Here is a 144,179-nt window from a genome sequence, read left to right on the forward strand (position 1 = left end):
AATTAAAGAAGCGATCTGATTGGTTGCCATAGGCAACTGCACCACTCTTCCTCTGCACAGGTTTTGATAAATCTCCCCCATAGATCTCCATTATGGACTTCATTGTTCTTCATTTAGATTAGCCAAATAACATCCCATGATCATTCTGTATCTAAGACTTTTCATCACTCTGTGTCTAACGCCTCAATTTTTTAAGTACGTATATATGTGATTGGCATCAGCCGCTCTTATACAGTCTGCATTTAGCTTAAAGGGGTACTCCGGTGGGAAAAAAAAATTCTTAAATCAACTGGTGCCAGAAAGTTAAACAGATTTGTTAATGACTATTAAAAAATCTTAATCCTTCATGTACTTATCAACTGCTGTATGCTCTAGAGGAGTGGTCTCCAACCTGCGGACCTCCAGATGTTGCAAAACTACAACTCCCAGCATGCCTGGACAGCCAACGCTCTGTCCCGCCATGCTGGGAGTTGTAGTTTTGCAACATCAGGAGGTCCGCAGGTTGGAGACCACTGCTCTAGAGGAAGATATGTAATTCTTTCTAGTCTGACCTCAGTGCTCTCTGCTGACACCTCTGTCCATGTCAGGAACTGTCCAGAGCAGGAGAGGTTTGCTATGGGGATTTGCTCCTACTCTGGACAGTTCCTGACAAGGACAGAGGTGTCAGCAGAGAGCACTGTGGTCAGACTGGAAAGAACTCCTCTGGAGCATACAGCCGCTGATAAGTACTGGAAGGGTTAAAGGGGTACTCTGGTGGAATATTTATTTTTATTTTTAAATCAACTGGTGCAAGAAAGTTAAACAGATTTGTAAATTACTTTTATTAAAAAAATCTTTACCCTTCCAGTACTTTTTAGCAGCTTTATGCTACAGAGGAAATTCTTCTCTTTTTGAATTTCTTTTTTGTCTTGTCCACAGTGCTCTCTGCTGACACCTGATGCCCGTATCAGGAACTGTCCAGAGCAGGAGAAAATCCCCATTGCATGGAAAATAATTTTCTCTGTAGCATACAGCTGCTAAAAAGTACTGGGAGGGTAAAGATTTTTTAATAGAAGTCATTTACAAATCTGTTTAAGTTTCTGATTTAAAAAATAAATAAATCAATAAATAGTTTTATTGGGAGTTTTTTTTTTTTTTAGGAGTACCCCTTTTAATGATTTTCTGAAAAATATACAAAAAAAATAGCAGTATTGTATTCCCGTTGGTTGGTGGCACAAAATCCCTGGCATGGCTGAATTATTCCTTCCATCAATACTTTTTGACCCTGCCAATTTAATGGGCTGTTTTCATGGCGCGCTGTTAGTACCATCTGCCTTGAGTTGATTGATGGATGAGTATTATAAATTCCACAGTGAATTGCTTCGTCTCTGTCTCAGGTCTGATTATGAATAATTTGTGCCGCTAACGCCTGGTACGCGCTGGCATCAATCTCTGCCGGATGAAGACGAGGAAACACTTTAGAGGATGCTCGAGACCGATTGCTGAACCGCCGACGCATACAGACGAGGATCGACATCATGGACAAAGAAGTGAGGGGTAAAAAAATAAAAAAAATAAGGGTAGGTTCCAAATATAAGTACGAGGGGAATGGGGACCTTAGTTGGTGTAGGATGTTGGGGTGCTATCACGTTGGTTGGTATCCCCCCCCCACTCTAGCCACAGATTGAAGGACAGATAAGATATGTCCAGGGTGGTTTTTCCCAACCAGTGTGCCTCCAGCTGTTGCAAAACTACAACTCCCAACATGCCCGGACAGCCAAAGGCTGTCCGGGCATGTTGGGAGTTGTAGTTTTGCAACAGCTGGAGGCTGAGAGGATGGGCGGAAGGTCCCTACCTGCCTCTGTCCCATCCGATGAGCGCTCTCTAAGGGTGCGTACACACGTAGTAATTCACGCCGAAAAATTTACGGGCGGAAAAAATAATGTTATTTTCGCGCGGAATTGCACGCGTAAATGGGGGAGAAAGAAGTGAAGGGTTTTTCAGCCATTTCCGTGCAAATTCCAAGCAAATTCCGCGTGAAAACGATGTCGGGCGGAATTTTTTCTTACCATTGACTTGTATTGATTTCTGCTAGCGGAGTCCGCTTGAAGAATGAACATGCTCTTTCTTCAAGCGGAACGGAATTCAGCGTCGGAATTCCGCTAGCAGAATTTCCGCAGGACAGCGGAAATAACATTAAAGTCAATGGGCAGAGGAGATGTGAATTAATTTGGAGCGGAGAATTCAAGAGGAATTACTCGAGTAAATTCCTCTTGAATTACTCTGTGTGAACGCACCCTAAGGCTATGTTCACACGTTAGAATGTCGACACGGAAAACCTCAGCACGAACATTCCGGACTGCGGACTGCGGACGCTGGCATAACTTGCCGACAATAAGACCGCACGGGAGTGCTCCGTCGCATAGACGGCTATGCATTCCGTCCGAAGTCTGCAGAAAGAGTGAACAGGTTCGTTCTTTCTGCGGCCACGGAAATCGGAATTTGCGTGCCAGATGTTCCACCATTTGCACAGCACAACAGAATCCCGTTGATTTCAACAGCATTCTGCTGCTCCGGAATCTCGGGTGGAATTCTAATGAGGAATTCCGCAAGGAAATTCCGGAGGTGTGGACACGGCCTTACTGTAGGCAGCCTCATCAGACGGTAGTAATGGAGCGCCGACAATACTGATCAATGGCACAGCATTGTATGTGGTAACGGGGGGGGGGGGGGGGGGGGGTGATGAGGGCAGATGTTGTTCCCCTAGGGGCAGATGGCATTAACCGCTTGTATTCGTGACGCCAGGGTGTGGTTTATCCTCGATGCCACCCGAAGGTATACCGCTAGATCCTGGGCTAGGCACGAGGGGGCAATAACGACTCCGACGCCAAGTTACGGATAACGGTAGCTTTACTGAGGGTAGACAGATGGTAAAGTCTACGGAGGTGACCAGTGACTCAGAGACCTTAAGAGCTTGCTGGGACTTGTAGTTGGACTGGATAATGTAATGCAGGCCACGCTGACTTGACAAATGACATGGACTGACTTGACGTGACTGAAGACTGACAAAGCTATGGCTGTAGCGTACTTGCATTTGATGGTGGCTGCAGGACTTGACTTTGAGGTTTCCAACACTCTGGACACACACACTAGGCACGACTGACCTCAGCAAAGACTTATCTCTAAAGACAGTGAACTAGCTCCTCCCAGGGCTTATATAGGGGAGACTAGCAGGGAGCCCATAGGTCACCCTTGGGGTCACCTGGTCACTGATCCCTCCTGGGTAACAATCACATGACATATCACATGGTACAACTCTTAAAGCAACATTACATTTTACAATACAGTGACCCCCCGACCTACGATGGCCCCGACATACGATAATTTCAACATGCGATGGCCTCTCAGAGGCCATCGCATGTTGAAGGCAGCATCAACATACGATGCTTTTGTATGTCTGGGCCATCGCATAAACGGCTATCCGGCAGCGCAGACTGCTTCAGCTGCCACCGGATAGCCGTTTACGGTGCCCCATGTGGTCCGCTGACGATCACTTACCTGTCCTTGGGGCTCCGGCGCGTCCTCTTTGGGATCCTCTGCATCATCGGAGCTCTCCATCGTCGTCATCACGTCGCTGCGCACGCCGTCCCGTCATCCAATAGGAGCGGCATCCGTAGCGACGTGATGGCGGCGACAGAGCGCGCGCGGATGCCGGGGAAGCAGAGGCCGGGGACACCTCGGGAACGCGGCGACACTGATGGACGACGACATCCTGGGCAGTGGTGATGAGCGGTGATGCTCCGGAGCGGCGGGGACAGGTGAGTACAACTTCCTCTAACAGTGGTCTTCAACCTGCAGACCTCCAGATGTTGCAAAACTACAACACCCAGCATGCCTGGACAGCCAACGGCTGTCCTGGCATGCTGGGTGTTGTAGTTTTGCAACATCTGGAGGTCCGCAGGTTGTAGACCACTGTCCTATACTTTATATACATTGCCTTTATATACATTGCACGGATCTCTCAACATACGATGGTTTCAACAAATGATGGTCCGTTTGGAACGGATTACCATCGTATGTTGAGGGACCACTGTACATTACAATGCAGAATATATGTACAGGGGGGAAACAAGTACAAGAGAGCCCAGGGGACACTGAAGGGAGGCTGCCGGACAGGGCAGCAAGGATACGTGGTAACACCTCCCATACTGGGACACCACATGTACAATATATGCAATCGAAAGATTACATGTAATAGTCTCCTAAGGGAAGTAAAAAATAGTGTAAAAAAGTAAACAATGTGAATAAGCCTCTTACCTAATAAAAGTTTGAACCATCCCCTTTATCCCATTTTATTATTAAAATAAAGTATACATATGTGGTATCGCCTAGTGTATAAATGTCCGAACTATTAAAATAATGGAAAAAAAAAAATTTACGGTCAATGCCGTGAATGTAAAAGAATGCCAATGTCCAGAATTATAGATTTTTGGTCACTTTAGATACCATAAAAAAAAATGTCATAAAAAGTGATCAAAAAGTCCCATCAAAACAAAAATGGTAACAATAAAAACTACAGATCACTTTGCAAAAAACGAGCCCTCATACAGCTCCATATATGGAAAAATAAAAGTTATAGGGGTCAGATGAGGACAATTTCAAGCGTACTACTTTACATACAAAAAGTTAGAGTTTTTAAAAAGTTGTAAAATAGACCAAAACCTGTATAAATTAGGTATCTTCGTAACCGTATGGACCTACAGAATAAAGATAAGGTTTCATTTTTACAGAAAAAGTGCACAGTGTAGAAACGGAAGCCCCCAAAAGTTACAACATGGCTTTTTTTTACAATCTGACCCACAAATATATATACGGTATATAAGTTTTGTTTTTGTTTCACCGTAGATTTTGTGGTAAAATTCCACGGGAATATTCCACTGCAGCAGAGTCCGATGGATTTTAGTGGGACTCTGCTGCACTGTGCCCACGGCGGAATTATCACACAGAAACATCCTCCGCGGAAATCACGATTCCGGCGTCCGCAGAAAGAATAGACATGTCTATTCTTTCTGCGCATTCCGCTCGGAAATGTATTGCAGTCTATGAGATGGTGCATTTTCCAGCGGTCTCATTACCTGCCAGAACAGTCACATGTGTGAAATGTTCGACTTGAATTTTCCAGTTGGACATTCCACCCATTATCAGCCTCCTGAATATATTCGGTATAGATTTGTACCACGTACCATCTGTACTATATTTGCACCATTTCTTCCTACTCCACTTAAAATATTTGGTTTAAAGGGGTACTCCGGCCCTAAGACATCTTATCCGCTATCCAAAGGATAGGGGATAATATGTCTTACCGTGGGGGTCCCCCCCGCAATCTTGCATTTGGCACCCACCTCTTTGAGCTGCACGCCCCGCTGCCAGCTCACAAACTGCCGGGTGCCGACCATGGGGCCGGAGTATCATGACATCACGACTCCGCCCCCATGTGATGACACCCCCGCCCCCGCTATGCAAGTCTATGGGAGGGGGCGTGACGCCCCCTCCCATAGACTTGCATAGCGGGGGCGGGGCGTGACGTCACACGGATGCAAAATTGCGGTGGTCCCCAGCGGCGGAACCCCCCGCGGTCAGACATCTTATCCCCTGTCCTTTGGATAGGGGATAAGATGTCTTAGGGCCGGAGTACCCCTTTAAACTAAACTTCTGAGAGACCATGCATTCTCTTCATCATATGCACGTGTCTCTTTGTGCCTTTTTATAAAGATGGATTTTACAGCATAAAATGGCGTGATGCTATTGAAAATCTTGGGGCCATTGTGAGTCGTTCTATAGCAGGCTGCCAATGTGCTTGGATCCTGATCATACAGAAGGCCCTTCAGGGCATTTCATGTGTCAATATGTCTAATAATAATGCTTTCCATTGTGTAAGAATTATTAGCGGGATGAAGCGCTCTTTATTTTTTTGTGGATGCACGGTGTAAACGCACAATGGGCAAATGCAAAATGACTGCAATTACGCCAGCATCTGTGTCCTATGTAAGACACATAATTATTGACATAATCCCATTAGAGGGCACTGGGCTCAGCCCGTGTGTCTGTAACTATTGATAAATTGGCATTTGCGCTGTATGGCCGATGGAGATCTAAAGCCAAATATCCGAATTTAACAAAAGGAGATTTAACCAGCTGCTGACTGCCCAAAGTAGATAGGCAGGTGCCGTTGTTAGCGGCAAAACAACACTGGCTTCACTTTGAGCACACCTCACTTTGGGGCGTTTAATTCAGAATACACTGAGCAAGTCTTAATATTAAAGGGGTATTCCAAGAAATTTTTTCATTTGACTATGCTACAGGGGCTGTGAAGTTAGTGTTGTTCATGATATAGTGTCTGTACCTGTGTTTGCTGGATGGTCTCACAATTCTTATGCGATCTTTACCTCGATGTTTTTTTTAACAGCATACAAAATTAATGTTGTCTCCAGTTTTCCCACGTTGCAGTGCGGCCTGAGACATTACATCACTAGTCAGGTGTTCAGAGGAAGCCTGTCTGCTTTGATGGGTGTAGCAACCGCTTGGTGGGGGGGGGGCGATCATGCTCCACACAGACCAACAGACCACAGGAACCACGCAGACCAACACCGGCCGCCCCTTGTTCAAAGCAGCACCGATCTGTTGAGGCCTGAACTTCACAAGACATCTAAAGCAGGGACGTTACTGGAGGTGGAGCAGAGGTAACAGTCACACCTGGGCCTTGATGCCCGAAGTGCCCCAAAGACCTCTCTGCCACATAAGAAACCTCTTATAAATGGCACATAGCAGGTGTGGGCCCTGGTACAAATTTTGCACTTTGGCCCAGGAGCCTTAAGTTACACCTTTGCTCTAAAGATGTCCTGTGGTATCTGACACTAAGATGTTGACAGCAGATCCTTTAAAGGGGTACTCTGCCCCCAGACATTTTATCCCCTATCCAAAAGGGGGGACCCCCACGATCTCTGCTGCAGCACCCAAGACATCTGGGTGCCGCTTCGTGCCAGATGACTGGCGATGCGGGGCGGAAGCTTGTGATGTTGAGGTCACGCCCTGCTCATGATGTCACGGCCACGCCCCCTTAATGCAAGTCTATGGGAAGACTTACATTGAAGGGGCGTGGCCGTGATGTCACAAAGGGGGCGTGGCCGAGACATCACAAGCCTCCGGTGCTGCACCCGACGCTCGGTGCAGCAGGGAGATCGTGGGGGACCCCCACGATCAGACATCTTATCCCCTATGCTTTGGATAGGGGATAAGATGTCTAGGGGCAGAATACCCCTTTACGTTTTGTTAATTGTGCTGTGCGGCCTCCATGGATTGGACTCATTTTTACAGCACATCCCACAGATTGAGACCTGGGGAATATGGAGGCCAAGTCATCACCTTGACGTCTTGTTCCTCAAACCATTCCTCTAAAATTTCTACAAGGTGGCCGGGGAATTATTGGGCTGTACAACATTTAGGTAGGTGATATGTGACAGTAACATCCATGTGAAGCCAGGACTTCAGGTTCCCCAGCAGAACATTGGTGACATCCTCACATTGCCTCCACCGGCTTGTCTTCTTCTCATAATGAATCCTGGTTCCATGTCTTCTACAGGTAAGTGATACATACACACCTATTTGTCTACATGTTGTAAAAGAATATGTGATTAATCACACCCACCTTTTTCCATTTGACACTTTACAGAATAGATAACGTGCATAACTACAGCCATAGCAGCTCCTGGGGGTCCCATTGGCTGAGGGGGCCCACTTAGGTGTCAATATCAATGGAGGCATTTCTGCTATGACACCATACTATGTGAGTTTTCCTTTAGATCTGATACATGGCACAATTATCCGTCCTTTCGTCCTTTCATAAGTAAAAGTATATCAGCTGTTGTAGCCTTTCATAATTACATTTTTTGTCAAAAAGGGGGAAGCCCATTCCAAGGTGGTCTTATATATTCAAGTTTCACTCCTGGTGAAGAAAGTCATTTGTATAACTTTATCAACTACACATTCTGTTTCTTCCCATGGGGCAATGTAGGTCTCAGGATGACTAGATCAAGTAGGGTCTTTTTTCTGTCTCTCTCGTGAGCAGCAAACGCCTGTTGTACATCTACATCAACCAAAATCTGTCTGTGCAAGGAACTAGAAAACGGCTGGACTGACCAAAAATGTGTCATCCATACTGAGCATAAGAGATAAATGCATTTAGCAGAAGAACTTTTTTAGGTGAAGGAGTGAAGTAAGGGGTAAGTTCTCCTTAAAGGGGTACTCCGGCGCTTAGACATATTATCCCCTATCCAAAGGATAGGGGATAAGATGCCTGATCGCGGGGGTGCTGCCGCTGGGGACCCCCGTGATCTTGCACCCCAGTAAAAATCAGTCCCCGCGACCATAGGGCCGGCGGCGTGTTAAGTCACGCTCCGTCCCTCAATGCAAGTTTATTGGAGGGGGTGTCACGGCTGTCACGCCCCCTCCCATAGGCTTGCATTGAGGGGTGGAGCGTGACGTCACACGCCACCGGCCCTGTGGTCGCCAGTAATAAGACCCAGAGCGAACATACTCCGGTAACTGATTTTAACTGGAGTGCTGTATGCAAGATCACGGGGGTCCCCAGCGGCAGGACCCCCATGATCAGGCATCTTATCCCCTATACTTTGGATAGGGGATAAGATGTCTAAGCGCCGGAGTACCCCTTTAAATGGGGTTTTCTGACCCCTACAAATACTTCATAAAAATATAGGTGTACAATGGTGGAAGAGAAGTTTTGAAGCCATTAGAGATAACATAAGAACCTGAAATGTCCTCTATTTCCTCATAATACTGTATTAAGATATTTGTAAATGGGTTTAATAAACTAGACATCCCCTTTAAGAAGGGGTTTCTAGGCAAAATTTACTAAATAAATACATATGCTGGTGGGGGACGGCACTCAGTATCTCACCAGTTAGGTGTTTGCTAGAGCCACGAAATCTGCATATACACAGAGAATAGAGTCAGAAGCAGACAGCGCCATGCGTTGTATAGTGGCCATGCTAGGTCATTTAATTCAATTTATGGAGCTAAGCTGCGGTAACCCATCATGGCCACTACACAATGTATGGCGCTGTGCGCTTTCTGTTCTTTGTACATGTAGGATCATATTCTACCATAATGATAGACCATCAATGAGCTCAGCCCTCTAAACCTATTTAGGCTAAGTTTCCACTTTTTTTTTTTTCTTGTGTGTGTGTTTTTCCCCCCCAAAAAAACGCCAAAACAGCCCCATGGCATTTTTTCATTGAAAAATTGTGGTCAGATGTTAGCTACTTTGCGTTTTTCAGTTTGGCTTTTATCTTTTTTCTTTTTTTATTTATCCTTTTGCCATTTTTTCACTTTTTTGTTTGGGGTTTTTCAGCTCCTTGGAGGTTTTCAAAGTCGAAGCATGTTGAGCCTATGTTTAGTTTTTTTTCCCTGAAATTGGTCTATGGGAGTAAAAAAAAAAACGCTAAGAAAAACACCATGTGGGTCTTAACTTTGGCATTTTTGCAGGCGGTTTTTCTTTTTTGGATCCAAAAAAGTGATGGAGATGCCTTTTTAAAATCAAATGTCGTAGGGTACCATTAAAAAAACATAAAAAAAAAAAAAAAGATACAGTAGTGATGGAAAAAATTGTATTTAACGAAATTTATTATAACAAAATTTTAATAAATGTTTAACTCCTTAAGGAGGTAGGGCGTACCTGTACGCCCTACGCCCGGTGTTTAAAACGGGGTCACGCCGTGACCCCGCATCACACCGGGTCGGTCCCGGCTGCTAATCAGAGCCGGGACCCTGGGCTAACAGCGCGCGGCATCGATCGTTGGGCCGCGCGCTGTTAACCCTTCAGATGCGGCGATCAAAGTTGACCGCCGTGTCTGAAAATGAAAGTAAACGCTTTGCGGCAGCTCAGTTGGGCTGATTGGGACATCGCGATAAAATTGCTGTGTTCCAATCAGATGGGACGCAGGCGGAGGTCTCCTTACCTGACTCCGCGGCGTCCGATCGTCGATTGATTGCTCCAAGCCTGAGCTACAGGCTTGAGCAATCAAGCCCCTACCTGACTGATCCGTGCAAAGCTATGGCTTTGCAGGGATCAGCATAGGAGATCAGTGTGTGCAGTGTTATAGGTCCCTATGGGAGCTATAACACTGCAAAAAAAAAGTGAAAAAAAAAAAAGTTAAGGCCATTTAACCCCTTCCCTAATAAAAGATTGAATCACCCCCTTTTCCCATAAAAAAAAAAAAAAAAAACTGTGTAGATAAAAATAAAAACAAAACATGTGGTATCGCCGCGTGCGAAAATGTCCGAATTATAAAAATATATCGTTAATTAAATCGCACAATTGCGTGCGCGCAAAAAAATTCCAAAGTCCAAAATAGTGTATTTTTGGTCACTTTTTATATAATAAAAAAATGAATAAGAAAGCGACCAAAAAAGTCTGATCAATACAAAAATGGTACCGATAAAAACTTCAGAACACGGCGCAAAAAATTAGTCCTCATAGCTGCCCGTACGCGGAAAAATAAAAAAAAAGATATAGGGATTAGAAGATTAGAATTTTTAACATTTAAATTTTCCTGCATGTAGTTATGATTTGTTTCCGAAGTACGACAATATCCAACCTATATAAGTAGGGTCTCAACCGTATGGACCTACAGAATAAAGATAAGGTGTAATTTTTACCAAAAAATGCACTGCGTAGAAACTCAAGCCCCCAAAAGTTACAAAATGACTTTTTTTTCAATTTTGTCGCACAATGAATTTTTTTTTCGTTTCGCCGTGGATTTTTGGGTAAAATGACTAATTTCACTGCAAAGTAGAATTGGTGGCGCAAAAAATAAGCCATCATATGGAATTTTATGTGCAAAATTGAAAGCGTTATGATTTTTAGAAGGTGATGAGGAAAAAATGAAAATGCAAAAACGGAAAAACCCTTAAGGGGTTAAACATGGATCAATTTATGTGGGTGAGGCACTAAGAATGTAGCCGACAATAAAAAAGTAGTGTGTGTGTTTTTCACTTTTTTTTAGTTAGTACTACTACTCCCAGCATGGCACACACTGTTCCATGATGGGAGTAGTAGTACCTGTAATATTTGACAGATCGCCCTTGTCACTTCTGACACCCGTTGCGATCCTCCTGCATAATGTATAGATGCGGCGGCCGCTCTTCTATGGTCCCCTGCACTGACGTATATATACACCTATTCATATTTCCTGCAGAGAGCTGTGATTGCCCAGATGGTTCCAGCCAATCACAACTCTCTATGGGAAATAAGAATAGGTGTATATATACATAAGTGCAGGGGACCATAGAAGAGCGGCCGCTGCATCTATACATTATACAAGAGGATCGCAATGGTTGTCAGGAGTGAAACTCGCTGTGATCTGTCTATAAATGCAAGTAGTACAGCTCCCAGCATTGAGCAGAGTGTGCTCCATGTTGGGAGCAGTAGTAACTGCAGTTAAGGACAGATCCCAGCAGGTGTCACTCCTGACACTCGCTGCGATGATCCTTCATCCCTGAGATGCGGAATGGCTTTCTCCTGCGCTCACATCTCTGCACTATACTCCGGCCAGTGATATGAATAGAACATCACTCATTCATATTTCCCGCTGAGAGCGGGGATTGGCTACAACCATCCAGCCAATCCCCACTCTGGGCGGAAAATATGAATGAGTGATGTGAATTTCTATTCACATCACCGGCCGGAGTATAGTGCAGAGATGCGAGCGCTGTTTAGAGCCGCTCCGCATCTCTGCTATATTATGGACGATCGCATCGGGTGTCAGAAGTGACACCCGGGGTGGTCTATTAGTACAGGTACTACTACTCCCATCATGGAACAGAGTGTTCCATGCTGGTAGTAGTAGTACTAGCTAAAAAAAAAAAAAAAAAGGGAACACACACACACTACATTTTTATTATTGTCGGCTACATTTTTAGTGCCCTGCCCGCCCACATAAATTGATCCCTGTATAAAAAAAAGAATAAAAATTTTGTTATAAATAAGTTTAGTTAAATCACAAGCATCTTTTTTTTTTTGGTACCCAACAAATTTTGAAAAAACTTCAAAAAAGGGGCCAAAAATGCAATTTTCACTCAAAGGCAAAAAAAAGCCAGAAAAAAAAAACGGAAGAAAAAAACGCCGAACACAGGAAAAAATACTGTGGCGTATTTTTTTTCGGGCCACAAAAAAAAGAAGTCGAAACTTAGCCTTAGGGTACGTTCACACGCGCGGATTTACAGCGTATTTTATGCTGCAAATCCGCTGGTGAAGGTCCGCTCTATGCTGTCTTTACATGTGCCTGCTCGTAGCGGCAATACGCCGCTACCAGCAGACACACTGCGATGTGCGAGTCACAGTATACTCGCACATCGTGGGAACTCCATGCCTTGCCCTGAGCAGGGAGAGTGGCCACGATGTGCGAGTACGCCGTACACATCGCTGCACTGTGTCTGCTGGTAGCGGCATATTGTAACTCACGATTTAGAAGTGGCTCCTGAACTTTAGGCTTTGGCCTAGCTGAGATGAATTTGGATAGTACAGGACTTTGTGCTTTCTAAGAGAGTGCAGGAACAAGAGCGTGAATATAGAGACTATAACCCCTTATATACTAGGGGGCTGGACTAAAGTCCATTGGAAGCTGGTTGCCTGGGGTACCTGTGCCCTAGGAACTCTATGTATGTCATGTGACTGCAGGTCACATGACCAACACTCTATACACTTTGTACAACTTTGTGGTAGCCCTTGGGGGGGTGTATGGTGGTGGTGGTATGGTATCGGTATATGAGGGGTTAATATTAACCCTGTCACTCGTGACGCCAGGGTGAGGGGTGGTATTATTGAGGTATAGCTTCGGCCTATTGCCGCCCTTCCCAGAAACGCCAGGCGTATGCAGGTAATGACTGAGGGTCCACACTGGAGTTAAACTTGAACTGAAGTAAACTTTACTCTTGAACTTGCGGTACATTCAGAATACAGTTACAGTCTCTGCAATACACTTCTATAGACTTCAATGACTGACAGTTGCTGCGGACCTTGCGTCTGTTGCAGGTTAATAGAATCAAGGTAATTGGTGCATGGATCCGTCCAGATTTAGGGGTAGATTAGGTCTGGTGGTCCCGCAGAGTGTTTGGGGATTGATACATTCTATATTTGCTAAGGATCGGCCGTTGCTGCGAGGCTTGGGCCTAACTCACGGTTTTTAGCAGCGCAGGTCCTATAGAGAGATGTTGCTCGCTTGGCAACCCAGGAACAAAGAAAACTAAAATGGCTGCCGCGTCCCTTATATGGACAGGGGGCGGAGCCTAATTTGATAAGTCCAAGGTCAGCTGTCACTCACCGTCACACAGGCTTCTGGGTGATCATCTGACTTCCTATCCAGGTCCTATACACATAATAAAACTAAAACAAGGCTAGAAATACCAAAGTGAGGCTTGGAACGCATCCAGAGTGAGGCTTGGAACGCACCACATGACCCGAAGGCCCTGCGACGCCATGGAAACAAGTAATTAACCATTTATTTACATATACTATCCTATTTACATTAATCTATGGATAAATTAGAGATTTATACACTAGAATGGAGGCGACTAGGGGTAGGCTGGCTAAGAGGGGTCCCTAAGTCCTAGGGACTCTGGCTATGGGGACCCATAAATAAATAAGTACCGTATAGAATGCGGTACTGGGACACCACAACTTTATACAAATGAACAGTCACATTAAATGAAAATAAAATACACATGGCATTTATACAATACACATAATATAACATAACCTAGGGGAAGCCCTGCAGGAGAGCCCTGTGGGGGCTTTAATGTGAGGGGACTTAAGGATGGTACAGAACTAGGTTCAGTCCCGGGACACCACACCTTTATTCCTGAACAACCCCATCAACGATCTGAAACTATTCAGTGACACCTAAAAGTAGCATGAAGAGGCTGTAAATATTATTGGACATTAAACATCTTTTTGCGAACCTTCATATGTTGACCAACAATCATTGACCCTTACATAAGCAGCCCTGGTGAATCTCACGCTCTTATCTGTGACCGCTCCATATATAGATTTTTGTTTTCAGAGCAAATTGAGCCCATGTCCTGCCAAAAGTGCACTTTCGGGTTTGAAATCATTATCGCTATCTGCGTCATTGGCACTTTTTATTTCTAACACAGACTTGTTGAATAATTTTAGCACATTTATGGAAGCAGAGGCTCGTGTTATACTTTAATATTGCATCTGATTTTTAGCTTCAGCGCCCATGGGGCATAAACACTTCAGCGATTCAAAGAGAGAAATAAAACTTAAAGCGAACCTGTGCAAAAAAAAAAAAAAAAGTTATGTTACTCAGTACCTAATCCTGATCATGTATATATCATTTTTATATGTTTAGGACCTATATATCCCTAACAAATAGCATTTATATGTTGCTCACTTGCTTTTTGTTCTTTCCTTCTGAGGGGGCGTGTCCATCTCTCTCCCTCACTGTGACTCATCTGCTCTGCCTGGGAGCAGCCTGGGCAGTCTGTAAATCACTGCACAGTAGTTTTTATGCATACATTTTCTATCTGTGAATTCGGGTAGAAAAACAGACATGGTGCACATCTACAATCTTGTATAATGATCTGATTGCTGCTCAGCATAATATCAAAAACTAACAGGTTGTTAGAATAAATTTTTGATCAAAAAGTACAAGCCCACTCGCAACGTCAAGGCCACCTATCCAGAGTGGGTCCCTAACGTCCTTAGCATAAAGTGGCGCAGCACCGGCCGGCGACCACCACCGCCGCGACACCAATGCCCACAGGGGGGGGGGGGAACGACCCACTGGCAGAGCAGCCCCAATGCCACTCAAACCAGTCCATGGGCCGCACCCCCCCGCAGACACGGCGCCACGGCAGCAACGGACGCCGCACAGCACCACACCATTTTCTATCTGTTCCTAGTAAAGCTAGATGCCAATCAACACAGCTGTCACTATGTGTGTCATTCAGCTTTCACACACTCCTGAATGTCTGATTAGCTTCTTTGTCATTCAGGAGTCAGTAAGTGTTGGCTGTTCAAACATGCTGGGAGTTGTAGTTTTGCAAGAGCTGGAGCTGCAGTGTTTATAAAGCACTGTGTTAGAGCAGTGTTGCCTTTAGCGGTTGCAAAACTGCAACTCCCAGCATGCCCACACCTCCCTTGTCTGTAGTTTTGCAGGAGCTGGAGGCACACAGCTGGAGAATGCACAGCTCTAAAATAGAGTTTTACAAAAGATTGTACCCCCAGCTGTTATAAAACTACATCATGGGAGTTGTAGTTTAGGAACAACTGAAGGCTGTAGTGGTGCAATGGTGATCTCCTATACTGGATACCAACTCCCTTTACAGCCAGTATCCAGTATGCTGCAAAATACAGAGTAGTCTGTCTGCATAAAGATAGATGACCCCTAGTGGCCGCTATTTTCCTTTTTTATTATTTAGTAAAAATGTTATTTTAATAAATGTATATTTAAAAAAGTAATCTTATCAGTAGTACTACAAAATATAAAAAATTATTCATAATGACAGTGCCTCTTTAAGTATATTGTTGTATTGGCGTATTTTCTTTCTGTCTTTGTGTTGCCTGTGTTACAAAGCCATCTCCATAGACTGAATACTTTGCCGCACATGTGAGAAAATTCTTCTTTTTTTTTTTTCAAGGGCTCGTCCTGGGGTGAAGTGACTCTTCAGATGCTTACATTATGAAATCATTCGGAAGTCTATTCTGGGAAAAGACCATGAAAAAGTGGACAGAGGGATGAATTGTTTGGTCGGTTCACAGAGTTATGTACATTCAACAAGTGTATTTTGTTTATGGATGTTAAATGGGAAACAATTAGTGTAGTGTAGTTATGTTGATGTGTGATCTAAAATATAAAAGGAGAACTTCAGCTTGTAAAAATGTATCTACTATCCTGTGGATAGGGGATAAGTTGCTGATTAAGGTGGGGCCCAACCGCTGGAACACCCTGTGATTTCCATAATGGGGCCTGACACTTCCTTGAGCGCTCCAGTCCCTGACTGTGACAGGACATCACTGAGGCCGGTGATTTACTAAGCAATACATCCCCACTACCAACCCCTTCAGAATGTGGAGTCTGCAGCGCTCAGGGAGGAGAGTCAGGCCCTGCTCTGGAGATCACAAGGGTCCCACCGGTCGGACCCCCTGAGATCAGTAACCAAGCTGAAGTAGGTTTAGTTGAGTCAGCCATTTTATAGCATCCAGCTGTGTGATAATAACCTTTTTAAAATTTACTGGAGTGGGTAGGTTTTGGTCACGGTGGGGAGATGGCAGTAGTCCATGTTGGGGCAGTCTTTTTGGGGTGACGTGAGGACAGGGTTATGAAAAAACTGATGGCGAGAGGGAAGTGAGTTAAAGGTTCTGAACCTGGGTTGGTTATCAATGGGCTTAGAGGACCTCCTTTTGGGTTGTAATACTACTGGTGTTTACTTTTGGGGGATCTCGCATGGGAAGAGGTCAAGTTCTGACTTATATTTTTTTTTTTCGTTTTTTTGCTATGCAATGTCTGTATTGTATATAATGTTATGTAATAAAAATGGCTGCTGTGGCCAATTAAATCCACTCCAGTAAGTATGTCTTTATTACACTTAAGGACTTGACTGCACCCTTGTCATGTAACTCGTGGCCTAAAATTTCATCTGTTATCTAGGATTCTGTGCCTGGAGGTTTTTTTATTTTATTATTTTATTACAGTACAAGGATTTTCCCAGGATCCTGAACTAGTTTCTCAAACACCGGAATCTCCTCTTATAGATGGACAATTTTTCCCAGAGTTAACTGGGGCTTGTGTCTTGCAGTCCCGTTTCCCGCCTGTTCTATTGAGCCTAGTTGTATAGTTGTATGTGGATCTAAACAAACAGATCAGATAGGAAAAATCCATTTTTGTCAATTCTTTTTTTTCCCTTAAAGGAGAACTCCGAAATAGGAAAATGATCGTCCATACTGCCGGCAGTAAAAAAAAATAAAATAAACAGGTACATACCTTCCTTCGCTCCCCCGGTGCCTCCGGTAACCGGCTCCGGCCTCCGCCGCGATCCTCTTCCTGGTTGCCGGCGAGTCATACTGCACTCAGCGAAGCGAAGTCCCGACTCGGCCGGCGATAGACAGAGCGGCAGTGTGAGAACGCTTCAAGACACACAATTCTTCACTACACCTGCACCTGCTGCCGGGGCCGAAAACGTCACACTGCCGCTTATTCAGAAAGAAGAAGTACAGTGCCGCCTAAAATAGACAAATCACCAGGTCCAGATGACATTCACCCGTGTTCTAAGGGAAAGTAAAGTAATAGACCCCTATATCTAATATTTAAGGACTCTACAGTGTCAGGGTCTGTTCCCCACGACTGGCACATAGAAAATGCTGTGCCAATATTTAAAAAGGGGTCAAAAGTTGACCCCGGGAATTATAGACCTATTGGTTTAACCTCCATTGTATGTAAATTGTTTGAGAGATGCTATTTTGGAGTATCTTAATATAAAAAAAATTAAAAAATAAATAAAAAGTATGACTCCGTATCAGCATGGCTTTATGAGGGATCCGTCCTGTCACCTGATCAGCTTTTATGAGGAGGTGAGCTCCAGACTGGACCAGGGGGAAATCGCTGGATGTCGTATATCTGGATTTTTCTAAAGCATTTGATACGGTGCCACATAAAAGGTTGGTGCATAAATTGAGAAGGATGGGGCTGGGGGACAATGGGGGAGATTTATCAAAACCTGTGGAGAGGAAGAGTGGTGCAGTTGCCCATAGCAACCAATCAGATTGCTTCTTTCATTTTCCACAGGCCTCTTTACAGGTTATGGATACTAGATTTATATGGACAGAACGATAATCCAAGGATTTCTTGTAATGCCCTATTTGGAAGGAATTTGGGGTGACGGGGTGGTGCTGGTGATAGTGTAGGGTATATTGGTGTTAACCCTTAATTGTCGTGACGCCAGGGTGAGGTTTCCTCAATGTAATAGTCCTACCGCCATAGTAACGGAATGTCCACAGCAGATTTTATGAAGCAAACTTGAAGTAACTTTACTGCATATTTTATGCAACGGCATGGAACATATAAGGGTAAAGCCTACAGGAGAGCCCTATTGTCATGGGAGGGGCTCTGGCTGAGGGGACTTTAGACAGAGGAACAGGACCAAGTCCTGTTCCGGGATACCACAAATTGTTACCCCTAATATAAGGTTTCTCTTCCTCTGGATCAACTCAGTAGGAACACAATAGGGATACAGGTTTAACTTGATGGACTCTGGTCTTTTTTCAACTTTATGAACTATGTTACTTTGTTACAATGTTACTATGTTCTAGAGCAGGGGTTCTCAACCGGTTGTGCAGGGGTACACTGATGCGCTGACAAATACCAGCAATGGATTGGCCAGTATTTGTCAGTGGAGAGCGGGGAATGGCCGCTCCGGCCGCGCCTACTTTATGGGAGCTGCGTGGTTGCCACGCAGACGTGTGACGTCCCGCAAAGGTGCCGCACATCACAGAAGGAGGTCACTCATCAGTGTGGCCCGCCAAACGGGACTCCGGGAAGGGGACTAGCTGTTTACCCGAACAGGCTGGGTGAAAAAAAAAGTTAAAACTAAGTGTATGGGAGGGAGGGATGTTATTGTATGTATTTTGTGTGTGCATATATTAGCCCGGGGGGGGGGGGGGGGGGGGCGGGGAAGAGAAATAATGGCATAAGGGCATCAAGATGATGGGGGGGGGGGAGAGGGATAATGGCAAAAGGGGATCAAGGGGAGGGGGGGGGGGGGGGGAATTATTATTATTCCCTCTCCCTCTGATCCCATTTTGCCTTTATCTGATGATGGAAAAAGGGGATCAGATGGAGAGGGGGGGGGGAATAATAACACAAGGGCATTAAGATTGAGGGGGGTGATTATTAAACACCCCCTCCCATCTTAATCCTCTTGTGCCGTTATTCCCCCTACCTCTGATCCCCTTTTGCCATGTCAGATAATAATGGCAAAAGGGGATTAAGTATCGAATTAGAATAAAGGTAAGTACACGCCATTATGAAAATAAGTAATTTTATTACTTATTTTGTCCGTGGGTACCCGTGGACATACTTTCACCCTTTGGGGGTACAGTCGTGAAAAAAGGTTGAGAACCACTGTTCTGGAGCCTTCCGTGTATTGTATATATATGGGCAGTGTAAGTGCACACCATCTTAGCGCCTGTAGCAAGTATATAGAGGCATTACACAGTGCACTTACAGTATAATCACATCCTGTCTGCACCTGTGTTTCATGGTGCTCTCACCATTCTACTTTGATTTTTGCCCCAAAGTTTATTTTTTAAAGCATACAAACCTTTGGCTGCCTGGGCATGCTGGGAGTTGTAGTTATATAACAGCTGGTGGCACCCTGGGTGGGAAACACTGACACACAATCATCTGTAATATACACCTATGGCCCCTTTAAGGGAAGAAAGTGATGTTAATAAAACCGTGTGCTAGTATTATATAAAAAAAAAAAAAACAATAGTCTTCCACTCTCATGCAGTCCTATGCAAGTCATCCTAGCGAGGTTTTTACTGTACATAGTCGCCAAGGGGTTAATGCCCACTCTCTCCCCCTCCTGGGATGCAGAAGCTGCGCTTGGACACACCCTTCTGACGTCATGACAGCTAGCCACGCCCACACGTGCCTTGGTCCTTTTAAACCTGAGCTGCTTATTCGCAAAGGGGATTTTAAACGTAGAGAGAATGGAAAGTTGTGTACAAGGCAATGGGCAGAGCTGCTGCTAGCTGAGAGCCTGGCATAACAACTGGCAGGGGGCAACAAGACTGGCACAGCTGGGAGAATAAGGAGGAAAAAGGGCACTCAAGAGTTAACTGGGACTCCTCCAGGGGGAATATCAAGAGTCCTGAAGGTGCCTCACTGGAGACTGAGGTAAGGAAGTCAGTATTTCCCATCCAAGGTGCCTCCAGCTGTTGCAAAACTACAACTCCCAGCATGCCATGATAGCCTTTGGCTGCCTGGTGTATGCTGGGAGTTGTAGTCTTGCTACAGCTGGAGGCACTCTGGTTGACAAACAGTGCTGTAAGTCCTCACCTGTTTAACTTTTACAATATCTGGCTGTGGTGGAACTACAAATCTCAGCATGCCATAATGTGGCTGAGAATATTCAATTCTATAAGCGGTTCTGCAGACTCTTTATTGATGCACATTGTACACTTTTCATTGAAGTATATATAATTATTTATGTTATTATTGGGGCAGTTTAAGTGCAATACATTGTGTGTGATTAATATTTTTATATAATATATATATATATATATATATATATATATATATATATATATATATATAGATATATATATATACATACATACATACATATACACACTCAGTTTCCTATGTTTCCCCCCTCCTCCCTTGTGTCTCAGATCAGCTTGTATGTAACCTCTGAGGAAATTGCCTCATGTTTACTTTTGTTACCACCTGGGTTCTGCACTACAGCTCAGGGCTACAAGGGGTTAATCACATTTTTCCAATATATGAGCATTGACCTACTGTCTAATGTCAGTGTATATCCAGCTTTTGCAAAACTACTACTTCCAGCATGCCCGGACAGCCTTCGGCTGTCCGGGCATGCTGGAAGTAGTAGTTTTGCAACAGCTGGAGGCTCCCTGGTTGGGGTACACTGGTATAGGGGTGACCAGTGGACATTGTCAGAACATGAACCCCCGGAAATGCGCCATTTCCATAGACTGAAATGCCTTTCCCAGCGGATTCCGCAGAAAGAATTGACACGTCTGGAATCGGAATTTCCGCGTCAGATGTTTCCGTCATGGAAATTCCAAGCAAAATTATTCCACCGTATTTCGCTCAGGAATTCCGTCGTGTGAACTTAGGGGTCACGGTCTGTGCAGGTACATTAAAGGAAGCATTGATGCAAATGTAGTTTTTTTTATTCTTTTATGCATATATACGCATAGACAGTCCCATATGGGGATCCAGTTCTATAATTGCTGTGATCGGCCAGAAGTTGGTTAAATGTATTTAAAAAAAAAAAAAAAAAAAATACGTATATAACCCTCAAACTAGAATTTGATTAAAAATGAGATATTCATGTGTCAATACTGACACCTTTATAATATTTGCGATATAGGTCAAAATTGATAATTTTTTCAATGGTCAACATGGTAATAATGTTTCCCTAAAATCAATCATAACAAATTATAATAAAGGAAGATAATGCCGCTTTTAGGCTAGGTACACATGGCGGAAAAACTAGCTGAATGTTTGCCCAACATAGCGCCGGCTGGAACATGTTGGCACTAGAACCGCAAGCGGATTTTGCTGAAAAAAATGTTCAATCTTTCCGCGGACGCTGGAATCAGAAATTTTTTTGCCCAATTCTACTCGGATATTCTGTCATGTGAACAGGAGCCTTATAGATCCTATGGCTGAACAGATCCTGATCCTCACAATAAGTTCAATGGGCGCTGTATACATTTTCATATGCATTGAGCTCCACCTACTGGTTGCCGCAGGCAGGCAGAAGTTTATTATGTAACGGGTACGTTCACACGTACAGTATCCTGCGCATATTTGGTGCGCAAATTTTGAACCTGCAGATTTGATGCAGGTTCAAAATCTACTCATTAAATATGTGCAGGATACTGTACGCGTGAATGTACCCTAAGGCAGTGTTTTCCAGTTAGGATTCCTCCAGCTGTTGCTAAACTACCACTCTCAGGATGCCCATGCAGCCTTTGGCTGTCCGAAAATGCTGGGAGTTGTAGTTTGAGGCACTCTGGTTGGAAAACACTGATGTAAGGGAATGTTCCCATCAGTTAAAGGGGTACTCCGGTGGAAAAACTTTTTTTTAAATCAACTTTTGCCAGAAAGTTAAAACAGATTTGAAAATTACTTCTATTAAAAAATCTTAATCCTTCCAGTAATTATTAGCTGCTGAATACTACAGAGGAAATTCTTTTCTTTTTGGAACACAGTGCTCTTTGCTGACATCTCTGTCCATTTTAGGAATTGTCCAGAGCAGGAGAAAAGAAGATGGATAGGGGATAAGATGTCTTAGCGCCGGAGTACCCCTTTAATCTCCAGAGCAGTGTTTTCCAAACAGGGTGCCTCTAGGAAGAAGACTGACCCCAATCAGAGAAGTGGTCACCTGAAAGTGTCTAATTGTTATTTTGTTTATTTTTACTTGCATTGTGTCTGACACTGAAGTAACTCGCATGGTCTACAGAGTGATAGTAAATGGTAGCATTTTTGTTTGTGAAACTCCTAGAATACCCTTACCATTGTTATGGTCATACTGGTATGTATTGATCTCTGGTATGGTTAGTTCTGGTACTGTATTTCTATACTGTGCTTTGTTCTGGTGCTTTATGGACCGTGCATGGTTCTGGTGCATTAAGCTTGATTCTGATGCTGTATTTGTAGTTATGTGGCAGAATGCTGGGAGATTTACTTCCTTTACATTATGTACAAACGTTATAGACTGCATGCGTCCATGGTACTGAAGAATGTAATGTACTGTGAGGAGAGAACGTGGGGCGCTCAGATCCCGACCAGTCAAGACTTGACATGTCTGACTTTTTTCCATTAATTTATTTTAATTTCATTAACACTTTAAATGTTGGCATGTAGAGTATGCACATAAGGAGGTCCTTGCACATGCCCCTCTGGTGTTGCCTCTTGTTTGCCTGTGCTTTATCTCAGCGCAGTTGTATTTCACTCTTACGGCTGCTCAGTTAATTCCTGCAGGTGATTAGCAGACAAGCATTACAGCCTCTATATGGTGGCGGTAGAACTAGCCTTACGTCTAGTCCGTTGCTAGGTAAGCAGTTAATATGTAGGTTTATCTTTAAGTCCTTGTTTACACTAGGATCAGCTGTGGTCAAAGGACTAGATATGTGCATCAATGCATTACCAATAAGGACATGTTGCTACAGTGGTCGCATACACTCTTCCCCACACTGGCTAATTAATTCCCGGCATCTTTGTTTTCTTTATGCTACTCCTAGGACAACGATAGGGAATGTGATTTTTACCAGCTCTTTGGGCTTATTAACATTATGTTTAATAGTATTGTAAATAGTTCCATAAAATTAATTAAAAAAAATATATGTATACACACACATATACACAAACACACACATATACACAAACACACACAAACACACGCACGTTAGCGCTGTGACTAGTGATTGGCTGGAGGTAAACTATCTTTCCCAGACATGATGATTGTCACCAAACCTTTAAAGTTAGTGTGGTGTCCCGGTACCGTATTGCATACCGCACCTAGTGTAGAGGTCCCCAAAGTCAGAGTAACTACATTCGGGTAGGGTCCCTCAGGTGGGACAGCCCCCAGTCACCTCTCCTTAAGTCTAATTCTTTAATGTTAATACATGTATATGTGGCATCCCGGTACCGGATTGCATCCGTTACCTTGTGGTGAGGTCCCCAAAGTCAGAGTCCCTAGGTATCGGTGGGGTCCTCATCTATAGTTAGCCCCTTGTCACCCCTTAAATAGTTAAAATTAGTCAAATTCTAAGTGTATCTATGTATATAATGTATACTTACCTGGTTGTAGAGTAGCAGGACCTGCGGGTCACGTGATGCGTTCCAAAACTCTATGGACCTTTTGGAGGAAGTCAGGTGATCGCCCACCATGCATTGTAACGGTGAGTGACAGCTTACTCGGACCAATCTAAAACGGCCCTGCCCATATAAGTGAGCGGCGGCCATGAAGCTCTCTCTTTCCTCGTGGGCTGCTGATGGAGGAGGATCTGCACAGCTGTCGTCAGCAGTGACTAGGCCTAAGCCTTGCGGCAACGGCCATCTTACAGAACTGAGTTATTTCAATCCCTCTTAAAGGGGTACTCCGGTGAAAAACTTTTTATTTTTTTTATCAACTGGTGCCAGAAAGTTAAACAGATTTGTAAATTACTTCTATTAAAAAATCTTATTCCTTCCTGTCCTTATTAGCTGCTGAATACTACAGCGGAAATTCTTTTCTTTTTGAAACACCGAGCTCTCTGCTGAATCACGAGCACAGTGATCTCTGCTGACATCATGAGCACAGTGCTCTCTGCTGACATCTCTGTCCATTTTAGGAACTGCCAGCGTCCTAAAATGGACAGAGATGTCAGCAGAGAGCACTGTGCTCATGATGTCAGCAGACAGCTCTATGTTTCAAAAAGAAAAGAATTTCCGCTGTAGTATTCAGCAGCTAATAAGGACAGGAAGGATTAAGATTTTTTAATAGAAGTAATTTACAAATCTGTTTAACTTTCTGGCACCAGTTGATTTAAAAGAAAAAAAAAAAAAAGTTTTTCACCGGAGTACCCCTTTAAGTCTGCAAGATCACCGGACCTAAACAGACCCCTAAATCCGGAGGGATCTCTGCATCATCCCTAATTCTAATAACCTCTTGGACAAGCTAATGGTCCGCGGCATCTGTCAATCACTGCCGTACTTCATAGAGACTGTATTACTAAGACTGTTGCTGTTAATTGGATGTACCGCAAATACCTCAGTAACGTTTATACAAGTTCAAGTTCATCCCTATTGTAGACCTTCATTCATTTAATCATGCACCTATCGTTTCTGGGAAGGGTGGCGATAGGCCGAAGATTTACCTCAGCGTATTAACCCTCACCCTGGCGTCACGAGGGACAGGGGCTAAATTAACCCCTCATCTACTGAAGCAACACCCCAACTACACTACACCCCCCCCCCCCCAAGGCCTACCACATATATATTTAATAATTATATATCTAATGTAATGTATAGTACTTACCTTGTTTAGCGTCGCAGGACCTTCGGTCATGTGACCATGTTAATAGCATCTATGGTATGTTGGAGGACATTGGAGGTCCTTGGGTCACGTGTTGCCCACAATCCTTTGTAATGGTGATTGACACAAGTATTGGACCAATTAGCACTAGTCCAGCCCCTGCCCATATAAGGGAGCTGTAGCCAATTATCACTCTCATGGGTTGCTGCTCTCGTGGATGACGGACTAGCAGGACGGATCTGCGCAACTTGCAAAGACACGCTAGGCCGGAAAAACCTACCGGCCTCAGCAGAACTAAAACCGTGAGTTCTAAATTACCCCCGCTAAAGCTAGCGTGACTACTGGACCACAACTAATCCCCTAAATACAGTGGAACAGCGCATAATACTTAAAGACTCTAAATTGCTAAAGTCCCAACCTTTGTCAATCTCCAAAGAAAGCAGTTGTATGCATAGACTGTTCCGTTATTGAAGCTTGCAGAAAATCTTCAGTAAAATTTATACCTGTTTCAGAAAACTCTCCGGTTGTGGACATTCTATTATCTACCTCCCTATCGCTCTTTGGAAGGGTGGCGGTAGGACAAGCATAACTGAGGAGTCCACACCCTGGCGTCATGAATAGCAAGGGTTAACAAGCAGCCTTTAGTAACCGCACAGCTACACTCCCAATACCCTACACCCCCCAGGCTATCACATTAGCTTTTTAATTTCTCAGCAAAGTGTCAAGGAGGTGAGGCTGAGCTGCTCAAGTGCCCCAGCCTGGCACACCTCCTCGCTTACACACCCACCTCTCAGCCCCTTCTTAATTGACATACAGGGCTCGGTCAGTCAAGAAGGAGCTGGGCGGTGAGAGCAAGTATGAAGGCTTGCCAGGCTGTGGCACTTGTGCAGCCCAGCTCCGCCTCCTTGACACTTCGCTGATTAAAAAGGTGATTTTATAAGTTTGGCAACTACTATCAGCTCCAGGAAAGGGACATTTTGTTGAATAACTGATAGAGAATAAAAGCCGTATCTGCATCAAATAAAAATCACAAATCCCTTTGATGGTCTATTCACATGTACACTATTCTGTACAGATTTGATGCGCAGGATTTTCTGCTACAGATTTCAATGTAAATTAGATGACTAAACACAGATTCAAATCCTGCGCATCAAATCTGCGCAGAATACTGTACATGTGAATAGACTCTTAAACAGTAAATTCAGACATATTTTTACAAAAGAAAATTGTCAGATTTATGACAGTAGCTTTATGTAATAAATCTGCTGCCTCCGTAGACTGTATAGTCCAACTTTACACTATTTAGTCCAAGTTTAGACAAATTATTAGTTGGTTTTCTTTTGGCAAAAAAATAGTGCGCTAAAATTCTGGTGCATTTCTTTTGCACATGGCGCCACACTTTAAGCCACACCCCCTTTTTTGCCCACAACATGCCGCTTTTCCTATAAGCCATGCCTCTTGTCCAGCAAGGCTTATTTTGTGCCCTTTAAATATGAAATGTCTTGTTTGCCGTGCGCCAAATCAGGGCCAGTGTTTTCAGTTTCCACAGTCGTACCTTTTTGAAGGCCTTTCAGGAGATACCATGGACTCCCACCATCGCTCTCTTGTTCTGTAGTATTGGAGGGCCTTTTTGCTTTTAATAGTAGACTATACAGCTTTTTGCCTTATTTATGTGTCAGATAAATTGTGGAGCAGCAATTAATGATTATTACTTTTTATGTCTTCCAGTCCATAAGTAAGGAAAAATACCCATGTTTAATATATACCGTATTTTTCGCCGTGTAAGACGCACTTTTTCTTCCCCAAAACTGGGGGGAAAAGTCGATGCGTCTTATACGGTGAATACACCCCTATCGCGGCGGTCCCTGCGGCCATCAAAGGCAGGGACCCGCGACTAATACAGGACATCACCGATCGTAGTGATGCCCTGTATTAACCCTTCAGATGCGGCGATCAAAGCTGACCGCCGCGTCTGAAGGGAAAGTGACACTAATCCGGCTGTTCAGTCAGGCTGTTCGGGACCGCCGCGATTTCACCGCGGCGGTCCCGAACAGCCCGACTGAATAGCCGGGTTAGTGCTTACAGGACACCGGGAGGGACCTTACCTGCCTCCTCGGTGTCTTCTCCGTTCAAGGATCCCCTGTATGGCCGGCGCTCTCCTTCCTCATCGTCGCGTACGTGCGTCGGCATGCGTAACGACGTGATGGCGGCGACGGAGAGCGAGGATACCCGGCCGGCAGCAGAGACGTTCCGGAGCGACGGGGACACGGCGACAGCGATGGAGTGAAATCCAGGGCAGCGGTGACAGGTCCGGAGCGGCGGGGACACGTGAGTATTACCTCCTATGCAGCGATCTTCAATCTGCGGACCTCCAGATGTTGCAAAACTACAACTCCTAGCATGCCCGGACAGCCAACGGCTGTCCGGACATGCTGGGAGTTTTAGTTTTGCAACATCTGGAGGTCCGCAGATTGAAGACCACTATTGGGTTCAAAATCTTTATTTTTTTTTAGATTTTGCACCTATAAATTGGGTGAGTCTTATACGCCGGTGGGTCCTATAGGACGAAAAATACGGTATATATCTTGACATTGATCCAGCAGAGTGCCAATGCGGGCATAGTATAAGGCAGTGCTTCCCAACCAGGGTGCCTCCAGCTGTTGCAAAGCTACAACTCCCTGCATGCCCAGACAGCCTTCGACTGTCCAGGCATGCTGGGAGTTGTAGTTTTACAACAGCTGGAGACACCCTGGTTGGGGAAACACTGGTATAAGGTAAGAAGCCTCTCAGATGGCATCAGTACAGTCAGTTTAGGTTTGTCAGGCTTGTACTCCAGGTTACCCTTCAGCTAATGCTGCCCTTTGCACTAGACTACATCTTACTGTCATCTTTACATGAGAACATATGACCCTGAGGTCATGTAAATCCTACTTACTAGCCACAAACCATATATAAAACCCACAAATAAAATCAGATTTGATTTGCAGTCTTAGATATACACATACAGCGGGTGTACAGGCAGGCTAACAAGCAATAGCTCCCAATTTCTCAAAAATAAGACCCCCCCCCCCCCCCCCAATAAAAAAAAGTTAAAAAAAAAAAAGTGTGTGTATATATTTATATAATATATTTATTTTCAAGTCTTCATGTATAATATAAAAAGATATATCCTTGTAAAGAAACTTGCAGTGCTCAAGTAGAAATCATCCACATCTCCTCCTTTGCCTTGCTGCAACGTTTCAGTGGCGGACCCCCTTAAAAGGGGTACTCCGGTGGAAATTTTTTTATTTATTTTTATTCTTTTTAAAATCAACTGGTGCCAGAAAGTTAAACAGATTTGTAAATTACTTCTATTAAAAAATCTTAATCCTTCTAGTACTTATTAGCTGCTGAATACTACAGAGGAAATTATTTTCTTTTTGGAACACAGAGCTCTCTGCTGACATCACGAGCACAGTGCTCTCTGCCGACATCTCTGTCCATTTTAAGAACTGTCCAGAGAAGGAGAAAATCCCCATAGCAAACATATGCTGCTCTGGACAGTTCCTAAAAAGGACAGATGTCAGCAGAGAGCACTGTGTTCCAAAAAGTAAGAATTTCCTCTGTAGTATTCAGCAGCTAATAAGTACTGGAAGGATTAAGATTTTGAATTGAAGAGCTGAGGAGTTTGTCTGTTTGATCCAGAAGGAGGCCTGAGGCCTTGTCCTGCAACCACGCTTCTACTGCAAGTTAACCCCTGCACCTGTAGTGAAAGTCAAAGCTGCAAGGTAGGACCTAAACCAGTGGGGAATCTAGTCCAGTCCAAGCAAGTAAGTCAAGCCAAGTCTATTAACAAGCCTGGCTGCCTCAGTCACGTCAATTATAACTATAAGTCCCAGCAAGCCAATAAGCTTCCAGAAGTTCACCCTGCATCTCCTTGGTGCTGAACTGAGCTGTATAAACTGTAACACCTTGTCTGCCTCAGTACAAAGCCATTGTTCCGTAACCTTGCATCGGAGTGATTATTTGCCCCGTGCCTGGCCCAGGAATCATCGGCTATACCTCGGGTGGTGAATTAGGTAAACCATGCCCTGGCGTCACAATCACAAAGGGTTAACAACATCTGCCCTTCTATACCTGTTATACTATACCTGCCCTTCTATTTGTTTTTTCATTGACCTTTTTTGGACCAGAAAACAGCCACATTTTTACCAATTGTTTCCTATTGAATTACATGGAAAAAAAGTTCTTAGTTACCCCTCCACCCAAACTACATTTTACTGCTGTAAGGCTAGGTTCACACTACAAAATTCACAAGTTGTGTCCAGTATTGCAGCAGCAGTATCCAGTATTGCTGGTAATGGGATTCCGCTGCACAGTGCACACAGAATTTTAGCAGAGGATATTACGCTGCCGAAATTCTGCCGCAAAAAGTGATCCTGCTCATTCTTTACGCTGTAATCCCGCTGCAGACATTGCCACCTATGGGGACAGCAATGTCCACGCGGTCCTTTTACCAGCTGATTAAGGGTATGTTCACACTACATAACTTTGTCGGAATCTCCGCTCGCAGAATTCCGCCAGCAGAGATACAATCTGACGGCCGCTGCTGAGATACTTTGGCAGTAGAAACACACAGCACACTGCAGTCACGCAATTCACTGCGCAGAATTCTGCTCTAATTACTCAGTGTGAACACACACTAATTCGGAGCGGGCCACACTTGGTATCTCCATCTGGATTTTGTTCGGCTTGAAATCCTGTAGTGTTCACCTAGCCTAATTGTTATGTCTGTAAAATAAAGTGCCAGGAATTTTGTTTAGGCCATTTATGTGCCAAAATACAGCTTTATTTTGTCATGTCATTTTGGGACATAAACATGAAAAAAAAAACAAAAAAAAAAAAACAAACAGCCTTTTACAAAAAAAAAAGTGTGTGTGTGTATATATATATATATATATATATATATATATATATATATATAGCTTTTGCTGTTCAAAAACAAGTCTAAAAAAAAAAAGGGGGCCAAATGCAAAAAAATTACTTTATATGGAACAGGAGGGGACTGACTAGTATGTCTTGAAAGCTCGGTTCACATTAGCACTGGTTTCTATTGGGTTTCCAATGTCTTCTAAAAAGTTAGAAGATCAGCAGCGCTATTGTTACCATTGAAAAAAATAAAAAATAAAAGTTATATTATAAAAACCCATAGCAAGCACAACTACCTAATACACACTGCTGTGGCAAATAAAGTATACAAAAAAAAAAAAAGGTTGCAGCAGCATTCTTGCTAAAAAAAATGCAGGCTTAGTGCCCTTTTTGATCAAAATGTGTCCCCCATCCACCACGCGGAGGTGGCCACACTTCAGATGGGAACCCAAAACGCTCATTCCACTCACCTATAGCCTCTGATTGGGTGTTATATATATCTATATATTAAATTGTAACAGGATTAGCTCACAGGATTGCCATCTCCTCTGCACTTTTGCCACACAAATACAGTCCACTCCAGCAAGTATGGTACAAGTGGCCACAACCAGTTTTGTTTCGTCCAAAAACAGAAAAACAGTTTTGCTGAAATCCTAGGCCATCTGGCCACTGACTATACATAAGCAAAGCAGCGATCTATAGCGGAGTCCAGTGCTCGGCTCTCATACAAAAGCTCCACCATTTGGTTACTCACAACATGTAGTTGTTCCCAGGAGCAGAGAGCCACCATTTTGTGAGCCGTCTGCTCTTACAACCCAACTGAGCAGGTGAACGACACAATCATCCCTAATACCTGGGGCGGACAAGTGGAGCAAGGTACTGCACTTTCTTGCTCTCTGGATGCTTTTAGAATGTGTAAGGCTAGGTTCACACTACCGAATTTCCACCTGCAATTCCACTTTGAAATTGTAGGCAGAAATTCCGCTTACTAAAATGTATTCTATGGTGAATGGGTTTCCGTTCACAAATTCACACTTCGGAATTTGTGAAGCTGAAATTGTGAACGGAAAATCCGCTTGAAAATTTCCGCCTGAAGAATGGCGTTGCTCATTCTTCAGGCAGAGATACTAAAGGAACACATTGCAGTCTATTGGAGAATGTTCTGCCCAGAGATTCCGTAGTGTGAACCTTTCCTAAGGGTTTATTCACTTGGCAGAATATCCACTTGTGGAATTCTGCTTTCGGAATTCCGACTCAAATTAAAGCCCATAGACGCAAGTGGAAATTCAGAAGTGTGAATGGGAGTGCAATATCCGATAGAAGTCTATGGGCTTTAATTTTAGGCGGAATTCCGCAAGTGGAAATTCTGCCATGTGAATAGACCCTAGGGGTTGGTCCACACTGTATTGCTTCCCCTGTTAGTCGTATCTGTCAACATCCCGCCAAAAAACGGGACTCGAACACACAACTGTTAACCGGAGCAGCAGACCCCATTCAATTTTATTTCCGGGCATATGCGCTATTTCAAAAGCACAAAAGCCCCCATCATGGGGGAGATTTATCAAAACCTGTCCAGAGGAAAAGTAGCTGAGTTGCCCATAGCAACCAATCAGATCGCTTCTTTCATTTTCACAAGTCTTTTCAAAAATGAAAGAAGCGATCTGATTGGTTGCTATGGGCAACTCAGCAACTTTTCCTCTGGACAGGTTTTGATAAATCTCACATAAATTAGCGGATATGTCCCAAACTGAGTCACTTGGGGTGACTCCGTTTTGCCATAGAAGTGAATGGGGTCAACTGCTTCTGTTAGCAGTATTGTCAGCAACCCCTTTTCGGCAGGATGCCGAAGGATACGATTAACGGGAGCAGGAACTCAGTGTGAACCTAGCCAAAGGGTAGGATCATACACACAGCGCTTCCGCAGCGTATTTGCAGATACACTGCCAGCAGTCACAGAGCCACGGCAGAGCAAGCTCCCTACTGCGGCCGCATAGCCCTGTGTGTCAGGGTGTGTCAAAACCTGTCAAGAGGAAAAGTTGCTGAGTTGCCCATAGCAACCAATCAGATTTCTTCTTTCCTTTTTTAAAAGGCCTCTGAAAAGTGAAAGAAGCGATCTGATTGGTTGCTGTGGGCAACTCAGCAACTTTTCCTGTGGACAGGTTTTGATAAATCTCCCCCACAGAGCTGCAGGGAGCAGCTGGAGGCACACTGGTTGGGAAACGCTGGCCTATCCTAAGGATAGAGCATCAATACATTTTTTCTGAAAACCCTCTTTAAATAATTGATTTAAAGAAGAAAAATAAATAAACATATTAATGGCCCAAATTTATCAAACTTTGTGAAAAGCTGGAGAGAAAAACTGGAGTGATTTTCCCATAACAACCAATCACAGCCCAGCTTTCACTTTACCAGAGCCCGTTAGCTGAGCTGTCATTGGTTGCGGTGGAAAAATTACTCCAGTTTTTCTTTCACACGGGGTTATAGTAAAAAAGGTTATAGTAGTCAGCAAACGGCAATGAACAGTTTTTTTTTTTAGTCTTCTATTTTTTTAACCATAAAACAAAACATAAATTATCCAAGTTTGGTATCATTGGAATTGTACTGACCCATTGAATAAAGTTAACATATCAGATTTATCATAATGTGAACTCTTAAAAATGGATTGCCCCACAAAATTGCGCAATTTCATATTTTTTTTCAATTTATCAGTACATGTAACTTTTTTCTGGTTCCGTAATACATTCAATGCTAAAATAAAGTGTTCAATGGAAAGTACAAAAAATAAGCCAGAATACAAGTTTGTCAGGGGAAAAATAAAAAAGTCATGGGTCTTAGAAGGTGAGGAGGAAGAAATCGTAAGCCACAAATCAAAATTGGAGGGGTTGTGAAGGGGTCTAAGTTTAAACTGGCCATACATGAACAGTGACACCTGGGAAGGGCAAAACTATATTTCTGGGAATATTCTAAGAATGTACTAAGAATATTCTTTCAAGAACAATAATTCATCATCGCAAGTTTTTTCATTCGACCAGAAACTGAAAGTTTCCAACACGGCCAACTTATTTTTGGATGAAAACAGTGTGTCATGGGTCATCATTTGTTGTTAAAGGGGTATTCCAGGAATTTTTTTATTTGACTATGCTACAGTGGCTGTAAATTTAGTATAATTCATAATATAGTGTCTGTACCTGTGTCGGTTTTCTCACAATTCTTCTGTGACTTTCACCCCAATATTTATTTTTAACAGCATACAAAATGACTGTTGTCTAGGATTTTTCCCAGGTAGCAATGCGGCCGAGACCTGACATCACTAGTCAGCTGACGACAGGGAGCCTATCTGCTTCAATGGGTGGAGCAATCGTTTGGTGGGAGAGAGATCAATCTGCAACTAATCCAACAGCTGTAGGCACCCTGATTGAAAACCACAGGTCTTTTGAATGGATGGAGCCCATTTATGTTTCAATGGGTGGGGTGGCAGTTGTGTGGGAGGGAGGAAAATTTAATTATGGGATTTGTAGGCAAAAAAAAAGAAAACTCAAAAAGGAAATACTAGTTCACAAAAAGCTAGCCACAGTGTTATGGTAATCTCACAACATAGCCATTTAGCCCCAAGACAAGCGCAGATCCTTCCTAAGCATGTCCATTACTGTCTGCCAGGTACGTACTAAAATCACCTTATGGTGGAGAACCCCCTTTAAGTTGCACCTGATCAAACCTGCTCTGATCGAGTTTAAAGGGGTACGTGCCCTTAGACATCTTATCCCCTATCCAAAGGATAAGATGTCTATGGGTGGAGTACCCCTTTAATCTCAGGTCTATGGCCACCTTTCCACTCTAAACACAGAAGATGGGATCTTGCTCCCCTATATCTCTATGGCACACCCTCAGAAGCAGCAGCGGCAGGGAGGACATTATAGAGCAGAAGAGAATAAGATATGTAACACAGTTACTTATTTTTGCTTGTACTATTGATTTCTGTAAAATTTTTTTGAAACAATCGTGACCATTTAAGTTACATTCATGACATTCCAAGAACATCAAGCCATAATGCCACTCTCTAGTGAAGTGGAACAATCAATATATGCTTGTGAGTATTTGCTCAGAGTACATTGCACAAGTGCACAGTATACAGCTGGTGCCATAGAATGAATTTCCCAGACAAACAAAAGGATGTTGAGAAACGGCACCTTAAGACGTCTCCTATGTAGCAACTCACACGCTCCTGTTATTTCTCAAGATACTGGTCACAAGATTTGTGTAAATAACATGGAGTTTATAGTAGATACGTTATATTTTTGTTTAGTTATAAAACTCCACATTAGAGATGAGCGAACTTACAGTATATTCGATTCGTCACGAACTTCTCGGCTCGGCGGTTGATGACTTTTCCTGCATAAATTAGTTCAGCTTTCAGGTGCTCCGGTGGGCTGGAAAAGGTGGATACAGTCCTAGGAGACTCTTTCTTAGGACTGTATCCACCTTTTCCAGCCCACCGGAGCACCGGAAAGCTGAACTAATTTATGCAGGAAAGGTCAGCAACCGCCGAGCTGAGAAGTTCGTGACGAATCGAATTTACTGTAAGTTCGCTCATCTCTACTCCACATGTGAGAGATACATTCATGGCCGTAAATGTTGGCACCCCTGAAATTTTTCAAGAAAATGAAGTACACCCCCGCCCTACGATGGCCCCGACATACCATAATTTCAACATGCCATGGCCTATGTTGGGGCCATCGCATAAACGGCTATCTGGCAGCGCAGACTGCTTCAGCTGCTGCCGGATAGCTGTTTATGGTGCCCTGCGTGGTCCGCTGACGATCACTTACCTGTCCCCGGGGCTCCGGCGCGTCCTTTTTCGGGATCCCCTGCATCGTCATCATCACGTCGCTGCGCACGCCGTCCCGTCATCCAATAGGAGCGGCGTGCATAGCGACGTGATGGCAGCGACGGAGAGCGAGGATGCCGGGGAAGCAGAGGCCTTGCCGGAGCGTCAGGGACACCCCGGGGACACGGCGACAGCGATGGAAGGCGACATCCAGGGCAGTGGTGACGAGCGGTGACGGTCCGGAGCGGTGGGGACAGGGGAGTACAACTTCCTATACCAGTGGTCTTCAACCTGCGGACCTCCAGATGTTGCAAAACTACAACTCCCAGCATGCCCGGACAGCCAACGGCTGTCCGGGCATGCTGGGTGTTGTAGTTTTGCAACATCTGGAGGTCCGCAGGTTGTAGACCACTGTCCTATACTTTACATTGCACGGATCCCTCAACATACAATGGTTTCAACAAACGATGGTCCATTTGGAACGGATTACCATTGTATGTTGAGGGACCACTGTATTTCTCACAGAAAAGGATTGCAGTAACACATGTTTTGTCCAGCCCTTTTTTGGAGTTTGGTGTGACATTATGTCCAATTAGTTTTTTTGGTTTAGTTCCAATACACACAAAAGGAATAAACATGTGTATAGCAAAACGTGCTACTGCAATCCTTTCCTGTGAGAAATACTTACATTTTCTTGAAAAATTTCAGGGGTGCCAACATTTACGGCCATGACTGTATATACACGTGAGACGCCCGGTAGTGTCAGATGAGGAACCAAAAACAACAACAACAACAGCGTCAGCCGGAATCATTGGCATGACAACTAGAATGGATGGACTCGTTTTTAGTCTGGGTGAGTGACCTTTAAGTGGTAACATTAAAGGAGCGAAAACTCAGAAATAGAAGCAATGTACTTGTTTCCAGCTGAAATATTCATTTGTAAACCGCATGAATTGGAAAGGTTTTGGGTGACATTATGTGGGCGGATGATCATGGGATGATTTTAAAGCCTTGATTCAGATACTTTGGTCTAACAGTCGGTGAACGTGAATATTATTTTGTAATCTTAAAGGGGTACTCTGCCCCTCCAAAGGATAGGGGATAAGATGTCTGATCATGGGGGGGCCCACCGCTGGGGACCCCCCGCGATCTTCCTACTGCACCTGTCATTTTTTTAGAGCGTCGGGTGCAGCGCTGGAGGCTCGGGACGTCGCGGTCATGCCCTGCTCGTGACGTGACGAGCGGGGAGTGACCATGTCGTGACGAGCCTACGCCCCGCATCGCCAATCCTCCAGCACAAAGCGAAGTTCGCTCCATGCACCGGATGTCTGGGGTGCCGCAGCCGAGATCGTGGGGGTCCCAACGGTGGGCCCCGATCAGACATCTTGTCTCCTATCCTTTGGATAGGGGATAAGATGTCTAGGGGTGAAGTACCCCTTTAATTGTAAATTTCAATGTTCTCTGCTTTGGAAATTTATTTTAGGTAAAAAAATAATAATAAGATGATCCCTTGGGAACTTGGCACTAATGTTCACAAGGAAGAAATAGTGGGGAATGTCCGTCGAGAAAATACGGGTGGACATTCTGCACATTGGCATGTTCCGCCGGTTCTAGGACCGTTTGGAAATGTGCTGCCTCAATAGATGGCAATGCATTTCCAAGCGGAATCAACAGAAACAATATACCTGTCCATTCTTTTTTGCAAAGGCCGAAATTGATATTTCCACGGAAGATGTTTCTGCTGCGGAAATTCCGGCGCGTGCACAATGCAGAAGACCCCAATTAAAAACAAGGGGACTCTGCTGCAGCGGCACTTCAGTGTTCAATTCTCTTGCAGTGCCACCACAGGAGAAACTAAGCATTGCAGGAGAAATGGGAGAGATGTTCTTTGTAAAATATTTTATTCGACAAAAGCTCTTTTTTTCTACTGTTATCAAACCCCCCCCTCTAAACTGCAAGACAAGCAATACAAGTTTATGGAGGGGGAGGAGGGAGCTCTGCCCACCAGCTCTGGGAGAATAGCAAATTATAGATGAAGCCTGCAGAGCTGAAAAATACCATATACAAATTATATAATGGCCAGAAATAGTGCTGCTCCTCGTGTACACCCACAGGGCAGCTTATTCTAAAAAGTTATCTGAAATAACAGGCAAGCTTTAAGCAAAACAATGCGTTTTATTTATTTTATTTAATGTATCTTATGTTATTTATTTATATAGCTTTTGGGGCATTTTATCATCTGTGAAATATAAAAAAAAAATATGAAAAATGTTTTTGTACATTGTGGCTGGTTCACATTAATATCATCGTCATCCTTATTCTGTATTTAAAGCTTGGACCACAGGGAAAGGGTTAACCGGTGTCTTCATTACCAAGTCCTGTAAATGAGATGCTGATTGGAGCAGGAAGCTTCATAAGGTTCATGTATATTATTAGCCGGATATTCATGAATAGAAGAAGTTCATTAAAATGTATTAATTAATTATTATTATTTTTATATTTTTGCAATTGCAATTTTACTGCTGTATTTTTTTCCCAAAGGTCATCTTCTCATGGCCTAGTTTGCATTCTATGTTACTTGTAAAATATATAGGGTAAAATATATAGGGTATGGCTATAACTAGCGAAGATCTTATTTAGAGAATAACAGGAAAACCTTGCTTTTGGCCTAGGTGCCCACTATGTGTTGTGTAGTGTGGCAGTCGAGCTGTTGGGGGACTACTGGTCCCAGCATACCAGGACAGTCTGCATCTGCTTTTTTTTTCTTTCAATTTTTTCATAGAGAGCTTTAAAGGTAGTTTTTGGCTGTCCGGGCATGCTGGAAGTTGTAGTTTTGCAACAGCTGGAGGCACACTATTTGGAAAACATTGTTTTAAGGCATACTGAGACACACACAGCAACTGTATATTCCACACTGTTCCTTAAAGGTCAATCCATGCTTCCTTCTCATCACTGACCCCTCTTAAAGCTCCGGCAGCTATCCCTTGTGCAATAAGCAGTGTAATCCCCCTTCCCTTTAGCTTGTTAGCAGCAACGACAGTAGCAGTAATTCAGTGCTAAATGTAAACACACTGGGCTAGGAGATAGCTGGTTACAACATGGACAGTCCATAGAGAGGTGTAGAAGTCTGCAGTGGTGCAATAATCTGGTATTATTAGACATATAGCATAAATGACCAAGAAGAAAAAAATAGTTCTTTTTTTCCCCTCACATAGCCCATTGCAAACCCTGTGCAGCAGGAACACCTTTTCCCTCCACACTCCAGGGAGGTTTATCAAAACCTGTCCAGAGGAAAAGTTGCTGAGTTGCCCATAGCAACCAATCAGCTTGCGTCTTTCATTTTTGAAAAGGCCTCTAAAAAATTAAAGAAGTGATCTGATTGTTTGCTATGGGCGACTGGACAACTTTTCCTCTGCACAGGTTTTGATAAATCTCCCCCACCATCTTTAGTGCGGTACCCCTCGTGACGTCACGGCCCGCCCCCGTCAATACAAGTCTATGGGGGGGGGGGGGGGGGGCGTGGCGGTCGTCATGCCACCTGCCATAGACTTGCATTAAGGGGACAGGCCGTGATGTCATGAGGGGCGGAGCCATGATGTCACACTGCTCCGGCCCCTGTATCGCACGTCATTACGCACAGAGCGAACTCGCTCTGTGCAGTAATGATGGCGGGGTGCCGCAGCAGCGATCTCCGGGGTCCCCAGGGGATAGGGGATAAGATGCCAGGGGCGGAGTACCCCTTTAAAGGAGTTCTCTGGGATAAGAAAACGTATCCCCTATCCTGAGGGGATACGTTTCAGATTGTGGGGGGTCCGACCTGTACGGGGCCCCTGTACAGGTTGGACCTCCTGTACGGGGCCCCTGTAGTCTGCATGATGCGGAAGCCAACACACCCCCTCAATACATCTCTATGGGGGAGCCAGAGCACTGCATTTGGCAGCCTCCGCCTGTACCATAGAAATGTATTGAGGGGGCATGTTGGCCACCATGTCATGCGCTATTTCGGCAAAGAGCAGAGATCGCGAGATCGCGGGGGGGCCCCAGTGGTCGGACCTCCCGCGATCTGAAACTTATCCCCTATCCATAAGATAGAGGATACGTTTTTTTTAATCCCGGAGTACTCCTTTAACTAATAATGCAATGTGTTGTCAGTTTAACAACTATATACGAAGTGACAGATGAACTTCAAAGGGGTAAAAGAAAAGCTGGGCTGTTTGTCAGTAGTACACACAGGACTTAATTTCCCTTATTTCTTTTGCCAAATAAAAACACATGCTCCTCTCTGCTATGCAGTGACATAGTGCTGGAGAAAGTGCACTCGACTGAACTGGCTGAACTGACTCTGTCCTGGGGGATGATGTAAGTATAGCACTATAGATGGTGTGATGAAGGGGAAGGAGTTATTGCTGAACAGGGTTTACAAGGTCTTATGTAAGAAGAAAGGAAAGAAACAGCAGCGACACAACAGGGAAAAGGTTACACTAAGCACTGAACTACTGCTACTGTTGCTGCTGACAAGCCAAAGGGAGGAAGAGAGTACACTGCTCTTTGCACAATGGATAACTGCCTGAGCTTTATATGTCAGTGATGAGAAAGAAGGATTTATTTACCTTTAAGGAACAGTGTGGATCATCTTCAGCAGACAGACTGCCTCAGCTTGGAGGTTCCATGCTATCTCCTGCACATAGCACATGCTTAGCCCCTCCCCCACTTCCTGTAAGGTGTCTTGGTCTGTCTGTAACAAGGAACGGATTTCCCCAGGCAGCATACAGCAAATGGCAGAGAAGTGAGGCACCTTATGGCCAAGGCTTTAGAGCTGATGTTCTTAGGCAAAAAGTCATTTATATTGGAGGGAATGTTTGAAATCACAATTTAAGGTCTCTTCTGGTGTCAACCATTGCTGGGTCCTAGTGTCACCATAATCTTTGTACATGTTTTCTGTTACAGATGGCCTCTGCCACTGATCCAAGATTTGGACATCGAGATGCTTCGGACCAGAACTTTGACTATATGTTCAAACTGCTGATCATCGGGAATAGCAGCGTGGGGAAAACCTCCTTTCTGTTCCGATACGCGGATGACACCTTCACATCTGCTTTCGTCAGCACTGTGGGAATTGACTTCAAGGTTAAGACCGTGTATCGAAATGATAAGAGAGTGAAGCTACAGATCTGGGTGAGTGGAGGATTTCTATGCTAGTTAAGTGTAATGGACATGAAGAGGTTATACATAGTCATAAGGAACTGCAATGTTAAAGGGGTATTCCAGGAAAAAACTTTTTTTTATATATATATCAACTGGCACAAGAAAGTTAAACAGATTTGTAAATTACTTCTATTAAAAAATCTTAATCCTTTCAGTACTTATGAGCTTCTGAAGTTAAGGTTGTTCTTTTCTGTCTAAGTGCTCTATGATGACACGTGTCTCGGGAAACGCCCAGTTTAGAAGAGGTTTGCTATGGGGATTTGCTTCTAAACTGGGCGTTTCCCGAGACACGTGTCATCAGAGAGGACTTAGACCGAAAAGAACAACCTTAACTTCAGAAGCTGATAAATACTGAAAGGATTAAGATTTTTTAATAGAAGTAATTTACAAATCTGTTTAACTTTTAGGAGCCAGTTGAGATATATATAAGTTTTTTCCTGGATAACCCCTTTAAGCAATGTATTTTAGAATCTTTGTCCAAATAGGAATTTGGGAGGAATCTGTTTATGGTGGATTGTTTAAATACTGAGAATCTGCAACAAAGTATAAGCCTATAATACATTTGGATGAGGTTTGAAAATAAGCTACCTCTGAAGCATAAATTGTAAAAAATCAGGTTTTGCTAAAGGCCACACCTTATTCCAGGCCTACTTCATGCCAAGCTTCACCCGCGAGTAATGCATGAAGTAGAATTTAAAACAGCCCCAAGAGTTTGCGCCTAGTTCAGACAATGATATATTCCCCCCTGAATTTCTGCTGAGCCATGGCCAAGCAAAAAACAAATAGACCTAATCTTAAAGATAAAAATCAAAAGGACACGGAAGGCTCCCTGTGTGGAATCGAAGTGGAGGTTATCGGGTAGAAAACTCGCTCACCTGACTCAGTACAGAGCGTGAAAACAATGAAGACAAGGAAGAGAGAGGAAACGGAAGATGGATTGCGCCGTCACTGACGGAGGTAGGATGAATCCAAGATTTTATTACACACTAATTTATTTTGATATTAAGTGCACGCAACGCGTTTCAAAACCCATCTGTTTTTTTCATCAGGCGTATACGCCTGATGAAAAAAACAGATGGGCTTTGAAACGCGTTCCGTGCACTTTATATCCAAATAAATTAGTGTGTGAAATAAAATCTTGGATTCATCCTACCTCCGTCAGTGACAGCACGATCCAGCTTCCGTTTCCTCTCTCTCTTTCTTGTCTAATCTTAAAGAGGCACTCTGGGAAGGTGTTTTCTTATTCAGAGTGCATTTTTTTTTTTGAGAAAAAATGCCATGAGGCAAACGTGATTTGACTCTATAATCAGAGTTGAGGTGTTTTATGAAGATTTAAAGGGGTACTCCGCTGGAAAACATATATATATATATATATATATATATATATATATATATATATATATATATATATTTATATAGCATAGAACAAAAGGGATGACCGCAGCACTCCATGAGTTAAAAAAGAAAATATATATAATGTGTTTTTTTGTTTTTTTTTTTAAATCAACTGGAGCCAGAAAGTTAAACAGATGTGTAAACTACTTCTATTTAAATATCTTAATCCTTCCAGTACATATCAGCTGTTGTATCCTCCGCAGGAAGTTCTTTTCTTTTTGAATTTCCTTTCTGTCTGACCACAATGCTCTCTGCTGACACCTCTGTTCATGTCAGGAACTGTCCAGAGCAGGAGAGGTTTGCTATGGGGATTTGCTCCTACTCTGGGCAGTTCCTAAAATGGACAGAGGTGTCAGCAGAGAGCACTGTGTGTCAGACAGAAAGGAAATTCGAAAAGAACTTCCTCTGAAGCATACAGCAGCTGATAAGTACTGGAAAGGTGAGGATTTTTAAATAGAAGTAATTTACAAATAAAATGTTTTCCAGTGGAGTACCCCTTTAAAGTCTGTTAAAGAAGAAGTTTAAGATCGCGGGGCGTCGATAGGGGATGAGATGTTCTGCAGCGGAGTACCTGTTAAACAGGTAATAAATACCCACTGAAGAAACTATTGAATATGTTGTATCCTAAAATAGCTCATAACAATTCGGATTCTGCTTCAGCCCTAATGAGTGCATTTTAATTTATGCGCATAAGTATCTCAAGTAATCTTAAGGTCACACAGATGCTGACCTCTGGCCTCCTGTGTGGGGGTGGCTGCTGTACCATTCATAGTCCTCATTGTCTAGACGTGATTAGCTGCGGCTTGTGAGATGATTCCTGGGGATGATCTGGACCGCGCTGCGGAGCTCTCAATGGCAATTATAGGTTCATCACTCTGTAGCTTTTATTTTTGACTCACGCATTGAGTTTAGACAAGATAATTTGCTTTGCTTGCTTTGATTTTCAGGAGCCGAACATGGGTCTGTATAATGCTCAAAATATCCATTGATGCACCATGTCTTCAGTGTTAAAGGAGAGATATCCAGCCAAAAATGGTAAAAATGAAAAATGAAATAAGATATATCTTTATATGCTCAATATGACTCCACAAGGCATGCCAGCTGATTTGTTTTAAAATCGGACTTCCATAGCCCCATAAAAAGCCTTTGAAAATCCATCTGATTGTGGCAAAAAACTACACAAACCATGAGCCTCTGCTGCTTGCTTCCTGTGTGAGCTGCAGGGAGGGGCTGCCTTCAGAGAGTCAGCAGTGAATATAGATGAGGGAGGTGTGTGTGCCTCAGCCAATCAGGGACGATCACACACGGCACACTGAAGCTCTGCTCTCTAAAACTGAGGAGAAAATAGTGGGACAGGTAGTCTATTTGATAATCCTGTCTGGAGGAAAAGCTGAGAGAAACAGGTTATGTGCTCAGCGAAGGTTACAACTTTACATAACATAACATGTGCAGCTATATAAAGGTAATTTTATTTGGCTGAAGTTCTCCTTTAAGAAAATTTACTCTAAAAACTCGTACCTGGTGATGTTATGTCTTAAGTGGTTAAAATTGTAGGGCAGTGTTTTCTAAACTGTGGCCCTCCAATTGTTGGGAAACTACAATCTCCATCCAGCAGCTGTCCGGGCATGTCCCTCTCGATTTGTGACAAGTGTCTTGAAAGTCTGCTTGTATTTAAACATAAAATGCTACCAATATCTCTCTTTCTCCTGTTTTCAGGATGGAGTTCTCTTTTAACTTAGTGGTATATTAAAGGGATATAAAAGGGAGTGGTTTTCATAAGCCAAAAGTAGGATTTAACTTCTAGCTTCACTTGGTAGTGGCCTATCTACAATAGAGGCAGGTCATACGTGGTCATAAGTGGTATTGGACAAAGTAGTGGGAAAATAGTGGTGTTTAGTTCCATAAATTGATATGCAAAGTGCGCCCCCAGCGGCGAGTGTATGTAGCCAGAATTACTTATACATAAATATGTATCTATTTATTTATTTATTTAATCCCAAAATCTAGCATGGGTTCAGACACCTGAACATGCTATAAGGCCACGCTTTGGGAAATTAGTTTTAATATGTCTAAATTGTAGGATCTTGCTTTTAAAATTCCTTCTAGCACTTTCCATTTGCTGTTCATTTGTATTCACCAAGAAGACATATTCAGCAGGAAAATGAAGTGCTTTCTAATAATCCTATTTCTGCTTTCATGTCATATTTATAGTGCAGCCATTAGTCTTCTAAGTATTCATTACTTGTTACACGAGCGGTGACCTGACTAGAGGGCTGAAAGTACAGAATGGTTAGCATTTCAGGACATTTTGTTGTGGCCAGTGGCCATAAGGATCTTAGTCTGTATGTATCTCTAGTTTGAAGGGACCCTTTCATCACTTTCATGCTGCCTGAACGACAAGTCATCAGGGTGGTCCTGGCTTCTCCCTTCCCCACCCACTTTGTGTACCCAAACATGAAGAGATCTATCAATCAAGGCTCGGCGGGTCAGGCAGAAGCCACTGTGGAAATCTAGGGAACGTGTTATGTGGGTAAATTATGGGTCCTCCCTAATGTGTCACATGGTGTGAAGACCAACAATGTTCGTAGACCTCACAATGTCCTTTTTAAAATAAAGCTTTTCCCCTTACACAAAGCCCTGCAAATCTGTGATGCACTAGCTTGCTGGCCTGTTGTCTTGCGCTAACGGGACACGGATTCTGATGGAACCATGGGAAGAGAAACTGCAGAACTTAAAGGGGTACTCCTCCCCTAGACATCTTATCCCCTAGCCTTTGGATGTCTGATCACGGGGGGTATGGGGCATGGGGGGGGGGGGTCAGGCCGCTGGGAACCCCAACCCCCCCCCCCCCTCTGCTTTCTCTGGCCCTGCACCCCAGTAATCCACATGCACGGAGCAAACTCTGCTCCATGATGGGTTAAGCTGTCACACCTGCTCCATATATCTCTAGCACAGCCAGCGTTCTGAACATAAATATTTAGAACGCCAGGGTGCTGGCCCGGAGATTGTGTGGTGGGGGTCCCAGCAGCCAGATTGCCCCCCCTCCCCCCCCCCCCCCTGTGATCAGACATCTTATCCCCCTATCCCTTAGATAAGTTTTAAGATGTCTAAGGGCGGAATACCCCTTTAACTTGGCATTTTTCATTTTTATTCATAAAAGGTGCATAACAACATGACAGAGCAGGGAATGATACAGATGGCAGGGGCATTCGGAACAATCATTTCATGTGTTCTGGCAGAGGATCGGCAAGAGGAAGTGCGTCCTCATGCACGTAATGGCTGTCCCCAACACCCCTGCCATCAGAAGTGCATCATCACACAGCAAATGGCTGTCCCGAATGCAATGGCTCCGATGGACCGTCAGCAAGAGGAAGTGCATCATCACACACGAAACAGCCGTCCTGAACAACCCTGCCATCAGTACCATCCCCTGCTCTGAGTAGTTGTTATTAGGGATGCATCGAAAATTCGGCCGCCTAAAATTATCTGTTGAAAATGTCCTTTCCACCTAAGGGAATTTCCCACAGATAATTTTGGTGGGCATATATTAATGTAGGAGTGTGGCTTGGAACTAATTTAGGCAAGTCCGGTAAGAAGCGTATTTGGCGCCAAGTTCCAGCAAGATCACCACATCTTCCCCAGGATCGGCACATCTGAATCAGGGCCAGTACGTAAAGCTTGCTGCATTTTTCCCACATTGTCCGGGGCCGGTTTAGTGACTGGGCTCAGCCAATCATTGGATGCAGGTGATTGGCCAAGTGGGCCATCACTGTCTAGACAAGTGTGCCTCGGAAGGTGGGGGCTGGAGCACTCCGCTGGAAAAGCTGGGGTTCCGTTCAGGAAATTTCAACGAGGGGGGGGGGGGGGGGGGGGGAATTGGTGTTGGAGTAAAGACAGCTTCTGCATCTATAGGCCAGGAGCTGCTATATGTGACTAGATTGCTTCGCACTTTCTCCTGATATGGGGCCTATTTCAGGCCAGAAAGGCATTGTTATGGGCTCAAATACATCATTATTAGAAGATCAAGCGTTTGTCTTTCTGGTTATACCAGGACCAGCACTATTAAGATCCATTTTCAGTGATACATCATGTTTCTCCTTCCTGACTTATTATGTCCTGTTAGACAAATCATCAGTGTTTTTCTCCCTCGGTGATGAGTGACAGAGCCCACTCGGAGGCAGTGACACAGAACTGTCTTTATATCTCTGATGCAGTTTATACATCAGAGACATTTCCTATGAGATTTCAAAGGGCAGTTTAACAATGTAATATACCGTATGAGTCACTTTCAGCATCTGCGTCTGTTCACCCTCCACTAGTTTTACCGTTGTATCATGTAAAATACAAAGAAGCAAATACACCTAATAGAAAAGCATGGGCTGCACCTGTCAAAATGTGCATTTAAAGGGGCTGTCTGCAGGGGAAAAAAAATATTTTTAAAAGGGAATCTGTCATCCATAGCTAAAAGGGTTATGTGGCATTTGGTGCCCAAAACAAAAACAACTATATTTTTACTTTTGAGAGCCCTGTTCACACTGTTACTTATAGATATTCCTCTACTTCCTGGTTTGTGCAGCGATGTGTAAAACTACAAATCGCAGTCAATGCACGTCCTGCCCGATATTTCCTGTCTTCAAACATCTATCATACCCAAAAGGAGAGTGGAAGGATTTCATGGCAACTTGTGTGGTATCCATGAGTAGGACAGCTGTTGTAGTTGGGAGTGGTCTCTTAGTAGCAAGAGATAGTGATGTCACATGGCAGGGTGGTCTTGCTTGCCTGATGATCCCCTGTAAATTTTATTGTCAAATGGGTTGTACTCGTAAAGTCAGGTGTAGAAATAAGAAGTACAGAAACTTGTGTAACCAAAGCAGTATCTTTAGCACAAAGTTGTAGGCTACAGGCAGATGAGTGAAAAGTTGGTCACTGTCCCTTTAAGAGTTGCTTTAAAGGAAATCTGTCACCAGTGTCACCTGCATCAACAGTGCAGGTGACACTGATGACAACGGTACTTACCTTGTCCCGTTCCATGGCGGGGATTACTTCTCTGTTAAGCTTCAGCTCCGGCTTGGGGCATGGGCGGAGCTTAGTGACGTCACCGCTGCTGCTCCCCCTGCTGGGTCCCGCAGCTCCACCCAAGCCAGGCCAGAGCTGTAGCTTAATGGAGAAGATTACCGGAGATCCCTGCCATGGAACGGGACAAGGTAAGTACCATTGTCGTCATTGTCACCTGCGTTACCGACAGGTTAAAGCAGGTGACACTGGTGACAGATTTCCTATAATATATACTAATTGGAAAGGCTATTCTCAATTGGTTAGTGGTGTTGCAGACAGGATACAGGCTCAGTTCATTATATTCTCTTTACTATAAAAAGCCTACACGGGTTGACTTCGTGTGATGCAGTTACTTGAACTTTACTCACAGTGTTGCGGCACAATACCCTATGTGCAAGTTGCTCACTGAAGAAACGTACAGTGTTAAAGTTACTTCCTGGTCCCATATTGACAAACAGGATATGTCTGGTTAGCCAATCACTCACTGAGGTGGGTCATTGCTGTGGCCACTGATTGGCTGAGCAGGGATTTCTTGTGTCTCTAGATGGGACGAGGAAGTAGAGGTCAGTGGAGACCTTTTGAGCATTGGAACAGTAGTCACAGGATGATCGTGGGAACAGCAGTGGTGGGACATGAGTGAGGTGGATAATACTTAAAGGGATATTACGCTGCCAGACATCTTATCCCCTATCCAAGGGATAGGGGATAAGATGTCTGATCGCGGGGGTCCCGTTAATGGGGTCCCCCGTGATCTCCAGCTGTGTTCCTGCGGCAGTGGTTATGTCGTGGCCACGCCCCTTGTGACTTCACGCTACACCCTCTCCATTCATGTCTATGGCAGAGGGCGTGTTATCTGACACGCCCCCTCCCATAGACATGAAAGGAGGGGGCGTGGAGTGACATCACGAGGGACATGGTCACGATGTCACAAACACAGCCTCCATCTCCGAACGTTTTGAACAAAATGTTCAGAACCCTGGCACACCGGAGTACCCCTTTAAGCCAGTCTGCCCCTTTTAAAAAGTAATTTTCCACCAGACAAACCCTTAAAAAAACTTTCAATGAGAAAACATCTTTCTTTTGCACATTTCAGCATATGTTAGTGGCACAGTCAAGGGTCAATCAAAACATGCATTGGGGATGACAATGGAGACCATAATGTTACAACTAAGTATCTTTTACAGCCTTAGCCAATAATAGCTCATCTTACACTGAACTGCTCTGGGTTGTGTGTAGTAGAGTGAGGGAGGAAGTTCTCCCCTGTTCGGCCTAAGATAATGTCACACCTGCTGAGGAACGCCCCTTCCCAAAGACTGAGCAGAAAATACAGAGCAATATCAAGGTACAAAACTAAAAAGCTATAAAAAATAAAGGCAGGGGGTGGTTTATCATGAACTGGGAGGATTATAAAATTTTACAAGCTTTTTTTTTATTTTTTTATTTTTTTTTGCTACTTTTTTGACAGCTATGCAAAAATGGTAAATTTGCCAAACAACCATACATATGGCATTTTTCATTTTGAACTTGCAGTGGTCCCGAATTTATCAAGGTGCAACTGTCGCAAAAATAGAAGGTGCAGAAACGCACCGTAAACCTATACCAGCTCAGAGCTGTTTTGAAAAAATGGACCTCAGAGGTGATTTCCCCCACTTTGCTCTACGTGCGTCCAAATTATTAACACCGTGCAACCTTTTGATTTGTCACACGTAAGGCAAAACAGAGAGCAAAATAAATAAATAAAATACAAATACAATACATATCAAAATACCATTTATCAAAATACCAGTTATGTAATCTACTGGTAGAGAGGTAGATTTTTTTTTGTTTGTTGGTGAGTACCCCTTCAGGTGTTACAGCACAGACTAAGCACTTATCTAGCACACGTTATCATCCTTTCTGGGAACATTTAATTATCCGGATCCATAATTGTAAAGATGGATTAAATGCAGAGCTAGCGACCTACGAATATTAATGAACAGTTCATTTTATAAATTGACACAAGCGGAAGGCGATGATTTTCTGGTTAAACCGACGGCTTTTGTTTTAATTATACCGTCGTATTAGTGGCAGAATTATCTGGTTTGGGGGGACATGTATCCAAGATTTTACCCCTGTTTTGTGTTTACATTTTTGCGCAAAATTTTGCGCAAGCTGTCTTTTTTTTGCGTACATTCTGGTGGAGCATTTCATCCAGATGTGTAGGTTTCGGTGTGTACCTTGGAGTGACATATTATGTACGCGCTAATTTATTAACTTCTTACTTTTCATTTACCCGCAGAAATCTTGCGCAATGACCATATTTTTAACGCAAATATAAGCCATCTTGGACTGCACGTAGCAAGATGCTCTAAATCAGTGGTTGGCAACCTGCGGACCTCCAGATGTTGCAAAACTACAACTCCCAGCATGCCCGGACAGCCGTTGGCTGTCCGGGCATGCTGGGAGTTGTAGTTTTGCAACATCTGGAGGTCCGCAGGTTGAAGACCACTGCTTCTAAATCATCGATTCCATTTTTCAAAGAGTGGATTGAGGAGATTACTATATTTGCCCACAATTTATGAAACTCATTGCGCTTGATTGATAAATTTAGCGCTTCTACGCATAATTTAGAATTCGGCAAAAGGGGTAAACTGCTTCTACCATACACAAATAATGATACATGTCCCCCTTTGGGTTTATTTCAGGTAGAGCAGCGCCCTGCAACATTCAGGACGACTCATTCCTACTATGTACGGATGACAATTAATTATATGCTGTGTTTAGGGCTATGTTTACAGTTGCATTTTCTGAGGTTTTTTACATACGTTTTTGCTGCTGCATTTTGAGTAATAATTAAAAAAATTTGCCTCCCCCCCCACCCCCCCCCCCCCCCCCCCGATTTATGGCGTAAAAAAAGGCTGAAAATCTGCATGTAAAAAAAAATACACCCACATTTTTTCTGCAGTGTAAGCATAGCCTAGCCTATTTTTTATTTTTACTTTTCCCTCCTCGCCATCTTAGGCCCTGTTTACACGACCGGAAATGCGTGGAATGTCCATTTAGATTTTTTCTTTGGAAAAAAAAGTTTAGAATTTTTTTTTATTTACTTTACTATAAGGGCACGAGCATTCACACGGGCATGTTACCCACGACTGCTGCGGGTTTAAAGGGGCATTCCAGGCCAAAACTTGTTGTGAGATTACCATAACACTGTGGCTAGCTTTTTGTGAACTGGTATTTCCTTTTTGAATTCTCTTCTTTGCCTACAAATCCCATAATTCCCTTTTCCTCCCTCCCACACATCAGCCCCCCCCCCACCCATTGAAACATAAATGAGCTGCATCCATTCAAAAGACCTGTGGTTTTCAATCAGGGTGCCTACAGCTATTACATTAGTTGCAGATTGATCTCTCTCCCACCAAGCGATCGCTCCACCCATTGAAGCAGACAGACTCCCTGTCATCAGCTGACTAGTGATGTCAGGTCTCGGCCGCATTGCAACCTGGGAAAAATCTGAGCCAACAGTCATTTTGTATGCTGATAAAAATGAATATTGGGGGTGAAAATCACAGAAGAATTGTGAGAAAACCGTCACACACACGTACAGACACTATATTATGAACTACACTAACTTTACAGCCCCTTTAGCATAGTCAAATAAAAAAGAATCCTGGAATACCCCATTAAAGCAAACACTGAGCAGGTAGGTCATGGTGGTCAGGTGGTGGGTACTTGCGTTGGAAAGTTGCATAATAAATGCAACAAACACAGATGCTCTTTCTACGTTGGCCATACGTCCAGCGTGTTGTCTTCAATAAGAGTCTAGAATTTTTGGAGACTGACCCCTGACCTATCATAGAAACCCAGCTTTCCAACCCTGGGTTCTGTACTGCTTTGGAAAACAGATTCCAGCTGCAGCGGGCACCTAATGTCCTGACCAGAAGACAGATGATGACTGAACAGATCTGTGTGATGCTTTATATACGATTTATTATAGTTGTGTCCCTGTGCTTAGTCCTGTCCCTTATCAAGCGTTCCCAAGACTCTGGTTACTAAGAGACAAATTGCAGATTTATATCGTCGCAGCATCCGCCATCATTTTTGTCTGTAATCCCGTCTGCCCTTCATGTCTTCCGCTCTTCAATTTGTATTGTTCAATTTTTTTATTTAGATTTTTTTTTGAAATTTTAGGAGCATGCCTTCCCATAACGGTAGCCTTATTATGCATGGACTACACTTTATTAATTTTTTTACCGTAGTGGCCCATTCTTCCTAACATCTTCCATTCATGATGTAAACTGAGAACAATTTCCCACAAATCCTTGTGGATGACGTACAGCAGGGTTTCCCAACCAGGGTGCCTCCAGCTGTTGCAAAACTACAACTCCCAGCATGCCCGGACAGCCAAAGGCTGTCCGGGCATGCTGGGAGTTGTAGTTTTGCAACAGCTGGAGGCACCCTTGTTGGGAAACACTGACGTACAGTATAGTAGGAAACGGGTTCTGTTGGGATTTAACTAGATTTGCTGCCAAAATTACTGAAACTTCTCAGGCTATGTGCTCACTAACTTTTATATGTAAAAAATGCGCAAAACTGGGCATTTTGGGGGAGATTTATCAAAACCTGTGCAAAGGAAAATTTGCCCAGTTGCCCATAGCAACCAATCAGATGACTACTTTCATTTTTTAAAAGGCCTGTGAAAAATGAAAGAAGCGATCTGATTGGTTGCTATGGGCAACTAAGCAACTTTTCCTCTGGACAGGTTTTGATAAATCTCCCCCTTTTATGTCCTTAAAGGAGAACTCCAGAATAGAAAAATGATCGTCCATACTGCCGGCAGTAAAAAAAATAAACAGGTACATACCTTCCTTCGCTCCCCCGGTGCCTCTGGTAACCTGCTCCGGCCTCCGCCGCGATCCTCTTCCTGGTTGCCGGAGTCCTACTGCACTCACCCAGTCACCGGCCGCAGTGAAGTCCCGGCTCGGCCGGCGACGGGCTGAGCGGCAGTGTGACTTTTTCGGCCCCGGCAGCCGGTGCCGGTGTAGTGTGGCCGGTGATTGGCTGGGTGTAGTATGACTCGCCGACCACAGGCAACCAGGAAGAGGATCACGGCGGAGACCGGAGCTGGTTACTGGAGGCCCCGGGGGAGCGGAGGAATGTATGTACCTGTTTATTTTTTTTACTGCCGGCAGTATGGACGATAATTTTCCTATTCCGGAGTTCTCCTCTAAAAAATAGGTAAAAAAAATAAAAAGTGTTTTCCCACTATTGGGTTCTATTGAATTCAATAGAAAAATGTCCTACGTTCATGGCTGTAATTTTATGGGCTTAAAGGGGTTATCCAGGAAAAAACCTTTTTTTATACATCAACTGGCTCCAGAAAGTTAAACAGATTTGTAAATTACTTCTATTAAAAAAATCTTAATCCTTTTCAGTACTTATGAGCTTCTGAAGTTAAGGTTGTTCTTTTCTGTCTAAGTCCTCTCTGATGACACGTGTCTCGGGATCCGCCCAGTTTAGAAGCAAATCCCCATAGCAAACCTCTTCTAAACTGGGCGGTTCCCGAGACACGTGTCATCATAGAGCACGTAGGCTCGACTGCACCTCAGCAAAGACTCCGGAACTAAGAGAGAGAAGAGACTCCTCCCAGGGCTTTTATAGGGGAGACTCTGGTGGGGTCCCATTGGTCACCCTTAAGTCACCTGGTCACTGATACCTCCTGGGTAACAATCACATGACAACTGGTGATCACATCTTAACCTTTCTTAAAGATACAACATTCTTATATACATATCATAGGGGATAATAAACAATTACAGTAGAACAGATGCAGGGGGGGGGGGCAGGGGACACTGCAGGGAGGCTGACAGGGCATCAAGGGTACGGGATAACAACTCCCATACTGGGCCACCACAGATGTCTCATCCATCATATACTGTAATCTCCCTTACACATGGCTTATTTTCAGGGGTTGTCTTCTATGCCCATTTCTTCCCCCCCCCCCTTATTTTATGTTCACTGTCTGAATATGAGATGGAGAGAAATTAACTGAATTTCTCCTCCATTTCATGAACCATACCTGGCCTCTCCTTCCCATGCGGATGCACCATAGAGTACTGGGAGGAAGTGGCTTTAACTTCCTCCCAGTTCTAAGCAACCGCAGGGAGTTGGGAGCCGCCGCATCCCCACACTGATCAGCTGGGACACGGGACCCGCCGCAGCCGCCGCACTGAAGCCGCTGCTGCGCAGGATCAGGACCTCGCTAAGCTGCCTTGCCTGTCAGCTGTCCTCCCCACTCTCATCCGATTAGATACGGAACCCGCCGCTGCACAGGATTGGGACATCCCTACGGTACCTGGGGCAGATGAGTAGGGGTGGCCATCTTTATTAACTTCAATAAGCCACACCTACCACTATGGCTTATTTTCGGGGGTATGGCTTATATTGATCAAAGACGTAGAACTCCTGGCATGGCTTATTTTATGGATATGTCTTATTTTTGGGGAAACACAGTATTGTCCTATAAGAACTTTTACATACTGGCACCACTGGGTAGTTTCATCCTATAGAGGGGCCCTAAACAGTCAAGTTGCTCTGTAAGATCTGCAGATTCTTAGCTATTCACCTATATCTGCATACCCTATCACCCTATACCTTATCACAGAAAAAAAATAATGCTTATATATTTTACTCTCTAGGTCATGCAGATTCTTTACATTTCATTTTTATGTGTCTAGCTTTTATGTTCTGCTGCTCACTAATTCTGACATCCACTGCTCAGGAGATGGCATGTCCGAGGCAAGCACTGAGCCCACCCTCATTCACCATGAATTCACTTCCTCCCTGACTCTGCTGTAATTTGCTGGGTCTCTTTATCCAGTCACTGCAGGCTGCTCTGTAACCCCCTCCTCTCTGTTTTCAGACAGGAGTCTGATAGACAGGACAGGAGTGAGCACAGAGCAGTGTTAGTTCTGCCCTCACTCTGTTCCTCCCTGTGCTTAAGCTTGGACAAAGATGATGCTGCAGCCAGACAGGAATATGTTCTAGATGGTATGGAGACCCCTAGTGGTCTTTTCTTTTCTTTTTTTATAAGCCATGATTTCTATAAAAAGGAGATTAACATTTCTTATGAAGTATATTAGAAAGGTTAGTGTTTTGCCAAGATGTACAACATATAAAAGGGTTTTGATTCTGACTGTGCTTATTTAAAACAAACAGTTAAGAAACTAGGAGGATGTTTTTATGGCCTTCATGTCAAAGACTGACAATAAAGAGCAGGCTATGTGGATTATCCTAGCGGAGAATGGTGACCAATATTTGCAGATACTATCCGGATACCTGTTGGGCCAGGAAGAGAATAATCTAAGTAAAGAAGACAAAATGGTTAATGGACATGTGTAAGGAAACAGGAGTTTTATAACAAGGAGGCAGGATATTAATGCGGAGATAGCCGTCTCTTTTTTAAAGTTCTCTATTACACAGCGGTGATAAGACCGATGACGGGATCTCTTCGCTTCCTCTAATAAAACCTCCAGAAAAGTGTTCTCTCTTCCAAAGGTGAAGTCTGTCCATTATAATACACACGTTTCTCAAGTTGAGATGAAAAGTGAAGTTTTTTTAATCGGTCCCTCTCAAATGTTATGCTCAGGAATGCTTACATTACTCTTCTGTCTATCACAGATTGTGAAGCATCTGACAGCCGCTCATTTTAATATCAGGGAATGGAGCAGCTGTCAGGTGACGGTAATCCTTCCTAAGGGTACGTTCACACGAGCGGATTTACAGCGGATTTTACTCTGCGGATCCGCTGGTGAAGGCCTGCTCTATGCTGTCTTCACATGTGCCTGCTTGTAGCGGCATTACGCCATGACGAGCAGACACACTGCAGCCATGTGCGCGGCGTACTCGCACATCGCGGCCACTCTCCCTGCTCTGAGCTAGGCATGTGATGCGATGTGCGAGTATACTGGGACTCGCACATCGCAGTGTGTCTGCTCCTAGCGGCGTATTGCTGCTACGAGCAGGCACATGTAAAGGCAGCATAGAGCGGGCCTTCACTAGCGGATCCGCAGCTAAATACGCTGTGAAAATCTGCTCGTGTGAACGTACCCTAAGGCAAAGTTTCCAACTCAAAAAATCTCACAAATGCTGCAGTGTTTTTTTTTGGGGGGGTGAAATTACATTGAGGCCAGATGTTAGGTGAAAGCCAATAAGGTTTATAAGATTTATAAAACACCAAACCCACTTGGTGCTTTTTCCTTTGCTCTTTTTTTAATCACTCATCTTTGCCGTCTTTCTGCAGTTTTGGGCTCAGTGGCCGTTTCACAGCATGTTGAGGCTATGATGTTCTTTAGTCAAAATCAGACTGCAGCATGAAAACAGATATCAGGGGTTACAGAGAAGCACGCAGTGATTGTGTGGTGACACGGGGTGCAAGGAATACCCGATCACTTCGTGACGCCAGGGCACCGTTAGCCTATACACGGTCCGAGGTTGGAGACGGCTTCTCTTGGGCCTGACACGGGGAGTAAAGAAACACATCGACGTACAGATAACTGTGTTTACTGAGCAGGGTGCAGATGTTATTACACGCAGACAGTATGAAGCAGAGTGGAAGGGATGCAGCGTAACCCATTGGGAGCCCTGTTGCCTTGCTGGGACTTATGGTGCTTTTCACCCACTTGATTAATACAGTAACCCCCCGACCTACGATGGCCCCGACATATGATAAAATCGACATACGATGGCCTCTCAAAGGCCATCGCATGTCGATGTCAGCATCGACATACGATGCTTTTATATGTCGGGGCCATCGCATTAACTGCTATCCGACAGCGCAAAATGCTTAAGCTTCTGTCGGATAGCAGTTTAAGCATCCCTGGCAGGTTCACTTACCTATCCCCGCTGCTCCGGGTCCACTTCGCGATCCTCCGGTGTCTTGCGCATCTTCTCCAGGGTCCGGGCCTCCCTTTCCGGCGTCGTTATGACGTCACTACGCACGCCGCGCCGGCGCAGCAGCGTAATAACGTCACCGGAAAGCGAGGCCCGGACCCTGCAGAAGATGCGCAAGACACCGGAGGATCGCGAAGAAGACACCGGAGCAGCGGGACAGCATCGGGAGCCCCTGGGACAGCATCGGGAGCGGTGAGGACCTGGTGTGGAGCGGCGGGGACAGGTAAGTACAGCTTCCTATACTTTACATTGCACGGATCCCTCAACATACGATGGATTCGACAAATGATGGGTCGTTTGGAACGAATTACCATCGTATGTTGAGGGACCACTGTAATACTGACTTGATATGAGACTGAAGATTCTCCAGGCAGGCTAGGGTTCTGACAAGGTCCAACAATTTTCTCTTTCCACTGTACGGGGGATCACTTGCAGAATGACTGGATAGGACTGAGAAGAGATTTGTTCTTGGACCTCCTTCAGGATTTCTCTACACACCACTTAACTTTTTTACCACACTGGCGCTCAGCACAGAACACACTCCAACTTGGAATGAACTGGGGCAACTCCTCCCCCATGACACTATATACTACAGAATTTAGGGGTTCCCATTGGGCAGGCAGGGTCACATGGTTTACACTGCTCCTCACTGTTAAAGGTACAACACACATAAGTAACATATTTTACAGTGCATATAAGATACATAAATGAATATGATGAGATAAAGTGCTCAAACATATTAAATGGAACGGACAGTATCGGTGATGAGGAGCACGTCATTTATGTCTGGTTAAGTCATTACTTTTTTTTTTATATGTATATGACTAACGGACCAACCACGCCCCCTAAGTTGGCGGTCTTTTTTTATGTATAAAATGGCCCAAGTAAGTTGTCTTATATATCTGCAATTGAGAAAGGGTACGCAGGGACCCCGAAACGCGCCTTGCTTTGCTATGGGCTTGCTAAACTGATTTTACTTATAAATATGTTTTTTTAAGCGAAATACCAGAAGTTCATGTTTTTGCTGGAACAGCGCCACCTTGGAGTTTTTTTTCTTTTCCTTTATTTTGTTGATTGGGTAGGGGAGGAGGGGTGGGCTTATGGGAACTGTTTATATGTCTGTTATTTAGTTAATTGGAAAAATCTATAAAAATAAGTTTTAATAAAAAAATGGAACGGACAGTCTCTTAGTAGGCCCAACACCTGTGGCATGCCCGAGGAGATCCGCAGCCTGTAGGACAGACTTCACATATATCAGCATCATTTTTCAGTTTTTCTGTGATATGACAGGTATGCTTTAAGAAAGGGGGTAAAAAGAAAAACAAAAGAAAAAAAATCTATTTCTTTTAGCGCTGGTATTGTAATATTTTCAATATTTTTCCGAGTGTAAATACAGTGACCCCTCGCCCTACGATGGCCCCGACATACGATAATTTCAACATACGATGGCCTCTCAGAGGCCATCGCATGTTGAAGGCAGCATCAACATACGATGCTTTTGTATGTCGGGGCCATCGCATAAACGGCTATCCGGCAGCGCAGACTGCTTCAGCTGCCACCGGATAGCCATTTACAGTGCCCCGTGAGCTCCGGTGATGGTCACTCACCTGTCCTTGGGGCTCCGGCGCGTCCTCTTCGGGATCCCCTGCATCGTCGGCGCTCTCCATCGTCGTCATCCAATAGGAGCGCCGTGCGTAGCAACGTGATGGTGGCGACCGAGCACGCGGATGCCGGGGAAGCAGAGGCCTTACCGGAGCGTCAGGGACGCGGCGACAGCGATGGACGGCGACATCCCGGGCAGCGGTGACGAGCGGTGATGGTCCGGAGCTGCGGGGACAGGTGAGTACAACTTCCTCTAACAGTGGTCTTCAACCTGCGGACCTCCAGATGTTGCAAAACTACAACACCCAGCATGCCCGGGCATGCTGGGTGTTGTAGTTTTGCAACATCTGGAGGTCCGCAGGTTGTAGACCACTGTCCTATACTTTACATTGCACGGATCCTTCAACATGCGATGGTTTCAACAAACGATGGTCCGTTTGGAACTGATTACCATCGTATGTTGAGGGACCACTGTACACACAGAAAGTCCTTAGCATAGTGGTCCCCAAACTGTGGCCCTCCAGATGTTGCAAAACTACAACTCCCAGCATGCCCGGACAGCCAACGGCTGTCCGGGCATGCTGGGAGTTGTAGTTTTGCAACATCTGGAGGGCCACAGTTTGGGTACCACTACCTTAACATATCTCACATATGTGACAGGACCCCCAGTGTGGAATTTAGAGACTATCACATCCCTAGCAATATTTTGCGAATATATAGACGACTATTCGTCCTATATTCGCAAATTTCGCATATTCGTTTTATTCGCATATGTGACTATTCGCATAATCGCGTATTCGAGGAAGACACCAGTGAGTTGGTGGGCAACTTTACTATTGGTTACTAGGGATGTTGTTGATAACCTCTGACAAGTGTATTTACATCATTCTAATTGGCCCACAAGTGAAAAGAAGGAATATGCGAATATTCGCATATGCGGGAAAAAAGCAAATATTCGCAATTTCGAATATATAGCGAATATATTCGCAATATTCGCGATAAAAATTTGAAATGTGAATATTCGCGCCCATCACTAACTATTACTACACTGAAATGATGAGATTCTGACATTGCTGTAACTGTGCAATAAGACTACCTATGTATCTACTGTATTATATCCATAACATAAAAACCACTGATGTCTCTGATCGATCTCTTATAATTATGGAAAGCTTTATCCCGAGGTACACGACCATAGAGACAAGTGCTCACCTATGACTCACAGACATGGCCGCTATGATAACCTTTCCAGCACGGAAGAGTTTAATAGATGCATTTCCACCTCCATTATGGTTCCCGGTCAGTGACCTGAATCCATACGATGGCTCACCTGTCTGACTGAGACCTTCGCTGATGTGATCTCCGGCGCGACCAAGTGGAACTTTTAATTTCATTCCAGTCTCCAGAAGGCGCTGCCTGGAAACCTGAGAGGGATAAACAGTCATTTGTCGGTTCAATGCATTTTATTCTTGTATTTCTTCCTCTTCACTTGCAGAGGAAAATGGGAAAACTTTTCTGGGTAATATAAACATTTATGCAAATTATTCTTTATTCATTGTATGTAATGCATCACAGGAAGACAATATGCTAAATACTCCTATGCTACTAAAAAAAAAAAAAAAATTGAGATAATAAAAACAAATAACCAATACTCATCTGATAAATATCCTGATGCTCTAGTGGTTGGCGCCATGTTAGTTATTTTTGCCCGTATACTCCGCTCCGGTCCAAAGAAAGGGAGCTCCCTTTTTGAAATGCGTTGTCTCTGTACGTAAAAAAAACAAAAAAAAAAGGATTTTACATTCACCGTGGTCCATTTCAGGCCAGGGGTATTTCAGGAAAAAAACTTTTATATATATATATATTTATATATATATATCTATATATATATATATATATATATATATATATATATATATATATATATATATCAACTGGCTCCAGAAAGTTAAACAGATTTGTAAATTACTTCTATTAAAAAATCTTAATCCTTTCAATAATTATCAGCTGCTGAAGTTGAGTTGTTGTTTTCTGTCTGGCAACTGTGCTCTCTGCTGACATCTCTGCTTGTCTCGGGAACTGCACAGAGTAGAAGAGGCTTGCTATGGGGATTTGCTTCTAAACTGGGCGGTTCCCGAGATAGGTGTCACCAAAGAGCACTTAGACAGAAAAGAACAACTCAACTTCAGCAGCTCATAAGTACTGAAAGGATTAGGTAATTTACAAATCTGTTTAACTTTCTGGAGCCAGTTGATATATATAAAAAAAAGTTTTTTTCCTGGATAACTTAAGTCACATCATTGTACCCCCTTAAAAAACGTTTTTTCCCAGGATCTTCAGCAGATTGTTTGTTTTCTGCAGCATGGTGGGCAAGACCATACAGGGTCTTTACAGGACAGGTTCCACTCAGAACAGGCCCCCCCGTGGTCAACCAAAGAAGTTGAGTGCACGTGCTCAGCATGATATCCAGAGGTTGTCCTAAGGGAAATAGACAGTGAGTGCTGCCAGCATTGCTGCAGAGGTTGAAGGGTTAGGGGGTCAGCCTGTCAGTGCTCAGACCATACGCACACTGAATTAAAAAGTGTCTGCGCGGCTGTCGTCCCAGAAGGAAGCCTTTTCTAAAGATGATACACAAGAAAGCCTGCAAACATTTTGCTGAAGACAAGGAGACAAAGAACTTGGATTACTGGAACAATGTAATGTGGTCCGATGAGACCAAGATAAACTTTGTCTCATCATGGCGTTTGCAGGGCTTGGGGGGGCTCATTTGATGCCTGTAAGTAAGTAAGTAGGTCCTACATTAAGTATTTTTTCACAGTAGTTAAAGGGGTATTCCAGGCCAAAACTTTTTTTAATATATATATCAACTGGATCCAGAAAGTTAAACAGATTTGTAAATTACTTCTATTAAAAAATCTTAATCCTTCCAATAGTTATTAGCTTCTGAAGTTTTCTGTCTAACTGCTCAATGATGATGTCACGTCCCGGGAGCTGTGCATGATGGGAAAATATCCCCATAGGAGCTGCACAGCTCCTGGGACGTGAGTCATCAGAGAGCAGTTAGACAGAAAACAACAACTCAACTTCAGAAGCTAATAACTATTGGAAGGATTAAGATTTTTTAATAGAAGTAATTTACAAATCTGTTTAACTTTCCGGAACCAGTTGATATATAAAAAAAAGTTTTGGCCTGGAATACCCCTTTAAGTAGTTTCCCACATTATGCAGGTAGGTATGTCTCCCCAACAGACAGGTAATCTCCCCGCTACTATTAGCGAGGTAGCCTCCCCCTGTATTAGGCAGTTCTCCCCACTAGGCAGGTAGTCCCGTCCCCCCACCCAGTAGGCAGGCAATACCCTCACTAGGCATGTAGCGCCCCCCCCCCCCCCCCCAATAGGCAGGTTGTCCACCCCTACCTACTAAAATAATTTAAAAAGATCATTATTACCTCCTCTCCCGTGCAGGAGAGAAGAGCTTATAGTAAGGGCGGTCCATAGGTGCCCTTCTATAGTATATCAGCAGATATGTGTTATAGGTGTAGGTCCCACTTCAAGGGTCCCCACCTACCTTTATGAGAATGCCACCTTATCCAGATGGGGAAGGAAGGAAGAGGTGGCCGCACACGTTTACAGCTCTCTCCATTCATTTCTATGAGACTTACGGCAACAAATGAGCATACTAGCCCATCATAGGATGTTTTTTTTTTTTTCTTCTTTTTTTTAAAGGGGAAATCCAGTCTTATAAAATTGAATAGATAAAACTTGATCAGTTTTAATGGACAGTATTGCTTTTAATATTTTGTATTATATTACAAGGAGAACCAATCCCACCTTACAGGTAGTGGCACCAGGCATACTTGGGTATCTAGAGTGTTAAAAAGGTGTTTAATGGGTGAGTGCCTCAGTAAATAGACTTATATTTAGCCCTGCCAGATGCTTTCAGCTCACATAGACCTATGTGGATTAGCCGCAGGATTAGCTGTGACTCAAAGCCCATACATCATATTAAGTGATAGATGGGACCCTGATAGTCACAGTTGCCAGGCTGACGTCAAAGCTTCTTATCAGTACCATCGGAGGCTGCTCCTGAGCAACAAGATCCAGCGACAATCCTTCCAGAAGGCTCGTAATGGATACAATAACCAGGTACACAGAACAAAATGCAAATTACACAGATAATAGAATGAAAAATTATTACGAAATAGCAGGCATACTGATTTAAAGGGGTACTTTGTGGAAAAAAATATGTTTTAATCAACTGGTGCCAGAAAGTTTAAGGGGTTATCCAGGAAAAAAAACTTTTTATATATATATATATATATATCAACTGGCTCCAGAAAGTTAAACAGATTTGTGAATTAATTCTATTAAAAAATCTTCATCCTTTCAGTACTCATGAGCTGCTGAAGTTGAGTTGTTCTTTTCTGTCTAAGTGCTCTCTGATGACATGCGTCTCGGGAACCGCCCAGTGTAGAAACAGACCCCCATAGCAAACCTATTCTACTCTGTGCAGTTCTCGAAACAGACAGAGATGTCAGCAGAGAGCACTGTTGCCAGACAGGAAACAACAACTCAACTTCAGCAGGTGATAATTATTGAAAGGATTAAAAAATTATTATAGAAGTAATTTACAAATCTGTTTAACTTTCTGGAGCCAGTTGATATATAAAAAAAAAAGTTGGAATACCCCTTTAAACATATTTGTAAATTACTTCTATTTAAAAATCTTAACACTTCCAGTACTTAACAGCTGCTGTATATAACAGAGGAAGTTATTTTCTTTTAAAATGTATTTTCTGTCTGACCACAGTGCTCTCTGCTGACACATCTGTTCATGTCTGGAACTGTCCAGCAACTGGGGATAGACTTCCAAAGAGTGGCGGGTCTCCGGGATAATGCAACGCGTTTCACCGTGCTTGCGTGGCTTCATCAGGCATAGTAATCAGAAAGGGAGGGGTGGCTTTTATACACAGTGCAGTAAACTCTTTTAACAGCCTTTATCATATTTTTCAAAATAAATATAAAAATGCATTACATGCATTTTTATATTTATTTAGAAAAATATGATGAAGGCTGTTAAAGAGGTTACTGCACTGTGTATAAAAGCCACCCCTCCCTTTCTGATTACTATGCCTGATGAAGCCGCGCAAGCATGGTGAAACGTGTTGCATTATCCCAATAAAATCACCTTTCTACCTACCTGACATGTCCGTTCCTGGTCAGCGCCGTGGAGACCCGCCACTCTTTGGAAGTCTATCCCCAGTTGCGGTCTACTTGGTTGGGAGGCTGCAGACCGGACCCTATTGCTCACTCACGCTTACAATTGTTGTTTGAGTCCACACAACCACCTGGGGTAAGAGGCTTGCATAATCATTCCTTTTGCCATAGCCACCCGGGTGGTTTACGCTATGGAGTGCTCTCTTTTGTTTTTATGGAACTGTCCAGAGTAGGAGCAAATCCCCATAGCAAACCTGTCCTGCTTTGGACAGTTCCTGACATGGACAGAGTTGTCAGCAGAGAGCACTGTGGTCAGACAGAAAATAAAATCCTGTGGAGCATACAGCAGCTGATAAGTACCGGAAGGATTAAGATTTTTAGTTAGAGGTAATTTACAAATCTGTTTAACTTTCTGGCACCAGTTGATTTAAAAAAAAAAAGGTTTTCCACCGGAGTAGCCCTTATTTTTGTCCACTTATATGCAAAATAATGAAGCTTTAAATCTGTAATGATCATTAGATGAATTCTGTAGCTCTTCTTTTTAGAATCCCAAACAATCAAGAAGAAAGTACAGGCAACTCACCACGTAGTAGTAACTTCGTGTTTATTTCTGGGACATGCAGGTAAAGCGGCTCCACGCCACACCGGGATGCCGAACACTAGTGCGTTAACCGATGACAGCTGTTTCTTTCCTTTCAGGAACTTCAACAGATCTTTTTAGAATAGCTGCTGTGTATGAACACAAGCCCAGCACAAACTTAGTGCATATTAGTATATGTTGGGTTGATTTACATTCTATAAAGGACAGATGATTCAGGGGTGTTTTTTTTAGGATTTTTTTTGTTTTTTTTATTGTTGTTGCTCCAGTAAGGGCTCATTCATAAGAAAGAAAACCCTGATGGAAAAAATTCTGGGTGGAAATCCCGCGTGCGGCAGGCGCCGACAAATTAGTTGGCACTAGGACCCCTGGGTAATGGGAGACGGCAATGCATTTCTGAGTGGACTCCGGAGATAGAATAAACATGTTCATTCTTTCTGTGTAGTCTGGAATTTGCAGCGGAAATTCAAATTCAAAACTCCGCTTAAAGAATGAACATGTCCATTCTTTCAGCAAAATCTGTTCGAACTTGCATTGCCTGCAATGGAAATGACGCACGTCCGAGCAGTTCTAGCGCCGACTGATTGAGTTGGCGCCTGCTATGGATGGAATGTTTCGCTGTCTCAATGGGCTCACATGGGGGAATGTCAGCATGGAAAAGCTCCCTGCGGACATTCCCCTGACAGCGGAGAGCCGGCAGAACATGCCGGCGCTAGGACTGCTCGGAAGTGCGCTGTCTCATAGATGGCAATGCATTTCCATGCGGAGTCCACAGAAAAAATAGACATGTCTATTCTTCCTGAGGACACAACGGAATTTGAATTTCCGTAAATTCTGCGAATAGTCTAAGGGGTAATCACGGAAACTTGACTTAAAGGGGTTATCCAGGAAAAAACTTTTTACATACATATATATATATATATATATATATATATATATATATATATATATCTCAACTGGCTTCAGAAAGTTATACAGATTTGTAAATTACTTCTATTAAAAAAATCTTCATCCTTTCAGTACTTATGAGCTGCTGAAGTTGAATTGTTCTTTTCTGTCTCGCTGATGACACGTGTCTCGGGAACCGCCCAGTTTAGAAGCAAATCCCCATAGCTAACCTCTTCTACTCTGTGCAGTTCCCGAGACAAGCAGAGATGTCAGCAGAGAGCATTGTTGCCAGACAGAAAACAACAACTCAACTTCAGCAGCTGATAATTATTGAAAGGGTTAAGATTTTTTAATAGAAGTAATTTACCAAACTTTCTGGAGCCAGTTGATATATTAAAAAAAAATAATTGTTTTTTCCTGGAATACCCCTTTTAAATGTATAATAGTGTCTATGGTGAATGAGGTTTAATTCAAGCTGCACTCTGATATTCGCAGGTATTCCGATGCCGGGCTAAGACCCTGCTGTGTGAACACTCGCTCTTCTCCGTCTCGCTGTACGTTGATTTCATTAGTATTCTGTGAGATTTCGGCTCTCGTACATCCCATTCCCAGGGGTTCTGTCATTTTGCGGTTATTTCTATCTGAAAGTTTAGAGATGATGGGAGGATTTGCATCAGTTCTTGATTTTATTTGACAAGATCACAGGCACCGTGTATTAAGACATCAGATATCTGAGGGTTTTTGTCAGGATTCCCTAGACTGGTGCGGCTCAACAGATACCAAGACAAATCCCAACATTATAAATTCAGATTCCTGTAACCCTTTTATGTAGTATGGGTGACTTGACAAGGCCCATTTATGGTTTCTAAAATGCATTACACTTTTAGGCGGAGCTGTGGTTTAACTATCCAACTATCAAGGGCCATTTTTGATACCATCGTCTTAATATATGGAAAAGGAAACATTAAGCTCCACTTAAAGGGGTGTTCAGAGTTATTGCTGTGGATAGGCGATAAGTGTTAGATCGCAGGGGGTCGGACTGATGGGACCTTCTGTAATTTCGAGAATGGGGCCCTAAGTTTTTGTTTTAAATAGAGTGGCAGCACTGGATTGTAGTCCACAAGATTGCATACAACTCAGTTAAAGGAGTACTCCAGGGAATTGAACTTATCAGACACCTATCCCCTCTACACAGGATAGGGAATAAGAGGGTCTGACTGCTGGGTCCACTCGTGATCTCCTGTACGGGGCCCTGGCTACAAGCACCAGCCCCCAACTTCCTGGTCGAGCAAAGGTGATGGCCCACTCAGCCAATCACTGCCCGCAAAGATGTCCTGACTCAGTGGGACTTCACTTGTGCTTGTCCAGGAAGTTGGGGGCCGGAGCTCCCAATACGACACTTATCCCCCTTTAATATCAATTTTTAGGACTACAAAAAGTCACAGTGTAGCCTTAGCCTAAAAGCAATGACTTATCACCAAGATATACAATCATGTATGGATTCTGACCCCTGGAAGCTCCACCGATCTTAAGAAAGAAGGGACTGTAGCCCTGACTAATGGCTGTGGCCCTTTTGAGTTTGACTGGCTACAGTTCCCTGTACAGCTGTGTGGCCGGGAGCATCCTTTCTCTGGAATAGTGGCGGTTCTGGAGGTGAAAACATGATAAAAGGATGTATGGGAGATTGGTGGGGGTCCATTAAAGACTTTGGAGCCATTTTATCACCCCACATCACTCCCCTCTTTGATCCTCCCCTGTGCCATTTCACCCCCCTCTTGTTCTCCTCTTCCGCAGAGCAACATCAGGGGAGTCACGTCCAGGTGTGCCACAGGACCATCCATCGTTGCTCACTAATTTAAAGTGGCCGTGGCCCATACTGTTGCTCTCGAACAGGCAGCAGACATTGTGGCCACTTTAAATCAGTGAGCAGCGGTTGCTGCTGCTGGATGGTCCTGCGACACACCTGGATATTGCCCCGACAAACTAATGTGTCGCGGCATGCAGTTTGGAAAGCCCTGATATATACCCACATTATCTCTGCAGCCAATCCCTGGCCTCAAAGGCTTTGTGTCATATACCGCTGTGGTAGTGATGTGGGTGTACAGGGATGCACCGGAGCAATGGCGCTGGATAGGTTGGGTGCTTGGTGCCAGGGAGATGTCACCAAGTCACTCTACTTTGCCCAAAGAATTTAGATACTGAGTTAGGGCAGATCTTTGCCTTGGATGCAAGAAAGCCTATATATGCCTCTGCTGTGTGTCTATATTGTAGGTTGGTTATTTTTTTCTTTTGCAAGGCAAAAAATTTATTCTTTGTGGAAATGGTTATTCATTGTGCGTGACGATCTGCTCATACGTTATTGTGAGCGTTTTCCATGAAACACAGCTGTCCAAACACAAGATCATTTGTCGCGACGGTGTTGTCTGTCGGTTCTCACTGTCAGTATCTATCATGTGTACAGCAGCTGCTCCTGGCTGTGAATACCTCCTGTCCACCAGCTGATAATATACTCATAGGATTATCCGGTAAAATGAAATGTCAAGTAAATGTACACCTGTGTGCATATCATTCTACCCTGCATGGGTAGATAGCATCTTAGGGTGATGATACACAGCACGCCATGACCGAATCCTCACATATGGTTCCATAAAGGTCCTCATGGGCTAGAGTGACAGCCTTTAGAGTGATGGTGTTAAGCCATTATAATCAACTTGGGTTGTATTCCGGCTGAAAGACCCCTGCCAATGCTTCTTTATATACAGGTACCTGTTACGACATAACACGGTATGCCCCAAGAGGCTTTTACAAGAAACCGCCCTGGGGGTCTTTGGTCCTACACAATACTCACCCTTGGTGTTGAATTGGGGTTCACAGGGTAGAGCCCTGCGCTGGACTGTTTTCTTATTTCCGCTCCCGTTGGATTTCTAACCATTACCGCCTGCTCCTGCCAGGTGTGTGCTCCACTCCTGCAACATGTGTCCAATCTGCTCGCTCGCTCCTTAAAACATTCTGTCACAGCTTTATGAGTTGTGGCAGAATTCCCCCCTGTGCTGTTTCATTACCTCTTTGTGCCATTTAACCCCTTGTGCCATATTATTACTCTCTGTGCCATTTCATCACCCCCTTGTGCCATTTCATCACCCCCTTGTGCCATTTCATTACCCCTTTGTGCCATTTCATTACCCCTTTGTGCCATTTAATTAACCCCTTGTGCCATATCATTACCATCTTGTGCCATTTCATCACCTCTTTGTGCCATTTCATTAACCCCTTGTTTCATATTATTACCCCCTGTGCCATTTCATCACCTCCTTGTGCCATTTCATCACCCCTTTGTGCCATTTTATTACCCTCTTGCCATTTCATCACCCCTTTGTGCCATTTCATTACCCCCTTGTGCCATTTCATTACCCCTTTGTGCCATTTTAACACCCCTTGTGCCATTTCTTTACCCCCCTTTTGCCATTTTATCATCCCCCTGTGCCATTTCACAGGTTTGCGTAGGATTCTGTGGGACCCACTGTATGTTCTGCTCATGACTAAAAACGACTAAAAACCACCTGTGCTTGCACGTGTTATATCAGGTCTTGCGGCATCCCAATCCCATTGCAGTGCTCTAACACAGGGCCCCACCGAGGAAGAGATTCTGAGGGCCCACCACACCATCTATACAAAAACAAAGCATGTTTGGTTTAAGCTTCATCATTGTCTTAACTCTGGAGGTTCATGAAGTTGGCTGAAGCGTCACTTGTCTTCACTGACGCTCCAATGTTTTTGATGATGTAAAATGGTCCTATTAAGGCCCAAAACTGTGTGTGCACATAGCCTCAACCCAGTGTTTGAAAAACTGCAACTACAACAGGCATGCTGGGAGTTGTAGTTTTGCAACAGCTGGAGGCACACTGGCAAAGGCTTTGCGGGCATGCCGGGAGTTTTAGTTTTGCAACAGCTGGAGGCACACTGGCGAAGGCTGTCTGGGCATGCAGGAAGATGTAGTTTTGCAACAGCTGGAGGCACACTGGCAAAGGCTGTGAGGGCATGCTGGGAGTTGTAGTTTTGCAACAGTTGTAGGCACCCTGGTTGGGAAACTTGGTGTCAACTTGTGTCTGTTGAAGTTAAAAACAAAATTACACTTCCTCGGATCTGTCTTCTAGACGTGTCCCCGTGTGCACTGTGAATGGATTATTCATGAGCAATTCCATGGATTTCTAACCACCAAAATAAAAGTAAAGGTAACTTGTCCTCAAGTGCTAGATCTGCTGTTGCAATAAAAGTCTCTTGTGTTCTGCTCAAAGCCATGTAAAAGATTTGGGATGGACATTTTTTTTTCTGTATGAAGGCACATAGAGAAAATATGCATTCATATTGCATAATAGATGTGCAATTAAAATTTTTAAACGTGTAAGAAAAACTTATTTGTGAAGATATAGCATTACATGGAGGCATGGGAAAGCCTGTAGGATTCGTAAAGCTCTGAGAAGTAAGGGAGGAAGTTCCCACATGAGATGTGAGGAAGGGAATGCTCCCTCCTCCTCAGTGAACTGCATGCAGTGTGAGCTACATAAACAAGGGAATTAGGAACCATTAAAGGATGAACACCACTATCAGACAGGCAAGTTTTCAGTAAAAACGCAGAAATAAAATACCAGTGTTAGCACATGGTAGAAAATACGAATACATGTTGGCGTTTTTCTTTTTTTTTTTTTTGTTGTGTGTGTGTATTTCCCCCAATTTTACAATAGAAATCCCTGAATCAATTATTGAAGGAATCACTTGATTTCTATTGAGAAAAGTGCAGGGGGAAAGAAAAAGCCATATAAAAACATTACGCAAAAACTGAATTGTGGAGAACAAAAAAGGGTAAGTTTTTTTGTGGTATTGTGGGTTTTTATTGTGTGGTCTTTTTATAGCCCCCCTAAAAAAACTAACAAAATTTGTGTCCGACACGCCCTCTCCCATAGACATGAATGGAGGGGGTGTGACATCATGAGGGGGCGTGGCGTGACGTCACGACCACTGCCGCAGGAACCCGGTGTTTGTATGGAATGGCGGGTGCTGCAGGAGATCGCAGGGGCCCCAGCAGCGGGACCCCCCTGATCAGACATCTTATCCCCTATCTTTTGGATAGAGGGTTAAGATGTCTAGCAGCTGAATACCCCTTTAAAATAGTTATCCCCCTGAGTAGGGAAATATCTAACTAATCGGTAGAGGTGCAACCACTTCATTCTCTCTGGGGACAATTGGTTCGAGTGATTGGTGGAGGGCCCACGATCAGCTAATCATCTTATATCCTGTGGATAGAGAATAAGATTTCATCTTGGAGTAACCCTTTTATTATCCCAAAATGAAAAAGGCAGCAAAATGAAAAATAATTTTGCACCTGCAACTGCAGTCCATTGTGTCTCCATGGTAACAGACTACAGACAAATTTTAAGAAGTCTGATTCTACAGTCCTATCTTTTCTTCCCTCTGTTCTTGGAGCTGACCTGAACTGACCTGCAGGTTTTTAGGATATAATGTAAGGGTATGGTTGTATAGGGCTTTGGACCCTGAATCCATCCATACAACCCATTAGATAATTGACCCCTCCAGCACCAAATATCAGAGTTAAAAACATATATGCAAATTAGGTTTTGGAGCCCACTGGGCAGTCGCCTTGTCTGCTGGAACCCAGCACAATTTGGCCCCTTTTAGCAGTTAGTCACTACCCTGTAAATCAGGGGGGTAGAGTAGGCGACCAGTGCACCTAACCAGTGGAGGGACCCAACTTTGCTGGGCTCTAGAAGCCTAGGGGAATGCCCATTGGGCCCCAAAGCCTAGTTTGCATATCTTTTTAAAGGTGTCAGCTACGTTTTCCTAACAGCACCACATCTGTCCACTGCGTGTCCCTCCTTGTGGTGGTGGGAGGTGATTGGTGTGTGGAAGGAGGTGTGTCCCTCCTTGTGGTGGTGGGAGGTGATTGGTGTGTGGTAGAAGGGGGCGTGTCCCTGCTTGTTGTGGTGGGAGGTGATTGGTGTGTGGTGGAAGGGGGCGTGTCCCTCCTTGTGGTGGTGGGAGGTGATTGGTGTGTCTGCTCATGCAGCCTTGACTATGAGTCATCTCTTGTCCATAACTCATGGACATGCTGATGCTGCTGCATGACTGGTTAGTGTACCAGTAAGTATATGGACCCCTAGTGATGAGATTTTGAGATTTTCAGGAGCCGTTTTCTTAAATAAGTATTCAAAAAATTAATAACAACCATATTTAGGGTCAAAAGCCATATAAGGTCATGCCATTACGTTATACCCTAAAAAACTGCTGATATGTACACTTTAAACAAGTATCCTTCTGTAGACAGTATTGGAATCTTTATATATATAAAACTCTATGTATGTGTGTGTATGTGTGTATGTGTGTATGTGTGTATGTATGTGTGTATGTATATATGTGTGTATGTTCCAGCATCACGCCCAAACCGCTAAAGATATTAGCATGAAACTTGGCACACATGTTACTTATATGTCAACAACAAACATAGGATAGGTGATTTAACCCTTACTCACCCCCATTTGCCAGGGGCGGGTTTATTTAAAGTCCCATACAAGTCTATGGGAAATATATGTTACTACATAACTTCCAAACAGCTGGAGATATTTCGATAATACTTGGTCGCATGTTACTTACATGTTCACTTAAAATATAGGATAGTTAATTTAACCCTTAACTACCCCCATTTGTGAGGGTCGAGGTTTTTGTTTAAAGTCCTATGCAAATCAATGGGAAATGTATGTTCCCATATAACTTCCATACGGCTGGAGATATTTCAATACCTGGTACACATATTACGGGTCAGGATAGGAGGTCGAGATAGGAGGTCGAGATAGCAGGACTGGATAGGAGGTTGGCATAGGAGGTCGAAATAGGAGAACGGGATCGGAGGTCGAAATAGGAGGACGGGATAGGAGGACGGGATAGGAGGTCGGGATAGGAGGTCGGGATAGGAGGTCAAGATAGGAGGTCAAGATAGGAGGTCGGGATAGATGGATGGGATAGGAGGTCGAAATAGGAGGACGGCATAGGAAGTCGGAATAGGAAGTCGAGATAGGAGGACGGGATAGGAGTTTGAGATAGGAGGTCGGGATAGGAGGTCAAGATAGGAGGACGGGAAAGATGGACTGGATAGGGGGATGGGATAGGAGGTCGAGATAGGAGGTCGAAATAGGAGGAAGGGATAGGAGGTCGGAATAGAAGGTCTGAATAGGAAGTCGAGATAGGAGGACGGGATAGGAGGATGGGATATGAGGACGGGATAGGAGGTCGGGATAGAAGGTCGAGATATGATGACGGGATAGGAGGTCGGGATAGGAGGACGGGATATGGGGTTGGGATATGACAATAATATATGAGGACGGGATATGAAGTCAAAAGCTTCCTCCTTTGTTTATTTTATACCATAATTGTCAAACAGATGTGAATCCCCAACAATCCCCTTCTCCTGCCTGCTCGGCCACTGCCATAGACATCAATATAAGGAGGACACACAGCTCTGTATGTTGTGTACACATCTGCAATTTCTGAAATTGCAAAAAAAAACATAGTCCAGTGGATGCTGAAATATCGATAGCCTATGCGGCTAGGTAACCTGCAAAAGGAGTACTACTACTCCCATCCTCCCAGTGGGCACCATGTAGAGCCTTAGGTCCCCAGGGTCTGGTGAGTAGAGTGCCTCAAGACCCATCTGCCATGTAAGAGGTTTTATACATGACACATGGTGGGTGAGGGTCATGTTAAAGATTTTGCAGTTGGTCTCAGGATTGACTAGATTGGTAGATTGCAGAATCAATCAGAACCTGAACATTTACTTTAGCCTGGGTCCAATGGTGTGTGCAGGCCCGAAATGCTCGATAACAATTATACTGGAGGCTGTCCAAACTATTATCACTCTCAGTCCTTCTGTCCCTCCCCATATATTAAAGTTTATATGCAGAATTTTTGGAAAGCTGTCCTTTTTTATAACGTTAATGCAGTTTTGGATTTGCCATCCATTTGAATAGAAGGTCGGGTTATTTGTTGCTGGCGGTGAGTGGCACATCAGTACATGCAGCATGGGGATGTCCGCATCTCCACAGAGTGTGTGTCTGGAAGATAAGGACTTGTATCATAACAGGGGCTTGTCAGAGGAGACATTTGTATTTTTCTGAGTTTATCTTCAATAGAACAGAAGCCATATACACCACTGGAGCTGAGAAGTAACAAGAAACCAAGGGGATTCATTTATTCTTATTGTTAAAGTATCTTTTGATATCAAAACATTATATATATCTACAGGGTGGGCCATTTATATGGATACACCTTAATACAATGGGAATGGTTGGTGATATTAACTTCCTGTTTGTGGCATAATAGTATATGTGAGGGGGGGAAACTTTTCAAGATGGGTGGTGACCATAGCGGCCATTTTGAAGTCGGCCATTTTGAATCCAACTTTTGTTTTTTAATAGAAAGAGGGTCATGTGACACATCAAACTTATTGGGAATTTCGCAAGAAAAACAATGATGTGCTTGGTTTTCACGTAACTTTATTCTTTCATGAGTTATTTACATGTTTCTGACCACTTATAAAATGTGTTCAATGTGCTGCCCATTGTGTTGTATTGTCAATGCAACCCTCTTCTCCCACTCTTCACACACTGATAGCAACACCGCAGGAGAAATGCTAGCACAGGCTTCCAGTATCCATATACACTGCTATATACTACTATATACACCGCAGGAGAAATGCTAGCACAGGCTTCCAGTATCCGTATACACTGCTATATACTACTATATACACCGCAGGAGAAATGCTAGCACAGGCTTCCAGTATCCCTATACACTGCTATATACTACTATATACACCGCAGGAGAAATGCTAGAACAGGCTTCCAGTATCCGTAGTTTCAGGTGCTGCACATCTCGTATCTTCACAGCATAGACAAGTGCCTTCAGATGTCCCCAAAGATAAAAGTCTAAGGGGGTCAGATCGGGAGATCTTGGGGGCCATTCAACTGGCCCACGACGACCAATCCACTTTCCAGGAAACTGTTTATCTAGGAATGCTCGGACCTGGCAAGTTCCCTGAGTTTTTCCAGCAAGATGGTGACCACCACATTATGGGTGTCAGGTCCGAGCATTCCTAGATGAACAGTTTCCTGGAAAGTGGATTGGTCGTCGTGGGCCAGTTGAATGGCCCCCAAGATCTCCCGATCTGACCCCTTAGACTTTTATCTTTGGGGTCATCTGAAGGCAATTGTCTATGCTGTGAAGATACGAGATGTGCAGCATCTGAAATTAGGGCTGGGCGGTATACCGGTTCATACCGAATACCAAAATTTTTGGGCTGCACGATATGAATTTTCCTCATACCGCAATACCGGTTGGGCCCTTCCCCCTTGGTAGTGAATTATCAGCCCATCGCTGCTGCGCTGTCCCCACATCGGGGAACTAATCAAATGTGACCCGCCAGCGCTGTTCTGCTCCCCCCCCCCCCACCAAATCATGTTACCTGCGAGCGCTGTTTTGGTTACCCCCAATTAATGATCAGCCCAGTGGGGGACTACTCACATATGTCACCCGCAAGCACTGCCCTCCGTTGGCTGTCCGGGCATGCTGGGAGTTGTAGTTTTGCAACAGCTGGAGGTCCGCAGGTTGGAGACCACTGCTATATGCTGTATTCCTATGCCCGGGCTGCAAAAGATAGAGAAAAACTTTAACTTACCTATGTCGGCCTTACGCTGGGGACGGGAACGTCGGACAGCCACCAACCTATCACCGGCCGGAGCAATGTCCTGCCCCGGCCAGTGATAGGCTGAGCCCACTGTCATGTAAGAAGCTGTGGCCGGCTTCTTACATGACAGTAGGCTCAGCCTATCACTGGCCGGGGCGGGACATCGCTCCGGCCGTTGATAGGCTGACGGCTGTCCGACGTTCCTGTCCCCAGCGTAAGGCTGACGTAGGTAAGTTAAAGTTTATTTTCTTTATCTTTTGCAGCCCGGGCATAGGCATACAGCATACAGCAGTGGTCTTCAACCTGCGGACCTCCAGCTGTTGCAAAACTACAACTCCCAGCATGCCTGGACAGCTGTTGGTTGTCCGGTCATGCTGGGAATTGTAGTCTTGCAACACCTGGAGGTCCGCAGGTTGGAGACCACTGGCGTACAGTATAGAGTTCCAGCGCAGGCGGCCCGCAACAAAGAGGAGGAGGGCAGTGCTTGCAGGTGACATATGTGAGTAGTACCCTGCTGGGCTGATAATTGGGGGGGAGCAGAACAGCGCTGGTGGGTAACATGATTTTGGGGGGGGGGGGAGCAGAACAGCGCTCGCGGGTCACATGAGGGGGGGGGTGAAAGAAATACCGTTATATACTGTGGAACCGCCATAAGTTACAAAAATACCATGATACACATATTTGGTCATACCGCCCAGCTCTATCTGAAACTATGGATACTGGAAGCCTGTGCTAGCATTTCTCCTACGGTGTATATAGTAGTATATAGCAGTGTATACGGATACTGGAAGCCTGTGCTAGCATTTCTCCTGCGGTGTATATAGTAGTATATAGCAGTGTATACGGATACTGGAAGCCTGTGCTAGCATTTCTCCTGCGGTGTATATAGTAGTATATAGCAGTGTATACGGATACTGGAAGCCTGTGCTAGCATTTCTCCTGCGGTGTATATAGTAGTATATAGCAGTGTATACGGATACTGGAAGCCTGTGCTAGCATTTCTCCTGCGGTGTATATAGTAGTATATAGCAGTGTATACAGATACTGGAAGCCTGTGCTAGCATTTCTCCTGCGGTGTTGCTATCAGTGTGTGAAGAGTGGGAGAAGAGGGTTGCATTGACAATCCAACACAATGGGCAGCACATTGAACACATTTTATAAGTGGTCAGAAACTTGTAAATAACTCATGAAAGAATAAAGTTACGTTAAAACCAAGCACATAATTGTTTTTCTTGTGAAATTCCCAATAAGTTTGATGTGTCACATGATCCTCTTCCTATTGAAAAAACAAAAGTTGGATTCAAAATGGCTGACTTCAAAATGGCCGCCATGGTCACCACACATCTTGAAAAGTTTCCCCCCTCACATATACTAATGTGCCACAAACAGGAAGTTAATATCACCAACCATTCCCATTTTATTAAGGTGTATCCATATAAATGGCCCACCCTGTATATTGCTATATGTGCAAAAGTATAGAGACCTCCTGCCCTGTGTACTTGTTCTGTTTGGTGAACTCAAATAGCACAACCTCCGCAGGGACCCAACTAAAATGTATCATATTTCTTCTAATGGTGACTAGTGATGAGCGGCAGAGGTCATATTCGAATTTGCAATATTTTGCAAATATATGGACGAAAATATTCGTCCTATGTTCATTCCCTTTTTTTTTTCCATGCGAAAATTCGTAATGAAATTCGCATAGTGCGCATGCGCGATTATATCTTTCACCTAAAAGAAGGCAGGGATCAGTGTCCTGGAAGTGCCGAATTGCCTGGAAGTGCCGATATTCGTGAATATTTGCATATTCGCATATACGAAATATTCGCGCTCCACACCGACTCACACAGTAAATAATATTGGAGCCTTCTTTGGACCACAAGCTGGAAGCAGGGAGGGATGATCACTTTTTTTTTTACATAGTACACATCATTGTTGTGACGTCTACTGTGCAAAAAAACGAATATTTGTCATTACGAATATATATCGCTATATTCTAAATATTTGCAAAATCGCAAAGTGCCGATATTTGCTGTAAAAATTTGCATTTCGTATATTCGTGCTCACCACTAATGCTGACTCATCATTACAGTCAATTTATTGCTAAATTTTCGATAATGGAATAAGGGTAACAAAGTTTGGGCGCACTGCCACGGAGTGAAGCAGTTTGGGTGCACTGCCAGGAAGTGAAGCAGTTTGGGTGCACTGCCAGGAAGTGAAGCAGTTTGGGTGCACTGCCAGGAAGTGAAGCAGTTTGGGTGCACTGCCAGGGAGTGAAGCAGTTTGGGTGCACTGCCAGGGAGTACAGCAGTTTGGATGCACTGCCAGGAAGTGAAGCAGTTTGGGCGCACTGCCATGGAGTACAGCAGTTTGGGTACACTGCCAGGGAGGGTAGCAGTTCTGGCGCACTTCCAGGGAGTGTAGCAGTTTGGGTGCACTGCCATGGAGTACAGCAGTTTGGGAGCACTGCCAGGGAGTACAGCAGTTTGGATGCACTGCCAGGAAGTGAAGCAGTTTGGGCGCACTGCCATGGAGTACAGCAGTTTGGGTACACTGCCAGGGAGGGTAGCAGTTCTGGCGCACTTCCAGGGAGTGTAGCAGTTTGGGTGCACTGCCATGGAGTACAGCAGTTTGGGAGCACTGCCAGGGAGTACAGCAGTTTGGGCGCACTGCCAGGGAGTACAGCAGTTTGGGCGCACTGCCAGGGAGTACCGCAGTTTGGGCACACTGCCAGGGAGTACAGCAGTTTGGTTGCACTGCCAGGGAGTACAGCAGTTTGGGTGCACTGCCAGGGAGTACAGCAGTTTGGGTGCACTGACAGGGAGTGTAGCAGTTTGGGCGTGCTGCCAGGGAGTGCACAAGTTTGGACACACTGCCAGGGAGTACAGCAGTATGGGTGTGTGGTGTCCCAGTACAGGTACATTGTGTCAAGGTATTTTAGGCCCTGTCAGATTGAGACCTCCAGTGTCCTGGGGGCTCCCCTGCAGGGACTCAACCATTTCTAATGTGTATTTGTACTGTTATAACTTAGCAATCCGTTATTAGGTGTCTGTAGCTTTAAGTATGTTACCTAGCAACCTCATGCTTAGTCAGGGTATGTGAGAGAGGAGGACTGAGGGCTAGACTAAACTTTTGTGTAAGGTATTATGTTATTACTTGTATGTAACTTTATTGTAAATCCTAAAGGGGATACAGACAACTCTATGATCCACAGCTGCCTGGCCAATGGGCTTTAGTTTAGCCTTCCCTTATAAGGGGTGGCATTTCCTGTGTGAAGGAGAGTGGGAATAGGAGAGTAGAGGAGGAGAGGAGTTGTGAAGAATGGTGTGGAGTTCAGAGTACAGAGTGGAGGTCCGAGCAAGTTCAGAGGAGGTGAAGCTTCGGAATAGCAGAGAGAATCCGCAGAGGAGTGAGAGCAAAGATGAGAGAGATAAGAAAAGCATGAAGTAACCCCAACTAATAGCAAGCCTTTACTTCAGCCTTGATCGGAGAATTCCTAAAGGACAATTCATTATCTTCCGGCGAAAAGCCACAAATCTACCGACACTTCAGTAAGTGACTTTAATCTGAAGCCTAATATTGCGCAGACCTAAAACTCCTAGTCCGGCCGTAAGAGCCAAGCATATATGCAATATCAAGTCCAGGCACTGCAAGCTGTGTGGTCCTCTAGAGACTGTGGAGATTGTACCACCTATCTTCAAGTTAGTAAAGCCTCTGTTAAACTGCAACCTAGTGTGGAGTCAATTCTTTCCTTGCTAGCCTGTGGGGAGACGGAGTTCCCCGGACCTGTAGTACCCCGGGAGATACCAAGACTACAGTGGCGTCACGTGACATTAAGGGTTAATACCATCCGACCCTGGGTTCATAACCCCCCAAGAACCAAGTAGCTACTCCCAGCGTAGCGGTGGCTGCAGACCTCACCCGTGGCCACCACAGGTGCACCACCAAAATGTTCAAAAGTTTGGGTGCATTCCCAGGGTGTGCAGTAGTTTGGGATGTGCCAGGATGTGCATAATGCAAGTGCTGTCAATACAGTTTCTTATACCTAAAAATTTGCAATAAAATTTTGGGGACCATGAAAGCCAGTTCAAAATATGGGAGCTGCTGCTAGTCCAGCACATGAGACCCTTGGTCAACACACAATGGTCCAGAATTTTTACAATCTGTCTAAGGACAAAACCTGTCTGATTTGCCCATAGTTACGAATATCCGCTCAGCCTTAATTTTACCAGAGCAATTTAATGAAAGCTGATCTGTGATTGGTTACTATAGACCAGTGTTTCCCAACCAGGGTGCCTCCAGGTGTTGCAAAACTACAAATCCAAGCATGCCTTTGGCTGTACAGGCATGCTGGGAGTTGTAGTTTTGCAATACCTGGATTCACCCTGGTTGGGAAACACTGCTATAGGCACATGAGACACTTTCCGTCCTCATAAGGATTGATAAATCTGGGCCTATATATAACAGCTACAAATTTATGTGGATATCCTACAAAAGTATTCTAGTTAACTATGTAGGACATTTAAATATTGGTCTATATATATATATATATATATATATATATATATATATATATCTCACAGTAAAGAAAACGTCCGGCACTCGAGAAGATGCAGGTAAAACTTGTCAATGGCTTTATTCACACGCTTAGGCAGGACACAATCTGACGCGTTTCGCACCCTCGGGTGCTTAGTCGTAGATAGACATACACTCAATAATGCAGGTTAAAATACACATGAGTTTGGTCACATGACCACATGGATCTTGATTAAAAACAGTTGGTTACAAAACATGGCATTGGGAATCATGATCACATTTGACCGTTCGGAGAGAGTTCACACAAGGATGCAATCAATGCGGCTTTAAATTTCATATTTTAAATGACATTAAATTTCAAACTTGAATGGTCCAAAGGCTAATCTACCAATACTACCGATATTCATATTGATTTAGGGGTGCATATTTAACCGCAATAAACAATTTAAATTATATCTACACATCAAAATCCGAGATATTTTTGTATATAGATCGATAACCACATGGTGTATATCACACCATGTGAACAACCCCCTATAATTTGCGACAATTCAAAATTTATTATATGTACCGATATTCATATTGGTTTAGAGGTACATTTTTACCGAAATAAGCACTTTAAACTATATCTAAACATCAAAATCTGAGATATTTTTATATATAAATCGATAACCGCATGATGTGCATCACACCGTGTGAACATCCCCCTATAATTTACGACAATTCAAAATTTATTATATGTGCACAGGAAACGAAGAATGTATATTAAACCGGGGACTAAACTCACGTGATTAATGATAAATTGTATACATCCACCATATTTACTTATTCAATTTATGTACACGTTAACATTAAATCCAATCTTTTATTTAATCCTTGCGGGAATCTTGTTCCCAAAAGGAACATCCAATGTGCCTCTCTATTGTATAATTTCTTTCTGAGGTCGCCTCCCCTAGGTCCTAAGGTGACTTTTTCTACTCCCAATACTCGTAAATGGGTAGTGTCCCCTGAATGGGACTCTCTAAAGTGACGTGACAGCATGGACATGTTTGTCAAACTACTTTTAGCATCCGTAATATGTTTCCTAAACCTCACTTTTAATGAATTCCCCGAGCATCCTACATATTGCAAATTACACGCAATGCATGTGGCTACATATATGATGGATTTAGTATTACAATTGATGTATTGGTGTATATTGTATGTCCTATTTGTTGTACAAGACGTTACAGTATTTGTGTTCACCATATGTGTACATGTGATGCATCTGGTATGACCACATTTGCGATTACCTATATTCCTCAACCAGTCCCGGTCCATTACACTTTCCTTTTGACTAATAAATAGACTAGGTGAGACTCTGGTTCCAATAGTGGGGCCTCTCCTGGACACAATAGAAATACCTTCTGATAATAAGTCTCTTAATATTGGGTCTATTTCTAATACCGGAATATATCTATTTATTATTTTCTTAATCTGTCCAAATTGAGTACTGTATGAGGTCACAAAAAATGGTGGTCTATCTTTACTCGAATTTACGTTTTCATTTTCGATTGTATTTTTGGTTGGTTTGTCTCCAACCTTATGTGAGTCCCTTCTATTCTGGTGCCTGCTGGAATAGGATACTAGTTATTATTATACAATAGAGAGGCACATTGGATGTTCCTTTTGGGAACAAGATTCCCGCAAGGATTAAATAAAAGATTGGATTTAATGTTAACGTGTACATAAATTGAATAAGTAAATATGGTGGATGTATACAATTTATCATTAATCACGTGAGTTTAGTCCCCGGTTTAATATACATTCTTCGTTTCCTGTGCACATATAATAAATTTTGAATTGTTGTAAATTATAGGGGGATGTTCACACGGCGTGATGCACATCATGCGGTTATCGATTTATATATAAAAATATCTCAGATTTTGATGTTTAGATATAGTTTAAAGTGCTTATTTCGGTAAAAATGTACCTCTAAACCAATATGAATATCGGTACATATAATAAATTTTGAATTGTCGCAAATTATAGGGGGTTGTTCACATGGTGTGATATACACCATGTGGTTATCGATCTATATACAAAAATATCTCGGATTTTGATGTGTAGATATAATTTAAATTGTTTATTGCGGTTAAATATGCACCCCTAAATCAATATGAATATCGGTAGTATTGGTAGATTAGCCTTTGGACCATTCAAGTTTGAAATTTAATGTCACTTAAAATATGAAATTTAAAGCCGCATTGATTGCATCCTTGTGTGAACTCTCTCCGAACGGTCAAATGTGATCATGATTCCCAATGCCATGTTTTGTAACCAACTGTTTTTAATCAAGATCCATGTGGTCATGTGACCAAACTCATGTGTATTTTAACCTGCATTATTGAGTGTATGTCTATCTACGACTAAGCACCCGAGGGTGCGAAACGCGTCAGATTGTGTCCTGCCTAAGCGTGTGAATAAAGCCATTGACAAGTTTTACCTGCATCTTCTCGAGTGCCGGACGTTTTCTTTACTGTGAGAGTTCTACTAAGCCGGGAGCGGTACCGGTGTCCGCAGCACGAGATAGTGCAGCAAACGCGAGAGTGGTGAGCAGCCTGACCTTATCTGCATCATATATATATATATATATATATATATATATATATTATTATATATATAAAACTCAATGGCCCTCATTTACTAAGAGTGTTGTGTAGGTTTCTTTGTGGGTTTTATTTCCCTACAATTTATTTTCCACGGTATTTACTAAGGTTTCCCTACATTTTCTACTTTCCCTACACTTTGCTTTTTTTTTTACGCATGCTCTTATCTGTCGGGTTTTCTTCAGCTCAAATCCAGCACATTTTATGTGAAAACCTTAGTAAATATGCTGGGTTTTTGTAAAAATGTTGGGAACACGCCCTTTTCAGAGACCACACCCCCTGAAAAGGGATAGGAGGACAGAATATGAGGTTGAGATAGGAGGACGGGATAGGAGGACGTGTTAGGAGTTCGGGATAGGAGGACGGGATAGGAGGTCGGGATATGGGGTTGGGATAGGAGGACGGGATAGGAGGACGGGATAGGAGGACGGGATAGGAGGTCGGGATAGGAGGATGGGATAGGAGGATGGGATAGGAGGATGGGATAGGAGGACGGGATAGGAGTACGGGATAGGAGGACGGGATAGGAGGTCGGGATATGGGGTTGGGATATGACAACAATATATGAGGACAGGATATGAAGTCAAAAGCTTCCTCTGTTGATTTTCCTCCAGAACAAGGATTAGGAAGGAAAAAACGGGCAACGCCGGGTACTCAGCTAGTATGTTCATAACAATGTTTTGTTGTTAACATATATTACTACTATCTGTGGTAGTGTCCCCTTTTTTGTGCTTAAAATGCATGTCCACCTACATCATCATTGGACTCTCAGGTGTAATAGATTCACAGTAATTTCTCAGTGAATTAGCATTTCACTTTGCTTATGCTTCTTGTCAGAGGAGAATTGGATCACGTGCAGTTCCATTCCCCTACTCTGACAAGCTGGGAGGAGCCATTAGCAGCACTTCTGGCATCTGTCAGTGGGGCTGTAATGTAATAACATTAGCGATATGCACAAGTACAGAATACCCATTCATAGACTAGGTTCCTGTCATTATTCTGTACTTGTGCTATGCTTTTCCAACTAAGGAAGTGAAGTTAGAGAGATGAGCATAATGCAATCAGGTAGATGCAGGGAGATGGAAAGTCTTGTGGGATTTGCTGCTGCCCACCTTCATAGTCCAGCCAAAAGCATTGTTCGACTGCTGCAGATGATATTTGTGATACATAGAAGATCAGTATCAGCACCATTTTCATCTAATCACATATGCATTGTTTTAAAGGGGTTCTCCACCATAAGGTGATTTTAGTACGTACCTGGCAGGCAGTAATGAACATGCTTAGGAAGGACCTGCACTTGTCTTGGGGCTAAATGGCTATGTTGTGAGATTACCATAACACTGTGGCTAGCTTTTTGTGAACTAGTATTTCCTGTTTCAGTTTTCTTTTTTTGACTACAAATCCCACAATTCCATTTTCCTCCCTCCCACACATCAGCCACCCCACCCATTGAAACATAAATGAGCTGCATCCATTCAAAAGACCTGTGGTTTTAAATCAGGGTGCCTACAGCTGTTGCATTAGTTGCAGATTGATCTCTCTCCCACCAAGCGATCGCTCCACCCATTGAAGCAGACAGGCTCCCTGTCATCAGCTGACTAGTGAGTAAGGTCTCGGCCGCATTGCAAGCTGGGAAAAATCTGAGACAACAGTCATTTTATATGCTGTAAAAAATAAATATCACAAAAGAATTGTGAGAAAATCGTCACACACAGGTACAGACACTATATTATGAACTACACTAACTTTACAGCATAGTCAAATGAAAAAAAAATCCTGGAATACCCCTTTAAAGCGTTCACTACTATCTGCAATTTCAGGCATTCATTGGTGGTCTTCAGCAGATATTGGGTCTTACTGTACTCTTAAAACCCTTTACAAATTGAAACTACAAGCATTATTTTTGTATTGCTTGTGCCATGAAATACATTTATTGAAAATTACAATCTGTTTTGTCACATGACCAGGGCATTATTTATACAAGGCCCTGTGCCTCGGGTAGCTGATAAAAGGGGGCAACATGAGTCAAAAAGTACTGTAGTGTACATATGCAGGGGAGCTTACTTGTTTCTCCATATAAAAACAGAATGTTGAGTGCTGTTTTAGTTATACCCCATAGGGTGCCCAGCTGTTTCAAAACCTGTTAAAAAACCTAAGGATCAGCTATAGTGCAGCAGCTCCTATGTTCTTACGTGAACAGGAGAAGCTACAACCTTTGGTGATTCCATTGCCTTTAGAGGATTAGTTAGTCTCCTGTTTATGCAGATTGCGGTCACCCTTCGGTGACTTGGCCGCATGTCCTGACTGTGACATCTTCAGCTCTACTCAACCACTTATTGTCATACCAAGCAGACCACTCCACCACATGGCTTTCTATGTGATGTGTTATGCAGACAAACATCTGTGCAAAACGTACACCTTCTATGCGTCTATAGCCGTCCATTTATATTGAAGAATGCGAAACAAAAAAAAGTTGGTATCCACTAGGGCTGCAATTAACGATTATTTCTAAAATCAAATAATTAGCCAATTATTGGTACAAATAATCGATTAATCAGATAAAAACCCCAAAACGGGATTAGGGGACCAGGGAAGGGTAAACAGGAGTGCAGGAAGAAGTGGGGACCGCATTGTGAAGAGTTAACAGGGGAAAAGAGAAGGGTAAGCCCCTGAAGGGTTAACAGAGGGTAAGAGTGAAGGGACAGAAACTAAAGGGTCAATGAGGAGAAGAGACAGGGGTAAGCACCTAAAGGGTTAACAGAGGATAAAAGCGAAGGGACAGAAACTGAAGAATTAATGGGGAGAAAAGAGACAGCACCTGAAGGGTTAAGCTAGGAGCCTCACTGCAGGGGAGAAGGAGCAGTTCAGACTGTAGTGATGGCTGTCCTCCTGCACCAGGAAGATCTGTCAGCTTCTGGCTGGACAGGGGGGCTATCAGGACTGGAGGCTTTTTGTCACCAGAGGCGACAAGTAGGTAGCGCCGGCTTCCAGACAGCACTCCAGGCTGTGGTCTCTGTGCTGCAGGCAATGGTAGAAAGAACAATCCCGGCACTCACTTTAGTCTTCTGCCAAGTGAAATGTGTTTATTAAAACACGGTGCAAACACAATATGACGCGTTTCGGCCAAAGCCTTTATCAGACTGACATACATCGCTGATGTATATCAGTCTGATAAAGGCTTTGGCCGAAACGCGTCATATTGTGTTTGCACCGTGTTTTAATAAACACATTTCACTTGGCAGAAGACTAAAGTGAGTGCCGGGATTGTTCTTTCTACCATTGCCACTTATTCCACGTGCACCACCAAGGGACTCGAGTGCCGACCCTTACCCATTTCTTCTGTGCTGCAGGTAGGCCGCAGATGTCGCAGGCTGGAAGCACCTTCAAAAAGAGATCGGAGGGTAAGGGGAGATGGAGGCGGACATAGGGGCAGACTGAGGGCTAAAAGGCAGGGAAAATAGCAAAAATAGTAGAAATACTGTGTTACTAAGACCCCCCCCCCATGACCAAGGCCATGACCTCTAACTACTGATTAATCGATTATTGAAAACGTCGACAACAATTTTCATTATCGATTTTAGTCAATAATATCGATTAATCGTTGCAGCCCCAGAGTCAACTGTGATTCTATAGATTTCCAACAAGGATGGTGAACAGAACAACCCCTTTAAAGATTGGGGACAGTCCTGGAAAATTTGCAGGTTCTATTGGCAAGTACTATATGTGAGTAACTTTCTACTTGATCTGATAACAGTCTTTGGACACGTATAACATGGTCAACCCCACTGTGCCGCATTAGTTTTACTTCCGTATAAAATATTGCAGTAATGTCTTATTTTCTGGGTTATCCATGATGGGGATTTATTAATATCGTTCACTCCCAGTATAATCATCAGCTGTGTACCCACCGCTGTAGAGAAGCCTAATATTCCTCCTTGGCTCTTGCTGCTCCTGTCACCGTGTAGACTCATTATGATGCTATGGAAAAGTTTGAAAAGATTCTGGAACCTTCCGGCGGAGCGTGCTGGTTCTACCGAGGAGGCTAATTGCCGCTCATAATCACTGGATCCGCGTGAATCATTCGGAATAACTCTGCGCAAATGTATCAGGTCATTAGCAAAATGACTTTCCATCAAAGATCGACTTGACCCGCGCAGCAATTCACAGGGACCTTTCACAGCTTCTGAAAGAGCAGATTGGCACTTAGCAGACTGCTCTTATAGTGAAAGACGAAATCCTGATAATGATTTTATTGTAATTTGTGACTCTTTATAGCTTTGATTAGTGACACTGAATGTCTGATCATTTGGCTCATATTAATATCTCCATGTACTTACGTCTTATCAAAGAGAAGGCTGTGTTGGATCTTGTATTTTTAGTTGGTTATGTTTTATCATATTTAGTTTTTTCGATTGATCATATAAAACTTAAAGGGGTAGTCCAGTGCTGAAAAACTTATCCCCTAGGGGATAAGTTTCAGATCGCGGGGGGTCCGACCGCTGGGGCCCCCTGCGATCTCCTGGCCAGATAGCGGGTGTCGACCACCGCACGAAGAGGCGACTGACACGCTCCCTCAATACATTGCTATGGCAGAGCCGGAGATTGTCGAAGGGAGCGCTCCGGCTCTGCCATAGAGTTGTATTGGGGGGGCCAACACGCCCCCTTCCCGCCGGGGCCCCTTACAGGAGATTGGAGGGGGGGTTCCCAGCGGTCGGACCCCCCCAACTGAAACCTATCCCCTATCCTCAGGATATGTTTTTCAGCACTGGATATCTCCTTTAATGGGGTTCTGCAGGCCTAGAACTTTGATAGCCTATTCTTAGCCATCAATATTATTAGTTATTAATATGATATAGGTACAGGGATTGTCTTCATGATACAACCCTTTTTTATAAGTAGAGGGTCTGGAAACCTGTTTTTAAAGGGGTACTCCACTGCTCAGCATTTAGAACAAACTGTTACGAACGCTGGAGCCGGGAGCTCGTGACATCATAGTCCCACCCCCTCATGATGTCAGACCCCGCCCCCTCAATGCAAGTCTATGGGAGGGGCGTGACAGCAGTCACGCCCCCTCCCATGGACTTGCATTGAGGTGGCAGGGTGTGACGTCATGAGGGGGGTGGGGGCTATGACGTCACCAGCTCCCGGCTCCATGTTCGGAACAGTTTTTTCCAAACGCTGAGCAGCGGAGTACCCCTTTAAAGCCTACGTGTCATTTCAGGTGACTTTTCAGGATAAGTTTCTCTGTGGGAAGCAGCACTATTTTTAACCATTATATAATTTCTATAAGGCACTTTTCACCTCTGAAGGCTCTTATTTTCCGTTGTCTCTGAGCAGATGGGTGGGGGCATGGCTGTATAGGGCTTTTGATTCTGAATCGGTACATACTACATACCTCTCATTAGTTGACCCCTCCAAAGCCGCAATATCAGAGTTTGACAATATATGCAAATTAGTCTTTGGAGCCCACTGGGCGTTCCCCTCGGTTGTTAGATGACAGGGTAAAGGTTAGAATTACAATACAGCCTAGTGGCTGCCAGTCAGGGGAGTAGAGGAGGTGACCAGAGGGGGGCAACTAACTGGTGAAGAAGCTGAACTGTGGCAGAGGGAGCCGCCCAGTGGGCCTCAAAGCCTAATTTGCACATCTTTTCAATCTCTAATATCTCTGTGCTGGAGGGGGTCAATTAACGAATGAGAGGTATGTATGGATTCAGGGTTAAAAGCCCTATACAGCATTGCCCTTACCTTAAACCCTAAAACCTGCTGACAGGTCTGCTTTAAATGGGCATTCTCATTAAAACAATTTTTTGCTATTGCACTCCTTATGGTAAATAAAAAAATCTTTCTTATGTATTTTCCTCCATCTTTTGCATTTGGACTTCTTCTGGCCTGGCAGAAGTCCAAAGAACTCAGGAAATGCTGAGGGGTGTGTGTGCAGTCTTAGCCAGTCATGGGTCATCTCACACACTGAATTGCTCTGGGCTGTGTGTAGCAGAGTGAGGGAGGAAGTTCTCCCCTGTATGGCTTCAGATGATGTCATAGCCTGCTGGGGAACGCCCCTTCCCAGTCTGTGAATCTGACTGAGTCTGAGCAGAAAATACAGAGAAATATCAAGGTAGAAAATTAAGAAATAATAAAAATAAATGCAGGGGGTGGTTTATCATGATGAGGGCAGTGAACTGGGAGGATTATAAAATTTAACCAGATCATGAGAGGTACTCTTTAAGTCTTAAGTGGTTACACTCTGGAATATGTAAATCTACAAATCTGTTCCTGGGATGTGAATTCTCACTTAACCTCCTGTACTTTTTTTTTTTTTTTTTTTAAATCCTCTTATTGCACAATGAAATTTAGAACATGTATAATGTGATATCTGATGATTCATCTTTATTTTTTCATTTCTTCTCAGGACACAGCTGGACAGGAAAGATACCGGACCATCACCACAGCTTATTACAGAGGGGCCATGGGGTTCATACTGATGTATGACATCACCAATGAGGAGTCTTATAATGCTGTGCAGGACTGGTAGGGGACCTTATTATCATATTCAATTACCTTTATTTAATTAGCATAATAAATACCTTTTCACACAAGAACTCAGGAAATGCTGAGGGGTGTGTGTGCAGTCTTAGCCAGTCATGGCTCATCTCACACACTGAATTGCTCTGGGCTTTGTGTAGCAGTGTGAGGGAGGAAGTTCTCCCCTGTATGATTTCAGATGATGTCACACCTGCTGGGGAACGCCCCTTCCCAGTCTGTGAATCTGACTGAGACTGAGCAGAAAAGACAGAGCAATATCAAGGTAGAAAATTTACAAATAATAAAAATAAAGGCAGGGGTTGGTTTATCATGAAGGGGCAGTGAACTATGAGGGGCTTCCATTAATGAGCATTTCCCAGTAAAATAATAATAACCTGTTTTATTCGGCCATTTCATAGTCATGTGTGTTTCTTGTAAAGCTGTATTAATACAGGGGTGCCTCACCATTAAAGGGGTACTCCGCCCCTAGACATGTTATCCCCTATCCAAAGGATCGGGGATAACATGTCTGATCACGGAAGGTCCGGTTGCTAAGACCCCCCCCCCCCCCCACGATTTCTGAGCTGGCGTTACGGCCCCAGGCTTCTGTGATCGTGACGTCAGGCCACACCCCCTCCATTTGTGTCTATGGGAGGCTAGTACAAAGCTGACATGCCTCCTCCCATAGACATAAATGGAGGGGGCGTGGCGGCTGTGATCGCCAGTCATCCGGCACGGTGTGGAGTTAGCTCCGCGCACCGGATGACTGGGGTAGCGCAGCTGAGATTGCGGAGGGCCCCCAGTGGCCAGACTCCGGCGATCAGACATGTTATCCCCTATCCTTTAGATAGGGGATAACATGTCTATGGCAGAGTACCCCTTTAACTAATCCTGGAAAAAAAAACATTAAACAGAGTTTTTTAATTTTTATTTTGTTAACAGCACCACACCTGTTTTCAGGTCGGGTGTGGTATTGCAGTTTTATTGAGGTAAATGGATTCAAGTTGTAATACCGCACACAACCTCCTGCTGCCCTAGGCACTTGGACTGAATACCCCCCATTAGGGCGATTCCACAAGTGTTGAAATTTTGCCATGCAGATCTGTCACAAATAACGCAGCAAAAACCGCATGCAGACCCACTGTGATATCACCACTTTCTGTGTGAGCAAGTGAGATCCAATCACAAATCCACAACACAATGATCATGTTGCAAATCTGCAGGTAAAATTCACAGCTGTTCTGACCCATCATGTCAATTCAACCAAAAGGGGGAGACTAAGGTTAGGTTCAGACTACGGAATCTCCGGGCAAAAAATTTCCGCCCGGACATTCCCAGTGCGGCCAGCGCAGTCTCCAATAGACTGCAATGTGTTCCGCACGCATTTCCGCCTGAAGAAAGAGCACCGCCATTCTTCAGGCGGAAATTTTAAAGCGGATTTTCCGTTCACAAATTCCGCTTCACAAATTCCGACGTGTAAATTGTGAACGTAAACCCATTGACTACACTATACATTTTAGCAAGCTGAATTTCCGCCTGCAATTTCAAAGCGGAATTGAAGGCGGAAATTCCGTAGTCTGAACCTAGCCTTTAAAAGGCCACAGCATGGCAGCATCAGCTGCACGGACCCACCAGTGGCAAGCTTATTGTTTCCCAACCAGGAAGCCTCCAGCTGTTGCAAAACTACAACTCCCAGCATGCCCGGACAGCCAACGGCTGTCCGGGCATGCTGGGAGTTGTAGTTTTGAAACAGCTGGAGGCACCCTCGTTGGGAAACACTAGCCAAGTGACAAATACAGGCCTGGTTATTTCTAGGGGCTGGAAGCCCTAGCTAAGAACAAGGATTTAGGGCCCTAAGATTTGGCATTATTGGGGTCACAGACGTCAGACCCATTGCCGAAAGTTCTTTTTACAAACCCTTTGGTCAGCTTAAGGCTAGGTTCAGACTACGGAATCTCTCCGTCTGAATCGGTCGGCGCTAGGACCGCGCGGACACTGCAGTCTCCAATAGACTGCAATATGTTCCACGAGTATTTCCGCCTGAAGAAAGAGCAACGCCATTCTTCAGGCGGAAATTTCCAAGCGGATTTTCCGTTCACAAATTCCGAAGTGTGAATTTGTGAACGGAAACCCATTCACTACACTATACATTTTAGCAAGCGGAATTTCCGCCTGCAATTTCAAAGCGGAATTGCAGGCGGAAATTCCGTAGTCTGAACCTAGCCTAAGTGTTTGCTGAATATGCTAAAGGCTGTCCAGGCATGTTGGGAGTTGTAGTTCTGCAACAGCAGGAGGCAAAGCTGCTTTCATAAAACTTCTTTAATAACCGAAAATATAATACTAAGTATTATACATTGTGGGGCAGTTCTGTGCTGTAAATCTAAGAACCAGAACCATATTAAGGGTCTATTCACACTTACAGTATTCTGCGCAGATTTGATGCGCAGGATTTCACGTGCAGGATTTGAAGCTGGGTTCAGTCGTTTAGTTTACATTGAAATCTGCAGCAGAAAATCCTGTGCATCAAATCTGCGCAGAATACTGTACGTGTGAATATACCCTAAAGGAACTTTGGGGAAGATTGATCAAAACCTGTCTAGAGACAAAGTTGCCCATAGCAACCAATCAGATCACTTCTTTCATTTTTCACAGGCCTTTTCAAAAATGAAAGAAGCGATCTGATTGGTTGCTATGGGCAACTCAGCAACTTTGCCTCTGGACAGGTTTTGATAAATCTCCCCCAAATACATTTTGTCAGGAAATCCATTCTCCTCCATTATAATACGTGTGTTTTTGTTTTTATTAGGGCGACCCAGATCAAGACCTATTCCTGGGACAACGCGCAAGTTGTTTTGGTGGGAAATAAATGCGATATGGAGGATGAGAGGGTGATAGCGCCAGAAAAAGGGAAGCACCTTGCTGATCAACTTGGTATGTGCTATACTGCAGTGCCCCCTGCTGGCCATAGAATGTATTGCCTTTTATTATTGTTGAAGAAGCAGTGGCATTACGGTCTGCAGGCGCTTTTACGCACAACTTACAATGTATGATTTAAAATAAAAAATCATTCTCAAATATTTATAGAGATATAAAATGTGTATGTACTTGTGTCTGTGGGACTTCTTGTTCGGGCACACTCTAGGCCAGTTTTCTAGGAATTTTTTATTGACTTTATTGGAGATCGGACTTTCCGACAAAAGCTGTTATTGCCCTGCAATATGATGAATACACACTGCTCAAAAAATAAAGGGAACACTAAGATAACACATCCTAGATCTGAATGAATGAACTAATCGTATGAAATACTTTCGTCTTTACATAGTTGAATGTGCTCAAAAATTATCAATGGAAATCAAATTTATCAACCCATGGAGGTCTGGATATGGAGTCAAACTCTAAATCAAAGTGGAAAACCACACTACAGGCTGGTCCAACTTTGATGTAATGTCCTTAAAACAAGTCAAAATGAGGCTCAGAAGTGTGTGTGGCCTCCACGTGCCCATATGACCTCCCTACAACGCCTGGGCATGCTCCTGATGAGGTGGAGGATGATCTCCTGAGGGATGTCCTCCCAGACCTGGACTAAAGCATCCGCCAATTCCTGGACGGTCTGTGGTGGATGGAGCGAGACGTCCCAGATGTGCTCAATCGGATTCAGGTCTGGGGAACGGGCGGCCAGTCCATAGCATCAATGCCTTCCTCTTGCAGGAACTGCTGACACACTCCAGCCACATGAGGTCTAGCATTGTCTTGCATTAGGAGGAACCCAGGGCCAACCGCACCAGCATATGGTCTCACAAGGGGTCTGAGGATCTCATCTCGGTACCTAATGGCAGTCAGGCTACCACTGCTGTGCAGGCACCCCCCAAAGAAATTCCACCCCACACCATTACTGACCCACCACCAAACCGGTCATGTTGGAGGATGTTGCAGGCAGCAGAACGTTCTCCACAGCGTCTCCAGACTCTGTCACGTCTGTCACATGTGCTCAGTGTGAACCTGCTTTGAATTTGCCAATCTTGGTGTTCTCTGGCAAATGCCAAACGTCCTGCACGGTGTTGGGCTGTAAGCACAACCCCCACCTGTGGATGTCTGGCCCTCATACCACCCTCATGGAGTCTGTTTCTGACCGTTTGAGTGGACACATGCACATTTGTGGCTGGCTGGAGGTCATTTTGCAGGGCTCTGGCAGTGCTCCTCCTTGCACAAAGGTGGAGGTAGCGGTCCTGCTGCTGGGTTGTTGCCCTCCTACGGCCTCCTCCACTTCTCCTCCTGATGTACCGGCCTGTCTCCTGGTAGCACCTCCATGCTTTGGATACTACGCTGACAGACACAGCAAACCTTCTTGCCACAGCTCGCATTGATGTGCCATCCTGGATGAGCTGCACTACCTGAACCACTTGTGTGGGTTGTAGACTCCGTCTCATGCTACCACTAGAGTGAAAGCACTGCCAGCATTCAAAAGTGACCAAAACATCAGCCAGGAAGCATAGGAACTGAGAAGTGGTCTGTGGTCATCACCTGCAGAACCACTCCTTTATTGGGGGTGTCTTGCTAATTGCCACCTGTTGTCTGTTCCATTTGCAGAACAGTATGTGAAATTGATTGTCAATCAGTGTTGCTCCCTGAGTGGACAGTGTGATTTCACAGAAGTGTGATTGACTTGGAGTTACATTGTGTTGTTTAAGTGTTCCCTTTATTTTTTTGAGCAGTGTACTATCCTAAATATGGATAAATATTCTGTACACATCTCATGCCCATACTAAATGCTAGGCTAAGGAAGGAGGAGAATAAGGAGGAAGAGCAAAAGCCTAGATCTGCTGCGGCTATTTCTGTGCCAGTAGCCTAGAAAAACATCTGTGAAAGTGAGACGCAACTGATAATAATATACGAAGTATATGCATAAAGATATGGTATTGGTTAGATGTACAAGTGAATTTTGTGCAAAAGTGCATTTATTTCAGTAATGCAACTCGTCTGCGGAAGGAAGCATAAAGTGCTCCAAAATCTCCAGGTAGACGGATGCGTTGACCATGGACTTAAATGGGCACTCTCATTAAAACTAATTTTTGCTATTGCACTCCTTATGGGAAATAAAAAAGATTTCTAATATTCTTTGGTTTAAAAAAAAGAAGTTTTCTATGTTTTATTTGTGCTTAAAAAAGCTCAAGAGCACATTTTCCCCTAAATTATACACAGACTTAGGACCGAGGTTCAAACACAGAAAGTGCAGCCTGGAGTGCTGAGGGGGGGGGGGAGTGTCTAACCAACAGCATATGGCAGTTAAGTGTGAGAGGAGCTATGATTGGATGAGGCTGGACACACCCCCCTCAGCACTTCAGGCTGCACTTCCTGTGTTTGGACCTCGGTCCTAAGTCTGTGTATAAGATGGGGAAATGAGCTCTTGAGCTTTTTTTGAGCAGAAATAAAACATAGAAAACTTCATTTTTTTAAAACAAAGTATATTAGAAATATTTTTTATTTACCATAAGGAGTGCAATAGCAAAAATGTATTTTAATGAGAGTGACCCTTTAATGTAGCACAGTGACCAACACCAGCAGATGACAGGGCTCCCCAAATCATTTAATATATTGGGGATTTGGGGTTTTCCTGAGCTATAAGCCATAATCATAGCAAATTATGACAAATCACAGCATGAACCATCTTGCTTTGCATGTAATGAGTCTCTCTCATATATTAGTTTCACCTTTTAAGTTGCATTACTGAAAGAAATAAACTTTTGCACGATATTCTATTTTTTTGAGTTGTAGAGGCCCTGTGTTGGGGCATACAGATTAATAACTGTTATGGATGTAACTTGTAGCTTATGGGCCCCAAAAAGTCTGTAGCAGGCCCTGCGCCCACCTGGTGCTATTTAGAATACTGTGTTTTCTTGTGTGACAGAGGGCCCTACACCCCTGAAAGCAGTACTCCACTGGAAAACATTTTTTTTTTTTTTTTTGTAATCAACTGGTACCAGAAAGTTAAACAGATTTGTAAATTACTTAACCCTTAACCCTTCCAGTACTTATCAGCTGTTGTTATTAACCACAGGAAGTTCTTTTCTTTTTGAATTTCCTTTCTGCATGACCACAGTGCTCTCTGCTGACACCTCTTTCCATTTTAGGAACTGTCCAGAGCAGGATAGGTTTGCTATGGGGATTTGCTCCTACTCTGGACAGTTCCTAAAATGGACAGAGGTGTCAGCAGAGAGCACTGTGTCATGTAGAAAGGAAATTCAAAAAGAAAAGAACTTCCTGTGGATCATACAGCAGCTGGTAAGTACTGGAAGGAATAATATTTTTTAATAGAAGTAATTTACAAATTTTTATAAGTTTCTGGCACCAGTTGATTGAAGAAAAAATGTTTTCTGGTGGAGTACCCCTTGAATTACTAGGAGGAACCAAGATCCTCAAATGCCACTGGTAGACTTGTCCCTGGCTAGGATCTGACCATCTTATGTGTTAGGGAAGGAAATGGTCAGGAATGTTGAATTTTAATTGCCCTCATCTTTTATTTTTAGGAAGATAAGCCTCTGTCAGATAAGTCTGGTATTGGTTTTCTACCCTATCAGCATTGAGAACCTATGTTTGGTTTGATGAGCCATAAGGATTGAGAGCAAAAGATGTCCATTAAACACTCAGCTATCTTATGTCTATGCCCACTTTTAGGGTCTATTCACACAGTGGAATTTCGGCTTGCAGAATTGCGCCTCAAATTAAAGCCCCTAAACTTCTATGGGATTCCACGCTCCCATTCACACTCCTGAAATTCGGCTTGTGGAATTCCGCAAGTGGAATTTCAGAAGTGTGAATTCACACGTCAGAATTTCCGCACCAATTCCACTTCCTCTTCGTCGGGTGGTTTCGGGCTTGTGCGGATTTTGTGCAGAATTGGTGCGAAAATTCAGAAATGTGAATGGGAGTGCGGAATCCTATAGAAGTTTATGGGCTTTAATTTGAGGTGCAACTCTGCCATGTAAATAGACCCTTAGTAAGAAAGTTTTGCATTTAGATAAGCCTTAAAGGGGTACTCCACTGCTCTGCATTTGGAAGAAACTATTCAGAATGCTAGAGCCCGGAGCTCGTGACATCATAGCCCTGCCCCCTCATGACATCACGCCCCGCCCCCTCAATGCAAGTCTATGGAGGGGGCGTGACAGATGTCACGCCCCCTCCCATAGACTTGCATTGAGGGGGCGGAGCGTGACGTCATGAGGGGCGGGGCTATGACATCACAAGCTCCCGGCTCCAGCGTTCGGAACATTTTGTTCCAAACGCTGAGCAGTGGAGTACCCCTTTAAACCCCCCCATTAGCTGTTCGCTGTGTTGAGCACTATTCTTGGCTTTTAATGGCTATACTTGCCATTCATTGATTTATTTGGGCACTCTGAGGGTACATTGACCTTATGGAATTTCATTGGTGTGAGTTTGTATTCCACTGACCCATTCACACTGCAGAATTTCCACAGCAGAAAATATATATTTTGCAGAAATTCCGGACTCGCCAAAAGATCCCACCAAGTGGTCTTGGCATCGATGGATTGTGTGAACATGGCCTAATTCTTCTTACACTTCAGTTCCCATCCCAACAATTGCTCCTGGGATGTAGGGAGAATCAAACGAAAATATCCAACTTCTTATCCCTCTGGTTTATTACCCCACAATATAGACAGCAGTAGTTTAAAGCTATATATACTTTATTTAGTAGGAGTTGCAGCACTCAACATCTCTCCCCTGCACCCTGCAGATCTTTCATTGCTAATGGGAACATTATGGTCATCACTTTCAAAGGTGTGGGGTGGGGGGGGGGGGGGATGTATGACCGAACTCATGTGGTGCCTGAATGAGCCTTGCTGTGATTGGTTTCCTTTCTGAGCCATTATTACAGGAATGATAGTGTCCCTGCTTCATGTCCCCATCATCCTGACGCTCGGATCAGCAATTGAGGACAATGGAAGCTGATAGCTTTGTAAAGAAGTTACAAGTACGGAGTCAGCTGAAATCTCGGCTCTTCATTGTCATCATTCCAGCTGATTGTGTGCATTGTGCCGCCGCTCTATAGAAGGTCGCTAGTCATCAGTCTACATTGTAACGCTCTATATCCAGCGAGACCACCCCAGATTCTACACCAGGGAGCCCGGTGTCACATATTGACATCTCACAACATATTAAACATCCATAGACATGAAACTTTGCCTGCCAAAGGGCCTATGCCCAACATCCTATCTACCGTATCTTCTATGGAGAAAATGACGTTTGAAGAATAATCAAAAACCCCAATGGTGTAATCTTGGGGAGATTTTTTTTTTTGCAAAAATTGATGTATGAAGATCGCCAATGATCAAGTTGCATCTGCTCTGACTAATAGGGCACAGCTACACTGTATTAGGCTGGGTTCACACCACGATTTTGCTATACGGTTCCTGTATCAGGTTTTTGTTTAGAAAAAAACGGATTCCTCAAAACCTGACTAAACTGTATCAAGATGTGTGTACAAAGTTTTATCTGTATGTGGTTGAAAACCGTATACGGTTCGAAAAATCATGTCCGGTTGCATTTGTTTTTTAAGAAAAAAAACGTGAATAAAGTTTCACTTGTTTGATTGAAATTCCAAGGGAAAAAAATTTGGAAAGTCAAAATCCGTATGGTGAAAACTGGATGGAACCGTATGCACATACGGTTCTGTACGGTTCCCATTGACTCCAATGTTTTTAAAAAACGTATATGGGTCAATACGGTTTTTCACCCGGACCAAAAATTGTGGTAGGCCACGGTTTTCTGTCCAGAAAAAAAAAAAGAGTAAAAAACCGTGTGGTGTGAAAATCGGAGACAACCGTATACAATATGGTGCAAACGGTTTTGAATGGAAACTCTATGGCCACGGTTTGCTGTACGGTTGCATATGGTTTAAAAAAAAACAAAAAACGTATCAAAAAACTGTATAGAAAAATCGTGCTGTGAACCCACGCTTAACCATTTCTATTACGGTAGGTCCCTGTCAGGGTCATTGGATTCTTTCTTTTGCATATGCTGAAAGACTTAGGCAGCAATTGGTCTAAAACTCAGACCATGTCCACTTTTGTTAGGGATTTTACAATATTAGTAAATGTTGAGAATAGCGTGCCATGATTTGTGGGATTTAAGGCCCTGTTAATGCCAAAAATTGGCATAAACTGATGAATAAATGTAGAATTAATTTTCATTAAAGAGAACCATTTAAATTCTGTCCAATCTACCAGCATCATGTCAGGCTGGGTTCACACCACGTTTTTGCAATACAGTTCCCGTGTACATTTTCAATGTGAAAACCGTACGCATTGACTCTTCATTGAAAACCATATGCCAAAAGATGCATCCGGTTGTGTCCGTTTTGCATCCTGTACAGTTTTGTCATTTTTTTTCCCGTACCCAAATCCGTAGCCTACCACGGTTTTTGGTCCGGGTAAAATAAAACTGTATTGAAACGTATATGTTTTGTTTTTTTTTAAAACATGGGAGTCAATGGGAACCGTACAGAACCATTCGGTTTTCACCATACGGTTTTTGACTTTGCACAGTTTTTTTTATTGGAATTTCAGTCAAACAAGTGAAACTTTATTCATAATGGAGGGAAAAGTTAAAAACATATACGTTTTTTTTCTTAAAAAACTGATGCAACCGGACATAATTTTTCAAACCGTATACCGATTGAAATTTGTACACATTTTGATGCAGTTTAGTCAGGTTTTGAGGAATCACGTTTTTTTTTAAATCAAAAACCTGATACGAGAACTGTATTGCAAAATCGTGGTGTGAACCCAGCCTTAGAGCGCAGGAGGAGCTGAGCAGATTGATAGTTTTCTGAGAAAAAAAATCTGTATAATGTGTAACCTATTGGCAAAACCTGCCTAAACTTGTACCCTATTGACTAAACATGTAACCTTCTATCTGAACTTGTGCCCTATTGACTGAATGTGTAACCTATTGTCTGACATTGAATTTATAGCTTAGTGACAGAACTTGGGGGAGATTAATCAAAACTTGTCCAGAGGAAAAGTTGCTGAGTTGCCCATAGCAACCAATCAGATCTCTTCTTTCATTTTTAACAGGTCTTTTCAAAAATGAAAGAAGCGATCTGATTGGTTGCTATGGGAAACTGGACAACTTTTCCTCTGCCCAGGTTTTGATAAATCTCCCCCTTGGAGCCTATTGACTGAACCTGCCTAAACTTGTACCCTATTGATTAAACATGTAACCTATTGACTGAACCTGCCTAAACTTGTACCCTATTGATTAAACATGTAACCTATTGACTGAACCTGCCTAAACTTGTACCCTATTGATTAAACATGTAACCTATTGACTGAACCTGCCTAAACTTGTACCCTATTGATTAAACATGTAACCTATTGACTGAACCTGTACCCTTTTGACTGAATGTTTAACCTTCTGTCCAAACTTGTAACCTTTTGACTGCCCTTGTAGCCTAGTGACTGAACTAGTAACCTATTGACTAAAACCTCTTCATAATGGGCTTAAAGGGGTACTCCACCCCTAGACATCTTATCCTTTATCCAAAGGATAGGGGATGAGATGTCTGTTCACGGCCGTCACGCCCCCTCCCATAGACGTGCATTGAGGGGACTTGGCCGTGATGGCACGAGTGGGGTATGGCCGTGATGTCACGAGCCTCCGCGCCGAATCGCAAGACATCCGAAGCAAAGTTCGCTCCGTGGACCGGATGTCTGGGGTGACGCAGCCGAGATCATGGGGATAAGATGTCTAGGGGCAGAGTACCCCTTTAAAGTATACCTAAACTTTCAACACACTTCTGTTACCCAACCGGGGTGCCTCCAGCTGTTGCAAAACTACAACTCCCAGCATGCCCGGACAGCCGGCTATCCGGGCATGATGGGAGTTGTAGTTTTGCAACAGCTGGAGTCACCTCGGTTGGAAAACACTGCACTATGTCATACTGGTATTCAGCTTTGTGCATTACAACTTTGATTTATTTTCTAGCCAACTCCTTTGGCATCAGCATCATGTTATTCCTCCAAATGCATGAATATTCACAAATTGGTCAAACCCTGGAACACCCACATACATGATGCCTGGGCGCTGTTTTTCGTACATGTGTAGCGCCCTTTGGTGGTGCTCATCCTAGGGGCTTTCCAGATGAAGAGGCGAGAGGCCATTACCTATCTAAGAGCATCGGCTTCCTGCAAAGGATGGTTAGAAGATTATAATCTTTATCAGTATCTAAAAACGTATCCCCTAACCCAGGGGTCAAGTCCTGGAAAAAAAAGTGAGGGAACTCACCCAAGATCTCCACTCAAGGGCTGGTCCTGCAGGACTCCTTCTAATGGGAACAGTGTTCCTGCTGTGAAAAAGTGTAGGAACTCTGTTCCCATGCATTCCTGCAGGACTTGAGCCCTGGCCTAACCATAGGATAGGGGATTAGTGTCAGATCTCTCATAGAGATGTGTGGAGGGGGGCGCTTCAGCTGCGGCGGTGGACACTATCCTGCAGATAGGGGATACGTTTTTAGATTCTGGATATCTCCTTTTAAAGGGGTACTCCGCCCCTAGACATCTTATCCCCTTTTGCTGTCCAGGCACGCTGGGAGTTGTAGTTTTGCAACACCTGGAGGCACCCTGGTTGGGAAACACTGGTTTAGAGTGTCAGGTGCAGCGCCAGAGTCTCATGATGTCACGGCCACGCCCCCTCAATGCAAGTCTATGGAAGGGGGCGTGACATCATGAGGGGGGCATGACCGTGATAACACGAGCCTCTGCCCAACATCGCCAATCATCCAGCAAGAAGCGAAGTTTGCTTCATGCACCGGATGACTGGGGTGCCGCAGCCGAGATCTCGGGGGTCCTCAGCACCGAGACCCCCGTGATCAGACATCTTATCCCCTATCCTTTGGATAGGGGATAAGATGTCTAGTGGCGAGTACCCCTGTAAGACTTTTATCCCCTGAATTTAAATAATGAATGCTTGCAAACTGTGCGGCATAAATACAGAACTAGGGTACGTTCACATGGGCGGATTCGCTGGTGAAGGCCCCGCTCTATGCTGTCTTTACATGTGCCTGCTCGTAGCGGCAATACACCGCTAGGAGCAGACACACTGCGATGTGCGAGTCGCAGTATACTATATGTGCGAGTACGCCGCACACATCGCTGCAGTGTGTCTGCTCGTCGCGGCGTATTGCCGTTATAAGCAGGCACATGTAAAGATAGCATAGAGCGGGGCCTTCACCAGGAGATCCGCAGCGTAAAATCCGCTGTAAATCTGCTTGTGTGAACGTACCCTTATATCAGAAACCTGTTTCCTATGCTTTATCAGAGTTTCTCAAGAAAATAAATGCATGACTCCATATCAGCCTGGGTTTATGAGGGATCGGTCCTGACAAATGTTACCGCAGTAAAATGTTTCCGCACTAACAATGTAACTTTAATGCAAATTTGTTGTGTTTTTTTTAAATTATTATTCTGAAGTCAATGGGGGAAGTCTGCTATAAATTAACAGTATTTGTCAATTGCCATGCAGATTATGTGTGGATTATCTTTTTCGCAGCATGTAGGGCAGATGTCGGACCTGTCAGCAGGATAACAGGAGTTTGAATAAGCTTATGGCTAGATAGTACTTTTCATCAGGATTCCAGGCTTACCTCTTTTATTTCCATATTCCTTTCCAGAGCCAAGATATAAGCCTTTTTGTTATTATGTAAATTAGTCTCAAGTGCCTAGGGGGCGTTCCCCAGCACAGCAAGAGCCCAGTGTTAGCCAGCCCATCTCAAAGGTCTCTGTGGCTGCTTACATATGCCTACCTCGCCTTTGACAGCGGGCATGGAGGTGGTACATAAGAGGACATGGGTTGGCTAACAATGGGCTCTTGCCAGGATTGGGAACGACCGCCCCCTGGGCACTTGAGACTCATTTACATATCATTGAAAAGGTTTAGTGCTGAAAAGCACTATAGAAATAGAAGAGATATGCCTGGGATCATGATGACTCCAGCAAGCAATGAAATGATTTACACCTGTTTTAATGCTGAGAGGTCCACTTTAATATGCTGCAGATTTTCTGCACGCAATTCTACAATCAATGTGAATGCCTTGTGTGAATGAGCCCATAATGAGCAGAACATGACATGTATTGACCTTGAGTAGAAGAGGGCAGCAGAGACATATGGGATTATACCACTGCCTGAAAGCTGTGGGAAGTGACCTATTTTGAATGCTGTTTCGATAGTACAGCAGAACATAAGTTCAGGACAATACTTCCATAAACTGCACATTATGACCCTCATTTGCGTCTTTCTTAGCGACATTTGGAGCCAAATTTAGAACTAGAAGCGTGTTATAAAATGTGTGTTATGTACAAAATGTTGCACGTCACTTCATAAATTGCCATTGTCTATGCCAGTGGTCTCCAACCTGCGGACCTCCAGATGTTGCAAAACTACAACTCCCAGCATGCCCGGACAGCCAACGGCTGTCCGGGCATGCTGGGAGTTGTAGTTTTGCAACATCTGGAGGTCCGCAGGTTGGAGACCACTGGTCTATGCAGTTTGCTGGCACCAGATGTAGCTCCTTTAATCTGCTCGAGACTGGAGTTATTATGCGACAAAGATGAGCTTCTTAAAAAACAGTCATACTTTATAAATCCGCCAAAAGCTTGTGCAGTTAAAGGGGTACTCCGGTGAAAAACTTTTTTTTTTTTTTTTTTTATCAACTGGTGCCAGAAAGTTAAACAGATTTGTAAATTACTTCTATTAAAAAATCTTAATCCTTCCTGTACTTATTAGCTGCTGAATACTACAGCGGAAATTCTTTTCTTCTTGAAACACAGAGCTGTCTGCTGACATCACGAGCACAGTGCTCTCTGCTGACATCTCTGTCCATTTTATGAACTGTCCAGAACAGCGTATGTTTGCTACGGAGATTTCCTTTTACCCTGGACAGTTCCTAAAAATGGACAGAGATGTCAGCAGAGAGCTCTGTGCTCGTGATTAGAGATGAGCGAACTTACAGTAAATTCGATTCGTCACGAACTTCTCGGCTCGGCAGTTGATGCCTTTCCCTGCATAAATTAGTTCAGCTTTCAGGTGCTCCGGTGGGCTGGAAAAGGTGGATACAGTCCTAGGAAAGAGTCTCCTAGGACTGTATCCACCTTTTCCAGCCCACGGGAGCACCTGAAAGCTGAACTAATTTACGCAAGATAATCATCAACTGCCGAGCTGAGAAGTTCGTGACGAATCGAATTTACTGTAAGTTCGCTCATCTCTACTCGTGATGTCAGCAGACAGCTCTGTGTTTCAAACGGAAAAGAATTTCCACTGTAGTATTCAGCAGCTAATAAGTACAGGAAGGATTAAGATTTTTTTTTTAATAGAAGTAATTTACAAATCTGTTTAACTTTCTGGCACCAGTTGATTAAAAAAAAACAAAATAAAAGGTTTTCACCGGAGTTACCCCCTTTAACGTTCCTGTTAGAGATATATGAGATGAAGTGTTAAGGGCACAGTGGAAAAACTGCTTTGGTAATAACTTTGGCGCTCACACAAAAATGGTGCACAATTAGTCGAAAAATAGGCTCAGACACAATGATAAATTACCCTCTTTGTGTTTTGTTATCTCTTCGTAGGATTTGAGTTTTTTGAGGCGAGCGCCAAAGAGAACATACAGGTGAAGCAGGTCTTCGAGCGCCTTGTAGATATCATCTGTGACAAAATGTCGGAGAGTCTGGACAACGAGCATTCGGCAGCCAGCGGTGGGAAGAACATGCGCTTTACAGACTCTGCGGCCCCCATACAGCAAAAATGTTCATGTTAATCCATCTCTCCTGGAGCACAGCTGGAACTCTGCAACGTGTTGCTGTTTCCGCTGACTATTTGGTAAAACATTGCCAACCAATGCCGGGGGATCAGATCTGAACCAACAAACCATTCTTACCCCCTTCATGACGATGGCGCCGGATACAAGGTGGAATCTGATTCTCCAAACCAGAAAATCCGCCAGAATACGGCCACTGCCCCATAAGTAGAAACAATGGGAGATTCTCTTAATAAGTAATTGTATGGAAAAGTGACCACTGTCCTGTGTGTGGTGTAATTGTGTGACTCAGGCTTAGTTTCGGAACCATGTACGGTACTTGTGTTTTTATGACCAGATGTCTACAATGGTGTGCTTTTTTTTTTTTTTTTTTAAATGTCCTAGAAATGTAAATATATAAATATATTTCTGTCTTAAATCCACAATAAAGTTATTTGTTAGAAAGTAAAGTTGGTCTCATTTAATGATATGAAATCATTAGTAAACTCAAAACACAATTGATCCCCTAGGTGGGTCAGGAACCGCAATTAAATCAAATGACCAAAACCCAGGACCTAAGCCCAGGGCACAAGATTCCTTTGATGATACCTTTTTTTTTAATTCTTATTTTAAAACATAACTTTTATTGTCTAATATTAAGATAACTCTATCAAGTGGTTTAAAGGGGTTGTGCGCTGCCCTGCCTTTCAGAGCTCCGCCCGCTGCGTCTGGAAGTTCATTACTCCGAACGCTGTGTGCGGGCTTCCGTGTTCACGGCCGCCCCCTCGTGACGCGGTCGCGCCCCTTCCCATAGACTTTCATTGAGGGGGCGGGCGTGATGTCACGAAGGGCCGGGCGTGACGTCATGAGGGGGTGGCCGCGAACACGGAAGCCCGCACACAGCGTTCGGAGCAATGAACTTCCGGACGTTGTGAGCGGAGCTCCGAAAGGCAGGGCAGCGCACATCCCCTTTAATAACACGTATCCAGCTCCAGAAATATAGGTCAGTGGAGGGAGAAACCCTCTGTCTGAAAGAAATAGAAGGGTCTGCAGTCCCCCTGCAGACACGGCTGTGGAGTCGGTAGATAAATGTTCCGACTCCGCAGTTTATTGTACTTCCGACTCCCCGACTCCTCTGTATTAATATGCGAATGTATTTATAAACAAAAGGCAATGAAGGAATGGAATGAATCGGCAACTCACCAGTCTTCTCTTCTGAAAAAATTCCTTTATTCAGGCATACTCACAGCATGAAATGCAAATAGGGAGAGGGATCGGTGCAGGGGGGGTAAAATGTAGTCACATCAGAGACTCTCGACCCTGCCACGGACACTCTTCTTTCGAAAGGCTTAAATTATGGACTGATAGAAAAATTCAACCCCGTTACATTCGAAATCGATCTAGCAAAATCACTAAGAGACATTAATCTCTAAGTTTTTTTCTAATAAAAAACCCCTTGAGCATGAACAATGTACAGCAGATTTACCTGTGGATGCCACAGGTCTAGGTTTTTTCCCTAAAGAGTGTACACAGTTAGAGATAGAAATGTTAGCAAGTGAATTCAGTGATCCTATGGCCATAGAAGATTTTAAGCACCCACGCTTTAATAAAGGGAGGCGATCCAGGTTTAACCCCCCGATATTTCCGGGGAGTAGCCTGGACCTCTTCCAAAATGCAGTTATGCAAGATGTAAAATCAATTATTTATAAAGAGAATCCTATTAATCTATCTAAAGCAGAAACTATGGCCTTAACCACACTGAAGAATAGAGAGGATTTACAGGTGATTCGGGCAGATAAAGGAGGGGCGGTAGTCGTCATGTATAAATCCATGTATTTAGCTGAAGCCGAAAGGCAATTGCAAGACACCGCCACTTATACTCCACTAAAATCCGATCCCACGAAAAAAATCCTGTCCAAACTAACATCTTTCCTTCATACAGCAGTAGAAAAAGGCATTCTGTCCAAAAACAATGCCGAACGTCTCATACCCGATACACCTAGACCAGCTACCTGGTACCACTTACCTAAAGTACATAAGGGGCAGATCCCACCCCCGGGACGACCTATCGTGTCGGGAGTGGGATCTGTCACGGAACATCTATCTCATTACCTAGAATGGCTTCTTAATCCCATGCTCAGAGCAATACCAGCTTACATTAAAGATACACTACATTTATTACAGATGATGGAGGATTTAAACTGGGAAAAAGATTGGAAGTTGTGCTCAATCGATGTGGTAAGCCTGTACACCCGTATCCCGCATGATACGGGTGTACAGGCAGTTAAAGAGGGGTTAAAAAGGTCTAAAAAATCAGAAGAATTTATAGGATTTGTCACTGAAGCATTATTTTTTATTCTAACGAACAGTACTTTCACATTCGGAGATCGCTGGTATAGGCAGGACACCGGGACCCCGATGGGTACCCCGGTGTCCTGTACATACGCCAATCTCTTTCTAGCAGAGTTTGAGAGGCAATATATATATTCGTCGACTAATCCTTTTATGGGACATTTGAAATTCTATGCCCGTTATGTCGACGATATATTAATAGCCTGGGAAGGAACCGAATTATTATTCGATAATTTTGTGAAATATTTGAATGATACTAATACTATGAATTTAGCTTTTACGTCCCATTACGGCGGTCTTAAAATAGAATTTCTTGACGTTGAATTAACTGTAAACCAAAATAAAATATTAAGTGCAGGTTATAGAAAAAAGATGGCGAAGAATACCCTTCTCCACTATCAGAGTTCACATCCTGCAACAGTAAAAAAGGGAGTCCCTTATGGACAATTTATCCGCCTTAAAAGGAACAACGCATCAGAAAGTACATATAATGAACAAGCAGATGATCTACAACAACGATTAAGAGAAAGGCATTATCCACTTAAATTAATACAAGTAGAAAAAAAGCCACAAAAATAGAAAGAGTTAGCTTATTAAAAAATAAGAAAAACAAGGAATTCATTTCACCTGATCAAAAACGTTTTACATTCACGTTTCAGAACACTCCACTAAATAAAACCATTGAACAAGCTATTAGGCGAAATTGGTATATACTTGAAAGTGATGTTGAATTAAAAAATATAGCGTTAAAAAAAAAAAACCTTATCTCGTACAGAAAAAATAAGACGATAGGAAATATCCTAAAGAAACAGGAGAAAATTAAGAATACAGAAGGTACATGGCTTGAAAAATTTACTCCGAAAGGAAATTTTGCATGCAAGACATGTAGCTTCTGCAAATTCAATGCTGAATATAAAACAATGAGGATAGGAGCAATAACGCATACAGTATCAGAACTCATCACATGCAGAACAAAATATGTGGTCTATGTCATTTTTTGTCCCTGTGGGTTCTATTATATCGGAAAAACTATAAGACAATTATGCGCAAGAATTAGGGAACACCTGTATTCTTTCCGCACATTAAAAGGAGCACCCAGACTTGTTACCCATATGATAGAGACCCACAGCGGAAAAACTGACAATTTAAAATTTGCCGGGATCGAACGAGTTAAACCTAAACCTGGGATCAACATCGACCAGAATTTATTACAAAGAGAAACTTACTGGATTATACATACTGCGGCAGCAGGTCCACTTGGTCTTAACGAGAAAGTTGATTATGCACCTTGTTTTTAAATGTATTATTATACACACATTTTTTTACAAGTATGTAATTTATTGCTAACTTCTACTGACGCACTTTCAAAATGGGACTTATAGCCAATGGCGATGCCCTAAGAAGCATCACCAGGTACGTCAGATCAGATGGGCGGTCCAGAATGGTTTTTCTGATTGGCCACTCACCTGTATAAGAAGCAGCATAGAGTTCCAGGTAGTCATGGCCGGATGAAGCTCGTATAACGAGTGAAACAGAATCTGTCGCCTACTACATTTTACCCCCCCTGCACTGATCCCTCTCCCTATTTGCATTTCATGCTGTGAGTATGCTTGAATAAAGGAATTTTTTCAGAAGAGAAGACTGGTGAGTTGCCGATTCATTCCATTCCTTCATTGCCTTTTGAAGATATGAACTTTTTGTCAAGTATCAGAGCACCACCACATCTCTATTTATACTTCTCCGTATAAGCAGCATACACGACTGCCCGTCAGAGCCTACAATAGCAGTGCCGAATATCACTTCTTTGCTTTATGTATTTATAAACACTTACAGTTGAATCCAAGAAGCTGTTCCACCAAGTTCGTCTAAGCTCTTCTAGTAGAGAGGTAGTTGGGCAGAAGCTACTGCCTTCTCCTTTTTGTGTGCTGATCTGCTGCTGAAGATAGGGCAGTGGGAGGATCCAGGAAGGGGCATTTATTATAAAACATTTCCCTAGTAGAATCCCATAGTCATGTTTAAAGTTTAAGCTAACAATCAGAGTTTACAAGTTTTTATAGCCTTAGCTGAATGACAGCAGTTTTTCCAATGGTTTACAGCTTCAGTCTTGAACTATTGACCCTCCATTCCCTTCACTTATACAAGTGTCTCTAGTCCTGCAAAAACATATTTACTTAATCCCTTATCAGTGAGAGGCTAGGTTACCCATGGGTTCCCTGTAACAGCAGAACACAACACTGTGGAAAGTATAAGTATTGCCGCTCCTAATTGTGCGTTGCGTGCCATATAGTGAAGCACATGAAAAGCATGCTTCTTCACGGTCACTTAACGTGTTCGTTTTGCGGTTACGTGAGGCACTGAATGCATTGATCTTTATTCTTACAGTAGAGAAGTCATTAATTATAACTTTTTGTGAATTGAGACCTTTAAACTTGCTTTTTTTTTTAATTCCAATCTAAATTTAGTAGGAGTTGGTGCATTGTTTGCCGACTCCGACTCCAGGTACCCAAAATTTTGTCCGACTCATCGACTCCGACTCCACAGCACTCCCTGTGGGGGGGTGGGGGAGGGGGGAATATGTTAAGTAGCACTGTAGTGCATATGTATTTTCTTCTGGAGGAGAGCTATATTGACATTAATAAAATCCACAGTCTTCCTACCTAAGGCTATGTTCACACAGCAGAATATCCACGCAAAGTTCAGTGGCAAAATTCTACTACATTGGGGGAGATGTATCAAAATCTGTCCAGAAGAAAAGTTGGCCAGTTACCCATAGCAACCAATCAGCTCACTTCTTTCATTTTGCAGAGGCCGTGTTAAAAGTGAAAGAAGCGATCTGATTGGTTGCTATGGGCAATTTATCCTCTGGACAGGTTTTGATAAATCTCCCCCATTATGTTCAATGGGATTCCACTGTAAAAATTCAGCCAGCAAATTTTCCACTGCAGAAATTCCACATTCCCCAAAATTTTAAAAACTGACTTTAAATTTTGCAGATTTGCAGGCAGAATCCCACTGAACTCAATGGAGCTTGGAATTTTGGCACTCAGAAATTCTACCAAAATTCAGCTGGAATTCCTCAAACATGCAGCAAGCTTTGCAGAACAGAATTTAAGCAGAATTGCGGAATTACACTGTGTGAACAGCCTAAACCTTGTGGGAGATGAAAAGCAACAATGACTGTCCTCATCTCCCAACTAGATATTTCATCCTCAAATCCAATTTTCATATGTCATCCTTATTTCCTGTCCTTATATCCCATCCTAATAATCCCGTCATCCTATTCTGTATCCCAATATCCCGTCCTAACTATTCTGTGCACTTCTCAGTCAGCAGAATGTTCAAACGTTCCGGGCGATCTCTGCAGCCCAAGAGTAATGCGATCAGAAGATGTATCAGGATTACCATAGACCTTCATGGGACTTCAGGCAAAACTCCCCCAATGGGGTTGGGTTAGGGTTGATTTAGCTTTATTTGTAGCTGACATATAAGTAACGTGTGCCAAGTTTCATCTAAATATCTGGAAGTTATGTTGGAATACATGTATAAATACGTTGAGTTTTATATACAGTGTATAGATTCCAGGGCGCTGTACATATAGTAAGTGGTTAAAATACCTATTACAACATAAAATCAAGTACAATAGACATAAATGAAGTAAATGACAAGCTGATACCCTGCCGCAGGGGCTTACAATCTACTTCAGAAAAACTGAACAATCCTAAGAATAGGGGACGAGTGTCAGATCCGGGGGGTCCGACCATTGGGATCCCCAGAGATCTCCCGCACCGCGTCCCCACTCTTTGCATAAAAAGAGCAGTGTCAACCACAGCACAAAGCAAACACGACCCTTCCATGCAGCTCTATGGCAGAGACGGAGATTGCCGAGTGCAGTGTTTCAGCTCTCCCATAGAGCTGCATGGAGGAGGCGTGTTGGCCGCAGCTTTGTGCTGCAGGAAGAGAGTCGGGGCGCTGATCGGGAGATCTGATACTTATCCCCTATCCTCAGGGGATTTCTCCTATAATGGGGCATTCTCATCTCATAAAATGATGGCTTATACCTTTATAATCCGTGGTGGTCAGTACGTTGGGATACCCACCAATCTTAAGAATGATTGGGCCGCATTGCTGGCACCTTAAAGGGGTACTCCTGTGGAAAACTTTTTTTTTTTTATATCAACTGGTGCCACAAAGCTAAACAGATTTGTAAATCACTTCTATTAAAAAATCTTAATATATCCAGTACTTTTTAGGGGCTGTATACTACAGAGAAATCCAAAAAAGAAATGCATTTCCTCTGATGTCATGACCACAGTGCTCTCTGCTGACCTCTGCTGTCCATTTTAGAAACTGTCCAGAGCAGAAGAAAATCCCCATAGCAAACATATGCTGCTCTGGACAGTTCCTAAAATGGACAGCAGAGGTCAGCAGAGAGCACTGTGGTCATGACATCAGAGGAAATGCATTTCTTTTTTGGATTTCTCTTTAGTATACAGCCCCTAAAAAGTACTGGAAGGATTAAGATTTTTTAATAGAAGTGATTTACAAATCTGTTTAACTTTGTGGCACCAGTTGATTTATAAAAAAAAAAGTTTTCCACGGGAGTACCCCTTAAACTGTTTTGCTGCCCTGCGAACAGCACTGCAGTTTCCCTGCTCAGCGGGCGGCCAGGCGTGCCACTGTAAAGGGAATTCACAACACTGCTCCATTCAATGGTCCTGTGCTGCAGTTCCCCTGTATAGAGATATACTGTGAAGGGGCCAGAGGGCTACATCAGTGCTGTGACCTCTTTGTTCTTGTCTTTAGGTCTGAGACCCACTGATCATACAGTAATGGTATATCCAATGATGTGCCATCACTAGATGAATGTTTTCCATTTGAAGTCAACTCTTATAAAGTAATTTGTGGGGGTACTTGAGCTGTGACGCCCATCGAGCAGCACAACTGATCCATATTACAGCTCAGTGCGGATTTATAGATATGTTGGATCACTGTGGCCCCCAACTGCTGCTTTGTCTTACATGTCATATGACGGTATTATTGCGGGATCCGCTGGCTACAGATCGCTCTTCTCTCCTCATCTTTTTTTCGTACTGTCTCAAGTTCCTGTCTAATTAAAGCTGATTAACCTAATCAGGACTTTCTGTCTCCAGAGCGGCTTACTTCCTCCCTGCCAGCCTATAGCCTGTGCAATGGGTATATTATTATGTGGCATTATGAATAACAACTAGGAAGACAGCGAACAGCCTCTTCTTTAGCTTTGGATTGCGTTAAGGAGTACTACAGTCTTAGACACTTATCCCCTATACGCAGGATAGGGGATAAGTGTCTGATCGCGGGGGGTCCGACCGCTGGGATCTCCCGCAATCTCCCGTACGGGGACCCGTCATTACCGTGGCTCTGTGCGGCTAATACACGTGTCGACGACATGCACCCTCCATACAGCTCTATGGGAGAGGCAAGGATGCATGAATGCTGTATCTCCGCCACTCCCATAGAGATACATGGAGGGGACATGCGGTTGACCCGCCTCCTGCACAGGAGAGCTGCGGCAGAGTCAGGGCCTTGTACAGGAGATCGCAGGGGGTCCCAGCGTTCCTGCAGACAGGGGATAAGTGTCTAGGGCTGCAAATCTCCTTTAAACATGTAGGATCGACCATCTGGATACAGCATAATATTATACAGATTGCTAAATAATGTTAAATTGGTGGTGAAAAACAACTTCTCTCCTAACCACAGGATAGGATCACGGTGAGTCTGACCCCCGAGTCTAGCACTTGTGCGTCTCCGGCACTCCAATACAAATGACAGCCTAATCACCTCTTCTAGAGTGAAGCGGAGGTCTGCAACCTAGGAGGACCCCCCGCAATATCCTGAACTGGACCCGGTTCTATGAGAGGAGATCCATTAATTTCTATGGGAGCGCCGAAGATGCCCAAGTACAGCACTCAGTAGTGTTTAGGCCAGTGATGGCGAACCTTTTAGTAAATTCCTATAGATCATCCAGAGATGACCCAAAAATTACCCATTCTTTCCATACACCCTAAATACGTGGATTAAAAGTGCAATCTTTATTGTATTGTACGCACACAAATTATATTAAAATACTAGGAGCCACTGTAATCCACTTTCCTAATAAATGTGAAATGACCAACTGGTTCAGTGTTGGATATAGATCACCCCAGATAGCGGTGCCTGCAGAACACCACTAAACTGGATGCTTGGACAGATGGCTACCTATATTAAAATCTTTTACACTGCCCCCCTCAACATGTTTCGCTGGACCACCAGCTTTATCAAGAGGTAAGCGTGCCCGGTGTTCTGCAGGCACCGCTATCTGGGGTGATCTATATCCAACACTGAACCAGTTGGTCATTTCACATTTATTAGGAAAGTGGATTACAGTGGCTCCTAGTATTTTAATATAATTTGTGTGCGTACAATACAATAAAGATTGCACTTTTAATCCACGTATTTAGGGTGTATGGGAAGAATGGGTAATTTTTGGGTCATCTCTGGATGATATATAGGAATTTATTGGATATTGTGACCCTCCATACACCGGTCTCTCTCTTCCTTTTTGGCGAACCTTTTAGAGCCCGAGTTCCCAAACCGTAATGCACGCCAACTTTTTTCCCCTCAAAGTGCCAGCACAGCAATTAAATCAGAATACTGAGGCTTAAGTTTCGAAAAAACAACTCATACAGTTGCCATAACTAATTAACATCTTTTGTTTTAAAAGAAGAACTCAACATCAGAGTTCAATGATCCAAACTTGTTTTTTTTTTTAATTGATAGTTTATAGTTCCCCCACATTAGGTTGTAGCTCCCCCACTTCAGATTGGCAGCACAGTTCCCCCACATTAGGCTGGCAGTATAAGCCCCCCCCCCCCACATTAGGCTGGCAGTATAAGCCCCCCCCCCCCACATTAGGTTGTAGTTCCCCACATTAGGTTGGCAGTATAATTCCCCCACATTAGGTTGGCAGTATAGTTCCCCCCACATTAGGTTGGCAGTATAGTTCCCCCCACATTAGGTTGGCAGTATAGTTCTCCCCACATTAGGTTGGCAGTATAGTTCCCCCCACATTAGGGGGGCAGTATAGTTTCCCCCACATTAGAGGGTCAGTATAGTTTCCCCCACATTAGAGGGGACAGTATAGTTCCCCCTACATTAGGGGGGCAGTATAGTTCCCCCACATTAGGTTGTCAGTATAGCTCCCCCCACATTTGGTTGTAGTTCCCCCACATTAGGTTGGCAGTATAGTTCCCCCACATTAGCTGCAGTATAGCTCCCCCACAGACATACAGCCTTCAGCCATATACAGTGTATGGCTGGAGGCTGTATGCCCCACTTCAGTGCTCCATCCACGAGGTCCACGGTGTCACAATCTACTAGCAGTAGGTCCCAGGACCGGAGGAGCGGTGGTCGGAGCACTGAAGATAACGTGCAGGTAACTTACCACGCGCGCGCCCTCCTCCTCGATGCTGCACACCTCCGTTCCTATGGTGCCTGCGTGCACGTCCCTGCGTGCACTACCTCCCGGCGGCGCTTGCGTTTTTAAAGTTAACGCGGGGCCGCAGAAAGGTAACCGGGACATCCTTGTGTCCCGAAAAGATCTTTGGGGACACAGGAATGTTCTGAATGGGCTGATGGCGAACTATGACTGCGTGCCCACAGAGGCCATAGGTTCGCCATCACTGGTTTAGGCGATCGCGGGGGTTCCTAGCAGTCGGACTCTGCGATCAGACACTTATCCCCTATGCTGTTGTTTTTCAGAGGACCACCCCTTTAACAGAGGAACCACTGACTATAAAAATGTGGGAGATTGGAATTGGTCTGAATTAGACCATCCACCATTTATTTGTCCATATTTTTCAGCCAAAAAGCCATTTATGCAAATAGCAATCTACTAAAAATTTGATTCACAATGTTGGATTTTCCAGCCTATAACCAAAGGTTTATGGTAAAACTGACAGTCATCAGTGGATTAATGTTAGGTTCGTATACCTGGACATACACGCTAACATATCCATAGGACCCTGCGAAACACTGTCCATTTGGCATACACTGGTCTATAAAGATAAAAAAAATTGATGTATTACATCAGAGCAGTGTTTCCCAATTAGGGTGCCTCCAGCTGTTGCAAAACTACACCTTCCAGCATGCTCTGACAGCCTTTGGCTGTCTGGGCAAGCTGGAAATTTTTGTATTGCAACAGCTGGAGGCACCCTGGTTGGGAAACACTGCATTAGGCTATATTCACACGGCATAATTTCTGTGCAGAATTCCACCGAAATGTGCTGCTCATTGACATCAATGGAAGTCGGCTGTCCCGATCACACAGCGGAATTTCCACATTCAGCAAAATGTAAAGATCTGTCTAACTTTGAGGAATTTCGCAGCGGAATCCCATTGAAGTCAATGAGGCATTAAATTCCATCAGATATCTGTGTCAACACATTGGAAAGTACCTGTCACCAATTAATTTGTTCTCAACTACCTCAGGTTTTGTTCCCTAACTACTCCTAACACCCCTCCTGCCCTAAAAAATGTCAAATGTCATACCTTTCTTCTTGCTCACAGTGCAATTTCCCAGCAGGCATGACATCACTGAAGCCTGCTGGAGGACCACTTCCACCCTCACATCGTTGCAGAATTGTGATGAATAGAAGACCTCATGCTCTGTGCATGTTTCAGTCTGTGCAGATTTCAGTGAGGCTCTCCTGCAGCTATCAGTCTGTGCAGCTTTCTGTGAGAATCTGTGGAGCTTTCTGTGCAGCTGACAATCAAGCTCTGTACAGAGAAGCACTTCCTGAGTTCGGACTCCTGCCAGGCTGGGAGGAGACCAAACTCACTGTATTAATTGTGTCAGGGAACAGAACCGAGCCACCTAGTGGCCATTTTTTTAATTGCATTTTAAACATAATTATGTTGATAATTTTAAAAGCAAGTGAATGGGAAAGTGTCTGCTAATTACACAAGGAACACTATATTAAAAGTTTTATTTGGTGACAGGTACTCTGTATTAAACATATTTTATTTTACGCATGCTTTTTTTGTTTGGAATCAGACACATTTAAAAAAAAATCTTATTATGGATGAAAATGCGTTTTGTAAAAAGTAGATTTGTATATTACTGTAAAATCTCTTTCTCGGAGCTTCTATTGGGGGACACAGGACCATGGGTATATGCTGTTGCTGCTAGGAGGCTGACACTAGTCAAAAAACAAAAGAAAGATGGCTCCTCCCGGCAGGATATACCCGTCTACTGGCTCTGAGGAACTCAGTTCAGTCCCAAAGCAGAAGAAAAACCGACCATGAAAGGAACAGTCTGAACAAAAACCCAGACAAAAGAAGGGGATCCATACGTAACGGGAGAATATTACTGGATGTTCTAGTTTGATGACTATTTTATCCACATTTTTTTAAGATTCCCAAGAAAAAATAAAACCCTCTGTGATTTAACTCTAAAACAAGGGGTCGATAAGAGGAAATGATAATGGCCGAGGTCAACACAATGCTGCCGTGGATGCCAAACTATTACCAAGGCCTAACAGAATACACAGACTGTTCTGAAGATAAAACAAATCATTTTTTTGTTAAAAGGAGACAGGGACATACCAAGAAATCTGCACTAAAATAAACTTGCAGATAGGAGACACCAAGTCTCATGTGGAAAAGGTGCAAGATGTCAACTACAACTAGAGTCAGGGCCCCGGAGAGGGAATCGAAAAAAAACAACAGGACGATGGTGCCTTCAAATGGTCATGTATAATTAAAAAACAAAAAATTAGGGAGTGCTGCTGACTAGAGATGAGCGAACTTACAGTAAATTCGATTCGTCACGAACTTCTCGGCTCGGCAGTTGATGACTTTTCCTGCATAAATTAGTTCAGCTTTCAGGTGCTCCCGTGGGCTGGAAAAGGTGGATACAGTCCTAGGAGACTCTTTCCTAGGAATGTATCCACCTTTTCCAGCCCACGGGAACACCTGAAGGCTGAACTAATTTATGCAGGATAAGTAATCAACTGCCGAGCCGAGAAGTTCGTGACGAATCGAATTTACTGTAAGTTCGCTCATCTCTACTGCTGACCAGTATAACCAAAAAATATAAATGTGGGCAGTGATGATTTGGACTCACCCGATGCGGGCGGTGACCTCCGCTAAGCAGAATTCACCACAAACACCACTGAAGCCACGTTAACATCAATTATTTAAATCTTTCTCCACCATAAAAGGTATCCATATAGGTCAATATTCACATCCAGATATATACCAGGTAGATCTAAATAAACAATCATAGAAAAGAAAACATATAGATCTGCGCTCAGAGGAATGATCCGACTTGCGGGAGCGGCGCTGCACCGGGAGATGAAAGAAATGGACGTAGGCAGAAGATGTGTGAAACCGTTTTAATTCTCCGAAGTGCGGGTAGTACAGAGGCAAAGGCAAACAGGCTTTCACAGAGATCTTTGTAGGCTGGACAATGCGTTTCAACAGGGGATTCCTGACGAAAAGAGGAATCCCTTCTCGAAACGCGTTGTCCAGCCTACAAAGATCTCTGTGAAAGCCTGTTTGCCTTTGCCTCTGTACTACCCGCACTTCGGAGAATTAAACACATCTACTGCCTACGTCCATTTCTTTCATCTCCCGGTGCAGCGCCGCTCCCGCAAGTCGGATCTTTTGGGATTACCCCTGCCAGGGACTTCTGCAACCACCTCTGCCACTGTGGTCATCATGGCAGATGTTCACCACTCTAAAGATCAAACAGTTGCAGATGACCATTTTTTAGGGGTGAGTCCTGTCATCTCTATTCCCCCCCCCCCAAGGTAAAGGGAAACCGCGGTTCTCAATCCATTGAAAGTGAGAGGAGATGTGATTCCTATTCCATCACCCAGGTCCATCTCAATGGAAGGGATCAAACTCACCCCAAGAATGGAAATAAAAAGCAATGTTGTGTCAATTTCATCACTAAAAATAACTCAATTTTTCAGCCTGAAGACTCCGTCCAGGAAAAGAAAGAACGAAGAAGAAGAGGCCGTAGAGGGGAAAGAAGAAATGGAAAAAAGACAAAGGTAGCAGTGACGTCATAGATCCGCCCCCCTCATTATGTCACGCCCCCTCCCATAGACTTGCATTGAGGGGGCAGGGCGTGACGTCATGAGGGGCGGGGCTATGATGTCACCAGCTCCCGGCATCGGCTCCAGTGTTCAGAACAGTTTGTTCCAAATGCTGAGCAGCAGAGTACCCCTTTAAACCCTGAGGAAATAATGTGTTCAATCTAAAAATCCAGTACATCTCCTTGTTGCAGAGCATTTTAAAATCCTTATTTATAATTCTCTGTAGCTGAGTAACCTTCATAGCTGTAGAATCTTTCTCATGTTGGGTTGAAAAATGCCGAGATACACTATGTAATGTATATCCATTGTTGATGTTGGACCGGTGTTTATTAATTTGTATTCTCAGACTTTTAATGGTCCTTCCTATATATCTTAGTCCACAAGGACACTCAATCATATAAATACTAAAATTGCTACTGCAACTAAGATGTTCATTAATGTAATAAGGTTTGGGTTCACCGCACTTATATGCCCCCCTAATATCTCCCCACAACCCCACATTTGGTTTGGGTTTTATACGTTGTCTATGGGGTATTGAAGGGAGCAAGAATATTTTTCAGTGTTTTACTTCTTCTAAAGATGCATCGGGGTTTATCCACGATGAATTTACCTAAGATATAATATTTTATTGATCTCAGAATGTGAGGGGGGGGGGGGGGGGTATGTAAAAAGAAGTTTACATCCCCCCCACTGTGGAGTAAGTGGCAGCAAACTGCTGGTTTCCTCTAAACCAGTGGTCTTCAAACTTTGGCCCTCCAGATGTTACAAAACTACAATTCCCAGCATGCCCGGACAGCCAACGGCTGTCCGGGCATGCTGGGAGTTGTAGTTTTGCAACATCTGGAGGGCCACAGTTTGAAGACCACTGCTCTAAACTAAGAATCATTCCTGAGCTCAGATATATATGTTTTCTTTTCCTTTCTATGATTCAAATGGTCATGGTCAGAATCAAAAAAAATGTATATGTTGTACATCTTGGAAAAACATTAACCTTTCTAATATACTTCATGAGAAAATGTTTTTGCCTTTTAATAGAAATCATACACCACTAGGGGTCCTCATACCATCAAGAGCATAATCCTGTCCGGCTGCAGCAGCATCTTTGTCCCAGCTTTGTCCCACAGGCAGGGACTAAGTCCAGGAAGTGAGGGCGGGACTAGCGTTCCTCTGTGCTGACTCCTGTATGAAAACAGAGAGGAGGGGGATTACAGAGCAACCTGCAGTGACTGAAGAGACCCAGCACAGCACAGCAGACTCAGGGAGGAAGTGAATGCATAGAGAGCAAGCTCAATGCTTGCCTCAGACAGGTTTGGTATTGTTCCAGGTTAAACCCCCCCCCCCCCAAAGGACGAGGGGGCACGCCCTCCGTCTGGAGAAGAAAAGGTTTAGTCTAAAGGGGCGACACGCCTTCTTTACCGTGAGGACTGTGAATTTATGGAACGGTCTACCTCAGGAACTGGTCACAGCAGGAACAATTAACAGCTTTAAAACAGGGTTAGATACATTCCTGGAACAAAATAACATTAATGCTTATGCAGAATTATAAAACTACATCCCTTTCCCTTATCCCCTTACACCCTTCCCTTCAATTCCCTGGTTGGACTTGATGGACGTATGTCTTTTTTCAACCATACTAACTATGTAACTATGGTACTGAGCAGCGGATGTCAAAATGAGTGAACAGCAGAACAGAGAGATTTGTGAGCGAAATACAGAAGCTAGACACATAAAAAAGACATGTAAAGATTCTGCATAACCTAGTGAGTAACAAATAGAAGCATTATTTCTTTCTGTATTTTTATCTGATTATCAGAGTCTAGGTTATGTTTTATTTATATACAAACATATACTGCAGTGCTGTACACAGATCAACACTTCTAAATTCCCACATCAGGTTAATGCAAAGATCGAAATTCTGACAGGTCTAAGGCTGGGTTCACACTACTGAAATTCCGCCTGTCTGCTTGCAAAAGTTTGGTAGGGTAGTTTCTGCCTCCAAAACCTATTTTCTGCAATCCACTTCCAATCTGCCTCCATTCCGTGTTGGGAAAAGATCCACCTTCAAATGAGAGTCCCATTGAAGTCAATGGGATTCTGCGGCGGAAATCTGCTTGAAGAAAGAGCAGATTCTTCCATTCTTCAGGCGGAAATTTGAAAGCGAAAATACCGATCACAAACTCCGAAGTGTGAATTGGTGAATGGAAAACCCACTGAGTAGCATAATACATTTTAGTAAGCAGAATTTCTGTCTGCAATTTCAAAGCGGAATTGCAGACAGAAATTCCGTAGTGTGAACCTAGCCTAATAGTTCGGCCCACTTCTATATACCCTAGGGTTGCCACTAGAGATGAGCGAACTTACAGTAAATTCGATTCATCACGAACTTCTCAGCTCGGCAGTTGATGACTTTTCCTGCATAAATTAGTTCAGCTTTCCGGTGCTCCGGTGGGCTGGAAAAGGTGGATACAGTCCTAGGAGACTCTTTCCTAGGACTGTATCCACCTTTTTCAGCCCACCGGAGCACCTGAAGGCTGAACTAATTTACGCAGGAAAAGCCATCAACTGCCGAGCTGAGAAGTTCGTGACGAATCGAATTTACTGTAAGTTCCCTCATCTCTAGTTGCCACCTTTCTTGCAAAAAAATACATACTGACCATGCTAATTTGCATAATTAATTATATATGTGTGACATCATAGGATACACATATGTGGGGCAAATTTTGTCCTCTTCTGACCCCTATAAGTTTTAAATTTCTCCTTATAGGGGTCTGTATGAGGGTAATTTTTGCACATCTGGAGTTTTTAACAGGACCATTTTTGTTTTCATGTGACTTTTTGGTAACTTTTTTTTTAAATTAAATTCGGGAGTTCCAGTTAGTTACTAACTACAACTCCCAGCATGCCCTGATACAGCCTGTGGCTCAGTAGCTGCCCCAAATGAAAACTCCCAACAACTCCCAGCATGTTGGACTATTTAGTAGTATATACCCTGCTCAAAAAAATAAAGGGAACACTAAGATAACACATCCTAGATCTGAATGAATGAACTAATCGTATGAAATACTTTCATCTTTACATAGTTGAATGTGCTGACAACAAAATCACACAAAAATTATCAATGGAAATCAAATTTATCAACCCATGGAGGTCTGGATATGGAGTCACACTCAAAATCACAGTGGAAAACCCCACTACAGGCTGATCCAACTTTATGTAATGTCCTTAAAACAAGTCACAATGAGTCTCAGTAGTGTGTGTGGCCTCCACGTGCCCGTATGACCTCTCTACAACGCCTGGGCATGCTCCTGATGAGGTGGAGGATGGTCTCCTGAGGGATGTCCTCCCAGACCGGGACTAAAGCATCCGCCAACTCCTGGACAGTCTGTGGTGCAATGTGGCGTTGGTGGATGGAGCGAGACATGATGTCCCAGATGTGCTCAATCGGATTCAGGTCTGGGGAACGGGTGGGCCAGTCCATAGCATCAATGCCTTCCTCTTGTAGGAACTGCTGACACACTCCAGCCACATGAGGTCTAGCATTGTCTTGCATTACTAGGAACCCAGGGCCAACCGCACCAGTATATGGTCTCACAAGAGGTCTGAGGATGTCATCTCGGTACCTAATGGCAGTCAGGCTACCTCTGGCAAGCACATGGAGGGCTGTGCGGTCCCCAAAGAAATGCGACCTCACACCATTACTGACCCACTGCCAAACCGGTAATGCTGGAGGATGTTGCAGGGAGCAGAACATTCTCCACGGCGTCTCCAGACTCTATCACGTCTGTCACATTTGCTCAGTGTGAACCTGCTTTCACGCACAGGGTGCCAGTGGCGTATTTGCCAATCTTGGTGTTCTGTGGCAAATGCCAAACGTCCTGCACGGTGTTGGGCTGTAAGCACAACCCCCACCTGTGGATGTCGGGCCCTCATACCACCCTCATGGAGTCTGTTTCTGACTGTTTGAGTGAACACATGCACATTTGTGGCCTGCTGGAGGTCATTTTTCAGGGCTCTGGCAGTGCTCCTCCTTGCACACAGGCAGAGGTAGCGGTCCTGCTGCTGGGTTGTTGCCCTCCTACGGCCTCCTCCACGTCTTCTGATGTACCGGCCTGTCTCCTGGTAGCGCTTCCACGCTCTGGACACTACGCTGACAGACACAGCAAACCTTCTTGCCACAGCTCGGATTGATGTGCCATCCTGGATGAGCTGCACTACTTGAACCCCTTCTGTGGGTTGTAGTCTCCGTCTAATGCTACCACTAAAATGAAAGCACTGCCAGTAATCAAAAGTGACCAGAAAATCAACCAGGAAGCATAGGAACTGAGAAGTGGTTTGTGATCACCACCTGCAGAACCATTCCTTTATTGGGGTTGTCTTGCTAATTGCCTATAATTTCCACCTGTTGTCTGTTCCATTTGCACAACAGCATGTGAAATTGATTGTCAATCAGTGTTGCTTCCTGAGTGGACAGTGTGATTTCACAGAAGTGTCATTGACTAGGAGTTACATTGGGGGACATGTATCATTTCCAGTGTATAATAGAAGTTTTTTACCCCTCTGCCTGTTGTCTAAATTTGGCGCAGCCGCGTTAAATTTATCATTCTTGCGCAGCTACTTTCTTGAATTGCGGTTAAATTTAGAATTCTCCTCAGAGCATAAATTTACACCGCAGCTCTATTTAGTAGGAGCTTTGTCTGCAGTGTATCTGCACCTAAACAGTAAGTGTGTCCTCGTTATTAGTTTTAGAATTTTTTTTTTCATTATGTAGTTTTAATCTCACAATAATACCACTTTTTGCACCCAATTATAACACATCAATTCATTTAACATCTGTGACACCCCTGTGCAAATCACCTCAAATGTACATGGTGCACTCTACCTTATGGGCCTTGTTGTGCGCCCGCAGAGCACTTTGCGCCCACATATGTGGTATCTCCGTACTCTGGCTAAATTGTGTCCCAAAAATTCACAGCGAGTTTGCTGCATCTCAATCTTGCAGCACTCCCTGTAAACCTCCGCCCATGTGAGTGTACCCTGTACCCCCACAGGGGGGGGGGAACATCCAGCTGTTGCAAAACTACAACTCCGAGCATGCCCTTTGGCTGTCCGTGCATGCTGGGAGTTGTAGTTTTGCAACAGCTGGAGGCACACTGGTTGCGAAACACGGAAACAGACTCAGTGTTTCGCAACCAGTGTGCCTTCAGCTGTTGCAAAAACTTCAAATCTCAGCATGCAGTGACAGCAGAAGGACATGCTGGAACTTGTAGTTATGCAACAGCTGGAGGCATACTGCTACAACTCCCAGCATGCCCTTTGGCAGTCCGTGCATGCTGAGGGTTGTAGTTATGCAACAGCTGAAGGCACACTGGTTGCAAAACACTTGAAAGTTTTTTACTTAACTTAGTGTTTCCAAACCAGTGTGCCTCCAGCTGTTGCACAACTTCAATTCCCAGCATGCATGGTCTGTCAGTGCATGCTGGGCGTTATAGTTTGGAGGCACAGCTGGAGGCACACGGTTTGGGAAAAAGAGTTAGGAAACGAACAATGTTTCCCAACTAGTGTGCCTCCAGCTGTTGCAAAACTATAATTCCCAGCATGGCCAGACATGCTGGAAGTTGTATTTCGGCAACATCTGAAGGGTCAGATGTTGACGAACTACAACTCCCAGCATGCTTGGGCAGTCTGGGCATGCTGGGAGTTGTAGGTTTGCAACAGCTGGAGGTCCACAGTTTGTAGACCACTGTATAATGGTCTCCAATCTGTGGTCTTCCAGATGTTACAGAACTACAACTCCCAGCATGCCTCGACAGAGTGGGCAAGCTGAGATTTGTAATTTTGGAACATCTGGAAGAGCACAGATTGGAGACCATTATACAGTGGTCTCCAAACTGTGGCCCTCCAGATGTTGCAAAACTACAACTCCCAGCATGCCCAGAAAGCCAAAGTTTGCAGTTTTGAAACTCCCAGAGGCAGCAGTGAGATCGCTTTGCTGCCAATGGCGATCTCACTGCTGCCAATGAAGATGCCGCCCTGCTGCTGCAAACTCACCGCGGGGACGCACCACCCCCGGAACCGCCTGGAGGATGCCGCTTGCACCGGGACCGCTCGGGGCACCGCATGGCCGGGTAAGTGACGCCGGGGGACGGGTAAGGGACACTTAGCAGAGCGGTGTGTGTCCCGATCCCCGTGATCGGGACTCACACACCGCGCTGCTAAGTATTCTCATAGCGAAACGCTGCTATCAGCTAGTCAGATTTGACTAGCAGATAGCAGCGATCGCTGATGAAACCCCCATGGTCACATGGTAAGATGGCTGACTATCAGTGATAGCCACCATCTTACCGGGTGCTGGGGAAAAGTATAACGGAAAGCAGTAAATTTTAAAAATAAAAGGAGAATGATCTACAGTGTTAAGTGGATTACAAAGCTATTTAATGTGACGGAGCTTGTTCAATGATAAGTAAGATATCAAACATTTCCTATGTAAATGTATTAAATTGTTGGATCATAAAATACCAATATACAGGTGATCTAATGAATAACTGAACTGTAAACAAACATTCTATATGCAAATTATTTTATAAGTGCTTTGGAATAACCAAGGAATAAAAATATAAAGCAAACCAAAGGAGGAATTGAGATAGGAAAGTAAAAACATTCTGGTGGTTCCTTAGTAGAACTTCCCTTCAGAAATAGAAAGGATTTCGCTACGTGCAGTTACAGTTGGCTTATATTTGCGGGGAAAAAGACGCACTTGCGTCAAAATTTTTGGTGCAAAGGAAAAGTACGCAGGTAATAAATCCATGTGTACTATATATGCAGCTCCAAGGTACCCTGATTCGGCCACATCTGGACGACATACTGTACCAAAACGTGCGCAAAAAAAATGCGCAAAAAAAAAGGGCTTGCGCAAAATTTGGCGCAAAAAAAAATACCAACAAAACAGGGGTAAAATCTTTGATACATGTCCCCCATTGGCCCTAAATTACTAAGAGTGTTGTGTAGGTTTCTTTGTGGGTTTTAATTCCCTGCAATTTTTTTCCCACTGTATTTACTAAGCTTTCACAACATTTTGCACTTTTCCCTACATTTTCCTTTTCTCACACCTGCTCTGATCTGTGGGGTTTTCCTCAGCTGAAATCCACTACATCTTCTGTGGAAACCTTAGTTAGGCTGGGTTCACATCATGTTTTCTACCATACGGGAGCGCATACGGCAGGGGAAAGGGTAAAAACCTGCGCTCCCATATGCCTTTCTATGCGCTCCCATATGTAATTCATTTCAATGAGCCGGCCGCAGTGAAACGTTCGATCGGCTCATTTTTGCGCCGTATGCGCTTTACAACCAGACCTAAAACTGTGGTCAACCACAGTTTTAGGTGCGGGGAAAAAGCGCATACGGTGCAAAAATGAGCCGATTGAACGTTTCACTGCGGCCGGCTCATTGAAATGAATTACATACGGAGCGCATAGAAAGGTATACGGGAGCGCGAGGTTTTAGCTCCCCCCCCCCTGCCGTATGCGCTCCCGTATGGGGGAAAACGTAATGGGAACCAGCCCTAAATATGTTGGGTTTTTCTGAAAATGTTGGGAACACGCCTCTTGTCGGTAACCACACCCCTTTCCCAACAGCCACACCCCTTTTCGGGTTTGCTTAGTAAAATGGAGAGTTAGTCGGGTTTTTTTTCAATTCAGGCTCATATTCTGGCGCAATGCGTCAGAATCTGGCGCACAACCCAACAAAACATGTCGGGTTTGCAATAGTAAATGTGGGCCATTGTGTTGTTTAAGTGTTCCCTTTATTTTTTTTTTGAGCAGTGTAGTATAGGTCAATGTTTTCCAACCAAGTGTGCCTCCAGCTGTTGCAAAACTACAACTCCCAGCATGTTAGACTATATAGTAGTATCTAGTATAGGTCAGTGTTTCCCAACTAGGGGTGCCTCCAGCTGATGCAAAACTACAGCTCCTAGCATGTTGGACTATATAGTAGTATAGGTCAGAGTTACCTCCAGCTGTTGCAAAACTACAACTCCCAGCATGCCCGGACAGCCAACGGCTGTCCGGGAATGCTGGGAGTTGTAGTTTTGCAACAGCTGGAGGCGCTCTGGTTGGGAAACACTGGTATAGTATATGGTGCAACATTACAGGAGTTGGAGGATTGGTTGGATAAATACCGGCCATTGTATCGCCAGTAATTTTTTATATAAAAAATACCGGCAGGGTGGAAACCCTAGAACTACTTCTGAAACATCCGAATGTTTGGCGCTCAGTGCGGGTCCCTCTTGTCAGTGTTCCCACTACAACCCCCATCATGCCCTGACAGCCGAACACCCCACACTCCTCCGAATTCTATCGCCGATTCTTTCCCACGTGTTCTCCGTTCCATTACCACAAACTTCCTGAATAACTCACAACGTAGCAACAAAGGCCGCTCTGATTGGTCGGCTACAGAGAGCTCCGCCCCTTAGACGCTCTCTAGCATTTGTCAGGCTGGCTGCTGTCCACGTGATCACCCCTGTAGCTCCTGATTGGTTGGGGTGGTGATCCCCCGGCTTCTGCGTGGCCTGGGACATCGGGCGGCTGGTGACTGTGTGCACCGTGTCATCTGTGCGACATGCCCGCAAGAAACCCTCACAAAGTCGCCTGCCCGTGCCCGGCCGTCCATGGCGAGAACACGGGGGGCAGGGAGGAGCCGGACACCGAGGGCAATGCCGACGACCCAGAGATCATCAAATCTCCCAGTGACCCTAAGAAATACCGGTCAGTACCATTGTGTGGCGCCCTGTTCCTGTTCTTGCTCCTCTGACTTCTTTGTGTCAAACTTCTGATGTTGTTCTCTCTGTCTGCGGGGTAATGAGTGCTAGTGTTACATCTTTGTGCCATCTTGTGTGCCCCCTCTCTGGTCCTGGGTCTTGTGCCAGGTGTTACCCCCTCCCTGTGCCAGTCTATATGCCCTGTTATGTCCTGCCTCCTTCCCTGTGCCAGGCTATGTGCCCTCTAAGTACTGCCCCTTCCCTGTGCCAGGCTATGTGCCCTCTATGTACTGCCCCTTCCCTGTGCCAGGCTATGTGCCCTCTATGTACTGCCCCTTCCCTGTGCCAGGCTATGTGCCCTGTTATGTGCTGCCTCCTTGTCTGTGCCCTCTGTTATGTCCTGCCTCATTCCCTGTGCCAGGCTATGTGCCCTGTTATGTCCTGCCTCATTCCCTGTGCCAGGCTATGTGCCCTGTTATGTGCTGCCTCCTTGTCTGTGCCCTCTGTTATGTCCTGCCTCATTCCCTGTGCCAGGCTATGTGCCCTGTTATGTCCTGCCTCATTCCCTGTGCCAGGCTATGTGCCCTGTTATGTCCTGCCTCCTTCCCTGTGCCAGGCTATGTGCCCTCTATGTACTGCCCCTTCCCTGTGCCAGGCTATGTGCCCTCTATGTACTGCCCCTTCCCTGTGCCAGGCTATGTGCCCTCTATGTACTGCCCCTTCCCTGTGCCAGGCTATGTGCCCTCTGCATGTTGCCCCTCTGCCAGTCTGTGTGCACACTGGTTGCTGCCCCTCTTCCCTGTACCAGTCTGTGTGCCCCCTGTTAGGTGCTGCCTTCCTTTCTGGGTCACTATCCTGTGCCAAGTGCTGCTTATTTGTGCCAGACTGACCTGCACCAGGTTGTGCTCCATTTCATACCCATGTTTATGTCAGGTGCTGACCACCTCTTGGTGCCTTCTGTCAGGTGCTGCCCTTCTTCCCTGTGCCAGTCTGTGTGCCCTCTGGCGGCTGCCCTCCCCGTCTGTGTGCCCTCTGGCCGCCCTCCCTCGTTTGTGTGCCATCTGTTGGATAATGCCCCCCTTTCTTGTGTAAGTTTGTGTTCCCTTTCAGGTGCTCCCCCCTCTGTCAGTGGTGCCCTCCTTTCTGAGTCTCTATCCTGTGCCAAGTGCTGCCTGTGCCAGACTGAATGACCTGAACTCACTTGTGCTCCATTACATACCCATGTTTGTGTCAGGTTCTGTCCCCTCCCTGTGCCAGTCTGTGTGCCCTGTGTCAGATGCTGCCCCCTTCATGGATCAATGTCCTGTGCCAGGTGCTGGTTTCTTTGCCAGCCTGTGTGACCTGTACCAGGTTGTGCTCCCATCCCAATGCCTGGTGCTTCCCTCCCTGTGCCAATGCCATACTACAGATTCTGCCCCTCTTCTTATGCCTGGGTTTGTGGCAAGCGCTGTTTTCTCAGTTTGCCAGTCAAAGTGCCAGGTGCTACCCTACTTCATATGCCTGTGTCATGTTCCAGGTGCCCCCTGCAAGTTTATGCCCCTTTCCAATGCTTTGGCCACTGCTCTTCTGCATATGCCTGTGTGCTATTCCACCCCTTCCCTGTGCCAGGTTCTGCCCTTCTTCATACACCAGGGTCTTGTGCCAGGCTCTGCCCTTTATATGCCAGTGTCTTGCTCCAGGTGTTGTCACTCTCCTAGTTTTTTTTTAACCAGCCCCGATGTCAGTATTTTTCCCTCACTTGCTTCCCCTTTTCCTATGCTGGTGCCCATTACTGGTTGGCTTCCCTTTCATATGCCATCTCTTTGTGGTTACTGCTTCACCCTCTCTGTGCCCTTGTTCTATACCAGGAGTTGCCCCATCCCTTTGTTTTTGTTTTTTTTTCCCTCCTGGTCTCTGCTTCTTTATATATATATATATATATATATATATATATATATATATATATAATTTTTTTATTATTATTATTTTTTTTTTGCTGTGCCACCACCAGCTTGTGCCCACATCTGATGTTAACCCTGAGCCATGTTAAGATGTGCCCTACCACTCCCCTCATTACCCCCCAGGCTGGTATATTTCCTCCTCTTTGGTGGACTACAAGTATCATCATACACTGACAATACCAGTCCAGTGAGGAATGTCTCACAATTACATAAATAAAGCTTGTTTAAAGTTTTTCTGTTTTCTAATACTTCTTGGCTTTCTTGAGGTTTTCAAGATCATTGCTTGCTGTCAGTGAGCAGAGGCTTACCTGTGTACATCCAGAAGCTAAAACCATGTCCCTTCTTAGGCTGCGTTCACACGGTCGTCTGTCCCCGTTTTTTAATCCCCGTTTCAGTTCCGTTCTTGCAGGCTGTAAACGGATGAAAAACTGTTTTAAAAAAATACCATTCAGGTCAATGGGATTTTTTTTTTTTTTTTTTACAATCCGTTTACATCAGTTTGTACTCGTCTGAACTCATTTCTGTTTTTTTTTTTTTGTTTTTTTTTTGACGGCAGAAAAAAATGGCACATGCAGTATTTTTTCTTCCGTCAAAAAAATTGAAGAAATTATTATTTTTTTGTTTATTACCTGAACAATAAGGGAAAACGGATAACATCCGTTATTGTCCTTGTTTTTTTTTTTTTAAATCTTTTTTATTTTAAAGTCGGTTTTTATTTTTGATGTCTAGACGGCCGTGTGAACGCAGCCTTATACTTAGGTTTATTACAATTGTATCAAGTGTAGACAATTCTGTTACATTTTACCTGCACTGATACATGGTAGCAAATCATCAGGGCAGGAGAAAGATACGTAATACTTACCGTATGTATTTACTTCTCAGAAAATTGTCTACAGCACTTGTCCCCAAAGTGTGGTGCTCCGGCTGTTGCACAACTACAACTCCTGGCATGATGGGAGTTGTAGTTGTGCCACATCTGGAGAACCACAGGTTGGGGAACACTGTTCTAGACTGTAGAGCAGTGTTTCCCAACCAGGGTGCCTCCAGCTGTTGCAAAACTACAACTCCCAGCATGCCCGGACAGCCTTAGGCCGGTGTGGATAGGGGTTGGCCTAGCTGGAGGAGTTTGACTTAAAAAAAAAAAAAAAGCACAATTATTGCGAATTTTTGCTTCGCTCAATTGGTAGTGTAGAAATCTGCATGATGGAAAAACAATTCTTCTGTGATTTTCACCCCAATATTTATTTTTAACAGCATACAAAATGACTGTTGTCTCAGATTTTTGAAGCGATCGTTTGGTGGGAGAGAGATCAATCTGCAACTAATGCAACAGCTGTAGGCACCCTGATTGAAAACCACAGGTCTTTTGAATGGATGCAGCTCATTTATGTTTCAATGGGTGGAGTGGCTGTGTGGGAGGGAAGAAAATGGAATTATGGGATTTGTAGGCAAAAGAAAAAATCTCAAAAAGGAAATACCAGTTCACAAAAAGCTATCCACAGTATTATGGTAATCTCACAACATAGCCATTTAGCCCCAAGACAAGCGCAGATCCTTCCTAAGCATGTCCATTACTGCCTGCCAGGTACATACTAAAATCACCGCATGGTGGAGAACCCCTTTAATTTTTGGATCGCCAATAGGTGGTCTATAAGTATTGGTGTAATACAACCCTCCATATATTGGTCTAGTTTTTGGGTTTAATTGGGATGTAGTACTGGCGCAAAAATATGTCCGCATTACACTAATGTAAACCCAACCTTAGAATAATTGGAGCAGACACCAGGGATGTTTATTTTTACTATTGAGCTTCTTACCCACACATTGGGATACTGGAGGAGACGTGGCCTGCATGCAGTCTCATTAAAAAAAATGTTTGCTTAGCCAGTCCAAGCCTGCATGTTTATAGTAAAATCAGGGCATGGCATTAGAGATGAGCGAACTTACAGTAAATTTGATTCGTCACAAACTTCTCGGCTCGGCAGTTGATGACTTTTTTTCCTGCATAAATTAGTTCAGCTTTCAGGTGCTCCGGTGGGCTGGAAAAGGTGGATACAGTCCTAGGAGACTCTTTCCTAGGACTGTATCCACCTTTTCCAGCCCACCGGAGCACCTGAAAGCTGAACTAATTTATGCAGGAAAAGTCATCAACTGCCGAGCCGAGAAGTTCGTGACAAATCTAATTTACTGTAAGTTCGCTCATCTCTACATGGCATGGCTGGCAGGAATATATATATAAAATATATATACAGAAGAAATTAATACAATGGAACACAAAGGCCTAAATCTGAGCACACACACACACACACACACATACATATACACATACATACACACATATACATACACATATACACACACACACACACACACACACACACACACATACATACATACACATATACATACATACATATAAACACACACATATATATAATAATATATATATATATATATATATATATATTAATCTTCCTTTTTATCCCCATAGATTTATTCAGCTGGACAATGGCCTCCGGGCTCTCCTCATCTCTGATATGGTGTCCTTGGGTCACACTGCCAGTGACTCCTCCGATGAAGATGAAGAAGAAGACGACGACGACGATGATGATGATGAAGAGGAGTGGGACTCTGAAGAAGAGGGCGAGGAGGATGATGATGATGAAGATGAGGAGGATGAGGACAGCGAGTGTACCAAAGACAAGAAGGGGTGCTCTGAGAAGCTGGTATTGAGAACTTTTACAGTATTGGCTACAAAAATGGTCTCCATCTTGTGGCTCCCCAGCTGTTGCAAAACAACAACTTCCAGGCAATTGCCATCTGGGCATGCTGGGAGTTGTAGTTTTGCAGTAGCTGGAGAGCCACAGGTTGGAGATTAATATAGTCAGGGGAGCTCGAAGCAATTGTAAAAAGGGAATCCTGTGTACTTAATGTTTTCAGGGATTGGTGATAAAAAATAAATAAATGTACTTTGTTCTTTTAGTTGTAATCAATCACCACAATGCCCCAAACAGGCACCATAACACCCTATTATAAAGCCAAACATTAACATTTATCCTTTACTAAAAGAAAAAAAAAGTTATGTAGAAATGGGATGAAAAGATGTAAAACTTACTAATCTTGTCATGTAAACCAATAGAGTAATTTGGTGTGCTGATGTTACATTCATGACATGCCCTCCAACATACTCTCCCAGGGATCACAGTGCAATATGTGTCTCCGTATAATAATATTAATAAAGTAGATACGGCTCCCCCCCCCCCCCCCCCCCCCCCGACATGTTTTGCTTAACCCCTTAAGGACCACGGGTTTTTCTGTTTTTTTTTTTCACTTTTGTCTTTTTCCTCCTCACCTTCTAAAAATCATAACGCTTTCAATTTTGCACCTACAGACCCATATGAGGGCTTATTTTTTTGTGCCACCAATTGTACTTTATAATGACCTCAATCATTTCACCACAAAATCTACAGCGAACCTAGAACAAAAATATATGTGGGGCAAAATTGGAGAAAATATTTTTTGTAACTTTTGGGGGATTCCGATTCTACGCAGTGCACTTTTTCGGTAAAAATTACACAATATATTCTGTAGGTCCATATGGATACCCAATTTATATAGGTTTTTCTTTATTTTACTACTTAAAAAAATAACTACAAGCTCCAAAATTAGTATGCCATAGCATAGCATTGGTCAGTGTAATCTGCACTTGATTGCTCAAGCCTGGATCTCAGACTTGGAGCAGTAAAACGCTGAACGGACAGCGTGGAGCATGGTAAGGCACCTCCCGCTGTCCTCTCTGCCGGTTAGCTGTTTGGGACTTCTGCTGTGAAATTGCGGCGTCCCGAACAGCTAACCGGCAGTGTATTCTCCCGGTTTAGACGCCGCAATCAACTTTGATCGCGGCGTCTAAAGGGTTAATACCGGACATCAGCCCGATCGGAGAGTTCTGATTGGCAAAATATTTGATTGGACGTAAATATACGTCCGTGGTCTTTAAGGGGTTAAAAGAGCTTCATCCGAGGTCTGGGCTAAAAGCCATTGGCGCAGACCGTTGATAAAGCTCTTTTTTTTAATGTTAGGGTTTATAATAGAATGTTATAGTGCCCGTTTGAGGCATTTTGGTGATTATTGTTGGTACACTACTCCTGACCCTAGTAGGGGTATTTTATGCCTTGTTTTTTTTGTTCTTGAATTGTCCTAATTCTCAAGATCGCCATTTACTTTGACGGCATTTTGTCTACTTCCTGAGGCTGAACACCTGTGTGGATCACGTGCTCCTTACCCATGTGCACCTCTGTTTGCTTCACATGATCAGGGCCGGTTTTAGCGTTGTTCTCATTCACATACAGCAATGAGAGGACAATAATAAATGAAGAAAGAAAATGTGTTGGAACATCAAAGAGCTTTCTGAAGTGATCAAACTGTTATACCGTAAAGCAGGAAAACTCCTTTTTAGGTTGGGTGTACATGTAGTAATTTGGTAGAAGACTAGAAGAATAAATGGCTTTTCTCTTCGGTGCCACACCTGTCCGCAGGTCATGTGTGATATTGCAGTTTACCTCCATTCACTTCAATCAAGTGGAGCTACAATACCACTCACAACCTATGGGTCTAGGTTTAGTGCTGTTTCTCCATAAAATTACCCATGAAATTTGCAATACTGGACATCCCCTGTTTAAAGGAGTTACCTAAACCTGTATTATTTGTAGTGCCAGGTGCTGCAGTGTTGTCCCATTTATGTGAACAGGTTCACACTGCAGTACCTTGCACCACTGCTTAAAAATTTTTTATTTTAAAGGTTTTTTTGGGGGGGGGGGGGGGGGGAAAGTTGATGCAATTGCTTATTTGCGGGGAAAAAAAGGAAATTTTTCCTGTGTTTTATGCAAAAATGTAGATCTACCGTATATACTTGAGTATAAGCCGAGTTTTTCGTGCTGAAAATGCTCCCCTCGGCTTATACTCGAGTGAACTCTCCGCCTGTCAATCTCTTCATCAGTGGTCTTCAACCTGCGGACCTCCAGATGTTGCAAAACTACAACTCCCAGCAAGCCCAGAAGTTAGGGTGAGCTGTTCAGGGCCATCTATGCTGCAGGGACCGTCCGGTGGGGAGGGTTAGTCGTTCCGGGCTGTCTATTTTCACCGGGGGGGCCTCTTCTCCGCGCTTCGGGCCTGGACCTGGAGTAGTGACGTTGCCTTGACGACGACGCACAGGGACATTCATGCGCAAAGCCCCTGTGCGTCATTGTCAAGGCAACGTCACTAGTCCGGGCACGGAGAAGAGGCCCCCCCAGTGAAAATGGACAGCCCGCAATGACTAACCATCCCCACCGTACGGTCCCTGCAGCATAGATGGCCCGGACCAGCTCACCCTAACTTCCTGCCGAGGGGGGTGAGTACAAAACAAAAGGGGGGGGGAGGGCTGGATAATGACGAAGGCCGCAGTGGTCTTCAACCTGCGGACCTCCAGGCAAGCTGGGAGTTGTAGTTTTGCAACACCTGGAGGTCCGCAGGTTGAAGACCACTGATAAAAGGATTGACAGGCGGAGGATGATGAAGGGGGGGGGGGGGAGGATGACGGGGGTCTGGATGATTACATGGAGGGGATGATATATTTCCCATCCTAGGCTTATAGTCGAGTCAATAACTTTTCCTGGGTTCTTGTGGTAAAATTAGGGGCCTCGGCTTATATTCGGGTCGGCTTATACTCGAGTATATATGGTAAGTGCAAAAATCTGCATTTTTTTCTACACCACTGTTCTGGGGAAATCATTGATAAGTTTTCCCCCATGTTGTGTGCAGGTACATACAGACTTGCAGCCAATATAAGTGTTAAAGGGACAGCAGGACTCAAGCGCTACAGCCTTGGTCTCCAAACCGTGGACCTCCCAGATGTTGCAAACGTTGGCTGTCCAGGCATGCTGGGAGTTGTAGTTTGTCAACATCTGGGGGCCTACAGTTTGGAGACCACTACAGCTGATCTCTGGGGGGTGATGGGAGTCTAAAATTGATGGCCTAACAACATCCATTTTGAAGTTTAAGGGTCATTCAGCAGCCTCTGGGAGGAAGTTCTGGCAGACATTATCTTCAGCCTACAAGATATAGTTAATATATATTCAGCCTATTTGGTCCACTCACCTTTTAATCGCTTGTTCATCTCTCTACAGTCTGCAGCTGCCCTCTGCATCGGAGTGGGAAGTTTCAGTGATCCAGAAGATCTACCCGGGTTAGCGCACTTCTTGGAACACAGTGAGTATCACAAATAATAAAACTGGAGGAAAAATTAAGGCGGCACGGCTATGTTCACATGACGGCGGGAGTAGGCACAACATGCCGGCACTAGGACCGCTCGGAAATGTGCCGTCTCCATAGCAGACGGCAATATATTTCCGAGCCCGGAATTAAAATTTCTGCGTCAAATGTCTCCGGCGCGGAATTTCTGCTGTGTGCACAGTGCAGCAGAATCGCATTGAAAACAATCCGACTCTGCTGCAACGAAATTACCTAGTGAAATTTTTCCGCCACGTGAACAAGACCTATAAGTTTATAAAGTGCATGTAAAATGAAAAGTATAGACAGCCTGTGATCATAGCTGCCTTTTATTTCGTTTACAGTGGTTTTCATGGGCAGCGAAAAATACCCAGATGAGAATGGCTTTGATGCGTTCCTTAAAAAACACGGAGGCAGCGATAATGCCTCAACAGACTGCGAACGCACTATTTTCCAGTTTGATGTACAGAGAAAGCATTTCAAGGAGGCCCTGGACCGGTAAGATGTTAGGCCCCTTTCCCACTACCGCTATGTTCCTGCAAAATCTCCTGTTGTGATCTTCTGTCAAAACTTACAAAAAACGTCCGTCAAAGAATTCCCATTCATTCCAATGGGATTTTTTGACCATCCTTCATCAGTTATAGGTATATAGAAATTAGTGTAGCTCACTCAGTGAATAGACATACCTGAGGTGAACTGATGTTACCTTCACCCAAAGGTCTATTGGAAAATGAGTAAATTGGATGGTTGAAAATCAACCTAAAGATCAGTCCTCAAGGTATACTAGAAAGATAGGTAAAGAATAAAGAGTGATCCAGATGGGTGTAAATTAAAAATATTTATTCAATAATAATATGATATATTGTAATTAGAGATGAGCGAACTTACAGTAAATTCTCCGCTCGGCAGTTGATGACTTTTCCTGCATAAATTAGTTCAGCTTTCAGGCGCTCCCGTGGGCTGGAAAAGGTGGATACAGTCCTAGGAAAGAGTCTCCTAGGACTGTATCCACCTTTTCCAGCCCACCGGAGCACCGGAAAGCTGAACTAATTTATGCTGGATAAGTCATCAACTGCTGAGCGGAGAAGTTCGTGACGAATCGAATTTACTGTAAGTTCGCTCATCTCTAATTGTAATATTTGCTGATGCTCACAGTCCGTGCAGGGCCCTTGCATTGGACATAGAACATAGTATATAGATAGGGAAAAATAGTTAAAAAGTGATTCAGTAAATAAAATAGGTTAATAATCTTGCATCTAAAAATCATTAAATGTCCTGTAGGTAGATCATAAGATCAAATGGATAGCGCTGTTCAATTGTAGCCAGAGAAATATACGTTTTTATCCACAATGGTACTCTGAATAAACAGTAACAGTTTTTGCATATAATGTATCAAATGTTGATACAGTCCTTGTGTGCAATGCAGCAGATAGTAACACAAAGAACAGGGTCCGATGCACGGCACCACTCACCACTCCTGGGATCACTGATGTGACTAGCTCGACAGGATGGCACGGAGGTATCAGGCCTCCGGCGGTGACGGTCTTCATCCCCTGCACTTAGTTGCGCTGTAGGTGATGTGGCAGTGTTCCTCCTTTTAGGGGTCTGCGGTTATGATCTTTCCGAGGTCCTCGGCTGGCACCGGCCTGGCAGGTATGCCGTGGATTCTCGGTAGTGCTGGGAGACAGCAGGGTCAGTGTGATTGTAGCAGCGGTGGGAGTGGATGCTAGCGTGCCTCGTGTGAATAGGGTGCTTGTGTGCGCGCGTAGAGCAGCAGAGCGATTATAGTGGTCCCGGGACTAGGGACCTCCAGCAGTTGCAAATAGAGTTCTGTTTTTTGCTGGAATTAGAGTGGATATAGGTAGATGCAAGATAGATAAAGGTATCTAAACGCGTTTCAAGGCTTGCGGGCCTTTTCCTCAGTAGAATAATGGATGTGTGGTGTGTGTCAAAGACATTTTTTTTTTTATAGTGTGAACGGTGGTTAAGGGATAGTTGGAAAGTCTGGAAAATCCAGGTTGGAGATAAAATCAGGTACTGGATCAGATAAAGGGAATTGAAAACAAAAAAAAAAAAGTAGTAAGAAAGAAAGAGAGAGAAGAGGATATAAGTAATGGAATGAATGTAAAATAGTAAATGGTTTGGGAGAAAGTACAGTAATTTAAAGGAGTATGTCCTGTACGGACGTGTGGTACATATATTGAATGATAATAGAATATTTATATCTATGTTAAATGAATATATAATTTTGAAATTGCAGACTAATCATGCGAATAAAAATTGAGGTTGAGAATATGGTGGAGAGTATACAGTATGTACTGTATAGATTATATATGGATGTAAAATAAAATAATGTAATGGGAAAATGTTACAAAAAAAATCTTAATATAAAATATTAATGAAAAATATTAAATATCAAAAATTATTATATATAAAAAAATAAAATATCAAAAAAATAAAAAAATGTTGAGAGAGTAGCAGGTGTGTCATCATCTGTTCTGCATTTGGATCAATGTGTAAATAAACATGTGATTATAAATATGAATATATAAATAGATAAAGATAGATAAAAAAGAATATCTGGATATGAATGGGAAATGGGTAAAAAGCCGAACATATAGCTGGGATAGAACGCTAATAACATATTAAAACTAGGGATCCACCGATAATCGGTGTGGCCGATATTATCGGCTGATAATCACGATTTTGGGCATTATCGGTATCGGCAATTACCTTGCTGATAAGCCGATAATGCACCCCCCCCCCCCACCGTAGTGCTGGGCGGTATACCGGTATGAACCAGATACCGTTTTTTTTTTATCTCCCGCGGTATGGATTTTTACCGCTATACCGGTTGGGCCCCACCCTCCGAGTCAATAAAAAAATTTAAACTTACCCGTAATGGGGGTGGTCCGGGCCATCCATCCTTTCTGTAGTGTCCGGCGGCATTCCGGGTGGAGGGTGAACCGGTCCGGGCTGTCCTTCTTCTCTGGGGGTCCTCTTCTCTACTCCGGACAGGCTCCGGCCTAGTAACGCTGCATAGACGCCGCTGCATAGATGCCGCTGCGCAGCGACGCACCTGACGTCACGGCGTCTATGCAGCGTACTAGGCCGCAGCCTGTCCGGAGTGGAGAAGAGGACCCCCGGAGAAGGACAGCCCGGACCGGTTCACCCTCCACCCGGAATGCCGCCGGACACTACAGGAAGGATGGATGGCCCGGACCACCCTCCTCGGACGGTCCCTGCAGCAACTGGGAAGGTGAGTCAGGGTTCTGGAATGGACAGGGGTCTGTATAATATACTATACCTACAGTAGGCCCTCCAGCTGTCGCAAAACTACAACTCCCAGCATGCCCGGACAGCCAACGGCTGGGCGTAGTAGTTTTGCAACAGCTGGAGGCACCCCTAGGTGCGGGACGGCGGGTGGAGCGGTGGCGGTGATAGGTCTCGGACCCCCGGACAGGCAGGGGGAGAGAAGTGGGTGGCGGCGGCGGTCTATGGCACCGTAAAAGCCACTGCAGTGCATTGATTTAAAGCGCCCGCTTTAAATCAATGATCTGCAGCGGTGTCACGGGGGGATAATCGGTATAAGTTATCGGCTATCGGCCCTAACCTCCACCGATTATCGGTATCTGTCCTAAAAAAAAACGATATCGGTCAATCCCTAATTAAACATATCAGGAAACATGCGAAAAGCGCTGGAACACGTAGCGTTGAAGACGTCATACTTGGATGGGCTAGCCCTCAGGAACCGTCGCCGAGTCGATTAACGACCAGTCGTGAGGAAGAGCCCAATCTCAAGTCTTACAGGAATCCAAAAATCTCCATCTCAGCATTGAGTCCCTTAGGGATCAATGTGTCGAATTCAAAGATCTTGCGGGATTCGGCCTTGAGGGATCTTGGCCATGGTGTTCTGTGAAATGTAGGGACAATGGGTGTGTTTTGTTGTCTTTTTTGATATTGTAGATACTGAAATACGGATTTTTAGTTGCCTTTTAGTTTGTCCAATGTATTGTTTGCCACAGGCGCATTGGATTAGGTATATGATCCCTTTGCTGTGGTAAGTTAAACAGTCGGTAATTTTATGGGTAAATTGATTGGATTTAGAGGAGATTTCAGTGACTGTTTTGGGTGAGTTGGTGATTTTACAACCGGAACAGGATCCACATTTGTGGAATCCTTTTAGTCTGGAGCCAAGTGGATGATGATGATGAGGGGGGTTGGCGGATAGTGGGGGCGACTTTTATACCTAGGTTGGGGGCCTTTGTATATACTATGGGCGGGTACATGGGGATGGTATGTCCAATGTTTTTGTTGTTTAAAAAAAAAAAATGGCAATTTGTTTTTATGATCCTTTCGATTTCTTTATAATTTTTATTGAACGATAGAATAATTTTGGGTACTTCGTCTTCAAGTGGAAAGTCAGCTGTTTTGGGAATGAAAAATGGTGATCTGTCTAGTAGGGATCGACCGATATTGTTTTTTTTAGGGCCGATACCAATAATCGGTGGAGGTTAGGGCCGATAGCCGATAACTTATACCGGAATATCAGTATAAGTTATCGGCTATTTATCCCCCTGCGACACCGCTGCAGATAATTGATTTAAAGCGGGCGCTTTAAATCAATGAACTGCAGTGGCTTTTGCGGGGCCATAGACCGCTGCCACCCGCTTCTCTCCCCCTACCTGTCCGGGGGTCCTGAGACCTATAACCGCCACCTCTCCCCCCGCCGCACCGCACCGTGCCTAGGGGTGCCTCCAGCTGTTGCAAAACTACTACTCTCAGCATGCCCGGACAGCCGTTGGCTGTCCGGGCATGCTGGAAGTTGTAGTTTTGCAACAGCTGGAGGGCCTCAACAGCTGGAGGGCCTACTTTAGGTTTAGTATATTATACAGACCCCTGTCCATCCCAGAACCCTGACTCACCTTCCCAGTTGCTGCAGGGACCGTCCGGGGAGGGTGGTCCGGGCCATCCATCCTTCCTGTAGTGTCCGGGTGAACCGGTCCGGGCTGTCCTTCTTCTCCAGGGATCCTCTTCTCCACTCCGGGCAGGCTCCGGCCTAGTAACGCTGCATAGACACCGCTGCACAGCGACGCACCTGATGTCAAGCGTAGCGGCGTCTATGCAGCGTACTAGGCCGGAGCCTGCCCGGAGTGGAGAAGAGGATCCCTGGAGAAGGACAGCCTGGACCGGTTCACCCTCCACCCGGAATGCCGCCGGACACTACAGGAAGGATGGATGGCTCGGACCACCCCCATTACGGGTAAGTTTAATTTTTTTTTATTGACTCGGAGGGTGGGGGAGGGGCCCGACCGGTATAGCGGTATGGGCAAAAATCCATACCGTGGGAGAGAGAAAAACGGTATCCGGTTCATACCAGTATACCGCCCAGCACTACGGTGGGGGGTGCGACGCGGTGCGGTGGGTAGGGGGGGGGGGGCGGTCACGGCGGGTCGGGGGCGGTCGCGGTGTGGGGGGCGGGGCATTATCGGCTTATCGGCAAGGTAATTGCCGATACCGATAATGCCCAAAATCGTAATTATCGGCCGATAATATCGGCCATACCGATAATCGCTCAATCCCTACTGTCTAGGATGCGGGTGTCATTCAGCGCTTTGTCTAAAATTGTTTTGGGGTAGTTTTTATCCAGGAATTTGTTGGTTAAGGCTTGTGCCTCTTCTTCGAATTTGCTATCTGCATAACTAGGTGCGAATATTTTTAATTTACACCCATCTGGATCACTCTTTATTCTTTACCTATCTTTCTAGTATACTTTGAGGACTGATCTTTTAGGTTGATTTTCAACCATCCAATTTACTCTTCATCAGTTATAGCCTGTTATAACTAATTTCCCTTATTTTTGACGGGGCAAATAACAGTGCATGCACTAATTTTTGTTCCTTCCAAAAGAACGGTGGAATAACGGACGTTAAAGGGGTATTCCAGGAAAAAACTTTTTTTTTTATATATATATATATATATATATATATATATATATATATATATATATATATAATCAACTGGCTCTAGAAAGTTAAACAGATTTGTAAATTACTTCTATTACAAAATCTTAATCCTTTCAGTACTTATGAGCTGCTGAAGTTAAGGTTGTTCTTTTCTGTCTAAGTGCTCTCTGATGACACCTGTCTCGGGAAACGCCCAGTTTAGAAGAGGTTTGCTATGGGGATTTGCTTCTAAACTGGGCGGTTCCCGAGTACAGCATCACAACCAGGAAGTAAAAAATGGGTTAAAATTCATGATCCGTTATTGATGAATAATGGGTGTCAAAAGACAGGAACATGATGGCAGTGTGAAAGTAGCCTTAGCTGAAGTCTTTTGTTTACTCTATTACTCTGTTTTCCCAACCATGGTGCCTCCAGCTGCTGCTAAACTACAACTCCCAGCATGTCCGGACAGTCAAAGGCTAGTTTTGCAACAGCTGGAGGCACACTGGTTAGAAAACACTGCTCTATAATTACAGAGACCACGTGGTCAAATGCTGGGAGGCCCTTAAAGGGGTACTCCTCTGGAAAACATTATTTTTTTTAATCAACTGGTGCCAGAAAGTTTAACAGATTTGTAAATTACTTCTATTTAAAAAATCTTAATCCTTCCAGTACTTATCAGCTGCTATATGTTGCACAGGAAGTTCTTTCCTTTTTAAATTTCCTTTCTGTCTGACCACAGTGTTCTCTGCTGACACCTCTGTCCATTTTGGGAACTGCCCAGAGCAGGAGAGGTTTCCTATGGGGATTTGCTTCTACTCTGAACAGTTCCTAAAATGCACAGAGGTGTCAGCAGAGAGCACTGTGGTCAGACAGAAAGGAAATTTAAAAAGGAAAGAACTTCCTGTGCAACATACAGAAGCTGATAAGTACTGTAAGGATTAAGATTTTTAAATAGAAGTAATTTACAAATCTGTTTAACTTTCTGGCACCAGTTAATTAAAACGATTTTCTTTCCAGAGGAGCACCCCTTTAACCCTCAGCTCAAGGTAAATAATACTTCAGTAATTTTCAGTGCAGGTAGTAATAATTCATATCCCCAAACGTGACACAGCACAAACCTATTTGGACATGACCTAGAAAGTTCTAGGCCCCTGTGCACATTAGAAAGATTTCAAAGCCATCAATTTCAGTGGGATTGATTCACTATGTAATGGGAAATGGGGTCTTCCGAGACAGATGACATTGAGGGAAATTAGGATCGGTAATGTGATTTTCAGTGGGCATCTGTATTGGCAGGCAAAAAGAGTAGTAGTCGGCAAACAACCATTGCAGAGAAAAGAATTTGGGGACCTTTTAGTATGAAGCTGGTTGGTCCAAATAGAATTTGAATGGGGAGTTTTGAACCTGCCATACACCGTATTCCCAGGCAATGTGCCTCCAGCTGTTGCAGAACTACAACTCCCGGCATGCCCAGGATAGACCACTTCCTGAGACACACATACCCGTGTCATTTTGAGTGCTGGTCACATGAACCAGCTGCTGTTTGGAAATGTGTGGATGCAGCTGAGCTGGAATGAAACGGATTGCACTGTAAGACAGGAGTCTCAAACTGGTGGTCCTCCAGATGTTGCAAAACTTCAACTCCCAGCATGCCCAGACAGCCAACGGCTGTCTGGGCATGCTGGGAGTTGAAGTTTTGCAACATCTGGAGGGCCACCAGTTTGAGACCCCTGCTGTAGTTACAGCGGGGGTGAGTGCGCATTATATATTTTATATCCATTTTTTTATTTTTTTTTACCTTTTTATAGGGACAGTTGTAGTTTTTACAACAGCTGGAGGCACACTGGTTGGGAAACACTGTCTCAGATAAGTTTTAGCTGCTGATTTTAATCAGTCATATGTCTAATTGTTTCCACCCTGCCAGAAATAACCAATAAGGGTTTAGAGATGACTGAATGACCTGACAACAGCTTATACCTATTAAAAACTGTATGATGGGGTGGAGTAGAGATGAGCAAACTTACAGTAAATTCGATTCGTCACGAACTTCTCGGCTCGGCAGTTGATGACTTTTCCTGCATAAATTAGTTCAGCTTTCAGGTGCTCCCGTGGGCTGGAAAAGGTGGATACAGTCCTAGGAAAGAGTCTCCTAGGACTGTATCCACCTTTTCCAGCCCACTGGAGCACCGGAAAGCTGAACTAATTTATGCAAAATCAACTGCCGAGCCGAGAAGTTCGTGACGAATCGAATTTACTGTAAGTTCGCTCATCTCTAGGGTGGAGGCTTCATGCCCCTACTATACTGCATTTATTCTCTTTTTTTTCATGCCCTCCCAGCTGTAATATCTGAACTCCCTGCTCTCTCTCCTCAGGTGGGCACAGTTCTTTATCTCCCCGCTGATGGTCAGTGATGCTGTAGACCGGGAAGTACAAGCTGTGGACAGTGGTGAGTTTGAGGTTTCTCCCATTATAGTTTTTTATATATGTATTTTATTTTTTTTTTTCTTGCTGTAAATATAACTTTCTAATAATATTGCAGAATATGAGCTCGCTCGGCCTTCTGATGCCAACCGTAAGGAAATGCTTTTTGGGAGTCTGGCAAAACCTCAGCATCCAATGGGAAAGTTTTTCTGGGGTAAGTTCTTTGGAAGGCAGATCTTCTAAAAGGATCAAGATAAAAGATTTATTGTATTTTTTTTTTTTCTGTGTATATATGTATTTAGATACAGTAGCTTATAGAAATACAAATATTTGTGTGTAAATATACATTACATATATGTATATATGAATATATATGTGTGTGTATGATATATATTGAGTAGAGATGAGCGAACTTAAAGTAAATTCGATTTGTCACGAACTTCTCTGCTCGGCAGTTGATGACTTTTCCTGCATAAATTAGTTCAACTTTCAGGTGCTCCCGTGGGCTGGAAAAGGTGGATACTGTCCTAGGAGACTCCTTCCTAGGACTGTATCCACCTTTTCCGGAGCACCGGAAAGCTGAACTAATTTATGCAGGAAAAGTCAGCAACCACCGAGCCGAGAAGTTTGTGACGAATCGAATTTACTGTAAGTTCGCTCATCTCTAATATTGAGATATATATATATATATATATTACACACACACACATACATATACATATGTAATGTATATTTACACTCAAATATTAGTATTTCGATAATCTATATACACATATACATAAACAAAAATTATAATCTATACGTATTACGTATATGGGAATTTTTTTTTTTTTTTTTTTTAATATATATAATTATAATTTTTTTTCCCATATACATGTACGAGAATGCCTCACATAATAAACCCATGTTCTTCCATAAAGTAAGGAATCCAGACTAAAGGTCCAGCAACTTAGTAAATCTAGTGCATGCACCACAGTCAATCCTAAAGTACACAGTCATCGAATTATAAAGTGTACATACAGGTATCAATAATAATAAAATGTTATTGCAATGTAGAACCTGGTGCAGACATGCTCAAGTGCAGAAAGGATCCCCACCCAGCATCCCATAGAACAGTGCTTCCCTACCAGGGTGCCTCGAGCTGTTGCAAAACTACAACTCCCAGCATGCCCAGACACAGAAAAAAAAAAGTATCTGTACTCGTACTCTGTCTTAAAAAATGTTATCAGGACATCCCTAGCATAGATCAGTAGTTCCCAACTAGTGTGCATCTGGCCGTTGCAAACCTACAACTCCCAGCATGCTGGGAGTTGTAGTTTTGCAACAGTTGGAGGCACCCTGGTTGGGAAGCACTGTCATAAATACATTATGGCTTAAGAGATCCTATAGTAAGTACCCTATATAGCTTTAGCTTATCCTATATCAGTGTCTTACACTTCCCTTGGATTTGTAGGAAATGCTCAGACTTTGAAGTATGAACCCGAAGCGAACAACATTGACACCCACAGCCGGCTCCGAGAGTTCTACAGGACGTACTACTCTGCGCACTACATGACGCTGGCTGTGCAATCTAACGGTATGGGCGCGTGCTACAGGGCTGACAGTAAAAGGGGGTTACCATGGTCCTGTTAACTCATTGTGTTCTGATCTTTTCAGAAACTTTGGATACACTGGAAGAATGGGTGAAGGAGATATTTAGTAACGTTCCCAATAAGTAAGTTTTACAGGACATATTTTTATTTTATTTTATTGAGGATTCACCAATGCGATGAGTAATCTGTTCTTAGCATAAATTGTCATGTTTATAAAACATTTTTTATAATATATATATATATATATATATATATATATATATATATATATATATATATATATATTTATATGTATTTTTTCTTTTTTTATATAGTGGTTTGCAAAAACCTGATTTTAGTTACCTGAGTGACCCTTTCGACACCCCAGGATTTAATTCACTTTACAGAGGTTTGTATTATGTTCGTAGTCTTCACCCATGGTTTATTAATATTGGTGCCTGAATGTTATTTTTTCTTTTTTTTTTTTTCTTCTTTTTTTTCATATTTTATTAATTTTGAAAGAAAGATGTTATAACAATACAGGAATTTTCCAAACATTCGCCAAGAAACATGGTATTAAGGCACATCGGTTAGCACCTGACAAAGTGTAGATATGCTATAAGGGGTACTCCAGTGGGGGGAGTTTTTTTTTTAATCAACTAAAGTTAAACAGATTTGTAAATTACTTCTATTTTAAAATTCTTGATCCTTACAGTACTTATCAGCTGCTGTATGCTCCAGGGGACGTTCTTTTCTTTTTTGAATTTCTTTTCTGTCTGACAACAGTGCTCTCTGCTGACACCTCTGTCCATGTCAGGAACTGTCCGGAGCAGGAGAGGTTTGCTATGTGGATTTACTCCTGCTCTGGACAGTTCCTGACATGGACAGAGGTGTCAATAGAGAGCACTGTGGTCAGACAGAAAATAACAATACAGCTTCCTGTGGAGCATACAGCAGCTGAGAAGTACTGGAAGGATTAAGATTTTTAAATAGATGTAATTTACAAAACTGTATAACTTTCTGGCACCAGTTGATTAAAAAATAAAAATCCACTGGAGTACCCCTTTAAGCAAAACATTACAGAGCAAATTACATAGCAATCAAGGAACATATCATTAGTACATGTGAGTGATGGAAGCTTTATGAATGTGAGGTAGGGAGACAAGGGAAGGGAAACAAAACCAGTAAACATTCCATGACTTCTAATAGGACTGTCTTGGAGCCACTCTTGTTCAGTTGCTTTTTATTAAAGGAGTTGTCTCGTGAAGACCTCTTTAAAGGGGTACTCCACTGGAAAACTTTTTTTTTTTTTTTTTTAAATCAACTGGTGTCAGAAAGTTAAACAGATTTGTAAATTATCTCTATTAAAAAATCCTAATCCTTCCAAGTACTTATCAGCTGCTGTTGAATTTCCTTTCTGCCTGACCAAACTGCTCTCTGCTGACACCTCTGTCCTTTTTAGGAGCTGTCCAGAGCAGGATAGGTTTTCTATGGGGATTTTCTCCTACTCTGGACAGTTCCTGAAATGGACAGAGGTGTCAGCAGAGAGCACTGTGGTCAGACAGAAAGCAAATTAAAAAAGAAAAGAACTTCATGTGGAGCATACAGCAGCTGATAAGTACTGGATGGATTAAGATTTTTTTTTATTTGTAGAAGTAATTTACAAATCTGTTTAACTTTCTGGCACCAGTTGACTTAAGAAAAAAAAATTGTGTTCCAGTGGAGTACCCTTTTTAAGTAAATATACCTTATAGGGCAGTGTTTCCCAACCAGGGCGCCTCCTACTGTTGCAAAACTACAACTCCCTTAATGGTGAAAGTTGTAGTTTTGCAAAAGCTAAAGGCTGCTTGGGAAACTCTGCCCTGTAGGATAAATGGATATGACATAGATATAATGCACAGTCACCACCACTATTCCTTCAGCGCCATCAGTTTTATTCCAGCTTTACTGTAGCTGGGACATGTGACCAACACACAAAATGACATGGGTATATGTGTCTCAGGAGGTGGTCTGTCCTGAGTCAGCTGACTTCCTGTAAACTACAGGATGACATTATCACCCATCAGATCCCTCTTA

General features: G+C 43.8%; 2 protein-coding genes across 3 annotated transcripts in view; both read left to right on the forward strand.

The window, feature by feature from the left end:
• Nucleotides 1–19,745: 19,745 nt before the first annotated feature.
• RAB3B (RAB3B, member RAS oncogene family) lies at nt 19,746–102,192 on the forward strand. Of its 2 annotated transcripts, none has more exons than XM_056532251.1 (5): nt 19,746–19,976; nt 39,533–39,760; nt 86,817–86,935; nt 89,736–89,860; nt 101,566–102,192. In XM_056532251.1, exons 2-5 carry the CDS (start codon nt 39,533–39,535, stop codon nt 101,751–101,753), a joined length of 660 nt encoding a protein of 219 aa, XP_056388226.1. In that variant the 5' UTR covers nt 19,746–19,976; the 3' UTR covers nt 101,754–102,192. The 2 variants fall into 2 exon arrangements, with proteins under 2 accessions (XP_056388226.1, XP_056388224.1); XM_056532249.1 differs by lacking the exon at nt 19,746–19,976 and adding an exon at nt 31,497–31,655.
• A 21,527-nt stretch (nt 102,193–123,719) lies between these two features.
• The window catches only part of NRDC (nardilysin convertase), a 73,776-nt gene continuing 53,316 nt past the window's right edge, over nt 123,720–144,179 (forward strand). Inside the window, exons 1-9 of the mRNA XM_056532248.1 lie at nt 123,720–123,963; nt 128,388–128,622; nt 132,061–132,142; nt 132,508–132,661; nt 140,484–140,557; nt 140,651–140,746; nt 141,986–142,108; nt 142,189–142,246; nt 142,439–142,512. Of these exons, the coding sequence (XP_056388223.1) occupies nt 123,818–123,963; nt 128,388–128,622; nt 132,061–132,142; nt 132,508–132,661; nt 140,484–140,557; nt 140,651–140,746; nt 141,986–142,108; nt 142,189–142,246; nt 142,439–142,512 (1,042 nt within the window). The 5' untranslated portion in view covers nt 123,720–123,817. The remainder of the gene's footprint in view (nt 123,964–128,387; nt 128,623–132,060; nt 132,143–132,507; nt 132,662–140,483; nt 140,558–140,650; nt 140,747–141,985; nt 142,109–142,188; nt 142,247–142,438; nt 142,513–144,179) is intronic.

The sequence above is a fragment of the Hyla sarda genome, chromosome 7 (assembly GCF_029499605.1).
Source record: "Hyla sarda isolate aHylSar1 chromosome 7, aHylSar1.hap1, whole genome shotgun sequence".
In the NCBI taxonomy this organism is placed as follows: Eukaryota; Metazoa; Chordata; class Amphibia; order Anura; family Hylidae; genus Hyla; species Hyla sarda.

Bases quoted from the DNA above. Each gene is read 5' to 3' on its own strand.
- RAB3B (XM_056532249.1), top strand. From the start codon at position 31,548: ATGGGGTCAACTGCTTCTGTTAGCAGTATTGTCAGCAACCCCTTTTCG. The intron at 39,761-86,816 runs GTGAGTGGAGGA...ATTTCTTCTCAG, and splicing joins GAGTGAAGCTACAGATCTGG to GACACAGCTGGACAGGAAAG. The intron at 89,861-101,565 runs GTATGTGCTATA...ATCTCTTCGTAG, and splicing joins GCACCTTGCTGATCAACTTG to GATTTGAGTTTTTTGAGGCG.